This window comes from Onychomys torridus, chromosome 6 (genome assembly GCF_903995425.1).
Source record: "Onychomys torridus chromosome 6, mOncTor1.1, whole genome shotgun sequence".
NCBI lineage: Eukaryota > Metazoa > Chordata > Mammalia > Rodentia > Cricetidae > Onychomys > Onychomys torridus.
The window spans coordinates 57,218,698-57,362,876 of record NC_050448.1 but is presented as its reverse complement, the minus strand read 5'-3'; the positions used below and the strand labels follow the sequence as shown (position 1 = coordinate 57,362,876).

Here is a 144,179-nt window from a genome sequence, read left to right as displayed (position 1 = left end):
AGAAATCAGCCCTATATTACATAGAGTGTTTTTCTTTTTTACAATTTATTTATTATGTATACAGCATGTATGACAGCAGGCCAGAAGAGGGCACCAGATCTCATTACAGATGGTTGTGAGCCACCATGTGGTTGCTGGGAATTGAACTCAGGACCTCTGGAAGAGCAGTCAGTGCTCTTAACCTCTGAGCCATCTCTCCAGCCCACATAGAGTATTTTTGAAGGGATTTTTAAACACTCAGAAAAAGCAGGGTCTCTTGCTGCCGTTTGCTTCTCTGTGCTTATAAGAATAAAAACTTCAAAATACTACTTTTGAAGAAACTGGCTTTAAAACAAAATTTGTTTGCATAAAATATATTTGTCAGCTGAATATTAAACAACATGTTTAAAACTGGGTTTACTTTCAATACACAGAGATAACTAAATGATATTACTCACAACAATGTCTTTTATAAAGAAAACAGAGGAATAAAAATGAAGCTTTTCTGTGTCTTATATGGATTCAACTAAGATTTATTTTTAGTGGTTGCTACTATTTTCTTTTGTTGTTGTCATTTTTTATTTAAAATTTATTTTTCATTTTACTTACCAACCACAGTTTCCCCTTCCATCCCCTCCTCCCACTTCCCCCTACACCCTCGCCATCCACTCCTCCTCAGAGAGGATTAGGCCTCCCATAGTGGGAGTCAACAAAGTCAGGTATGTCAAGCTAAGGCAGGCTCAAGCCCCTCCCCCTGCATCAAGGTTGAGGAAGGTATCTCTCTACAGGGAATGGGCTCCAAAAAGCCAGTTCATTGTTGCTACTATTTTCAAGCGTACTAGTATGGTGATATTTTATTTGTACTGAAATGTGATTTTTATTTGTATATTAATAAAGTTGCCTTGGGGTCAGAGCAAGCCACAGCAGAAGCTGAGTGGTGGCGGTGCACGCCTTTAATCCCAGCACTTAGGAGGCAGAGCTAGGCAGGATCTCTGTGTGTTCAAGGATACAGCCAGCATGGCAACACATGCCTTTAATCTCAACACCAACCATAGAAGACCTGGAGGTCTGTACAGACAGGCAGTGATGAGGAGGTCATGTGGTTGGGTTTACAACCAATGAGAAGGTAGAACAGAAAGTCTATATAAAAGACAGGACACAGGAAGTAGCTCTCTTGCAGACAGGAAAGACAGAGCAGCAGTGAAGGGTAAGGTTTTCAGCTCTCAGCTATTGCTCTGACCCCTTGGGCTATTAACTCTGCAATTGGCTCTGTGTTTCTTATTTAACAAGACGGTTACATCTACATACTAGAAAGACACTTTACAAAATCTCAAGTAACCTAATTTAATTGTCTACATGCAAGAGAGACTGAGAAGAGGGAAGGAAAGAGAAAGGAGGGGAGTGAGGTGGAAAGAGAGGAAGGAGAAGGGCAGGTGGAGGGGAAAGGGAAGGAGAGGAGGGTGAGATAAGTAGTAAGTGACAGATTCACAGAGAGATGATTAATAGGTAGGTAGTAGATTGCAAGAGAGAAAGACATTTTCCAAAGGTGTTAGTAGCATGCCCTAATTTTAACTCTCCATTAGGAAGAAAAGAGCCTCTCCCACAAACAAAGCAGTCTCAGACTTGATTCATATGCATGTTAATGGGAAAATATTTTAATTTCACCAGAGTCTATCATGGACTGGGTATGAGCTAATCCCTGCTATTGCAGAAATAGTCGTTAAAATTTAATATTGCCGTCGATTGCATTCATAGCCTGAATATTTTAATACATAGGAGAAAATAGCTCTGCAAGAGAAAAAGATGTTTGAAAATGCTGCATTTAATTAATGCCCAGGGGAAAACATAAAAAAGAAAAATCTGTGGTTGTCACACTCTAATTTTAAACACTGCTTACCAGATTTATTTACATGGCCTACTCCAGCCTCCCACTCTGTAGCTCAGTGGTGGTAGAGAAGTTCTGTACAGAACAGATCCTTGGCAAGAACGCAAGAGATATGTAAAGAAGCTGGACATTAAAGCAGCTAAATTCTGAGGTTTGGGCCAGATGCTCCATTACAATCACCCACTCATCCAAGCAGACATAAAGTCCTGCATGCTTAAACTGGCCACCAGCTGCTTATATCATGGAAGGCAGGGGCCTATATAGTTAATATAATATGGTATATGCTGGCTGTGGAAGTTTTAGTCAAATCTATGTTAAAATTAGGTTTAATGGATTTGTTTTTCTACTCTAAGAATGTGTATTCTAAAAAAACAGAGAATAAAAATGGAAAGATATAGAATATCTTTAGTCTCTGTCTTATTATACTAATGGAGAAAGCAGATCTGTTGATATCTGACTTTGGCTGAATGGATGTGAATATGTGTTTACTAGAGAAAGAGAAATTATTCTGGAAAACATGGATTCATCAATAAGTCACTGTCGGAAAGAAGGGAAGAGAACCATGATGGGGTTGCTGAGGTGGATGACTTTTACAAATGTTACTCCACTTGACATATATGATAATTAAATGAGTCAAGGTTAATGCCTTATATGTATAATTCTCATCGAAACAATTGTCAACTTGAATTCCGAATCAAGTTTCTCTCTATTCCATCCAAGCCTGTGTGTCCTTCATTGTGACATGTCTCTTGAAGAGCAGTCAAGCTTGTGACAATAACCATCAGTTTATCACTGTTCATCTCTTTAATCTACCAACCCTGTTAAATCATTGTTTTAGATTTTCACACACAGGATTAAATAAATGAACCTCCAAGTCATTCTATGATGTCATGGTGTTTTGTTTCCTTTTGTGAGACAGGTCTCATTATGTTATATAGTCTACCCTAGAGCTCACAGTCCTCTTGTCTCAGCCTCCCTCGTAATAAGATTGCAGGCATTTGCCACCACCCCCTACTCTGACTTAATCCTTGATCTTCATTTGCAGTGTGAGCATGTTTCCAGGTCTACTGAATATTTCACACATTAAAGATAAGGTAGGGAGATAGGGGGACACTAAATATAGTAGATTGGATCTTCTCCCCTACATCCTGGAATTCAGTTACTGAAAGCTCAGGATGTGACTTGATTTGGAAATATCATTGCTGTGGATGTAAGGAGTTAAAAATGCTGTATAAAAGACTTCTGCAACCCTCATCAAACACTGCTATTGTTCTAAACACTGGGAGAGAAGACATGGAGACTGAAACAGTGGGGTGAAACCTATAACACAGAGACAGAAACCAGAGCACAGCCACTCCAAGCCTAGAAACAGCACAAGCCAACAAGAGTCAGGGAGGGATCCACCCACAAAATCTTCATAAAGAGATTTCCCTGCACACATCATATATTTAGCTTCCTGAACTGTGTGGTGATAAGTTTCCACTATTAAGCCTCTGTGGTTTTGGCAATTTGCTCTGACACTCCTAGGAAACTCACATAACAGGATAGATTTTTTTTTTTTTTTTGCTTATTCCAGATACCCTCTTTGAGTCCATCCTATTCTCTCATACTTACCCAAAGACTGTAACTTTCCTGCTGTTTCAAAGTATTTGAAACATTTTGAATGTGTGCCCTCCAAATATTATGGTGAAAGGTAAGCCACATTGTTAGTCCTCTGGAGGTGCACTGAGGTGGTAAGGACTATGCCTTATGAAGGGACTGCAGGTGGCTAGCTCAGGTCACTTGATTGCAGCTCTTTCTCCATGTAGTACCATCTATGAGAAATGGTCTTCACTGCATGCCAAGCCTGCTGGCTTCACATCCTTAGGGCTCCCACTTTCCTGAATTGTCAACAGTAAACATATGTTGTGCATGAATTATGCACATGGTGATTTCCATTTCAGTAGCACAAATAGACTATGCTAGACTTTTCTGTTTGACTTCCTGTCCAAATCCTTCTCCATACTTGAATTTAAAGAGCCCTTCCTTGGTCTTGTCTGATTTTGGACTTATCTCCTTGCAAACCTCTTAAAGATGTATGACCTAGATTTATTCCTACACAATCTCAAATAATTTTCCATGATCAGGAAAGCTGGGAGATGGGTGTGGAGCTGAGGATTCTTCTGAAGTGGGAGCTCAGGAGTCCATGGGAATAAGGATGAGGGTTCAGCCAGCTCTGGAATGTCTTTTCTTAACACTGAGAGGCAAAGCACTTGAGCCAGAGGACAGTCAGGACTGGCAGCCCTGAGTTCTTTCAGAATAGACAGTAAAACTAGAGCACTGGCCATCCTTCCTGTTGTTTCATGGCACAAGCATGGCAGTAATTTTCAATGCCAGATCAAACACTGGTGAGAGGAGACCACTGACTATTGGAGCTGTGGACAACCTGCTCTTTTTAGCTTTTCATGAAAACATACCTTAAAACGAGCAAGAGTTCCCTGCTGTTATCTGGAAGACCCTGTCTGGTAGATGGGCATTGTGAGGCTTTGCCAGTGTGGTTTGTGGTAGCACAGGGGCTCAGATCAGAAGCCATCGGCACCACGGGATCTGGAACCTTGACTATGCCACTGTTGGGGCTAGTACAAGTCACTCATGTACACTGGCAGTAATTTTCACACAATACCAGGATGCAGTATCTGACAGGTAAAGTTCATATGTGGGAACAATGAAACAGAGCACTTGAACTGAAGATTGCCCTAGAAAATATGACACATATGCCAGCCTAAAGCTGTGGGAGCTGCTGGGTGCCATGGAAACTAAAAGAGAAAGGTAAAAACCAAGTACATTTCTCTTAAATTTTCAAAAACTTGAGTGACAAACACAGCTTTAAATTGCATCAAGTATTTTAATTAACTCTGAACTTACAGCACTGGCAAAGTTTTATTTTAATTCAGTAGGACTTTTTATTTATATTTTGAATAATATTCTCAAATGAAAGATCATGTTCTGGTACCAGTTACCTGGTACTACTGTTTTTCAAGTCAGATTCCTGAGAAGGACAACAGCAATATTAATAGTCATTATTAGTTACATTAGCAATGTGTATACTCTTTGTACCAAAGAGATAATGCTTGCATTGAGTCCTCTACATATATTGTATTATCCAATCTCTCAATAATCTGTGATTTATGCAAATTTACCTTTACTTTGCAAATGAGAGAATTTAAGCCCAAAGTCATGTAGCTGGAAAAATCACAGAGCAGAACTTTAACCCAGTTATGTGTACACCACAGAGAGAGGTCCTTTCCCAAGATGGTACGTAAGAAGTATTTTCATAAAGACAGCCCTGAAACCAGCTCTCAATGCTCCTCTGATTATAATAGAAATGAAATCCACCCCCAAATTTGAGTTCCCAGAACATCAGCCTCTTCTTCCTCTCTCAAAGCAAACAGAAGAAGCAGATGGGGTAGAAGGGAGCAATCAGGTTAGCTCCAGATGTACACTTATTTTCAGGAGAGAGTGGGTGTGTTCATCTTATTTGATTGTGAGATTATTGAAAGCAAACAAGAGAAAGGAATGCAAAAATGAAATCACATTTAGTAGCATGGGATATTACTCTTTATAAAAATGAAAGTATGAAACATACTTGGGCCACAGATATTTTTACTTTCAATGATAACACTCTGTTCACACATGGTCAAATATCTATCAAATAGAAACATTTTTGTCTACATTACAGAGATGTGCTGTGACCCACCCATATGTGTATTATGGTGGTTGTCACTTCATGAATAAGAAATTATAGCTATGAAAAAGGATTAGTCAGTTTTTCTTTTCATTTTTGTGAAACTCATCTTATTTTATCCATTTGCGATGCCCTAAAAAAATATATGTAATTGTATTAAGAACAGTATGTGGTCGTTTTTCGACAAAGGACAATTTGACTGATTAAAAAGCAGGCTCTTGCACTTAAATATGTAGCAGTTACCATGGAAACGATTCTACTTTGACTCGGAGCATATCTTGTTTTAAGGAGAGCAGCCTGTTGTTATGGCAATGGGAACTTGAGCGATTTTCCCCAAAAAAAGACCAACACTGGAGAGATGAGAAGGTTGTCAGCTACATGATACATATGAATGCCAGTGCATTTACCTGGGAGCTTACAGAAATCGCAGCTGCCAGAGACAATAGGCACCAATTTAGAAGCCCTGGGAAGAGCTCATGCCCTCTGTTCTTTCACTGTTTTATTTTTAACTACAGCACAATGAATAATAATAGTGTGGGATTGTGTTTCAAATTTTATTCACTGAAGGCAATGAATTCAAATTGTCATTGCTATAGCAACCACATATAATATTTTATGATTGCAATATAAAATATGTTTGAAATCCTAGAGGAGTCATAATTTTTACTTAATGCATGAGATGATGTTGATGATAATAGCGTAAATTTATAGAATGCTTGCTATATATTAAAATCCCATTTTAAAGTCTTGGGATTTTTTTGTTTGTTAATTTAACAATTTTATTTTTCTTGAGAACTTCATATATGAACACTGGGCCCCCCTCACTCCCTCCCTCCCCCTTACCCTCTAACTCTTCCTGTCTCCCCTCTCCCAAATTGATAATCGCTTCTTCAATTACTATTGTTGCAAGTATATACATATGTCTATATAGGTACATATATTTTCACACCTGTATATATACTCTGATGAATCTACTTGGTTTTGCTCATATATTCATGTGTCCATAGTCAACCACTTGGGATTGGAAGACCTAAATTGGAACTATTCCCTAGAGGAGACTGAGTTCTCTCACAGCAGACATTGACCAACTATAGTTCTTCACACGTGGGTAGGGCCATGAATGGAATTTCCTCTCCCCTCTGTCTTTAGGCAGCTGTTTTGCTGAGAATTCATGGGTGCAGCTTCCATATCATATATAGAAGGTAAGTATTTCACAACACATATTCAGATATTCTGGCTCTTAACAATATTTCCATCCCTCTTCTACAATTTTCCCTGAGCCTTAGTTATAAAGGTTACAAAACCTTTTATTGTATTTACACATTCAAATTCTCTTATTTATTTTAATGAGGGGGCATTCGTGTTGCCATTAAACAGAAAAGAAGCCCAAAATACAAAATGATAATTTACCCAAAATATCAACAAAGTGGTCTCCCAAGGAAGAACTCCTGACTGTTTCCTTATACCAGAATTCTATATTCTGTAATAGTTTTTATTTAGTTATATTAATACTAATCTCAATCATAACTTAAAATACAAAATTATATTATCTAAAATTTTTTCCAAAGAGGAGCATAAATTTTAGGCAATAATTGACAATATAAGCTTGAATTGAACTGAACCAAAGGGAAATGCAATGTTTTTCTCAACAATGACCTTATCATGGTAGTATACCAAATCTTAGAGTTAGTTCATAATAGTTAAAAGCTCAGAGTCATTTCTGCAGATTTGAAAGCCTTATGGAAAGCAGTGGAATTCCTGGGGGTTCTTCTGAATATATCTGTAAGTCTGAGGTATAAATGCAAATATAAAAATTGCAACTAACAGATCTGCTGTGATTTGACTCTAATTAGAATTGCAAAATATTTCATTTCAGAGACTTAAGCCTTTTCTCATCAGAAGTTTTCAGCCTCCCAAGCTGAAGCCATTCCTCCTACTGGTTTATGTGTTGCAGATGAATCATGAGCTCATCTCAGTTCAGTCTCGTAGGCAGCAATTATGTAAGTATTTCAATATCACAAAATGTTCATTCCACTCTGTGATTGAAAAGCTTGTGTTGTTGGGATATCTCCTTTTCTGTTACTTTGGCTTCATATCTATGCAGGTAAACTTTTAATAAGCAGTTTCCAAAAGGGTAGTTATTGACCTGATAAAGCATGACAGAGTCAAAATAAACACAATAAATGTCTTCTACGTGTAATATTAAAAATTCTCTTTAAACTAGAAGCAAAGGAGAAAGCCATCATCACCATGCTATTGGAATGTCCCTGGAGACCCTGGACAGTGAACTAGGGCAAGCAAGAGTGCTTAGCAGAAGGCTAGCAATTGTCTCTTTCCCACTACTGTTCAAAACACTTAATAGTTGATATTAAGACATTCTTAAATAAAGAGCACTGCAAATAGTAATTTGCTTAAGTAGCAGTGTGAGTTACTCTGTTGGCTACTGCTTTACCCAGGCCAGTTCCTGGGGACCTTGCCAACAAAGAATCACAGCAGATACTGACTCTCCTGCCTTCTGCAAGCACAAACTTTTACAGCCTCTTCCTCAATCCAGCTCACACCCTCATTAGCAACTGAACATCACAGAACATCTATCCTCTGCCTTCCCTGTAGACTTTGAGTTTACATTCACACAGATTTGGGCTCGAGTCACTGATGAAATACGTCTAGTTTAACCTTGATACTTCTTATTCAAGAGGGAGCTGAGAGTTTCCTTCAAAGCATGTTTCACTTAAAAAAATATTGTATAATTAGTAGGGAGTTGGGAATATGGAACCAGTAGGCAATGCTATTGTTGTATCAGTCATGATTGGCACTGTCTGGTTATTGCATTAATATATATTATTTATTTGTACGTATAGAAATCAATTTTTAAAGTAGGATGATTTCAGTGGAAGAGATAACGGATAAATGAATGAAGGAGGAAAGAATTAACTGTCAGAGTAATGAAATAGATGAGCAAATTATTATGTAGTGGAGCTGAGATGGTCCAGGTCTCACCAGAATCACTCTGCTCAGCTCCCTGGATCAAAATGCCTCCTAAAATGTCTAAGGTGTTTTAGAAAGAGAATTCTACTGCTATGGAAAAAAAAATGGGGGGTTCATTTGTTGTTTTAATAATTCTGTACTATTTTATCTTACTTTTCACAGGACAATCACAAATATTAAGTAGAAGCTTCATTATTTGATGAATCTGAGGAATTTGTCTTCCTTGATCCACAACCACCTCTATGTCCGAAATTGTATTTTTTTATGCGCATCAGATTTCCCCAAGCTCTTCACCATCCTCAATTTACTTACTTCATCCCCATCTTTGTTTCTTCAATATTTTTCTTTGTAAATCTTTTTCATTTTTATTTTTCTTTATTATTCCTTTCCTTCCTCTCTTTCTTCTCTTCTTTCAATTGTGAGCAGTGGCAACATAGAGAATAACCATATATCACTCACATAGTCCCAGACTCTACATAAAAAAATAAAAAAATAAAAAAATAAAAAATAAAAAATCTTTTCAGCCAGGCGGTGGTGGCGCACGCCTTTAATCCCAGCACTCGGGAGGCAGAGGCAGGTTGATCTCTGTGAGTTCGAGACCAGCCTGGGCTACCAAGTGAGTTCCAGGAAAGGCACAAAGCTACACAGGGAAACCCTGTCTTGAAAAACCAAAACCAAAAAAACAAACAAACAAAAAATCTTTTCCTTTCCCCTCTTTACCTCATTGAAAAGGTATATTTATCATTAGGTGTAGGCAAAGAGATTGAACAGTTTTTAAATGAATATATTTTCCTACAAAAAAGCACTTCTATATATGATATATGACTAAAAATCACATGCACAGTTTTAGAATAGACTTTAGCCATCCTTCTTTGGTCAGCAATATTTGTTAAGCCTCTAACAAGAAAGGCTCTGAGTGGGACTTTTGGTTCTTCACTGATGACACTGGTCCATGCTGTTGAAGAATACATGTTTTGTAATGAGGCTCATCACACATCCTCACAGAGAAATCCAGTGAGTTCTACATGAACAACTTGAAGAATTGGTTTTCTAGATGAGTAAGAACAGCAAAACTGTAGATAATATTTCTTTTTAATTTTTAAAATATTATCAATTATTTTTATGTTTTTGCCTGTTTTGCTGGCATTGATGTATGTGTATCATGTTGTGTGCATGGTGCTTGTGGAGGTCAGAAGAGAGCATCGTATTCCCAGGAACTGTTGTTATGGATGGTTGTGAGTCATCTGTGAGAAAACAAAGCCCATTCTTCCAGAAGGACAAGTGTTCTTAACAATTTAGTCAAATCTTGTCCACCTGAAGGTGAAATTTATACCATGTCTTCTTTAAAAGGTAAGAAAGGTAAAGGGTCCCCAAAGAAAGAAGGACAAATGCATCTTGGGAAATCAGGTGCAAAGGCTCAGGTACATTGTGTGGAACCCTTGGGAAGCTAGATTGTACTCAGGATGACTGTGAGGCTGAGGGAACACAGTAAAGAAAAGAAAATTATGACACAGGCCACTGAGAAATAAATCACAAATATGGGCTCTTATGCTAACATTAAAGAAGCTTCTGTGGAAAGAATGAGAAAAAGGATATGTAAATAGATTAACAGAAGAAAGATGATAAATTATAGACAGAGAGATAGATAGACTTATAAATAGATGATAAATACAGATGATGATAGATATAGATGATAGCCTGATAGATAAATAGATGGTAGATATTGATGATAGACACATAGACAGATTGACAGACAGGTAGATGATAGAATAGAAGGAATACATTAATTGTGTATGTTTGGGGGAAGAGAAAAAAAAAACAATGCTTCTGTGAGTGTTAGAGAATGAGATTCAGGTTTTGTAAGTAAAGCATCTATTCTGCTTTGGAGTGAGAGCAGTGATGCAGAGATTTGAAGCAGATGATAAATACTTTTCTGCAGGCCCAAGTCACTCAGAGTCAGACATTAGTTTATCTCTTCCAACAGCATGATACAGTCAGAAGCTGTACCTATGTGCTCCATGGAGCTCATAGCCTGGAGTTTACAATTCATTCATATTAGATGATTCACATTTTACCATCCTGTGCTATGACATTAAACGTTAAAAAATACTTCATTTTATACAGGAAATGCTTTAGTGTTTCAGATGCTAGCCAGCAGAGAGAGGCAGGGAATATCCTCCTGCCTTGCTCATTGCTAACTGCTATGTACCAGAAAGCCTTTGGTCGCACCACAGCTGCCACTGATGAATGAATAATGACTGGTGACATTGTGTAAAGATAACCTGTTCCCTACTTTCAGGGCACAACACCTACTTAGCCTTCATGGCCTTTTCATAGCCTCTCTGGAGATGAACTGACTGACCTATGTTGGGTTTTAGAAGAAAAAAAAAAATACCTAGGCAGAAGATGCCCAGTTCCTCCTCTTTTTTCACTATGGTGCTCATCTTCAAGCTCATACATTTAGAATATGATTTTGTGGAGAGAAATAAATATGCCTAATCATAAACTTCAGTCATGAATATCAGAAACAAATGAAATATTTTTATTTCTATTTGCCCATCCCTTGTCCTGTTTCTCACTGGATGAGAACCTCTAAGAAGAACTTCTTAGTATTTATTTTCCTCTTTCAAAACTTGCTACACATATAATGATGCAAAGCAGACAGCAGCCTTGGTTCAGTAGGTCCCTATAATAGCATTCACTTCCTCAGTACAATTGGGTTGGTTCTAATTCGCAACTTGGTGTGAGATCTGGAAAATCAGGTATGCTTTGCTAAGGCTGGAACTGTGGCCCAGTAGTGGAGCACTTACCTAGCACACATGGGGGATCTACACTGAGATGTGATTTATTCCTGTCCTCAATCATTGTTCCACCCTTTGTTCCCCAAGGGTTATTACTGACCCAATTACAACACCAGAAAATGGTTTAGGCTGCTTTGGAGCTTTATGGAAGTGAACTTACAAAGGGAAATGCAGAGATTTGCCTTCAAGTGGTATTTATAAACAATGTGTATATGGTAAAGCATGGGAAAAAGATGCCATAACTGCCTCATTGGCTCCATCTCAGATAGGATGCCAAGTGGAACTCATATCCTCCTTCTATCCGCAGTAGCTTCCAAAAGGGTTCTAGCCCCTCTAGAATAATTTTAGTTCCCCAAGTAATTGGTCCATGACCTCAATGAAAGGGAGAAAATTTTGTTCTCAAAGGCCAAGTGTAAGAGGCAGATTTGTGCTCAAGCAGTATATTCAAGAGGAATTCCCACAGGGCAGGAGAGAAACAGAAAAGGCCCAGGCAGGGATTTATTCTAAGAGCACCACTGATAACAAAGGATCTGGAGACATTCCGGAGCAAAACCCTCACAACAACCTCAGAATGCACTCTTGGGATCCACAGCAGATATGTTATTCCTGGGATCCTCTTCCTGAAAAAGTCTCTTGGGATGTCTGCTCTTCCATGTGACTAGAAGCAAAAGGCTGATGTGTTGGGGGAGGGGAACAGAAATAGTGGAGGATCCCTGAGATGAGACACTGAGACACTGTCAGCAGGAAGTGTCCTGACTCATTCATGGAATAACCTGCTCCAACCACAGCCAGAATCCCATGTGAAATGTACTTCAGTATGTCAACTGGTAAAATTTTTATAACTATGGTCATAAAATTTATGTCATAAAATATAAAAACAAAACTACAGACAGTATGCTGGCAAAAACTAACTTATAAGCTAAGTATCTTTTTTCATTGAAAAGGGTTATCTATATTTATCAAATTAATACTATGTATTTTACTTGTGTTATGTGTACATACTTGAAAAAAGTAAGAAATTTCAAAATTAAAAATGGAGGGGAAATCATGTAATAAAGAGAAACTACCAACTTTGACTTTTCTGCCAATTATAACATAAATATTTGATTTGAGCAGCTTTGCATATAGTAGGGTTTTTCCAAGTATAGAGTCAGAAACTCAGGAATTCTCTACTGAGCCTTTTACACAGCCAATGAACTGAGTAGAACCTCAGTGGGGTTCAAGATGATTGGAATGTTGCAAGTCCAGAATGTTGCTAGACCATTTCCAGCCTCACTAACAGTCATTGGTGGGTCCCTACCTCCCTTAAGTACTTGATGGTCCCTGAATATTCTGGTTAGTCAGCTTTTTATTCACAGAGAGAGAAAGAGAGAGAGAGAGAGAGAGAGAGAGAGAGAGAGAGAGAGAGAGAAGAGAGAGAGAGATTCAAAAACCTGAAAGGTCTACTTTGTCCATTTTAGAGACATAAGTCCCTTGTGGCTTTATCATTCTTGTGGCTTTATCGTTCCCATGACTTGTAGGTCTTGTGTAAGGTAGTCAATCATGGCAGACAAGTGTTTTAGGAAATGCCATTGCCTCAAAACAAAGACAGATGAAGAAGCAGAAGAAAGGTCTGGAGTCCACAGTTCCCTTCAAAGATAAGAAGACCTAACTTCATCCCTTGAGGTACCATCTCTTAAAGGATGCTACCTTCTAACAACGCTATGAACTAGAGACTAAGCCTTAATATCATCTTCAGGAGACAATTGTAGATCCAAACTAACCCTCCACACATAAACTTTTACTTCAGCTTTAGCACAGCCTCCCCCCATCCCCTTAATTTGAGTCACCCCCACCATGATTACCTCTGATTGCCATGAGCATGTTTCATAATGGCTCCTCTTTATTACCTTAAGTAGGTGTCTTTCCTGGTGGCTCCTTCTCATCTCCTTAGGTCAGTGTTCTCCCTGATGGCTTCTTCTCATCCTCTTAAGTGAAAGTCCTTCCTGGTAGTTTTTATCATCCTCTTAGGTCAGTATCTGCCCGGATAGCTGCTTCTTTGACTGAGTGCCCTTCCTCTGATGGCTCTCATCCTTTAAGGTGAGTGTCTTCCTTCTGTGGTTGAGAGGTATATCTCGCCTCAGGTGACTCTCCTCATCCCTTAAGTGGGTATCCTCCCTGATGGACCCCTCTGGTCCTCTTGCAATAGGTGTTCCCTCCTTGGGTTTCAGCCTTCTTTGCTAGTGCCTCTAGCAGTTTATGTTTCACATTTAAGGTGAGATTATCTCAGAAAACAGTAACCAAACTGTCAAGCCAATCCCCATATATTTCCACATCCTTGTCTGGGAGTTAATACTGTCTAGACAGTAACATAATTGTACTGCAATCACCCTGAAACTAAAACTAAATTATTGGGTACACAGTACTATCTTCATAAAATATGCTGTTTGCTGCAAAAAGACATGCTTTCAAATTGAAAGCATTTTGACCTTTGCTTATTAGGAGCAACTACAAAAAGCATGAACTCTTACATTAGCAGAAGAGAGTGACTTGGCAGGTGGTGTTGGAAGAGAGTGCAGGAGCAAATGCTGTTAGCAAGAAAGAGCCAAGAAATACTGTTATGTGTGATATTCTTGCTACCTTTGACTTATCCATTGTAAGTGTGTCCTTGAATATCCTTTTATAATACTTTACTGACAATGACTGTATGTCCCTAGATTCCAGTAAAAATGGAATTGCAAAGGCAAAATTCCTGAAAATGGTGTTTGAACTGAACCAAGTAATGAAAGACCAAATGTATGGGGGGGGGGGGGGGAAGCCTCCAGAAACAGTTACGGAACTTGCTATAGAGAAGAGAGAATTCCATGTGCAGGAGGCAGCAGTGGATTTGGGGAATGGAGCACTATACACTGAGCAAACAAAGAGGAGCCATACTGAAACCTGAAGGCATCCATTTAATGAGGCTGAGTTTCAGATCTCTCCTTTCAAGATGATGCAAGCATGCAGCAGAACCTTGGCTCATATCTAAGATGGCATAGAACAGTGGTTCTCAACTTTCCTAATGCTATGATCCTTTAATACAGTTGCTCATGTTGTGGTGACCCCCAACCATAAAATTATTTTCATTGCTACTTCCTAAGTGTAATTTTGCTACTGTGATAAGCCATAATGTAAATATTTCTGGAGACAGAGGTTTGCTAAAGAGGTCAAGACCCAGAGGTTGAGAACTACTGGGATAGGGGAACACGCCTGAAACATAAAATTTTAACTCATACCATCATTTTCTTACAGAAATCTTATGATTGTTTCCTCCTCCAGGGATATTTTTTTTTCACTTAGGAAAACAGTTCTGATAATTATGATTCCAGATAGCATCCAAGCACACTTAGTTAAACCTCAGAATTATTTAAAATGTCAGAAAAACAGCAAATTGTGATTGATTTCCCGAGGAGACTAATGGCCTCTTGACTAGCACAGTAAGTTCCATAATTTCGATATGTTTTTGCAATAACAGTCAAGCTGTGTCAACAAGGATGCCTGATTTAACAAAAAGTGGTTCTCTCTGTCCCACCTGTAACCCCTAGCGCTGTTTGAAGAGGGTGCTTGGAGCATGATAGCTGTGTCCTGATGCTATCTTGCATTTGTAGTTTGCTGACCTACAGGGAAGCATCTGGATCCCAGTCTCTGAAATGGGGGGTAGGACACAGGCTGTAACGAGCAGCATTCTTAAATGTCAGGCTGGAAATACTCTTCTCCCTAAAGCCCTAAGGGAGTTATTACCTTGACAGATTATATGTGACTATCAGGCTGAATTCTTTAGAAAACTTTGCTTGTCACTACAGTCTGTGAGATATTGAGTTGGGAGTGTGGGAGGCTGTTGAAATGGAAAAATACACCATGCCTTCTGAGCCTTCATGGTCCCCTGCTGCTGAGCCTTAGGTTCTCAGAGTCACTTCTGTGGCTTATTGGGAGATAACCCAGATAACCAGGCTGCCTAGTTGTTGGGTTCACATCTGTGTAGGCAGGGCTCATCAAGTCAGAACATACATAAAGAAAGAAGAAGAGCTTGAAGCCTGTCACCATCTGACTTTGTCTTCAGCAGAAAACCACCATAAAATTGATGTATACTTTTCTGCCTAAATTTCTTCTCCTCTTTTATTTGACCTAAGATAACCAAGGGCCACCCAAAATAATACACACATGACTACTCCTACCCAGTGCTCTCTAGTGATGCTACAGGACTAACCCTGACTTATATATCCCCCTCCTACTGTGCAGCTGAGACACTAAAGGAGCCTGTTACTGTCTCAATATCTGGCCAGGCCCTAACACCTTCAGAATGTTGCCAACTGCCTCTAGAGATGCCTGAATAATAAGCTTTTCCCTCCAAAAGCATTTCTGGTTTAGTCACCATGGAAAATGGAACTCAATTCTTTCTAAATAAGTCTACCAATTTATTCTTCACAGAACATCACCTCAAGCACTATAGGAGCTCCTTCTGATGCCAGATCAATATCAGGATTTTCTGTAAAGCCCCCAGTAAGCATTTTTCCTCAAGACTGTGCCACAAATCCTTCTTCAGTCATCCCTTATGGTGGGGCTGAGGAAGGCCTTGCAAGGCTTCACCACAGTGAGCACTGCAGAAAGACAAATTCCTCCTGACACCTGAAAGGGGAAATTCACCAGTTGTCTCCTAGCTAAAGTATTTATAATGTAAGAACCCTTGAAGGAAAAACAAACTTCTCTTTGTGAATCTGGTTTTCCAATGTTTCTACAGAGTATTGTTTTAAAAATGAGGCATGCTCCAGCAGCCTGAGTGCCTCCATTGACATGAAAGGAGCCACATTTGTACAATAAGTAAAGATAATGTGGAGGAATCTTAGCTCTCTATTTTAAGATTAAATGGAGAATACAGGGAGGGGGTACCCTTTTAGAACGAAGTATTCATTTCCCTTTCTTTTTTTTACTTTTCTTCAGAGCACTGATGATTTGTGCTGCTTTATCTGTACTGGCTCTAAATAGATGAGCCTTTGCTTGCCAAGACATTTGTGGCTCATATAGAAGCTGCATAAATTTGGTCAGTTTATCTTCTGCACTTATACAAAGCCACCAAGCTGATGCAGTCAGGACACAGAAATCTTATTTGTGAACTACAGAGGGTAGTTGAGAGTCACTATCCCTATGTCATAAAATAGTGCTATATATGGTAGCAGCTGCAGAGATTTATAGCTTCAATAGCATGGATCTTCAGTAGAATAAGGTGGTGTGGCAGCCCACCTATAATCCCAGTCTTTAGGAAGCAGACACTAGGAATCCCCAAAGTGAGCGGGATAGGCAGACAACCAAAAATAACAAGCTGTGGATTCAGCGAGTGACCCTGCTTCATTATGTCAGTGGAGAATGACAAAGAAGACACCTGATGTCAGTCTTGGTCCTCTCCACACATGTGCACATACATTTTGACACACATATGCATGATGTATGCACAGCACAAACTTATAGATATGTATGTGTGCAAATCCAAAAACAAGGAATCATTAGCAGAGCAATAAAAGTGTAGAACCATTGACTTGCTACAATCCAACTCAGTACAATATGTGAATTTATAAAGGTAACTGATCCAGACATAATGAAGTCATACCTATCTCCATCCTAGTCAGATAATAAAATTCAAATATGAAAAGTTCTCACTTCAGTTTCACCATATTCATTTGACATGGAAAATACTGAAACTTTTAAACACCCACATAGCTGTGTTTATGACATTTGTTGAACATTTACCAAGCAAATGTAAGGAGCAAGAGCCCAAAGTAGAAGCAGTACCTCTCTGATTTTCTACGTGACTCCTATCTCTGGTAGGCAAACTAACAGGCTTAATGCATGCAGATGACATTAGCCATCTGCCTACTTTAACAGTGAGCCATAGTCAGCGCTTACAAGAAGAAACCCTGCAATGAGAGTGAGCTCTCACATGACTTCCCTTCCCCACTTCCCCCCTTTCCTCCATCTCTTTGTCCTTCTACCCACCTGTGAACATCCTTGTTGTTCTCTTGTGAGATGTTTTCTGAAAAGTTCACTTTTGCTTTGTTAAAGGATTATAAAAAGAAGTCGAACTGAGGAGAGGACTCCACAGTTAAGAGCACTTGCTGCTCCTGCAAAGGGCAGGGGTTGTGTTCTAGCTCCCAAGTCAGGTGGTTCCCAACCATTGGGCATCCCAGCACCTTAGTGCTTCTGCAGGTACCCATGTATACATGTGTGTAGAGAGAGAGAGAATAAATCTTTAAAGATTGAAAAAAAAAAAAAAAAGGAAATCTTGCTGACTTATGGGCAGTGGAAAGACACCTGCTCCCTCACAATATAACTGGACTAAGAGTAGACACATTTGTAACAGAGTGTATGGCCACATAAAGAGCAGTTGTGTTCGAATTAGTACTTGACAAGTTAACCAAGAGCATCTACTTCCGATGCCACAGCTTTGCTTCTGTTGTTTATAGCCCTCCTGACTTCTGTGAAGGCCACTGCACACTCTATGTTCTGTCTTCTCTCCACCCTCTGCAGCTCATGTTATTAAGACCTTTAGATGAATTCTGAAAACTTGACATCATTTTCTTCCACTTCAAAATGAATATTTCTCTTAGAAGGCCCTGGGAGAAAAGACTAAATACATTTCAGTCATAAACCTCTTATGTTTATCGAGATTTCTAAGTAAATATTTGTGTATTTCTTAACTTGATGGCAATGGTACTGGGGGAGAGTGATTATGAAAATGGTATTTTCACAGAATCATTGCAATATAGTAAGCTATGGATAAAAACCTCCTCCAGTTCCTTATTTTAGAACATGAAGCTTGATTTGCAACTAGGGTAAAATTGGAATGTTTTGTTAATGTACAATAAAAAAAAAAACCCTATTCTAGTAACAAGGAAGAAAATCATATCCCCCTGGACAGTAATGCCTTGCTGGTGCAGTGTACATTACCACTTAAGCTAATTTCTAGGAAGTTTAATATAAATACTTCCATCATCTTATTATTATCATCTACCATATCATAACATTTTTACATCATATATCAAGTCATATTGTAAAACTGTTACTCAAAGTGCAACTTCTGATTTTAAAGAGTGAATGAAACAAGATCAAAGAATATACATAAGTTAAAGGCAGAAGAGGGATTTGAGAGAAAGGAACAGAAGAAAATGATGTTGTGCTGACCCGTGAGTGCTTCAGATAAAAGCTGAGAGGGATTAAAACCTGTAAAATGGAATTTGGCCTCTGACAAACAAAATCCTGTTTGTCTGAAGAGATCTCACAAACCTTGAACATCAAGCATGAAAAGAAATGTCATCTTAAGTTGGAGTTGGGAGGGTAACTGTAGACCAAAGAAATTAGGAGAGATCTAAGCAAGCACAGATGTTTGTCAGGCAGTGCCCTGATTAGATCTTATCAATAGACTACACATCTCTGAAAGAATGACTGGGTGGCAAGCCATCTCCTAGAGATACTCTCATTCCAGACAGACTGCTAAGGTGAGTATTTAGTTACTACACAGACGTGCAGGAGAGCAGTAGACTGAAGTGCTCATTACTAAACCAGAGTTAAGCATGAATATAAAATATGTGTTTTAAGTTCAATATCCTCTCAGAATATTGGGTTTTTGTTTATTTGTTTTTCTTTCAACTAGGCAGCCAGGGGTTACACTCAACAGAAGATGTTACACAGCACGGCCTATGTATTTCAAATGGACAAGAAATTAGTATCAGAGCAGTGTTCCAGGATGGAGTCTCAGTGGATGGAGTCTCTTCAGTACTTTGAGGTCTACAAGATGAATCTAGAAAATTCACTACTGTGGAAAATGAAGCCTTAGGTTGGACTGGGGAGGGGAGGCTGGGCCCTTGGTGACTAATTGCTGTAACACTGCCCTTCTGGTGGCTTTTTCATGTTCTTTTTTGACATCATCAAGCACCAAAGCTCCTGGAGGATGACTTTGATGCTGTGGGAATTCTGCCGCTTGGCCAGCACTGCTGTGGCCCTCGGATCCACCACTCCAGTTGAACTGCTCACGCTGCTCACGTTGACTTTTGTTACAAATCTTACAGATGGGGGTGCTTCTGGGTATTTAGGCCCACATTCTATTTTAAGGCTGTATATTTGGTTTTCATAAATGGTTCTTGGAGGCCCAGTCATCATCCCTGTCCATCTTGTAAGTGTCATGTCTTCGTCGATCTCTAGACCCCAGCTAACTGTGCCGTGGCCTACCCCTTTCTGGCCTTCTTCCAGCTCTTTCAACAGTCGGAAATTTCGAGAGAATTTTACTCCCAAGCCTGTGGTAGCTGCCATCTTGCGTTGCTGTTGCTCCCTCTCAGAATATTGTTAAATCAATAGTAAGAGACGAGGAGTATCTTTCTTTTTTTTTTTTTTTTTTTTTAGTTTATTTATTTATTATTTTATTTATTTGTTTAGTTGATTGGTTTGGGGTCTTTTTTATTTTTTTTTCCTTTTTATTATTATTATATTTGTGTTTTAATTTTACACATCAGCCACGGGTTCCCCTGTCCTCCCTCCCCCCACCCCCCCATCTCCTCCCCTCCATTCCCATCTCCTCCAGGGCCAAGACTCCCCTGGGGATTCATTTAAACCTGGTGGATTCAGTACAGGCAGGTCCAGTCCCCTCCTTCCAGGCTGAGCAAAGTGTCCCTGTGTAAGCCCAAGGTTCCAAACAGCCAGCTCATGCACTAAGGACAGGTCCCGGTCCCACAGCCTGGATGCCTCTCAAACAGTTCAAGCTGTTCAATTGTCAAGGAGTATCTTTTTAAATACATGAAGACAAAAGGATAGGAATGGGTACAAGGGTAGTTGATCAGTGTCAGTGGATTTTGCTAAAAGCATGTGATCTAAACATTCACCAAGCAACCAGGTGGGTATGTGAACATATGTAAGTACTTCTATTGTGCTGACAGCTCTATGGCCAGGTAATATTATGTTCATAATTAACTGCTTACCAGAAATCAACAGGAAATAAATTGTTTGAACCAAAGCAGTATATCCTTGGGGCCTGGATACCAAAATGCATACTTTGCTGCTCTTTGAGGTAAATTGCTTAGAATTCCAGAAAGACTCAGGACCTGGAGACACACTTTTGAAGTGGGTATAATAGTAGTCTATGAACAGCCTTGGCTCAGGGAGGAGGGGCTTAGATCTGGCTCTGCTGACTCCCCATGGGAGACCTTGCCTTGGAAGAGGTGGGAATGGGGGTGGGTGGGTTGAGGGAGTCTGGGGGTGGGAGGACAGGGGAATCTGTGACTGATATGTAGGATGAATGGAAAATTTCTTAATTAAAAATAAATACATAAATAAATAAATAAATAAATAAATAAATAGTAGTCTATGAATATCCCCCCAAGTAAATAAATAAAAACATCATAAAATAATATCTCTGTATTCATTCATTAATACACTCACTAAATCACCATGTATTCTTTATTACTGGGTCCCACAAAATCCCAGGTACCTTTTCAGGTTCTGAGGTCAGAGCAGTGAATGGAATAACCAGAAATCTTAGACTAGTAGATTTGCATCCTTATATAGAAGAGATGCAGGCTATCTGAGCACATGGTTAAGTGCTGGGGGTAAAGTAGAGTGAGGAGCAGACAGCACAAGATGAAGACTCAGGACATTCAAATGTTGGCAAGGAAAGCCTCACAAGATACTATTCAAGCAAATGTACATTAACTGTAGAATAGAAACATAAAAAGGATTTTCAGGCTGAAGAAAATGTAGGCGCAGATGTCCCAAGACTTGGGCTTGACTGGTATGTTAAAGGACAAGCAAAGAAATCTATGAAACAAGAGAATGAGCCAAGGTGAATAGTAATATGTATAGTCCCAAGTAAAGGGGAAGGCACAGGTCTTGTGCACCTTACCAGGATTATAGGAACACAGATTTCTAGTCTTCATGGATTATGACCCCAATGCAGAGTTTTGTGCTGAGAATATAGATGACTTGATGAAAATCACTCTGGAATCTATTGCGAAGGGAGAATATTTGATTCCAGAGATGAAGCAAGGAAACTAGCTACTTGCATGAAGTAACTCAGGTCAGAAGAGCCGTTGTCTTGACATGACTGGGGAGCTGAGGAGTAGTCAGACAATGTATTACTAAAAAGAAAGAGCAAGAATGACTGACCACTGACATCAAGTTAGGTTTGAGACACACAAAGAAAGGCCAAAGACTGCAGAAAGTGGTCAGAAAATGTAACAAGGGGCTTCATTGAGACTGTAATCAGAGCAAGTTTGTAGGGAGAGGTGAAATTGGTAGCAATACTTGGGGAATGTCACATTTGAGTCACTCATTACAAATCTAAGCTGATAGATCAAGTGGACAGCTAGCCATGTGGGTCTGGAGCTCAGGGTGAAGACCTGGATAGAAATACAAATTGGAAGATATCAATCAGCATGTGTGTGAAATTTATCGCTCTGAGACTAGATGAGGTCACTGGGGAAATTAAAGCTGTGGCAGGGGGAGAAGAAAAGCAAAGACTGAATCCTGAGCCTTGCCATGTCACAATTAACAAAGTTAGTGGAGAAGAATTGGAGTGAGAAAAACATACAGAGCTCTGGTCCTGTGCTGTCAGAGAAAACCTAGTTCAATGTGTGTTAGTGTTGTCTGCAGTGAGTGGACAACTGGTAATATTCAAAAATAGAAAATTAGGAATATTCAATAAGTGAATGTATCCAGTGTGCCAAGAGGAAAATCAGGTTGAGAAGGGAGAGATGCAGTTTTCTGAGTTTTCAGATCCTCTGCAGAGAATGTTATTTCAGCTTCTATGTTTTTATGTTCATCATGTATCCTTAGCTATCTCAGGCACTTTTATTGTCCCTTTATTCTCTATTTAACATATTACCCTGACAACAAATCACTTTGCTTCCTGCAGGCAAAATCCCTTTTATCTTCTACTGTCCTGCCTAAATCTTCCATGAAGGTGTAATCCCAAGACTCTGCAGCCTCTTTTCTCACCCAGGCTACAGTAAGGATTGGACCAGAGAGAAATCATGGACAAGCTAAACAGAATTTCTATCTCTGGAAAATTAACAGCAATGTCATGAAATTTTAATTAAGGGTCCCAGTTTATGTGACCTAAAATTCCTATGGAGCTAGGATAGACTAAATCAAAGCAAACTATAGATACACATAATTGCCAAGTCTGGAAGGACAGAGAAGTCCTTCATGAGCAGAAAAATTGAGAACTTACAAAGAGAGTGAAGGCGCTCAGACAGAATCAGGAAGATGTCAGAATCTACAGCAAGGCAGAGAGGCTACACTTAAGACCAACTTCCACCTCAGCCCCAGAGGGATGCCTGTACTTTGTAGATATTTACATTTCGTTTTCATTCTTGCTACGGATCTCCGAAGACATTACTGCTGGTTTCAATTATAGCCTTCATTAGCCTTAGAGTCTGTAGGGAGCTTGGTGAGTTGGCACTTAAGGTCTCCGCACTTGCAAAGGTACAGTAATGTCCCGCAGTAACTGTTAAAGTTACTGTCTATGGAATACCTGCAATGCGTGTCAAGTGCATACAAGCATTCCCTCACTTAATCTCACCACATCCCTGTGGAACAGGTAATATTAGCTTCATTTTCATATGATGACTAGAGAGGTTTAATGAATCCCCACGTCACCAGCCAATAACTAGCAGAGCCCACGAGGCCCTTCTGCTCTGTCATCCACCGAAGTTCTCTCCAACTTTCTGCTCTAATGTTTCCAGGCACAGAAAATAACGACAGAAAGGCATATTGGAGTGAGGAATTCCTAAGATTTATAGGATATCCTGGGAGGGGAGGCTGTCCTCATCTGAGAGCAGTAATCTGCATTCTGGAAAAAAATGGATGAATATGAATATGCCAAGCAGTCATACCACAGGGTGCTATGAAAGCCAAGTAGGTGAGTTTCTGCTTTATGTTGAATGTGATACTTTATGCAGCTCTTTTAAGTTATTAGGAAGAAAATCGGCACTACCAAAGCAAGATTTTCAAGTGGAGAATGGTTGCAGTGAACAAAATATCTTCTGACTCCATGTAAATGTTGTCATCCTTTACTTTGTCCAAAGATTTTTACAATGATTAGAACTTGGAATCCCTATCAAATTTTGAATGGCATTTTCAAATAAAACTAACCAAAGGAGTATTAATTTTCTGCCTAAACATGTACCCAAACCCACTCTTTCTTTTCTGTCTCAGTTAGTATTTGCATCATCCACCCAAGTACTCCATCCAAGCCTAGTAATCATACTTGATTCTTGCTCTTTCCACCTCTCTTATGCAGACAAACATTAGAACCAACACCATTCAAATAGTTTTAAATCTTGAGAATTGTCTCTCTGACAATGCTATCCTCATTCTGTGGACTCTAGAGTGAGTACTGGCCCCTTTATGAGACAGCTATCATTTGAACACTTTCACATTGGAAGTACATGCCCTGGAAAACTTGGCTTCTTGCTATAGATGCTCAAATTTCAAGACACACATTTCCATAGCTTTTCTTCTAACCAAAATTCAAGAAACCAGACAATGTCAGAGGTCCTTGGATCAAAGCTAAAGACCCACAGAAATAGGAAGAGGGAGAGAGAAAAAAAAAGTCAAATTCTGCTTACCCTATACAATATCTTTCTGCTGAAATCTAGAGGAATAAAATAAATCCAACTGATATCCATTCTTTAAATAGAAGAGAAAGTGAATCTATAAAAACTGAACATGTCAGACTCTGTCTTAAGCCAGCCAGTAGCATCCCAGCAAAACCAGAATCATAGAAAACTCCTTTAAGGAAATTGCAGGGCTTTCCAGCCTCATCTGTTCTGGCCTGTGGACCACATATCTTTCTCCTTGCCATGTTATCTTTTGCTTTCTCTAAGCCATCCTCTCAGCCACCTTTTTATTCCCCATATACACTGTTCCTGGGCATTACACCCTCTCTCTTCATTCGAGGTGATTATTTTGTATGTTTTGTTTTGCTTTGTTTTGTTTTGTTTGCACCCTCTCTTTTCTATCAGTCCATGCTTGTTCAGATAATACCTCAGCAAACAATGGCCCCTCTTAGCTATAACCCCATTAAAACCTAGAAACTACCCTGGCCTCTTCATCTGTGCTCAGCATCATTACAAGTTCTTGTTCTTTCATGACTTAACAAGGCCTGTGGTCCTCACCACCACTGAAGCTGGCATCCTGTGTGGATAAAGAATAAATATGAAAGAAGCTCTTGAGATCAAAAGGAAATCACTAACAAATTATAGAGAAACTTGACAAAAAAAAAAAAAAAAAAAAACTCAAGACCTTTTTTCTTATAAAGGAGTAAGCAGGTACATAAAGAAAATATTTCTATGACGCATAACACAGAACAGCCTGGATAATTTTTAAATGAATATTTTGAAGGCTAAAGGTGCCCAGACATGAGCACAGTAGCTTGGAGTTTTAGTTCGGCATGAAACCTGCCAATATTCATGGCATCTGCTACAGGAAGACATGAAGAGAAAGTAATGAGAAGTTTTAGACATGCTTGCAACATGAGGAAGTCCACACTGTTAGTGGCAGACTCAGAGTTGGGTATGTCTCTTTACAAAGGAGAATTCTGTAGATGTAACCATCTTGTTAAATGAGAAACAGAGCCAGTTGCAGAGTTAAAAACCACGAGGTCAGAGGAAGAGCAGAAAACCTTACCCTTCACTGCTTCTGCTGTCCTTCCTCTCCGCAAGAGACCTACTGCTGTGCGTCCTGTCTATTTATAGACTTTCTGTTCTGTTTTCTCATTGGTTGTAAACCCAGCCACATGACCTCCTCGTCACTGCCTGTTTGTACAGACCTCCAGGTCTACTATGGTTGGTATTGAGATTAAAGGTGTGTGTCTGCCCTGCTGGCTGTGTCCTTGAACACACAGAGATCTCCCTAGCTCTGCCTCCCAAGTGCTGGGATTAAAGGCGTGCACCACTACCGCCCAGCTTCTGCTCTGGCTTGCTCTGACCTCAAGGCAACTTTATTAACATACAAATAAAATCACATTTCAATACAAATAAAATATCACTATAGAATTCTAGAAGTCTAGTTCTAGGTGTAGAGCCAGCATCCCTGGACAATCTTACAGTGAGTGAAAGAGAAGTACTGTAGCTGCTGACAAAGTGTCCCCCATTGGTCATGCAAACCGCCACTCTTGAAGTGAACAGACTTACTTATGCACAGGTGTTGAGTCACCCAGTAAAACCCAATCTAAAAAAGGGGAGAAGAGGAGGCAGGACAGAGAACATTGTCGCTTTTGTGGGTACAAGTTTCCCAAATGCAGCATCACAGGTCCAGGAAACTTTCCTCTTGTTCTCTCTCTACTCCAACAGTCTCACCTCTGTGGCTCCTTTGAGCATTTGCCCCTGCTACCTTGCCCATGCCCCAAGGATGGGGCCACTCCTATGCACATATGAACAACATTATTGAGCCCAGGGAGTTGTTAATAACAATTAAAAAGGAGGACATAAAGTTGGGAGAAATATAGGGTAAATTATCCTGGAGGAGCTAGAGGAAAATAGTGGTGGCAGATTTATGATCAAAATACATCGCATCAACGTATGAAATTTCCAATGAACAAAAATAATATTTGAATTTTTTCAAACCAATTTTTGGCTTATTGGTTCTTCTGTTTCTTGCAAATCAGAACGCATTGTGCATCCTAGACTACAATAGCATGAAGATTCATTTCAAACTAATGGGATAATCATAAAGCATTATTTTACTTACACAGGCAATCTACTCAATAAACTTGAAACCGTGCCTGCCTGTGGTGCAGATGTGCATCCAGTACTACAGAAATGCCATATGTCGGCTTCTATACTGGGTATTCGAATAACCCAATACAGAGTAAGAAAGGAAAAATTAACAGCTGATAAATCCAACATGGCTAGCATCTTATCTTCTAAAGAGACACCACAGACCACATCCTGACCATTTAGCATTATCAAAAGGAGTAAAGAGAGATAGCTTCTAGAGTATATCACAACAAAATTGTACACATTTATATTGATAAGACACTCTTCTGACCCTTTATGTATGCATCATATTCAAGGTGCATAGAGGAATTAAGTGTCAAAGGTGATGTGAAGATAAATCTTCAAGTACTATCTGCCTCAAGCCAGGACTACAGTAAGCTTCATACAATAGAGCTAAAACAGATCCATCCAGCATAGGCAACCTACTGACAACAAATCGATATGTTTTTAGATTCCAGTCTGACAAAGCTTCAAAGCAAACAAAGGATAATACTTCTCTGAAACAACTCTATGCAGCAGGGCAAAAGATCTCTATCAGGCTTTTATTCCTAAATACCATTCATATTCTACCTCCTTCCTAAACACTGACACTCTGCAGAAGCCTTCTGAGACAATCTCAACAGGCTCGAAATAGCTTATATTTCCTTGTGGTATTGCCCAAAATCGATGCTGCGCAACTTGTGGAAAGCTCTGCATGGCACTGCAGAAGCCAACACAGGTTTTTAAAGATCCTTGCTCCAGATTTCATTTATATGCTCCTTATGTGAAAGTATAGTATTCAGAAATTCATGCACATAATTATATTAAATATGGGACTTTGCTATGTTCAGTTTTACTAACAGGGAGTGATTTTATGCAAAACATATGCATTTGTAGTTCAGTCACGTGTCTTCCCATAGTGTCTGGAAATGGGTTATTGTAACTAACATTCTGTTTAATTTTCTGACAGTGAATGTGAGCAGGAGCTTAAGGAAAAAAAAATGCCCTTGCTAAAAATGAGGGAAGAGGGACCTGGCACCATTTGTTAATTTTTAAAAGCATGCACTGTATAGCACAAAACATCAAGTATATTATTAGTAGCAATACATGTAGAAGTTCACAGAAAATCAATCTTTATTCTGAAATGTTCCCTCTAAGAAACAAATAACTATTTTTTACTGCTACTTTTATATTTTTTCTGATCTGGGAATTGATTGCCTTTATGCCAAGAAAGTGCTTTATTACTGAACAACAATCCAAGGCCCAAGATTTTTGTATCACTTGTATCATAGAGAGAATGTCCAAAGTACCTAGTATTATAAATAAACAGAGGGGGACTGAATAAGTGGTTCTCATTGTATGTAAAGTATCTTTGGAACTGAGCATATATTGCTGTTGGATATTATGTTTCATCTGATATTCAAAAAGAAAAACACCACTTTTGTCAAAAACATGATGTTACAAGTAGGAGCAATTAATACAAATGATACAATTACATTGGTAACTGGGATTATAGTATCAAATGTGCACTATAGAACTGATTAAATTCTCTGTGCATGAAAAGTCAAATCATAAACAATTAACAGAATGGAGAAAGGATTGCTGATAGAAAGAGAAACAAACCCAGCTTGTCCTCAAGCAAAAATCCAAAGAGTTTGTAAAGGTGTAGGAGTAAAGCTACAGGTAGGAAGGAAGCTATAGGAAGAAAAGCCACACTCCTTTCTCTGCCTACTCAGAGCTGTTTGACTATTCTGGTCACCGTCCCACACAGAGGATAAATCAGAGGAAGGAAGCTAAGCAAAGCTAGCCTGAAGTCATCCATTTCCATTTCAACTCCTTCCCTTCCAGACCTCCACTGCTGGCCTTGACTTATTCTCAGACTTGGTTTCTATTACCATACTCCTATGCCTGGCATCTCCTGCCACAGATTTCAATTCAATAAACTTCCTGTGGTGTCTTGGCTTTTCTGCAAAGATTTTACTCTCTCAACACCTTGAATTCTGGCATCTTTCAAATAAGGACTTCTGTTCTGACTTTGTTTGTTTGTTTGTTTGTTTGTTTGTTTGTTTGTTTTTGAGACAGGGTTTCTCTGTGCAGCTTTGGTGCCTGTCCTGCATCTCGCTCTGTAGACCAGGCTGACCTCAAACTCACAGAGATCTGCCTGGCTCTGCTTCCCGAGTGCTAGGATTAAAGGCGTGCACCACCACCGCCTGGCCTGTTCTGACTTTTATGAGCACCAAACTCTACCTGCATTCAGTAAAGCTCCAGATCTCAGAAGGACTTTGACCTTAAGAGGATGTTTATAATAACATCCATCCCAGATTACTCTTGGCAAGAGAAAGATATTATTTTAAAGATTTGTACAAAAGAAGTTTTACTAGAAGAATATGGGGAGCCCACAGGTCAATAGGATACAATTAAGCCTCCATAGCAGCCAAGACCTACACACCACAATTAAAATAAAAACCACAGGAAAGTGTTTGTGGCAAAAAAAAGGGGGGGGGGAATCTAATCAATGTCACTTCCTCTATAGGCAAAGACCAATCTTTTTCAGTCCTTGCCTTCTTTAGTTAAACATTAGCATTCCTTAGTTTTATTGCTCAGTTTAAGGTATATAACCTCAAGATTACAATGCCAACAAAATACATCCAAAGAGAGAAGACTCAGCAAGTCTACAAAGACTTTGGGTGACCCATAAGAAGGTGAAAGACAAGCTAACAGGAATGGTACAAACAGTCCATCGGGATTCTCAGAAGATTAGAAGCTGACCACAGGCTGAAATTGGTACCCAAAGAGGCTGACCACTGGCTGCACCTGGTACCCAAAGAAGCTGACCACTGGCTGCACCTGGTACCCAAAGAGGCTGACCACAGGCTGCACCTGGCACCCTTATGTTCTAACATCATCTTCATGAGCTGCTTCTTCCTGTCAGACATAACACTTCTACTGGCATTTCAGGAGCTTCCCTAACTCTCCCAGTTCATACACAGACATGTGATTCAACCTCTTATAACATTAAGAAAGATTGTCTTATAGGTACAGTTTGCAAGATTAGGTAAGTGTTAATGTATATGATAGAATTAGGCATTTGCTGTCAATGAAATTCTATGGTCAAGGATAGGCAGTTCCATATGTGCTTCCCATTAATTCCTTCCAAATTTCATGAGGTTGTTAGACATCTTTGAAGGTGAGGGAGCTAAGTTTAAAGGTTGAAAACATTTACATTTTTGTTGTTAACAGTATTTGAGCACTGCCTGTCTGTCTCTAGGGGAATTATTTTCTGTAAAATGAGACAAAAGAACTGTAGGGATAAGAGTCAAATGTGGTGGCCTTTAATTACAGCACTGGAGAGCCAGAGATAGTAGATCTCTAAATCCAAGGCTACGTTGTTCTGCATATTAAGTTTTGGGCCACCAAGGGCTATGTGCAGAGACCCTGTATCCAAAAGGAAAAGGGAAACAAAAACTCCAGAGAGTCTAAGCCTGAGCTTGCTGGCATGTAAATGAAGGAAATATAAAATACAGAATCTGAACTTCCTACTAAGGGGATCTTTTCATGATTACACTTGTGTCTGGTGGAGCTGGTTCTCTCACAGGCATGTAGCTCATTGGGTGAACTAGACTGGCTGGCCAGCCAGTCCAGGTAATCTGCCTGTCTGTTTCCCTAGCAGCAGATTACAACGCTATGCCACTGTACATGGCATTCATGTGGGTTCTGGGGATCAAACGTAGGTCCTAATGCTTGCATGACAATACTTCATTGACTGAACTATCACCCCAGCCTCCCCGCACCACAAATCAAAGTAAATCTTAAAAGCATTTAGTTCAAATGTGTTCAGTAGGCAAGTGTTGAGTAAGGTCCATATTTAAGCTAGCTAAGACATGACAGTCACTTCTGTTCCCCCCTCCCACTATTATCACTACTGGTTCCTGTGTACAATATTCACACTTAATTATGGCTTTTCAATTGCAATTCTATGGGTAGTTTAAATTTTAGTCATATTTGAGTGTACTGTGACACAACACATTGATCAATTCCTTCTTACTTGAAATTCTTTTACCTTCCCATCTAAAATGCCATGCATGGATCTCATGGTATTTTATATTTCCCTCTTGTTATTCCTTCTTATTTTTAATCTTCCTCTTTAATCTAATTGGTGCTAGGAGCAGCAATAACCCAAATACTACAGAAAGAATTTACTTGCAACATATAGCCAGCTACATGGGAGTTAGGACTACCCTATGTGGTACTGGTTTGGGCAACATGAGAGCAGCAATATTGAAGGAGGTCAAAGAGAGAAACTGAGGCACCATGTGGCAGAGTCCTTGAATAGAGACCAGGAGGCCAATGACTAAGGTGCACCTCCAGTTTCAGTGAATACCTTAGGATATTGGCAATGCCTGAGCTATGAGATGACTACCATGGACAGCAGCATGTGTGGAAGAGCTAACCTTAACCTACTTGAAAAGCTGTGTGTGTGTGTGTGTGTGTGTGTGTGTGTGTGTGTGTGTGTGTGTGTGTGTGTGTTGCAGACATCTGAGTTGCAGAAATGGAGCTAACAAAATCCTTTGAAGCCCAGAACATCATGAGGGAATCCTACATGTAGGGCACTGAGCTGTTCATACTGTTGGATTTTGGTTTTACTTTGATTGAATTGTAACCACATCCTATTCTTCCACTTTTGAATAAAAAAAAAATATGACTTCATTTTGATTTTACAGGAGCCCACATTTAAGGGAATGTATTATTTTAAAGATACATTGAGCTTTTAAAGTACTGGAAGCTTTAAAGACTGTTGAAATTTTAAATTTGTATTCTATTTTGTGTCATTATATTAACATAATGCCTTGGGGACAAGGAAGAAAGGAAAGGTTATGGTTTAAAGTGAGGTAGTCGTGTATCAAAGTTGACAAGGGGTGGAATGTCATTGTTTCAGTTGTTAACTTGACACACCTGGGAAGAAGGAACTTCAATTGTAGAATTTCTTCCATCAGATTTGCTTGCACATACATCTTTGAGGGATTTTTTTTATTGCTAAATGATGTGGGAGGGCACAGCTCACTCACTGTGAGCAGTATCACCCCTGGGCAAGTAGGCTAGAGCTATAAAAGAAAAGAAATTGAGTACAAGCCAGGAAGCAGTGGTCCTTCACGTCTCTGCCTCAGTTCCTGCCTTGAACTCCTGCCCTGGCTTCCCTCAATGATGAACAGTAAACTGTTAAGCTTAAATAAGCTCCCAACCCAAGTTTCTTAATCGTAATGTTTATCATAACAAGAAAAAAAAAAAAAACTTGAACGCATGCTCTCACAAAACCAAGTAAAATATTGAGTGGAAGACCCCATCTCATCTCATACACATTTGTGCTTTGCTTGAATATCAGTTTACTTGTGCAAACTGTAAATCTGCTTACTCCTTGTGTTACTCTTTCATTATTGCCATTATAGCTGACCACACTCCAAGGAGTTCAGTTGGCACAAAGAAGATGCTGTCTATAGCACCATATCAAAAGTGCCCCAGGACTCTTCGAGAACAGGAGATACAAGAAAGGTTGTTCTTATTCTTCACATTGTTTATTCTTCACTGTGGTGCCTGTATCCCTTAGCTCACCCTTCTTTTGCATCTTCAATGTGAACAATGGTACAGAACTGTCTTATATCACTCACCTGCAAAGACCCCAAGGTCACACCAGCACCACTTATCTCCAGGAGATCATCTTTATTTAAACTGATCATCAGCCATCACTCCATGAACAATCTTAATTTCCCACCACATAATATATATATATATATCCCAAGTTCCAAAGAGATTTTAGTGCGGGCATCTTTTCCTCTAAGTCCTGGTCACCCTGCCCACTGTGTATCTTTATCCACATGCTGGGATGTTGTTTGCTATAGATCCATCCATTTAAATCCACTCCTCATAATAACAATATTTATTAAATGGTATTAGATACTAATCAGCATGCCAAACATATTATGAATTTTTAACATTTATTTTTCAATTTTATGTTTATGAATGTTTTGCCTGCATATATTCATGTTACTGGGTATATAGTTCCTGCCCATGGAATCAGAAAAGGGCTCCAGGTCCACTGGAACTGGAATTACAGTGGATTATGAGCCCCCATGTAGATGCTGGGAACTAAACCCAGAAAGTGGTTGTAACTGCTTAGCCATCTTTCCAGCTGCCATATTAAGATTTTGGTACCCAGATGGAAATGTATGGAAGGAATAAAAAAGGAGATAGGGAATTTCTGGGTTTTTTTTCTGTATTTAATATCTCCCTATCCCTACTCCATCTCAGGTATATAGATTTTGGTTCTGGGCAATGCAATGTCCTTGTCAAAAAGGAACCCCACACAGCCTTTAACTCCTTTTCACAGAGATCCAGCATTGACTTTCAGAGCATGTTTATTCAGCTAATAATGATGCTTACTGTCAGTGAGTAATATTATCTACAATTATCAGAGATGTGCACTGGCAAACATGCTAAAGTTTTACATCAATAAAACACTAGAGACCAAGCAACTGACAACAGTTTCACATTTATTTATTTATTTAAAATGGTTTAAATTGTCATTATAAAACAAAAGTAAACTTTTATGACAATCAGTTATAAAACAAATACAATATGTGATTGTCTATACTTTAAACCACTGAATGATTATGAAAGATGTACAGGCTGATCTTGTAGTCACTTTTTGTGAGAAGAAATCCTTTGGCAGTTTGCATAAAATCTTCAGGTACTATGAGAACTTATTATAAGGGAGGAGGCTTCCAGGTCAGTTCCACCAAGTCCAATGTTCAAAAAGCATTGAAATGACCTCTTAATTTTATGTGTAGGTGTTATCTCATTCCCTGGTGCAGTCAATTGCAGATATACCTAATTATAGAGGCACCTGTGCCCATCTGCCCACCCTGTGAGGGAGTCCAGTGCTTGGCTACAGCCTCATGACCCTCCAGAGGCTCACTTTCATAATTATTTGTCCTGTCTCCCCCTAATGCTCCACCTTCTGTGGCTTCTCTCCCTTACATTATCTTTTTCAATAGCATTTAACATTTCCTACTTGACTGTGCCATATCAGAAGCGATGTACTGAGAGAGAGTCCAGATGCAAACGTGCTCTACAAAGTTCGTTCCCTTCTCACACAGAGTACAGTCAACTGAGCTGAAAAACATATGATAGACATGCTTGGTGATCTGCTTCAAGCCTTTTGAATATTCTGCAATGATTTTTTTCAAAAGTGATATTTCAGTCTAGCAGACACACAACTCATGAGTCAGAATTAAGAATTTTCTTGATAGTCCTATTTTGTAATCTGTACTTATGTGGATCAATAAATCTTTTGTCCCTCCTCAGATATATTTGAATCTGACTAATATAATTCATCAGCTACCAATTATTTCAAATAATGGCCATCCTTGCCAGAATAATGTATTTGTCCTTTAACTGACCTTACTCCTCACACTTTTTCACAAGTGGTTCCCGCCCTGACAAAAAAAAGCACAGATAGATTCAATACATGTGAGTCTATTTAATGGGTAATAGGGATTTATTAAGATATAAATTGAAGAAATACACTCATGAATACAGAATGGAGTAGACAGCTGAAGTTGTCCTCTGATCTGACCAGGAGCTAATCCACCTTGCACACAGGCAGGAGCAGGGAGAAGGAGCATGTGACCCTTCTCCCTTTTCTTATAAGAGGTCATGTACAATGCAAGAAGCACAGCCTCCTTCAGGCCCCATAGCCCAAGGTCAGGGGTGGAGCAAATACCACTACACATGGTAGACAGAGAGAACTTTTAGAAGGATATGGGGGATCTTATCTTCTTGTAGGAGGAAATCGGAGGGTGGGGTAGGAGGAAGGCTGAAAAGGTGGAAGGAAGGAAAAGGGCAATCTGTGATTGGTATGTAAAATGAATAATAAAATTTCTTAATTAAAAACAAAAAGGATATATCAGTATCTTCTTGTTTTATTCTTTGCATTAGCTTCTCATTGAACTTGCAAGAAATTAAAATACTCAGCTGTTGGTTAGGGGAATTTGAGAGACTCTCGCTATAAGCTACAGTCATTGGCCTTGACTGCCTTTCAGCACTTGAAGGTCAGATCCTACTGCTGAAGAAAGGCACCACTAGTCAAAGTACAGAGAACAACTGATTGTGGGATGCTTAGCCCCAGCTGATAAATCAATAACACAACCCCTACTCCTAAGGACCAGGGAACGTGCTGGGAGAGTGGCATACAGACTGTAAGAACCTGAGGGTCAAAAAGTCTGCTGTGAGATAGCGTCTTTTATAAACGACAAGGGAGCTGCACCCATGAAGTCCCAACATTATGGTTGTCTAAATAAAACCTGAAAATGACATCACCACTTGACATACCAATGGAAAGGAGAAAAATATCACAAGACCCTCTTTCTAGATGAAGAGCTACAAGTAATAAATGGCTACTGAAAGGAGACTCAGTCTTCTCCAAGAGTGAGCCCCAGATATATTATCCAATCCCAAGTGACTAACCCTAAACACATATACATATGAGAATACTAAGTGAAAAAAATTGGAGGTCATGGGAGAAGTTGGAGACTGAAGGGTGAAATGATGTAACTGTAGTACTCATAGATGAAATTCTTAAAGAATAAATTTTTATAATAAGAGTAGTACCTTTGTGGGGGAGTTATTGCTAGCATCATATGTGGTAATGCTCACTTGAAAGAGTGGCGTATTGTGTGTATATTATCATTATGGATATTGTCCTTCTTGGTAACAGAGTAGTTATATTCCTTTAAACCAAAGGTTGCTACCCACTATCAACTGTGCTCCAGCCACCTTGACCTTTCTTTGGGAAGATCTTACAGGGAGGTATTCTCTCCTTGGACTTTCTAGCCCATGTTGTTTGTATAAGTGGTTTCACATCATTGCCTCTGTGAGTCTTTGTTGACATATCTGAAGCAGGACAAATTTTCTGTGCTTCAGTGTCTCTAGTCCATACCTGCTTTACTTTCCCCAGGGCCATCTGACATATTTCTCATTGCCACATACCCAAGAAAAACAATCTAAAGGAAGAAAATTTTGCATTGGCTCATGGTTTCAGAGGTCTCAGTCCAAGATGAGCCAGCTGCTTTGACTGTACTCTGAGTTGAGCACCATGACAGGAGCACATGACATAGGAGGATATTCAATGATGCACATTGAGAATCAGGAATGCAGGAAACACTGAAGCCCTCATTAACATGTATCTAATTCTACTAGCTATTAACTGCCTGCAAAAACTTCCAGAGGCTCCCAAAATTAGTGTAGCACCTGGGAATCAAGACTTCAATACATGAGCCCATGGTGGCACTTCATATTCAAACCACAAGAAAGATACATAACCACACTTACTGTGTTTCATACTTTTCTCTGTAGGCTTGTATATGTTTGTTCTTATGTGTCTGCAGACATGCATGTTCAGGTGGGTACAGGTGCACATGTGTGTATACCAAAATATAAGCAGAAGTCTACATTATGTATCTTCCACTATTGACATCCACCATAATTCAAGACAGTCTCATCACACTTGTCAGTTGTGCTAGACTGGATAATCAGTAAGCATCAGGCTCTATATCTATGTCTTTGCCTCACCAGCACTGGCCTTACCAGTGTCTGCTGCCACACCCAGAGTTTTTGTTTATGCTGGAGAACAAACTCAGGTCTTCATGTTTGTGTGGCAAGAGTTTCACCAACTGATCTTTTTATCTCTTTATCATTGGTCTGAAGCTGGTGATGAAGCATGGTTTTTGTTTGTTTTGTTTTTAATTTTGTCTTGTTTGCTATTTTAATGTAAAAGTTCATTTCCCCAGAGGGAATTGTTTGATCTTTCTTGGCCACTGTGTTCCTTTTGGAAGGCAGCATGTTGCTTGCTTAGCTATAACCACTTCTTTGCAACATTGGTGTACACACCTTTTCTTTATTTTTGTTGAATATTTTAGAATTATTTATTTTTATGTGTATGAGTGTTTTGCCTGCATGTATGTATGTATGTGTGTACCTGGTGCCTTCAGACTTTAGAAATGTTAGATTCTGAAGTTACACATAGTTGTGAGCCACCATGTTGAGACTGGAAATCAAACCCAGGTCCTCTACAAGAGGTGCTGATGATGCTGAGGCATCTTTCCAGTGCCCCCTCCTACTTTTTTCTTTTCCTTTTTTAATAAATATTTTTATTTTATAATTAATTTAATTTTACATATCAGCCACAGATTCCCCGTCCTCCCTCCTTCCACCCCCAAGCCTTCCTCCCCAATCCACCCCCACATTCCCACCTCCTCCAAGGCAAGGGCGGCCCTGGGGAGTCAGCCCAGCCTGGTAGATTCAGTTGAGGCAGGTTCAGTCCCCTCCTCCCTACACTAAGGCTGAGCAAAGTGTCTCAGCTTAGGCCCTAGCCTCCAAAATGCCAGTGGTAGGAGAGGGGAGGAAATGGAAGGCAAGGATGGAGCGGGGAGAGCTTAGGGGAGCTGGAGGTTCCAGCTGGATCAGGAACAGAGTGGGAGAACAGGGAAAGAGTCATGATAAATGAATACCCCATGGGAATAGAAGGAAGCAGAGTCCTACTTTTTTCTTAATGAACTTGAGCTCACTTTTGTCTGAGATCTTGAGTGGCTCCCTGGGAAGCCACTGAGGAGGCAAAGTGGCTCATCTCCAGGACTGTTTCACATGAACATGGTGTGCTTAGATTAAGGCACTGCAGTAGTGGCACAGGTCATGACATGGTCTTGTAAAATGACTACTGTGTGTTGTGGCATACTCACATCTCTCTATAATATGTTTATATAAATATGGGGTGGTATTGTGTTCCCCAATATATCATGCACCCCAATAAACTTATCTGGAGTCAGAGAACAGAACAGTCACTAGACAGACATAGAGGCCAGAAAATGGTGGCACTCACACCTTTAATCCTAGCCTTCTGGAGGCAGAGATCCATCCAGATCTCTGTGAGTTCAAGGCCGCACTGGAAACAGCCAGGCATGGTGACTCAAGCCTTTAATCCCAGGAAGTAATGGCAGAAAGTAGAAAGGTATATAAGGTGTGAGGACCAGAAACTAGGCAGGTTAAGCTTTTAAGCTTTCTCAGTTCATCTGAGATCCATTTGGATGAGGACTCAGAGGCTTCCAGTCTGAGGAAACAAGATCAATTGAGGAATTGGCGAGGTGAGGAAGCTGTGGCTTGTTCTGCTTCTCTGATCTTCCAGCATTCACCCCGGTACCTGGCTCCAGATTTGTTTTTATTAATAAGACCTGTTAAGATTCTTGCTACATAAATATATAAATAACTTTTTATAAATATGTACATCACCCATATATATACTATGTTTTATAGTATATACTATAGTGCATACTAAATTTTATGAACTTATATGGACATAACTATTTCTATATATGTTATATGTGTATGTATAAACATATGTATGTTCTATAATATTGAGCCATGATTCTTGCTACTGTCATGACTCAAACTGAATGAAGATAATATATGTTATATATGTGTGTGCATATATATGTGTGTGTGTAGTTTATAAATGTATACAGACATATCTATTCCTATATATTATATATACATACACATATATGCATACATATATGTGTGTAACACGTATAGATGCATATGTACATACATATCTAATGAATATTGGAATCAGTATGTCTATATACATTTATAAAATACATATGTATACATGTTTATAGCATGTATTATCCTCATTCAGTTTGAGTCATGAGAGTGGCAAAAATCATGGCTAACCAGTCATTATGGCTTTTGAAATACACTGTTTCTTTCTTTAATCTTGGGTGCATCGAGGATATTAAGTCACTAAAGTAACCTGATCCTATGTCCAAGTTATAAAAAAAATCCTTGACAGCAGGAAAGAGGATAGTTTAAAAATGGCAAGACTCAGGAATAACATCAGTTAGAAGTCTTTTGAAAAAAGTTCATTATGAGATGAGGGTCTAAAGCATAGTGTTGGCTACAAAGGTCAAAATGAGAGCAAGTAAGAAACACCTAAATGCAATTACTGAGCCCCACTCTTTACTTGCCAGTTTGAATAAATGTGTAGCACTCATGGTGATACCTAAATCTTACTGCTTTATAGCCCATATGTTGATGTTCAAGAAGTAGTATTCCCAAATAGGCTGTGCTCAAACTCTGACATTTAATCAAAATGCACAGGGCAATTGAATGTTGATAGTTGAATGCATATTGGCCATTGGATTCTTCGAAAGGGGCCGTTTACATTTTGCAGCTGCAAAGATGGGGGAATCACAGTGACTGCAAATCTCTGCCCTTTGCTGTCGCTTCTTTCAGCATTGCTGAGCACAGAGATTCTGCTTGGACAGCTCTGTGCATCCTGTAAGCTGCAAGGATGCTGGGTAGAAAGGAATTTCTATCTCTGGCCATAGTAGGCTACATTCCAAATTCCTCTCGCATACGCACAATTACCTTTCTTTAGATATCCTCCAATTCCTTATTTGATTCAGCTTCTATTGAGCACCTATCTGTTAAGCAGGCCTGAAGTTCAAAGTACATCTTGTTCATTCTTTTTCACTGGGATATGAGTCCAAAGGAAATCAATGAATGGCCTAATCTTTTATCTTAATTTTCATAGTCATTATTAATAAGATACTAAAATCTAAGTTGATCCAGAATAGCTTGATAACTTGAAAGATGGACAAAGTTGACCATTTCTATATAATGGCATATCAGATCCTCTATATAGAACCTCTCAAGATACTCCCAAAGATACTGCCCATTTAGAAACGGGCAAAACATTAGATAGAATTCCCATATTTCCTTAAAGAACTAAAGGGAATGCAGAACAATTCTCCAAGAGGTAACAAAGGCACAAATTTCAGAAAGGCTTCTATAAAGTATTTTCTACTCTTATCCTTTGGAATTTCTCTGAAATATGTATTCTGTACTTTTTTAAAAAAAATGTTTATAGATGGCAATTTGTCATTTATAAAACTTATTATAGGCTTCAAATCATCCCTGTATTGGACCATAGAATCCTGACTCAAATGTTAACAATGTTGTGAGAGAATACTTCAAGTGAGGAGTCAGGGAGTTTTGCTTGTCTTCTATGACAGAACTTATTGTCCTCTATCAAGATTTTCTAACAATATTGAGAACTGGTAAGGCTTAAGAAATTTAAATGAAGGATATTCAGTCCATACTCTGTAAGATCTTTAGCCCTGCTTCTTGGTCTCTGGAAATACTATAAAACAGCCATTATTTTCTTTTTTCTTTTTTTTTTTTTTTTTGAAAAAAATTTTAAAGCTGTATTTATTTATTGTGTATACAGAAAAGGGCACCAGATCTCATGATAGATGGCTGTGAGCCACCATGTGGTTTCTGGGAATTGAACTCAGAACCTCTGGAAAAGCAGTTGGTGCTCTTAACCTCTGAGCCATCTCTCCAGTCCGGAACAGCCATTATTTTCAAACATAGAGTTTTTTGGGGGGTGCATGTATGTGTGTATGTATGTAAACATATACATATTCTCTGGTGTGGTGCATGGAAATGTTTACGTATGTGTGTGTACATGCATCTGGAGAACAGAGAACAATCTTAAATATTATTTATCAGTATCCATCTGGCTTGTTTTGTAACTGGCTTTGATCTAGCCAAGCATGCTAGGATGGCGCCTCTACTTCCCAATGTTGGATTTACAGGTGCACATCACCACACTCAGCCTTTTTTTTTTTTTTTTTTTTTTTTTAATGTGGATTCTCAGAATCAAATTCAGGTCCTCAGGCTTATACAGCAAATACTTTACTCACTGTGTTATTTCTCAGCACCAGCCCTGGAAGCCTTCCTTACCTTTCCTGCTTCTGTACGCAGGATTTAACTATATTAATTGACCCTACTAATTTTCCCATAATAATGGAAACTTCAATAAGATCTCTATTGGATGCCAGATGGGATCCATGATTTTCTCAGAGGCCCTGTTGAGAGGAAACATTAGTTCAAGAATAGACTTGGCAAAGGTCAGGCCTTGAAGGAGTCAAGGTTGCCATTTCTATGGATCCAACTCTTTCCCCTGGCCTGTGGTTATGAGTCCTAATGCAGCTGTGCTGAGGTATCCTGTGTTCTCTTTACCAACATTGTCTGATTTGGCTCTCTACTGACCTTGACTATTTTCCCCCCTGCTAATTGTATATAAGAATCTGTGCTGTATAATAAACTTGCTTGGCATGAGCCATCAACTTATGCAAGACCTCCAGGTCCCAGCTATGTGTCTTCCAATTCTTCTTACCTCCAGTCCTCCTGCTCAACACCTTGCCATTCAAGACCCTTATTCCTGAAGAGATATATATATAGTTTTATTTATATTCAGGTAATCATGAGTCATATAAGAAAATAAAAAGGTTCACAACAACTCTCATCTCACTAAATACATATTTTGAAGTGCAGACATTTTCCCTATAACCCCAATGTAAATTTGGAAAGAATAGTTGTAAGGCTACCATGCGTCTCTCATCTTCCTCTGGAAGCTTCTGATGCAGTGATGAGCTCACTCTTCACGGTTCCTGGAAACCATAAAATAGAAATTCTGGCAGAGGAGGAGACAGGGCACAGCCAGCTGATATAGCAGGGGCAATGAATCCTATTCTATCTCAGTGTCCAGACTAATAAGTGGGTTAGGGCCAATGAAATTGTGGCTGTGTTGGAGGTATTGCCAGCACATTGGAAATTTAATATATATTCCAAAGGCCTTTGACCACATGTGGCCCTTGTTACTGTGGAAGGACCCCACAGCCCTTCCAAATGGCATACTGGACTAGCAGCTGTCACTGAAACCTAGAACTTGTCAAGAAAGAGCCTGTCTTCTTATCCCAGAGGTATGCTTCTCTCTCGGTATCAGTCTGACACTTGCTGCTTCAAGCTTTGATTAAAAATGATCATGTTACATACTGCTTGACCAAATTTAAAATGAAGTGAAGCCATGTATGTATCAGAATAGAGCCATCAATATTTACATAAAGGTTTTTGTGTATCACTTTCCCAACATTCATCATTTTCATTTTAACTATGCTCATTAAGGTATGTGCTTTTGAATGATCTTCACTTTTAATTTGCATAGTAAAAAATAAATATTAAAACTTAATACAAAAAACTCTATCCCACATTGTCATTCTCTGTGGCAAATAATGCTAGAGTCCAAAAGCTGAATGAATCTACACACTGAAGTCTATGTTTCTAATTCTCATAGCATATATTTGAGTATTATGAATCTCAAATGTTATAAGCTTCATACATATAAAATTGTTTTAAAAGAGGTCAGTGAATATGGAGAACATAAAGTAAATATCAACTTTACTCTTTCTGTAATAGAATGAGTGATTGACTCAGTAAAGATGGTTTAATAGCGACATTTGAGCCATAAAAATTGTGAAAGAAATAATAAGGAATATATATTAACGGGAAGTTATAATTTTAATTTCCTTAGATGATGATGTTTGATATTAACATTTTAAATAATATCATGTGTCCAACTGGAAAGTTTTTCTTTATGTACATATATGTATGAATGCAGTGTGTGTATATGTGTGTGTGTAGTGTATGTGTAGTGTGTGTGCATGTGTGTGTATAGTCTGCTCACATGTGTGTGGGTGCACATATCTGAAAGCATGATACAGAGCCAGAAAGGGCCAATGGGTCCTGCTCTATTACTCTTGGACCTTATTCCCTTGAGACAGTATCTCTCACTGAACTTGGAATTAAACTGGTGGCCATCAATTCCCACCATTTGCTGAAGGCATCCCTCATCATTTCTCTCTCTATTTATGTACACAGAGGGAATGTTTTCTTCCTAGGAGAGACCACATTTTCTTCCTGCTCTTGTTTTCCTCCATGTTAGAATTACAGGCACATGTGACCACACCCAGATTTTTATGTCAGTGCTAGGATATGAACCCAGGTCCTTATGGTTACCCAGCAAGCACTCTTGACCACTGAGTCATCTCCCCAGCACCATAAAAGTTCTTTTGATCCTCATTCTACCCATAAGAAATCACACGCTTATTGCTCTGTTTACCCAAGGATATTCTCATGGTAATCGAGAACACAAGATACGTCTCTGCTGTCTGTGGGTGCCAGCATCTTATGTAACAGAGTCACACAGAGCTGTATAGTTATCTTGATGTGTTCCTTTATCTCTGCTGTGTTAAGACAGTGCTGTCAATTATAGCCATTTGAGTGGGTGTGAAAGTGTCACAATGTGGTTTTAATTTGCATTTTGTCATTCCATTTATAGTAATAAATTTTACTTTTATGTATGCTGTAACCCCCAAATGCATAACTACTGTTTTTTGCCTTTAACATCTTCTATCCTTGGAAGCACATAAAACTATGAAATGACTTTCATGTGCATCTTCATTTTAACTACTTTTAGAGTTCTATATTTATCTTTCATGGAACTCAGTTTCCATCTGGTATCAGATTCCTTATGACACAAGAATTCAGTTCAATGTTTCTAGATAGTGAAAATATCCTTTTAAATTATTCTTGTAACTTTTTTCTTTCACAAAAAAATATTTATTCAAAATTCTCTATTCCTTCTTAATGTTGGGAAGATATGTTTTGTGTTTATATCTAAATTAACAAGATCTTTCCCAGGATTGTGAGGACTTGCCACCCTTATTCTCTGGCTTGCCTGCCTTCTTGCACACAACACACACTTGTCCTTATATGTATCCCCCCCACTTTTTCTCTGACTGTGTTTAGCATTTTTTTACTGGTGGTCAGGAAACTGATGGTGATATTCTTGCTTTGGTATTGCAAGATTTGTTGTTTTCATCAAATTTAAAAATTATTTGTTAAAATAACTTTTCCCACTTCTTCTCAAAAGCAAAGTATATTTCCATGAGCTTTTTCAATACTTTCCTAGTCCTCTTCATTTGAGATGGCTGTGGGGGTGGGGGGTCAGTGCTGTGGGACATGGAGCCTGCAGCCTTGTTCTCTATTCCCAGATTCTGAGTTCCACTCCAGTCTATCCCTAGGTATTTTCAGCTCCTATATCTTCAAAGTCAAAACTGTTTCCTCTTTCTCTACAAATAGATGTTTATTCAATCCAGTGACATTTTTTTATTTCAAATCCTGTTATTTTTAACTAAAAAAAAAGTTTGTTTTTATGTTTTTGTTCCTCTCCTCACTACGTGACTTGCACAGGAAAGCATATTGTAATGTGAGCATATGGAGCACATTTGTAATGTCAGTTTTCACGCTTTTGTTGGCCAAAGGCATCCCCTCATCATTTCCCTCTCTACTTAAATACACAGAGGGGATGGTTTTTCCCTAGGAGAGATCACATTTTCTTCCTTTCTTATAAGTCTGGGGATTTGAAGGTTTCATGCTTTACTTCAAACATTTTGTGATATAGAGTGCCAAATTTATTCATTTTATTTGAGTGACTGTATATGTTTCCCTGTGCGTGTACATGTTGGAGGGCTATGTTAGTACATATGTACGTATGCATGCAGAAGCCAAAGCTTAACGTTGTGTTCTTTCTCAGTCAGTCTCCACCTTATATTTTTAATGTTTGTGTTCCTGTGAATCTCAGGTAACGTATTAATGGTCTATGGTAATTGTTCTCTGGCTAGTATTTTGGATCTACATATATATAGATTCATACTCAGCTAAAGGAAGAGTCAACAGAATTTCATCCACAGGTGTCCACAATTTTTGGTAGCATCATTTCAGTCTCACTAACTATGATATGTACCAAAAGTAATTCTTCATAGATTGTTTTGATTTGGGTCATAGCATAGAAATTGCCTTCAGGAAGTCAGCTGAAACAGCCACAAGACAAAATTTAGTCTTTCTTTTTCAGGAATCTCTGTCCTGAACTAATACACACCTGACCAGCAAGACAGTTCCGTGGGTGAAAGCACTTGCTGCATAAGCCTAAAACCTGGGGTGGCTTCTGGGGACTGACATGGTGAAAACAGAGAACCAACAGTTAACAGTTTCCCTCTGCTCTCCATACACACACCATGGCTTGAGTTCACTTGACCCAAACGACCTCTCTCTCTCTCTCTCTCTCTCTCTCTCTCTCTCTCTCTCTCTCTCTCTCTCACACACACACACACACACACACACACACACACACCAATAGATAGGTAAGATGGATGGACGGACGGACGGACGGACAGACAGACAGACAGACAGACAGACAGACAGATAGATAGATAGATAGATAGATAGATAGATAGATAGATAGAAAGACATACTAGATGGATGGATGGATGGATGGATGGATGAATAGATAGATGGATAGATGGATAGAGAGAATATAGAAACATCATTATGGTAGAAAATGGCATCCATTCCAATATCAAGTTTGTATAGTATGAATTCTCTTAAACTTTCTGCACCTCACCATTTCACCTATTGGTAAGATGGAAACAACTACTTCACAGTTGTGCTGCAATTGCTGGATGAATTAGTATGTGACACCCTTAAAAGAGCAGAGAAAAGGTAGGAAGCACAGCATCACTGCTGCTGATACTCAGGCTACTCCCAGCATCCCTTGATGTGATTTCAGGAATGACTCCTTCTCTCATAATAAACAAAAAGGGATCTGTGAAAATTAGACTTCTTATTGCTGTTCAGAGAAGAAAATGTAGTGGCAACAGATATAATGTTTTTACAATTTTATAAAGAGAACTTACTTTGTATGTTTTATAACTGAACATTTTTTAGAAAAGCAGTATTTTTTCGTCTTAGAAATATGGTATGTACTCACTCATAAGTGGATATTAGATGTAAAGCAAAGGATAACCAGACTGCAACTCACAACTCCAGGGAGGCTACCTTGTAAAGAGGACCCTAAGAAAGACATGGGGACTGCCCAATGACAGAGAAATGGATGAGATCTACATGAGCAAACTGGGGGTGAGAGGGGTAATGGAAGGCAAGAGTCAGAGGAAAGGGAGCTTATGGAAGTGGGAGGTCCCAGCTGGATCAGGAACAGAGGAGGAGAACAAGTAAAGAGATACCATGATAAATGAAGATCCCATGGGAATAGGAAGAAGCAGAGTGCTAGAGAGGTCCCCAGAAACCCACAAAGATACCTCCACAATAGACTACTGGCAATGGTCAAGAGAATGCCTGAGCTGACCTACTCTGGTGATCAGATGGCTGAACACCCTAACTGTCATGATAGAACTCTCATCCAGTAACTGATGGAAGCAGATGCAGAGATCAACAGCCAAACCCCAGGTACAGTTCCAGGAGTCCAACCGTCGAGAGAGAGGAGGGATTATATGAGCAAGAGATATCAAGACTATGATTGGAAAAAGCACAGGGACAAATAGCCAAACTAGCTGAAACACATGAACTGTGAACCAGTACCTGAGGAGCCCCATGGAACTGGACCAGGCTCTTTGGATAAGTGAGAGAGTTGATGACCTTGAACTGTTTAGGAGGCCCCCAGGTAGTGGAACTGGGACCTGTTCTTGGTGCATGAGCTGGCTTTTTGGAACCTAGGACCTATGCTGAGACACTTTGCTCAGCCTTGGTGCAGGGAAGAGGGGACTGGACCTGCCTCAACTGAATCTACCAGGCTGGGCTGACTCCCCAGGGGAGACCTGCTTTGGAGGAGGTGGGAATGGGGGGTGGATTGGGGAGGGGAAGGCTGGGGGGTGAGAGGAGGGAGGACAGGGGAATCCATGGCTGATACGTAAAAAGTAAATTAATTATAAAATAAAAATATTTATTAAAAAAAGAAAATGCTTACCAATTCCTTTCACATGTGTATATATTTTAAGAAGCTTCTACAGAAGGAGATTTTCATGTGACCCCTCAAGTTCCCTTAGTGTTAACTGTCTCTCCCAGTATTCCCTCTCTTAGCCCCTCTTCTCTCATCATCCTCATTTAATATTTCTGTTCCAGTCCACCCCATGTCTCTCCATAACTATATATTTTACTTCCTCTTTCTTGGGAGAACATCCTGTTGCCCCCATCCTTTAGTCTATATCTAACTTCTATGGCCATACAGAGTACATCATGCCTATCAAAAGGTTAAAGTTAGCATCAGCATATAAGGAATAACATACCATATTTGTTTTAAGGGATCTTAATTATTTAATTTATTCAAGATGATTTTTTTCAAGCTCCATCCACTTACCTGAAAATTTAATGATTTTGTTATTAGAACAGCTGAATAGTAGTCCATTTTAAATGTACCACATTTTCTTTATCCATCATCAGTTGACAGACATCTAGCCTGTTTCCAATTTCTAGCTATTATGAAGAGAGCAATAATTAACACAATTGAGCAAGCATCTCTATACTATAACATGGAGTCCTTTGAGTATAGGCCCAAGAGTACAGCTGGATCTTGAGGTGAATCTATTCCCAAATATCTGAGGAACACCACACTGCTTTTTTCCAGTGGCTGTGCAGGTTTGCCAGACTACCAGCAATGGATGAGTGTTTCCCTTTCCTCATCCTCACCAGCATGAGCTGTCATTTATTTTAATGTCCTTGGCCATTCTAAATGGTATACGAGGAAATATCAAAGTAGTTTTGATTTGCATGCCTCTAACGACTAAGGTTGTAGAACATACTACAAGTGTTTCTCAACCATTTGTACATAATCTTTTGAGAACGGTATATATTTCTGTGACCGATTTTTTAATTGGATTGCTTGTTTTCTTGATGTCCAGTTTTTTTTGTTATTGTTGTGCTTTATATATTTTAGATAGCAACCCTCTATTGGATGTGTAATTGGTAAAGATTTTTTTATTGGAAATAGATTGTTTTCCCATACAATATATCCTGATTATAGTTCCCCCTCCATCAACTCCTCCCAGTATCTCCCTACCTCCTCTCCCATCTAGATCCTCTCCCTGTTGTCTCTTATTCTAAGAGATAACAACCAAACAAGACAAAATAGAATATAATTAAATGAAGGAAAAATGATTACATTGAGGTTGGAAATGACAGCCCAACACGAGGAGGAAATGAGTCCAAAGAGCAGGCACAAGAGTCAGGGACAAACTCATTCTGAAATGCAGGAGTTCCATAAAAATACCAAGCTAATAGCTCTAATATGTACACAGAAGACCTGGTGTAGAACTTTGTAGACTCTGTGCTTGCTGCTTCACTCTCTGTGAGCTCATATGTGCCTTGCTAAGGTGATTTAGAGGGTCGTGTTCTCCTGGTGTCTTCCATCCCCTCTGACTCTTACAATCTTTCCACGTCCTCTTCTGCAGGATTTCCTAAGCTCACAAGGGAGGGATTTGATGGATACCTCCAATTTAGACTCTCTCTCACTCTGCATAATGGCTGGATGTAAGACACTGCATTTGTCCCATCTGATGCCAGAAGTCCCTCTGATGATGTCTGGACAAGGTACTGATCTATGAGTAGAGCAGAATATCATTTGAAAATCATTGTATTAATTGTTTTAGAACAGTAGCATTTAGTTTTACCCTAGGTCTCTGGACCGTCTTGTCTCTTTTTCTTGGTTACCCAAGCAGTGTCAGGTACATTTCTTCTCATGGAATAGGCCTTAAGTCAAATCAGACATTGGTTGACTACTCTCACAAGTTCTGTGACACCATCACCATACCATATATTGTAGGCAAGATGGATTGTAGGTTAAAGGTTTTGTGACTGGGTTGGTGTCCACCTTTCTCTTTGGGTAGCCTTCAAAGTACCTTCCCACAGCAAAGAGACTAGAAAATAGGGGTGAAGGCTCCATGTAGGCACCAGCTCTACTTGTCCATGTCCAATGAGTTGTATTAGTGTTGTCTTTTGCAATGGGGACCCACTGTCAGTCTGCAGAGAGCAAACTTTTGATTTAGCGCACTGCCTGGGTTGTTTGGGCTTCCTATGTGACCCCCTTAATCAACAACTCAAGTGAATAGAACCTAGTCCCACCACTGGAAGTCTTGCCTGACTACAAGAGATGACTAGCTGAGATGTGATATTCCCCATTTCTAGGAATCCCCATTAGGATCACCTTCATACTTTGCAGCTAGTTTGCACCATAGTAGGTTCCACACCACCCCCAAATACCCCCAACTCCAGATCTCTCTCCATATTCAATTCCTTCACCCCATCACCTTACATGATTCCCTTTCTGCTCCATTCATCACCAGCCCCTGGTTCACCCTTAAAGTCTATTCTATTTACTCCTCCCGAAGAAATCCATGTGTCCCCCTATACACTTCCTCTTTACCTAACCTCTCTGGGTCTACAGATTGTAATTTAATTATCATTTACTTTACAGCTATAATATCCCCCAATAAATGAATACATACCATATTTGTCTTCCTGAGGCTGAGCTACTGAACTTAGGATGACTTTTTTTCTAGTTCCATCCATTTGCCTGCAAATTTCACAATATCATTTTTTAATAGCTGAGTAATACTACATTGTATAGATGTACCACATTTTCTTTATCCATTCTTCTATTGAGAGACATCTAAGTTATTTCCAACTGCAGGCTATTATGCAAACAGACTCAATGAATATGGTTGAGCAAGTTTCCTTATGGTAGGATGGAGCATCCTTTCTGTATATGCCCAGGAGTGGTATAGCTGGGACTTGAGGTAGAATGATTTCCAAATTACTAAGGAACCACTGTATTTATTTCTAGAGTGTCTGTACAGATTTGCACACCCATCAGCTGCAGGGTAAAAGGGCTAGCCAAAGAAACACACCCTGACCCTGAAACCAGAGCTAGTAAAAGAAACATACCCTGGCCCTGAAACCAGAGCCAGTGAAAGAAACACACCCTGGCCCTGAAACCAGAGTCAAAAGGTTAAATAGGCCAGCAAAGGAAATACACTTTGGCCCTGAAACCAGAGCTGAAGAAACACACTCTGCCCCTGATGAATACAACATAAAAACCATCCAATCCCTGAGCAAGAAAACCAACTAATTCCTGAGCATGAAACCAACAAATCCCTTAGCATGAAATGAACCAATCCTCGAGCATGAAATCTGCCAATGTCTAAGCTTATCCAAACTCAGGGATTGAAATCCAACCAATTCCCACCCTGAAAACACTCACCCTGAAAAAATTTGACTCCTAAGAAGCCATGTGCTTGTTCAGTTGGGAGCTGCCTTTTTCCACCCCGGCAGAGGCAGCTATTCTCCTGGATTCCTCCCCTCCCAATAAATCTCTTAAATGAGTTTTGAGCAAAGACCCTCTTTTCCCAGAATGGAGAGGGGCAGAGAAACAAAGGACATCTCTGCTGGGAAACTCCCCTAATGGAGCAGAGCAGAGAAGCAATGGATATCTCTGCTGGGAAACTCTTTCAGTAGAGCAGAGCAGAGCTGAGCTGCAATGGCTTTCTCTGAGAGGAACAGGATTTCTACATTTCTGTGGAAAGACCACCCCCACTGGAACAGAGCTATAGCAGTAGCCTGGCACCCTGCAATCAGGATACCTTTCCCTTCAGAGCTGTAGGTATAGCCTGGCTCCAGACAGTCAGGATACCTTTCCCTTCACAGCTGTAACACTTGCTTCAACCATGGAGGAGTCCTCCCCTTGCTCCTCATCCTAGCCAGCAAGAGCTGTCACATGAATTTTTTTGTTTTTGGTCATTAATATTTTTTAATATTTTTTAATCATGTATATATTTTTTTCTTTATTATTATATGTTTTAAGTTTTATACATCAGCCATGGGTTCCCCTGTCCTCCCCCCACCCACACCCACTCCCACCTTCCCCCCCCCGCCCCTCCCCTCCATTCCCATGTCCTCCAGGATCAAGACACCCCTGGGGATTCATTTAAACCTGGTGGATTCAGTACAGGCAGGTCCTGTCCCCTACTTCCAGACTGAGCAAAGTGCCCCTGTGTAAGCCCAAGGTTTCAAACAGCCAGTTTATGCACTAAGGACAGATCCTGGTCCCACAGACTGAGTGCCTCCCAAACAGATCAAGCCATTCAATTGTCTCACTTATCTAGAGGGCCTGATCCAGCTGGGGGCTCCATAGCCTTTGGTTCACAATTCATGTGCTTGCATCCTTTTGGCCATTTGTCCCTGTGCTTTTTGCAATCTTGGATTCAAAAATTCGCGGTCTTGCAGTCCCTCCTCTTTCTCGACAAATGGACACCTGGAGCTCCAACTGGGGCCTGGCTGAGGATCTCTGCATCCACTTCCATCAGTTATTGGATGAGAGTTCCAAGACGACTGTTAGGGTGTTTGGCCATCTGATCACCAGACTAGGTCAGATCAGGCTTTCTCTTGACCATTGCCAGCAGACTACAGAGGATATATCATTGTGGATTTCTGTGGACCTCTCGAGCACTCTGCCAATTCCTCTTCTCATGTGGTCTTCATTTATCATGGTCTGTTATTCCTCATTCTCCCTTTCTGTTCTTGATCCAGCTGGGATCTCCTGTTCCCCTAAGCTTTCTTTCCCTCAGATCTTGCCCTTCATTACTCCCACTGTCGTCCAGGTTGTTCATGTAGATCTCATCCATTTCTCTGTCATTGGGTGATCCTTGGGTCTTTCCTAGGGTCCCGTTTTCTAGGTAGCCTCCCTTGAGTTGTGTAGCAGTCTAGTCATCTTTGTTTTACATCTAGTATCCTCCTATGAGTGAGTACATACCATGTTTCTCCTTCTGAGTCTGGGTTACCTCACTCAGGATGATTTTTTCTAGATCCATCCATTTGCCTGCAAACCTCATGATGTCATTGTTTTTCTCTGCTGAGTAGTACTCCATTGTGTATATGTACCATATTTTCTTCATCCATTCTTCAGTTGAAGGGCATCTAGGTTGTTTCCAAGTTCTGGTTATTACAAACAAAGCTGATACGAACATAGCTGAGCAAATGCCCTTGTGGTATGATTGATCATTCCTTGGGTATATGCCCAAGAGTGCTATAGCTGGGTCTTGGGGGAGATGGATTCCCAATTTTCTAAGGAAGCACCATATTGATACCCAAAGTGGCTGTACAAGCTTGCATTCCCAACATCAGTGGAGGAGAGTTCCCCTTGCACCACATCCTCTCCAGCATAAGCTGTCTTCTGTGCTTTTGATCTTAGCCATTGTGACAGGTGTAAGGTGGTAGCTCAGAGTCATTTTGATTTGCATTTCCCAGATAATTAGGGATGTTGAGCAATTCCTTAAATGTCTTTTAGCCATTTGAACTTCCTCTGTGGGGAATTCTCTGTTTAGTTCTATAGCCCATTTCTTAATTGGACTGTTGGGCACTTTGATGTCTAATTTCATGGGTTCTTTATATATTCTGGATATCAGCCCTCTGTCAGATGTGGGGTTGGTGAAGAACTTTTCCCATTCTGTAAGCTGTTGCTTTGTCTTGTTGACTGTGTCCTTTGCTCTACAAAAGCTTCTCAGTTTCAACAGGTCCCATGGATTGATTGTTTCTCTCAGTGTCTGTGCTACTGGTGTTATATTTAGAAAGTGATCTCAGGCGCCAGTGCATTCAAGAGTACTTCTTACTTTCTCTACTATCAGGTTCACAGTAGCTGGATTTATGTTGAGGTCTTTGACCCACTTGGATTTAAGTTTTGTGCATGGTGACAGATATGGATCTATTTGCAGCCTTCTACACGTTGACATCCAGTTATGCCAGCACCATTTGTTGAAGATGATTTCTTTTTTCCATTGTACATTTTTGGCTTCCTTGTCAAAAATTATATGTTCATAGGTGTGCAGGTTAATGTCAGGGTCTTCAATTCGATTCCATTGGTCCACATGTTGGTTTTTATGCCAGTACCAAGCTGTTTTTATTACACTACCTCTATAGTAGAGCTTGAGGTTAGGGATTGTGATACCTCCAGAGGTTATTTTATTGTACAGGATTATTTTGGCTATCCTGGGTTTTTTGTTTTTCCATATGAAGTTGAGTATTATTCTTTCCAGATCTGTGAAGAATTGTGTTGGTAATTTGATGGGAATTGTGTTGAATCTGTAGATTGCTTTTGGTAAGATCGCCATTTTTACTATGTTAATCCTGCCTATCCATGAGCATGGGAGATCTTTCCATTTTCTGACATCTTCAATTTCTTTTTTCAGGGACTTAAAGTTCTTGTCATATAGGTCCTTCACATGCTTAGTTAGAGTAACCCCAAGGTATTTTATATAATTTGTGGCTACTGTAAAGGGTGATGGATCTCTGATTTCCTTCTCAGCCTGTTTGTCTATTGTATATAGGAGGGTTAATGATTTTTTTTTTTTTAGTTGATCTTGTGTCCTGCAATGTTGCTGAAGGTTTTTATTAGCTGTATCAGTTCCTTGGTTGAATTTTTGGGGTCACTCATGTATACTAATATGTCATCTGCAAATAGGGAGAGCTTGACTTCTTCCTTTCCAATTTGTATCCCCTTAATCTCTTTATGTTGTCTTATAGCTCTGGCTAGAACTTCAAGTACTATATTGAATAAGTAGGGGGAGAGGGGACAGCCTTGCCTTGTTCCTGATTTTAGTGGTATTGCTTTGAGTTTCTCTCCATTTAATTTGATGTTGGCTGTTGGCTTGCTGTAGATTGCCTTTATTATGTTTAGATATGTTCCCTGTATTCCTGATCGCTCCAAGACCTTTATCATGAAGGGGTGTTGGATTTTGTCAAATGCCTTTTCTGCATCTAGTGAGATGATCATGTGTTTTTTTTCCTTGAGTTTGTTTATATGGTGTATTACATTGAAGGACTTTCGTATGTTGAACCACCCTTGCATCCCTGGGATGAAGCCTACTTGATCATGGTGGATAATTGTTTTGATGTTTTCTTGGAGTCTGTTTGCTAGAATTTTATTGAGTATTTTTGCATCAATGTTCATGAGGGAGATCGGTCTGTAGTTCTCTTTCTTTGTTGCATCTTTGTTTGGTTTAGGAATCAGGGTAATTATAGCCTCATAGAAGGAGTTTGGTAATATACCTTCTGTTTCTATTGTGTGGAACAATTTAAAGAGTATTGGTATTAATTCTTCTTTGAAGATCTGGTAGAATTCTGCAGTGAAACCATCAGGTCCAGGGCTTTTTTTGGTTGGGAAACTTTTAATGACTGATTCTATTTCCTTAGGAGTTATTGGACTATTTATATGGTTTATCTGGTCTTGATTTAACTTAGGTATGTGGTACCTATCCAGAAAATTATCCATTTCTTTTCGATTTTCCAGTTTTGTTGAGTAGAGGTTTTTGAAGAATGACCTGATGATTCTCTGGATTTCCTCATTGTCTGTTGTTATGTCCCCCTTTTCATTTCTGATTTTGTTAATTTGGATGCTCTCTCTCTGTCTTTTGGTTAGTTTGGATAAGGGCTTGTCTATCTTGTTGATCTTCTCAAAGAACCAACTCTCTGTTTTATTAATCCTTTGTATCTCTTTATTTCTATTTTATTGATTTCAGCTCTCAATTTTATAATTTGGTGGTATCTGTTCCTCCTGGGAGACTTTGCTTCTTCCTGTTCAAGGGCTTTCAGGTGTGCTGTCAAGTCACTAGCGTGAGATTTCTCCAGCTTCTTTATGTGGGCATTCAGTGCTATGAATTCCCTCTTAGCACTGCTTTCATAGTATCCCATAAGTTTGGGTATGTGGTGTATTCATTTTCATTGATCTCTAGGAAGTCTTTAATTTCTTCCTTTATTTCTTCCTTAACCCATTGGTGATTCAGTTGAGCATTATTCAGTTTTCATGAGATTGTAGGATTTCTGTAATTTTTTCTGTTGTTGAAATCTAACTTTAAACCATGGTGGTCTGATAGAACACAGGAGGTTATTCCAATTGTTTTGTATCTGTTGAGATTTGCTTTGTGGCCAAGTATGTGGTCAATTTTAGAGAAGGTTCCATGGGCTGCTGAGAAGAAGGTATATTCTTTTTTGTTTGGGTGGGATGTTCTGTAGATATTGATTAAGTCCATTTGAGCCATAACATCAGTTAAGTCCATTATGTCTCTGTTAAGTTTCAGTTTGGCTGATCTGTCCAGAGGTGAAAGTGGGTGTTGAAGTCTCCCACTATTAATGTGTGGGATTTTATATGTGATTTAAGCTTTAGTAATGTTTCTTGTACATATGTGAGTGCCCTTGTGTTTGGGGCATAAATGTTCAGAATTGAAACTTCATCTTGGTGGATCTTTCCTGTGATTGGTATGTAATGTCCTTCATCATGTCTTTTGATTGATTTTAGTTTGAAGTCTATTTTGCTGGATATTAGGATGGCTATACCAGCTTGCTTCTTAAGCCCATTTGATTGGAAAGTCTTTTCCCAGCTTTTTATTCTTAGGAGGTGTCTGTCTTTGAATTTGAGGTGTGTTTCTTGTATGCAGCAGAAAGAAGGGTCCTGTTTTCATATCTATTATGTTAGTCTGTGTCTTTTTATAGGTGAATTAAGTCCATTGATATTAAGGGATATTAATGACCAGTGATTGTTCATTCCTGTTGTTATTTTTATTTTTTGGTGGTAGTGTGTGTGTACTTCTCTTCTTTGGGGTTTACTGCTGTGGTGTTACCTATTGCCTGTGTTTTCATGGGTATATCTGCCTTCCTTAGGTTGGAATTTTCCTTCTAGTGCTTTCTGTAGGGCTGGGTTTGTGGATAAGTATTGTTTAAATCTGGTTTTGTCTTGGAAGGTCTTGTTCACTCCATCTATGATGATTGAAAGTTTTGCTGGGTATATTAGTCTAGGCTGGCATCCATGGTCTCTTAGTGTCTGCATTATATCTGTCCAGGTCCTTCTGGCTTTCAAAGTCTCCATCGAGAAATCGGGTGTTATTCTGATGGGTTTGCCTTTGTAACTCACTTGGCCTTTTTCCTTTGCTGCTCTTAATATTCTTTCTTTATTCTGTACATTTAGTTTTTTAATTATTATGTGGCGAGGGGACTTTTTGGGGGGTCTAGTCTGTTTGGTGTTCTATAGGCTTCTTGTATCTTCATAGGCATTTCCTTCTTTAAGTTGGGAAAGTTTTATTCTTGTTAAAGATATTTTCAGTGCCTTTGAGTTGGTATTATTCTTTTCCTTCCTCTATCCCTATTATTTGTAGGTTTGGTCTTTCCATGGTGTCCCAAATTTCTTGGACATTTTGGGTCATGACTTTGTTGGTTTTAGTGTTTTCTTTGACTGATGAATCTATTTCTTCTACCGTATCTTCAACACCAGAGATCCTCTCTTCCATCTCTTGCATTCTGTTGGTTATACTTGCCTCTGAAGTTCCTGTTTGTTTACTCAGATTTTCTATTTCCCATATTCCTTCTGCTAGTGTCTTCTTCATTTTTTCTATTTCCCTCTTGGATTGTCTCCCTTGCTTTTTCATGATTTTCATTCAAGGATTTATTGTTTTCTTCTGCTTTAATTGTCCTTTCCTCTAGTTTTTTTATAGCGTTCTTCCCATTTTTTGTCTGTTCCTCTACTTTATTTTTGATTTCTTCTATATAAGGCTCTAGCCTCTTCATGATGTTACTTATAAGGTTGTTTTTTTCTTCTTCTTCCATTCTGTGATGTTCAGGTCTAGCTGTTGGAGAAGGGCTAGGTTCTGGTGATGCTGTATTGCTCTTTATTTTGTTGTATGTACTTCTGCCTTGATGTCTGCCCATCTCCTCTTGTGTTCGTTCTTGGTCTTATCAGTGTACTTGGTCCAAAGAGAGTTGACAGATTAATGAGCCTCTCTGTGGTCCAGATGGAATCTCTGGGCCAGATGGGAGTGCTGGTCTTGATGAGAGTGCTGGCCAGATAGCAGCTGGTCCCAGGGCTGGACTCTGAGTCTTGGGAAGTTCCTGGGCTCTCCTTATTTTGTACAGATGGGAGCTCCTCTTGTCCAGATGGGAGTTCCTCTGGTCTCTGGTCCAGATGGGAGTTCCAGGGCAGGATGGAAGCTTGGGGCTGGTCTCTGATTCTCAGGAAGTGGCTGGGGTCTCTGGCAGATGGGTGTGGGGGCAGGGTGTGGAGACTGCAGTATCTGCCTGTGGTCTTGGAAAAGGGGAGCCTTCCAGCAGGGCCCACTGATTGGCAGGAAACTGGGAACAAGTTGGTCAGGTCCTCCCAGAGTGGCCTGTGTCCTGAGTGGCCTGTGTCCAGCAGTGGGACCCAAGGGCAGTTGCCTCTCTGGCTATAACCCCAGGCACTCACCTCTGGTCCAGATGGGAGTTCTGGGTTGGATGGGAGCTGGGGGTTGGTCTCTGAGTCTCAGGAAGTGTCTGGGGTCTCAGGCAAATGGGTGTGGGGGCAGGGTGTGGAGACTGCAGTGTCTGCCTGCAATCTTGGAAAAGGGGAGCCTTCCTGTAGGGCCCGCCAATTGGCAGGGAACTGGGGCCAAGTTGGTCAGGTCCTCCTGGAGTGGCCTGTGTCCAGGGGTGGGACCCAGGTGCAGTTGCCTCTCTGACTATAACCCAGGCACTCACCTCTGGTCCAGATGGGAGTTCCGGGGCCCTGTATTTTTTATCTTAATCATTCCAACAAGTGTAAGATGGAATCTCAAAGCAGTTTTGATTTGCATTTCCCTATTGGCTAAGGATGTTGAACATTTCCTTAAGTATTTCTCAGCCATTTGAGATTCCATTATTGAAAATTCTTTGTTTAGGATTGTTTGTCATTTTTGATTGAATTGTTTGGTTATTAATAGCTAGCTTCTTAAGTTCTTTATATATTTTGTATATTCATCTTCTATTGGATGCAAAGTTGATCTTTAAAGAAATCTTTTCCCAGGGGTTGGGGATTTAACTCAGTGGTAGTGTGCTTGCCTAGCAAGCGCAAGGCCCTGGGTTCGGTCCTCAGCTTTGGAAAACAAAAAACAAAAAACTTTTCCATTCTGTAACCTGCCATTTTCTCCAACTGACAGTATCCTTTGCCTTACAGAAGCATTTCAGTTTCATAAAGTCCCATTTATTAATTGTTAGTCTTAGTTGCCTGCATTATAGGTGCTCTGTTCAGAAAGGCCTCTCCTGTGCCTATGAGTCCAATGCTATTCCTCACTTTCTCTTCTATCAAGTTCAAGTGAATCTAGTATTATGTTAAGGTCTTTGATCCACTTGGACTTGAGTTTGACTAGCACCATATTTTGAAGATGCTGTCTTTTTTTCCAGTGTGTATTTCTGGCTTTGTTATTAAAAAAAAAAAAAAAAAAAAACAGGTATCCATGTGTGTTTGGAATTATTTCTGGGTCTTCAGATGGATTCTGTTGATCAATGTGTCTGTTTTTATGGCAATACCATGAGGTTCTTATTACTATAGCTCTGCAGTACAACTTAAAATCAGGGATGGTGAGATCACCAGCACGTCTTTCTTTGTTAAACTTTTTATTTATTCTTTGTGGTATTCACATCATACATCTTGATCCCATTCATCTCCCTGTCCCTTCATAACTGCCCTCTGTCCTTGTAACCTCCCCTCCAAAATTAAAAAAAAAAAGATATTTTAAATTATTTTTACATCCTGACAATAGTTTCCACTCCCTCCTATCCTCCCAGTCCCTCTCCCACACCTTCCCTCTGCCCCCTCCCATCCACTCCTCCTCTGTTTCTATTCAGAAAATGACAGACCTCCCATGGACATTGACAAAACATGACATACCAAGTTGTAGTAAGACTGAGCACCTCCCCTCATATTAAGGTTGGGCAAGGCAACCCAGTATGAGGGAGAGGGTCCTAAAAAAAACAGGAAAAGAGTCAGAGACAGGCCCTGCTCCCATTGTTAGGAGTCCTACATGGAGACCAAGCTACATAACTGTCACATTTATGCAGAGTGCCTAGTCTGTCCCATGCAGGCTCCCTTGTTGTCAGTTCAGTCTCTGTGAGCCCCAATGATCCCAGATTAGTTGATTCTGCAGGGTGTTTGTTTGTTTGTTTGTTTGTTTGATTGATTGTTTGTTTGGTGTGTGTGTGTGTGTGTGTCTGTTTGTGAGAGAGAGAGAGAGAGAGAGAGAGAGAGAGAGAAATTTTGGTAACCCTTCTAGCTCCTACAATTCTTTCTCCCTCTCTTCAGCAGGATTCCCCTAGCTCAGCTTAATGTTTGACTGTGGGTCTCTGCATCTGTTTCCGCCAGTTGCTAAGTAAAGGCTCTCTGATGACCAATGGGCAAGGTACCAATCCCAGTACATTCCATAGGCAGGACAGACTGTATGTCAGAGGTTATATGGCTGGGTTGGTGTCCTAATCCCTCCACTGGTATTCTTGCCTAGTCACAAGAGGTGGCCAATTCAGGCTACATATTCCCCTTTCTAGGAATCTTAGCTGGGGATGTCCTTGTAGATTCCTGGGAGTTTCCCTTGCAACAGGTTTCTACCTGACCCTGAAATGACTCCCTTTCCAGTCAGCTCTTTCAGTACTCTCTCCTCCATCCCACACCCACCTGATCCCTCATGTTCCCATTCCTATCAGCTTTGAGTCCATCCGTGAAATCTCTTCTATTTCCCATTCCCAGGGAGATCTGAGTGTCCCTATCAAGTCCTCCTTGTTACCTAGCCTTTCTGGGTCTATGGTTGTAGCATGGTCATCCTTTACTTTACATCTAAGGTTTATTCACTTATAAGTGAGAATATACCATGTTTGTCATTCTGGATCTGGGTTACCTCACTCAGGATTTTTTTTTCTCTAGTTCCACCTATTTGCCTGCAAATTTCATTGTTTTTAACTGCTGAGTAATAATATTCCATTGTGTAAATATAATACATTTATCTATTCTTCAGTTGAGGGACATCTAGGTTGTTTCCAGGTTCTGCCTATTATACACAAAGCTCCAATGAACATAACTAAGCAATTGTCCTTATGGTATGATTGGGTATCCTTTGGGTATATGCCCAAGAGTGGAATAGCTTGGTCTTGAGGTAGATCAATTCTCAATTTTCTGAGAAACCACCTTATTGATTTCCAAAGTGACTGTACAAGTTTCCATTTCCATCGGCAATGGAGGAGTGTTCCCCTTGCTCCACATCCTCTCCAGCATGAGCTTTCACTTGAGCTTTTGATCTGAGCCATTCTCACAAGAGTAAGGTGGAATCTCAGAGTTGTTTTGACATACATTTCCCTAATAGCTGAGGATGTTGAAAATTTAAGTTTTTCTCAGCCATTTGAAATTCTTCTGTTGAGAATTCTCTGTTAAGATGGGTACCCCATTTTTTATTGGACTATTTTTTTGATGTCTAGTTTCTTGAGTTCTTTATATATTTTGGAAATCAGCCCTCTGTCCATTGTGGAGATGGTGATGTCAGCATGTGGAAGAAGGCAAATAGATCCATATCTATCACCCTGCACAGTACTCAAGTCCAAGTGGATCAAAGATAACATGAATCCAGATACACTGAACCTGATAGAAGAGAAAGTAGGGAATAGCCTTGAAGGCATTGCAACAGGAGACAATTTCCTGAATAGAATACCAATGGAGCAGACACTAAGATTGACAATTAAAAAATGGGACTTCATGAAACTGAAAACTTCTGTAAGGCAAAGGATACTGTTAACAGGACAATAAAAGCAGCCTATGGAATGAGAAAAAGTCTTCACCCTTCCATGCTGTTTTTATTACTATAGCTCTGTAGTGCAATTTGAGGTCACAAGTAGGAATACCTCCAGAAGTTCTTTTATTATTCAGGATTATTTGAACTATCCTGTTTATTTTGTGTTTTCATATAAAGCTAAAAATTGTAATGTCAATTTCTGTGAAGAATTGTGTTGTAATATTGATAGGGATTGTGTTGAATCTGTAGATTAGTTTGGTAGAATGATTATTTTCACTATATTAGCCCTACTGATCCTTAAGCATGGACATTCTTTCCATCTCCTGATACCCAATTAAGTCTGCCTCATTTGGGGGATAATGTACAACAAATTCATTTCCCATAAATTAATCATTTTTTAAGTTTGTGCCATGTAATACTCTGAAAGACTCAGTGTCCTCATAAGGAGAGAAAACTTGAGTTGATGGTCCATACGCATTTCAAACGGATCTTTTGCCTATGCACTCTCTTTACTGCATTTGATAAAAACATAGTGTGTGTGTGTGTGTGTGTGTGTGTGTGTGTGTGTAACTAAAAAGACCTAAGACAACGTTTGATGATTTAAGGGCTAGGTATTTAGCATTTCCTCTCAAAGTCTCACTCTGTCTGGTAGATGATGCTAATGAGTTCATTTATTTAAAAAATTTAAATTTTCATTACTCCCAACTTCTGAGTTATACCTCTGCCTCTAACACACTGGTAAAACTGAAAACAAGAGCAGTGTTTGTTGAACATCGTATTCTCTGGCATTTGAACAAATGTCAAGGACAGCGAGAGCGTTCCTATGACCTTCCTGATGTTTCTCATTTCTCCACACGCAGACTTCACTGGAAATGCAGCTTTGAGAGGATTTTTCTTTTGTCATTCCTCTTTCTGCTGAACTTCAGCTCCTTGAGGTCATCAGCATGCCAAGGGCAATCTGCTGCAAACCACTTACTGCTTTCAACCTCAACCGCATCTATTTTTCATTTCATTGTTCAACAAATGCTCAATAATCACAACATAAGCATATCCTTCAATACAACAACAAAACATCACTGTTGGCCAGAAATAATCCCTCTATTATTAAGGTGGGCAAGAAGACTAGCATATGAATAAGCAAAATTGAAAACTCTGGTTAAAAAAAAATCTAAACCACTTTTCATTTCCCAAATACAAGTAATGCATTTACCTCTTGGATTCATGCAATCAATTGATTGGCCCAGTAATAAAAAGTAGAATTGATTATCCAAAAGCAAAATATTTTTACAAAATTTATGAGCATAAAAATAGAGTGAAATAATAGATTTAATACAGAAGTGTCACAGGGAGATCAAGAGCAGGGAGAGGAAATGTGTTCTTATTTATGTTTTAAATTCTTTAAATGTGTGAATGTATGAATAAAAAATTAAAAAGCACTAATTTTTTTAAAGTGTGTATTTTTTGAGAATTTCATGTGTAAATATTTTATAACTTTATTCCCACTGTCTCCCTTTCCCATTTCTGCTTCCACCTCCTCTAGCACCTTCCTCACTCAAATTCATCATCATTCCTTATCTGTAACACAGGGGCAATCAATTTTCCACAGGATCAACCTCCCTCATAGGTTATACAGTCCAAAATGGTCAGCCCTAAAAATATGTACTCAGTAGGATATGTGTGTGTGTGTGTGTGTGTGTGTATGTATGTATGTATGTATATATATATATATATGTGTGTGTGTGTGTGTGTGTGTGTGTGTGTGTATGTATTATTGTATGTATGTATATATATGTGTGTGTGTATGTATGTATGTATTGTATGTATGTATATATATATGTGTGTGTGTTTGCGTGTGTGTGTATGTATTGTATGTATGTATATATGTGTGTGTGTGTATGTATGTATGCATTGTATGTATTATATATGTGTGTGTGTGTGTGTGTGTGTGTGTAATCTCATTTACAAAAATTTTATTTAACTATGCATTAATAAAAATCCAGAATAGGAGGACTTGAACAAAAACAGTTATTATTATCTTAACATATAATGACATTCACAGTTAGATGTGGAAAACAACACACCTTCTGGAGGAAGTCATCAGAGGCCAAAGCACCTTGTTCCTCCCTGCTCTTTCAGCTTGGCCTGAGATTGCCATATAGTTCCCCACATATCAATAACAAGGCATTCCAAACAAGAGGAGGGAAGAAGGTAAAGGTCAAAAGACACGTCTTCTTTAATACAATGAAAACAAGATCCTGTCTGAAAACTGCTCGAGTAAACCCATCTGTATTCCAGCAAACAGAACATTAGCACGGAGCTAATAACATGAGTCTGTGCCGAGCTGCAAGGGGGACAAGCGAGGAGAGTATACACACTCTTGGAACAACTGTCACAGCCATACTTGCACATTCTCCTATGTATCGTTCCATTACAAAATTTGTAAAAAGTTAGATTATATTGCGAAAAGCTCACTACGTGTACATATATGGTATACATGTATGAAACATGGTGATGAGGCCCATCTGTATTATGAGCTTAGGTATAATATTTTTAGAATATGCCTATATGTCTATATATTCTCATGAAATTAATTACACTTAGGATATTGGTTAGATAATAAATTATAATATATTTAAATCATACTATTTAGCTAATTATTGAGTTTAATATTGAGTAATAATATTACTAGCACTTAAAAGAAAAAGGTTATGTTTTTTGACTCTGTAAAACCAAGACCGTATGAACTAAATGGAAACAGAGGAACACTGACAATATAACTAGTAGTGCAGATGATAGATGATAGACAGATAGACAGATAGACAGATAGACAGATAGACAGATAGACAGATAGATATACCTATATGTATAGATATACATATACACATACATATCTGATACCTGCATGGGAACTAGGGCTACAAAGATGACAATCTAAATTAGAAGAACTTGTTAGAGATGTATCAAAGACAGTTAAAACTGAAACCTAACAAGCCACATCTAAACAATTTATATTATTATCCTTATTCAGGGTTATAAATAAATCTAGCACAGATTATGTGGCTATTATTTCAGATTCCTTTTCAGTGCCAAGTCTAGGAATGGTTTCCCTAATTCCATAACTGATTCAATGTTCTTCTAGAATAAAAGTTGATCAAGAATTAAAGATGTATATAAGATCACTTCCTTTGGGGGTTATTAATTATCTGATCTTGAAGCACAAATAATCAGAAACCCAAAAGTAGCCATTAAAAACTGATTGGGGGGCTGGAGAGATGGCTCAGTGGTTAAGAGCACAGACTGCTCTTCCATAGATCCTGAGTTCAATTCCCAGCAACCACATGATGGCTCACAACCACTTGTAATGAGATCTGGTGCCCTCTTCTGGCCTGCAGGGACACATGCAGGCAGAATACTATATACATAATAAATAAATCTTAAAAAAAAAAAAAAAAACTGATCAGAAGAAAGAGTTCTGAGAAAGGAAGGGAGGAAAGAAGGAAGGAAGGAAGGAAGGAAGGAAGGAAGGAAGGAAGGAAGGAAGGAAGGAAGGAAGGAAGGAAGGAAGGAAGGGAGTTGAGAGTTCTGAGAAACAACCTTGAAATAATTGCCCTCTCCTGACTCCAGCTCTTGCTCAGCTGCCACTCTTGATAAAAACTGCTATGAAAGCAAGAGAAATATGTAGCTCTGATGAGATGGAGTTTCGGGCAATGATGTTTTGAGGCAATGAGTTTGAGAGAACCAGGCTGAAGTATTGAATAAAAGAACATGAAAAGGCCGGCCGTGGTGCACACACCTTTAATCCCAGCACTTGGAAGGCAGAGGCAGGTGGATCTCTAAGAGTTCAAGGCCAGACTGGTCAACAGAGAGAGATCCAGGACAAGCACCAGAACTACACAGAGTAAACCCTGAAAAAATATTTCCCAAAAGCAACAAAACCATAACCCTTCTACAAATAAAAAAAAAAAGCATGCCAAATGTCTTTTAAAAATAACTTCTATTATTTTATTACTTAAGAGGACAAAAAGTGCAGTGCTTTCAAAGAGAATTTAAACCACACACATTTATACTGAGAGAAGGAATGTGGAAATGTATTTACAAAAGAATGCACAAGGTGCATTTCATCTGCTTCAATTTGCATCTCTATGGACAGAAGTCATTTGCATTGCCCTCATCTTCCTAGGAACTCACATCAATCCTTGTGCAGTCACCAGCAGCCTAATTAAAGAAAGGAGCAGATGTAATTCAAATGGAAAAGTTGGGCAGGCCACTCAGTACATCTCAAATCCTTCTACAACCTTCCTTCACAATATGTAAATAAAAATAAGTAACTTTTAAAGAGACACAGATGGATCTTCTGAGAATACACAAAAAAAAAAAAATTTGAGTAAAACCTTTAGAATAAACAAAGTAGCATAATGAAAGTTCCAATAATAGCATAGACTAGTAAGGAACTATTTAAGAAAATAGAGCATTGAGTTTGTATATGTGTGTATATGTGTATGGGGGGGTGACTGTTGCCTTATTTCCAAGTATCAGTATAACTACTGTTAGATCATAGACCCTCCTGCTGCCTTTCTCTCTTCCAGAAACCAGGCCACACCCAACGGCAGCTGATTAGCTGCTGCTCTGCTGAAATTCAGATCATTCATGCCTGAAAAAAGCATGTCCAGCTCCTCCCCTGCTGCAAGTTCAAAACAGAGTTATGATTCTACCCAGAACATGCTTCCTCTATGTTCCTAGTCACATAGGCTAAGCCCTTCTAAATTACTTGATATAAAACCTCATGCTATCCAGTGAAAATCTTTAAAAGTCAGAAATTCCTTTTGTACAGGGAAGATTTCTCTGAAGCACCTATGGTACCTCTTCATCCTTACATAACGCTATAGATGATGCTATCTTTCCACTCTCCCGCTTTAAGCAATCACTACTAATGAAGCTCCTCTTCAGGACTGTTAAAGGATCTCTCTCTCTCTCTCTCTCTCTCTCTCTCTCTCTCTCTCTCTCTCTCTCTGTGTGTGTGTGTGTGTGTGTCTGTGTCTGTGTCTGTGTCTCTGTGTCTCTCTCTGTCTCTGTGTGTTTCTGTATCTCTGTGTCTCCGTCTCTCTCTGTGTCTTTGTCTCTGTTTCTGTCTCTCTCTGTCTCTGTCTCTGTCTCTTCTTCCTTCCTCCCTCCCTTTAAGTACTCATGCATCATGCTGCCACAAGTGCAATATACTATTCTTCTTACTGCTCTCCCACCTCATGGCCCAATCACACCCTCACTGCCCCCTACACACCATGATCAAGAAGTTCTTTCTCCTAATAAAGCTCATTTTGAAGAGTAAAGGGTCTCAGCTTTCTTCTCAGTGAATCTGTATCTTTTTTGTTATAACAAATGATGATGGTGAAGAAGATAGGTAGGCAGAAAGACAGATGATAGATAGATAGATAGATAGATAGATAGATAGATAAAAATAGACAGGTAGATAGCAAGAATAGAGAGTAAAGAAAACTAAAAGCAGAGATTTATGGTCATTTAAACTCACATTTCTTCAATAACACATGGTAGTGGTTTGGATGAGAATGCCCCCATGGGCTGATATGTTTGAATAGTTGGTCCCAGACAGTGGAACTGTTTGATAAAAACTAGGAGGTACAGCTTTGAAGGAGGTATATTACTCAAGGAGAGCTTTGAAGTTTCAAAAGACGCCTCTTGTTTCTAGTACCTCTTTCTTTGTGACTCCAGACTTGTAGATCAAGATGGGAACGTTTCCTGCTGCCATGACTGTACCTCCATTGTGGATGCTAACCTTTAAACCCTAAACCCCAAAGTAAATGCTTTCTTTTATTTATTTTTTATTTATTTATTTTTATTTATTTATTTATTTATTGGTTTTTTGAGACAGGGTTTCTCTGTGTAGCTTTGGATCCTGTCCTGGAATTCACCCTGTAGCCCAGGCTGGCCTTGAACTCACAGAGATCCTCCTGGTTCTGCCTCCCAGGTGCTGGGATTAAAGGCATGCTGGTCATGGTGTTTTATCATAGCAGTAGGAAAATAATAAAGCCACACATCTGAACCACCATATAGCCATATTGTTACCAATAGCCTTCATTCTAACTGGCTGATAAATCATCCCCAGACAACAGACTGAAGATTCAGAGACTGGTTTCCTCTGTGAATAGTTCTGTACTGAAATGCTTTATAATTGGGTGTGAACTGAGGTTATCTGAAGAGGCTACAACTGGGGTGAAGATTCTGTAAAATGGCTGGTTAGAACCCCAGCATTGTGGAAAGAAGGAATGCTTCAGATTAAGAGATAGAATTCTCAGGCTATTTTTAGCATCCTTGATAGATATGTACTACATCTCTCCAAATGACCAAACATGTTTGAGATGATTGGGTAAAACTTTTGGAATGCTTTCTTAAAGTTAGAAGAAACCCTAAAGGTAAGCATGTTCTTAAGATCTAACATTTATGGAAGCGATTTCTCCACCCTGTTATAATCTGCCCACCTGATGTCCTCACCCATATATTTGAAAAAACATACTGATTTATGACATTCTTCTGCCTAGTGTCTTCTCCAGTAGAACATGTCATTCAGGTCAACCTGACTCTGTGGCTGTGGACACTGATGAAAGAAGGTTTTGTGAGTTGTTTGCTTTAACTTGGTTTGGGTTTTGGTTTTTTGCCTGAAAGTAAAAATTGTTCTGACATGAAGAAACTGAATAAACTATGGTTGTCACATCACATTTAGATGTTGTTTGTCCTATGATTACAGGTCACACCCATTGGTCTCCAGGTCTTTTCAGAAGAGACATTTTAGGAAATGAGACTAATTGGAGACAAGTCCCAGAAAACAGACAAGGTGAGCTTGTGGTATGTACCTGTGAGAACTGTGCTGTGGATATTGCTCTGTGTAAATAAAGTTCTGATTGGCCAGTGGCCAGGCAGGAAGTATGGGGGGGGGGGGGGACAAGAGAGAAGAGAATTCTGGGAAGTAGAAGGTTGGAGAGAGACACTGCCAGCCGCCACCACGAAAAGCAACATGTAAAGACACTGGTAAGCCACAAGCCATGTGGCAAAGTATAGACTAACAGAAATGGGTTAATTTAAGATAGAAGAAGTAGATAACAAGAAGCCTGCTACATCCATACAGTTTCTAAACAATGTAAGTTTCTGTGTGCTTTCTTGGTTGGGTCTGAGCGACTGTGGGACTGGCAGGAAAGACAGATTTGTCCTGACTGGGGCAGGCAGGAAAACTCTAACTACAGAACTGAGAGGAAATCACCCTGGTAGACTCCAGGAATATAAACTGTGGTATTAAGTTTATAGCTAATGGAAACTGGAATAATTTCAATATAGCTTCTGCAGCTTACAAGATGCCAATACCAAGTGCTATGGTGTTTAACATCAGGGAAATAAGACTTGAGCACAGATGGGCTTTCAGGCTTCAAGGGAACAAATCCTTATATTTAAAGAGCTGTGAGAATAATTACATAGTTTTGTTGCAAGCTACGACAAATACATCAGAGTCTTTCAAATAGGGCTTTTTTGTCTGCTATAATTACACCTTTTGGAAAATGTTGCGAAGAGTACTGAAGCACATCTTCCTCAATCAGCATTATCATCATAAACATTTAAGTATATTTATTAATGTTCTTATGCATGCTTCTGCAAGGGAACTATTCAAAGCAACACAAATAGGAGTCTTCCATGTTTAAAAATTCCCATATAATTCATATAATTATGAAACTTGATATTTAAATCTCTAAACAATTGGAATGAAGTAATATCACATGAGTTATATATAATTTACATACAGATTAGCTGTCTCAATCTACATACGTTGGCTTTAATATTATCTATTACTATATTATGGGGATAGGGTCAGAATAGGAATTTATTTTCTTTGGGAAAACAGAGAAGAATGTTCAGACTCATGGACTCAGCAATATGTCGAAGTCTGGAATGCTACTTGCCCCTAAGTGGAGAGAAGAGAAACTTCTGAGACCCAAATGATGTAATAAGTTTACCGATGGATTTTATCTCCTAATTGCACATAAAACACCTTGCTGCATTAACTTTTCCTGGAGGGTCATGAGCAAAACATCTGTTTACCCAAGATAAGACACTGACAACTTATCGAAGTAATGATGTGACCAAAGTCCAATTTGGTGGACTGATGAGTTCATTGGACTTATAGAGCATGAGTGATGGGTTACATACAGAAGTATGGACAATTATGAAATAAATACATCACTTCAAAGTCTTGTCCTGCTGTGAATAACAGCCTCATGGAAGCTGTATCATGGAGCCCAATTTTCAGTTAATCTTCTACTTCCTATGTACTTTGTGTACATCTGCTAAGATCGCTTGCATTTAAGAAGTGGGTAATGGCTGGAATCCCTGGTGCTGTCACTGTGATGCTCCCTCTATCAGTCTCCTTGAACGCCCTAACATCATCATAGACATTACGTGCTATCTCTATATTGGTTTTGCCCAATTAGTTGCCATGGGTACCTGGCAAAGGTAGTTACCACTCCAAGAAGGCAATGTAATGATCATGTTATGCTCTAAGTAAGAAGTTGTATTATACTAATACTTAACTATTCTCCTAACTAGAATATCTCTATATTAAATGAAACATCTAATCTTCTCAAAGGCAAATATAACACAAACTTGGAGGAGTAAGAGTCAATAAAGGGTTAGGAAGTAAGTTCTGGGGTCTTGGAAGAGGCATTCTTCCAAACTCCAAGCCTAGAACATGGTCTGAGAGGATGGAAGATGATGAGATCCATGAAACTACAGCCCCTTAAGCCACAGAGACTCCTCATCTTGTGGAATAGGAGACCACTGGTCTCTAAAATGTGGAGCCTATGAAAAGGCTAATTCCACTTCTGATTGAATTCAATAGACTTCAGTCAAAATACTTCTTTTCTTTTTTTTTTTTTTTCTTTTTTGGTTTTTCAAGACAGGGTTTCCCTGTGTAGCTTTGTGCCTTTCCTGGAACTCGCTTTGCAGACCAGGCAGGCCTCGAACTCACAGAGCTCCACTTGGCTCTGCCTCCCGAGTGCTGGGATTAAAGGCATGCACTCCACTCCCTGGCCAAAATACTTCTTATTTTAAGGAAATTCCACTAAACTGTAAAAAATGAATTCTAAGTACAGAAACAAATACCATTGTATAGCTTCTTACATATGTCACATTTATTTCCTAAAGCATCCAATGAAAATATGTGCATGGGAAAAATCTGGAATGTATCTCCACATTCTTTAGAATGTTACTGTCTTAGTTTGCATTACTGTGATGAAACACCATAAAACAGAGCAAGTTGAGGAGGAAAGGGTTTCTTCGGCTCACCCTTCCACATCCACAGTCCATCACTGAAGGAACTCAGGACAGCAACTCAAATAGGGCAGGAACCTGAAGGCAGGAGCTGCTGCAAAGGTCATGGAGGAATGCTGCTTACTAATTTGCTTCTCATGGCTTGCTCAGACTGCTTTCTTATAGAACCCAGGGCCACCAGCCCAGAAATGGCACCACCATCCCCCGTCAATCACTAATTAAGAAGTGCCTTACAGCCATATCTTATGGAGGTATTTTCTCAATGGAGGTTCCCTCCTTTCAGATAACTGTAGCTTGTGTCAAGTTGACATAAAACGTTCTGGCATGGTTACCTTTGTCCATTATACCAGTAACATGTCAATCAGATGAGATGAGCAGAAGCAACTAAAAAATGAAAGCCACAGTAAGACACACACTCCAGCAACTAGAAAGTAAAACGCACACAATGGTGGAGATATCTGTCACAAAGGGATAGAGACAGATTCCCACACTGCCGTCCTCAGTGGACAAAGGAGTTCCCTTAATCTTTTAGGGAACCCAACTCATTCCAAACTTTGTGTTTTCAGTGCAGAAAAGAATTCCAGGCACAACCAGTTTGAAACAGAGTCAGAGTTCTAGTAAAGATGGTTTAATAGAGTAGGCATGTATTTCTCAATGGAAAGCAAAGACAAGACAAACCCAAATGTGGGCTTGTGCTTCTCAAGGCAGAGTGGGGCAATCGAGACATACCCAAGTGTGAGTATGAGCTCCTATAGGAATAGTTGCAATTAATTGTCCATTGTTATCCATATATGTCATTTCAGAGACTCTCAAGTTATGATTCACTCGAAATATTGCTAAGAAACCTTTAATTTCCTTTTTGTCTCCCTCTTTGAATAAGTGACATTATAGGGTCGCCCAAGAGATGTCTTGGATGGAATTATAATCTGATAGTATAATCAACTAGGCTCCACAATGGGCTCATATTATGATGAGTACAAAGCCAAAACAAACACACCAAGACATAAAATAGTAGAGAATTATTTATTACCTTCAACTGGCAAAGAGAGCAAGGGTATCATTTCCAAACCCATATTTTCCTCAAATAAAGGGTAAGGAAATTATTAGGGAAGCCTATCAATATGTCCAGGTGGGAAATATTCCTATGCACAATTAATTTAATATACATACCTCTGAGCATGCTCAGTTAGGGTCATAGTTCAAGAAGAAAACAAGGCAGAATATAGCACCCCCATGCATTGGAATGATGTTATAAAGGAAAATAGGAGGTCAATTCCTTGGGCGCACTCTCAGCCCATGTTGCAGAAACTCAACAAAATAGGAAATTGCTGCTCACTACTAGATGATATCATCAGCCTCTGACAGCCACATGATGGGGGCCAGGGGTTGGGGGAGAGCAAGCTAGCAGTAACCAGAATGCTATAAAAGGTAATAAATGGGCTCTGGAAGACTAAGCCCTTTCCTGCAGGGCTCTTTCTCAGCTTCATAGATTGTAACAACCAGGGCCTGTTTGCGCTCTGTGTAATCAAATCTGTACTTAAACTTTAGATACAAAAGAAAGAGCATCTTCAAAGAAGAGTTAAAATAGATCTGGCCCTAGATCCTTCTTTCTTTGTAGTTTCCAACTTGAAGATAAACCGAGAAGCCATTAGGGTTCAAAAGGGTTTAGTTCACACATTTTCTGAGTAATGGGTGCTTTTTCATGTGCAAGATGTTTAGCAAATTACAAGTTTATAGCTGGGAAGGGAGGAAGGTCTTTAGTATTTGTTGCTTGGGCTGAAATTCATGTTTTTCTGTTGGCAAAAGGTTTCCACTGGATTCTTGGATGAGGGACACCTTTCCCTTCTCATGTCTCCACATTTCTATCCTACCTCAGAACGACTCACCTTCTGAGACCTAGAACCCAGACAATTGCCACAAACAAAGGATAAATCACTGTACACCCAACCTTTCCCTTAGAAAATAAGCATGGAAAACCTCATACCAAAAAACCCCTGTGATGAATAATCTTTGTTGTCAACTTAAAACATTGTGAGAACATCAATAAGGAACTGCCCCCATCAGACTTGCCTGTGGCCATGTGTAAGAGGGGATTTTCTTGATTGCTGATGGATTCAGGCAGGTCTAGCTCACTGGATAGGAAGTCATCCCTGGGCACATAGGCCTATTGCTGTATAACCAAAGTAGCTGACCAACCAGGAGGCTCCAGCTGGTCAGCAGCACTCCTCTGTAATCTCTGACTGAAGTTTCTACATGGAGTTGCTTCCTTGGCTTCCCTCTGCCATGAACTATCACCTGTAAACTGAAATAAACCTTCTTCTCGCCCAAGTTACTTTTGGTCAGTGTTTTTATCACAGAAACACAGAGACAAAGTAGGACAACAATAAAAATAATAAAATAATAAAATAAAATAATGACCTAAAGTCAGTTGCCTGTGTCCCACTGCAAAAACAAACAAGAAGTTAGGCCAAAACAATATCACCCCTTTTGAAATTACCAATTCATAGCATTGTCCGATAGAGAGAGCAATATATATGAAATAAAAGGTACAGAATTCAAAAGGACAATTGTAAACCTGTTTAATGAGTTCAAAGAACATAATGATGAAACGAACACTTGCATGAGCTTAAAAGGGACAAGAACAAAGTAATTGAAATCCACAAAAACAATAGCAAGTGGCTGAATGAAATATTGAGGACAATGAAAAATATGAAAATTGAATCCAACAGAGAGAAGGAAATGCTTAAAGAAAATTCAGAGTGAAATGAAGCAAAAAATAAAAAACTCAATAAGCCTGATAAAAAAATTTTCAGTTGAAGCCTCACCAGCAAAATGGAACATGAAGAGAGTATATCAGAGATTGAAGCCTTGGCAATAGGGCTGAATCACTCAGTTAAAGAAATTGATAAATTTTAAAACACACAGAAACAAAATAAACAGCAACTTCAGGACACCATGAAAAGAACAAACCTACAAATCATGGACATAGAAAGAGAACTTCAGGCCAAAAGCATAGATAATATTTTCAATAAAAAATAATGAGACTGAGAGATAGAAACTCACCTGGTATGGCAGGAACCCCAAAGCTACTGTTCTAGGGATGTCCTTTCTGGGGACCAGGAATGCCAGAAGAAAGCTCTGGTTCCCAGTTCTCTGTTATCTCCTGAATGAGTGCTTGTGCCTAAAAACTGTGTGAGATGTGTGGATAAAACTGAGAAGAGGCCCTTGTGAACACCAGCTTGCCTGTCTAGCTTATTCTCCTCCTGTAGCACACCCTAGTACCTCTCACAAATGTTTTAACAAAGCCCTGAGACTTGGAACTTGATGGGACCCTATTTTACGTATGCCCCTCCTGCTATACAGGTCTCTTCATCTGTCATTCTCTATGCCTTTGTTTCTCTGTCTCTCTGTGTGTCTCTCTTTCTCTTTCTCTCTCTTTTCTTCCCCTGTCCTCCATCAATGCCTTTCTCCCTCAATCTTTCCTTCATTGAAGCTCTCATCTATGAATCTATAATAAAATTTCATCTAAAATTAACATTCTGTGGTCCATGAAACTTACTCTTTGAATTCACAAGACAAGAATCAGAAAACCACTGAGTTCAGATGGCTTTTGGTGGCTTCTGAATTCGTAGGCTCCTACTTTACAAGCTAAGCTCACCAGGCACAGAGAAAAGCTCCATCATTTTCAAATATATCCCAATATTCCTATTATACAATTCCCCAAATCTACAGAAAGGAATATCCGTCCAAGTGCAAGAGATTCACAAAACTCCAAACAGGCAGGACCAGAAAAAAAAATGCCTACATGACACATTATAGTTAAAACACTAAAGTCATAGACAAAAGAAGGGTACTGAACATGCAAGACAGAAAGAGCAATTCATATGTAGAGGCAGGCTGATCTAAATCACACAAGTCATATGTAGAGGCAGTCCAATCTGAATCACACAAGTGATACATACAACCAGGCCAATCTGAGTCCCGCATGTCATATGTAGAGGCAGGCTGATCTGAGTCACACAAGTCATATGTACCAACAGGCTGATCTGAGTCCCACAAGTCATATGTAGTCAGGCTGATTTGAATCACATAAGTCATTTGTATAGGCAGGCTTATCTGAGTCACAGCTAATTACAATGTAGAAACCTTTAAAGTTCAAAAGCCTATACTGAGAGATCACCACTGACAACCCAGACTGTTATACTCAACCACAAAATAAAAATAAAAATGTTATGACAGAACAGCCTGGTGGTATGTATTAATTATAAGGAAATCTACTGCTTTCTCGTGCTCTCAGGGGAGAAAATAGATCTGTAGCCCCACTAGAGTATACTGCCAGCTGCATTGCTACTTAGCCAGAGTACTTGACAGAAAATAAGATTATGCTATCTACAATGGGAAGAAACCCAGTGAGATTACAGGAAATTACTGATGGCATGATCATTATGTAGACATCCTAGGATTCTCTAGAAAGAGGAGGCTATCTACAGCAAAAAATTTGCCATCGTTTTGAAAGGATAACTTCTGGCCAACCTCTAGATCTTGGCAAAAATGAAAAGTGTGACCTTGATATGTCAAAAGAATGAGCTGCAGAACTGTTTCCTAAGAGCTTAGTTTTGCCAAACCTACAAAATCTGAAGATCACACACAATTTATCAAATATAAGTTTTAAATCTGGGCCCAGATACAAGACTCAAGGCCCAAGAAAGCAGCAATCAGTTAGTACTAATGCTGTCATCAACCACCCATGCACTGCACTCACGCCTCTCCTTCAGCTCCCAGTGTGGTTATACAGAGCAACCTTATGATGAAACAGTGATGGATATAAAAGCATGAGCTTGATTCAAGGCTGGTTGCCTTGGTATATGAAGACAAATCAAAACTAGACTGTGAGTATTCCATGGCCTCCTGCCTATCCAGTGACCCTGGATAAAAGAGAATTTCTCTCAAAGGCAGAACTTCAGTCATTTCACCCATGAGCTAGTTAATTTTCTTGTTTCTATGAGAAAATACCAAACAAAAGTGCATGTGATGGCTTGCATGACAATGGCCCCCATAGGTTCATAAGGAGTATCACTACTAAGAGGCATGGCCTTGATGGAGGAAGTATGTCACTGGGTTGGGTTTTGGGGTTTCAGAAGCCCAAGCCAGACACTTGTGAGGAGCTGTGGTGGCATTGTGTTCCCCAAAATATTGTGCTTCCAATAAACTTATCTGGGGTCAAAGAACAGAACAGCCACAATATTAAACATAGAGGATAAGCAGTGGTAGCACATACCTTTAATCCTAGCATTCTAGAGGCAGAGACCTACCTGGATTTCTGTGTGTTCAAGGATACAGCCAAGCATGGTGATTCAAGCCTTTAATCTCAGAAAGTTAGTCTTTAATCCCAGGGAGTAATGGCAGAAAGCAGAAAGGTATATAAGGCATTAAGACTAGAAACTAGAAGCATTTGGCTGATTAAGCATTCAGGCTTTCAAGAAGCAGTTCAGCTGAGATCCATTCGGATACGGACTCAGAGGCTTCCAATCTGAGGAAACAGGATCAGCTGAGGAACTGGCCAGGTGAGGTAGCTGTGGCTTGTCCTGCTTCTCTGATCTTCCAGCATTCACCCCAATAACTGACCTCAGGTTTGATTTTATTAATAAGACCATTTAAGATTCCTGCTACATCCTACATAGTCACCTTTATCTGCAAACAAGAGCCAGAGAGAGAAATCCTGGTTTTCAGTTCAATGCCTCCTCTTTCATTAGTTAAAAATCTGAACCCATCAGTGTGCTACCCACATCCAGGGTGGTCTTCCTTCTTCAGACAGGCCGTTCTGGAAACACTGACATGGGCACACCTGTAGATATGTTCCCATGATGAAATTAAATCTAATCAAGTTGACCATCAAAGTTAACCATCACAACCTGGAACCTAATTTGTAGGATGAAGGAAAATGTTGCCTCAAGAATGCTTGGCTAGTTAGACAGGCTCTTGATAGAAGAAACACTTGAATACAAAAACAAGGACATACAAATAACACAAGAGGGTGGCCTTCACCAACTGAATGTGAAGTATGAAGGTCACATATTACCACCAGGAACACAGCCAACAACAGAAAACAATTAGCAATATTGAGCCAGGGACAATGTCCTGCCTGTCACAGCAACTCCAACACTGCCATTTTAGAATTGTCACATTGTGCGGTAGCCATAGTGGTGAGACCTGAAACCTTACAGTGCAGTTCAGTTAGGCCTCTCCCCACTTCTCACTGCTCCCTAGAATGGCCAAGAGCCTCCTTCAATAAACCCCTCCTGAGAAATCCACTCAGATCCCTTTCTTGGATAATCCATACCAACAGCGTGTGCTTTAGTTGAGAGTGCCCTACTGTCCTCCCTCCCTCCCTGTCTTCTTTATTGTTTTATTTTCTTTTTCCTGTGTGTAGGACATGTGCAAATTGTGACTAGTGGGGGTCTAAGAAAGGTCCCAGTCCACATACTAATGATATCAACTGTCCAATGATGACACACTATGGAGATAAACTCAAGACAAAGGTGAGTGAATGCTTTTCTTTGTGGGCTCCACAGGCTCAGCTGCAACTACTTAATTCTGCCATTTAAAAAGAATAGATAAAATATGAACAAATGAGTGGGTTGTGTTACAACAAACAATGTACTTTCAAAAACCAAACAGCAGGCCCCTTTGGGTGCTTTGACATAGTTTTGCCTTAGAGAAACAAATGTTAGGCTGGCTAGTTTAGTGAGTGGATGAAGAATTTTAATATTGAACCATCTAGAACTTTAGTCCTGAATTGTCTGTCTATCGGAAGGGCCAAAGGTTTCTTGGGTCATTCCTCTCACTCCAGCAGTCACAGCCCTGCATGTAGACTGTGTCCTCGTTCTCTTCACCTCCCACTGTCACCTGAAGCCGTTTCACATGGGACAACAGCTGCCAAGTATCTTATAGGGCAATCAATATATCTCGTAGCATCCCCACTGGTGCCATTGGGCAGAACCGAACACAACACTGGGTTATAAGCAGCCATGTAAAGAGAGCCAAGGTGGTTCCTTGCCAGGCAACCCACGCTTTGTGTCATCAGTCTTCATTTTTGGATATCCAATATCTTTTCATGGTTACATATGCCGAAAACACAACTAAGCTCAAGGTTAAAAACAACATAAATAAATAAATAAATAAATAAATAAATAAATAAATAAATAAATAAATAATAAAAAACTTCCTTACCATTCTTTCTCCTCCTCTGCCATGGTCCCCATGCCCACATCCAGTAGAGAGCCGGAGTTCTTCCTTTCCGGTGTATCCTGCCAGCAGTTCGTAATTTTGGTTGGGTTTTATGTTCGAACTTGGCTGCTGTATTTAGTTTTCTCTGTTCCTGAATTTTATTCTTCCTCTTGCTGAGAGCTAGCTTTAGATTTACAACTTGGAAGTGTTGCTTCACTGAATGAAACCAGGGGATTTAGTGTGAAGTGACAGCTCAATAAACACCTGCACAGCTCAGGTGCACACCAGGGAGGAAGCTTCAGGGTTTGGCATTCACAGACCATGGCTAGAGGAAGAGCAAGACAACCTGATCTTCCATGATTTAAGGAAATGCACTTACCTGTGGATCTGAACTGAGGAGAGCCAGTGACTGTGTAAGCAGAACACAGACACCACACACTGCTGGGGTTAGGACAGACGTCCCCAGCAAAGGAAGTGAATAAGAATTCAGACACCCACTGTGGTGATATTTTGTTTGTGCTTTAACAAATAAATCTTGCCTGAAGATCAGAGTGTGGAGCTAAGCCACTAGAGGCCCAGCAGTGGTGGCACACACCTTTAATCCAAGCACTTAGGAGGAGGAAACAGGAAGTGATATGGCTGGGTGGAGAGAGGAAGTGGTAAGGTGGGGTGGAGACAGGAGCTCTCGGCCCTTTCAGGCTGAGGATTCAGTAGAGGGAAGAAGTCTCTCTACTGGCTGACTCTTTTACTGATCTTTCAGAATTTACCCCATATCTGGCTCCAGGTTTTTATTAAGACTAATTAGGATTTGTGCTATACCACACTGCTAGGATTAGGGTAGATGCTTCCGTCAGAGGAAATGAACAAGGGAAACAATAGAAAGAAGAGACAGAGCTCAGCGTGGCTGGTTAGATGAAGGAAGTGAGTGGATCCCGGAAAGCAGTTTAGGTGGTCATCAGGAAAACAAACAGGAATATCTGTCTAAACAGGCCTTTGGGAGGGAGGAACATGCTGATGGTTCCTGGTCTCTTGACATGCATTTCCTTCATTTGATATATCAAGGGGAGTATGTTATTGAGCATGGTGTTTTCTCTTTATATTATAATTTTAAAGTCAATTAATTTATTCAACTTGTATGAAAAAATCCAAACAATATAATCTTGCCAGTAAATTGTCTTCGTCTAAATTTTTAGGTTGTCAGCTTCAAATTTCTATTTAAAATACCAGAAAAGATATATTTCTGAGAAAATAATAAAAGAAATATGAAAAAAAAATTGTTAAGGAAAGATCATGCAATCTGATCCCAAAATTAAGGAATTTAAAAGGCTTAGATTTTTCTTTTCCTTTACTGATGAGTACAAATAAGTTGGCTAGAAAGGTGACTAAAAATGTCTCCTCTTCATTGTGGAATTTGTTGCAAATATGTGTGAGGACACTGTTGCAGTCAATCAGTAAGAAGAAATCACATCTATATAAGGTTGTATTATATCACATATGATTGATTCAGATATATTGGTCCTGAATGAGATTTTTAATATCTCATCCCCATTCCGTGTTCTGTCTACATCCCTACATCAGAACATGAAGCAATGATAAATCATTCTGAGAAAATCAAAGAATCCCAAGTGATCTTAATTCCATCCACATTTCCTGCATCAGGTTGATTTACTGTCCTAACCTCAGAAACACCAACTGACTCTCACGTGTAGAGTGCAAAGTGTTTTGAAAATCGTCTCATGAGTTTTTCAATGAGTTCCCATTTGACAGGTCGTAAAATAATATTATTTTGTGCAGCATTTCAAAGCTCTTTGTGGAAGTGGACAGATGGAGTAATGCACAGAAAAGCATGTGCTAAGTTCTGCTGTTCTGGAGGTCATCACCACCTTCTCAACCCGACGAATAGTTCATTCTTCGTCTGCAGGTTATAAGAATTCAGAAACTTGATGATAAATCAAACTTCCCTTAATTCTTGCTTTGATGACACAGTGGGACTTAGAATTTCCAGAGATTTAAAATATGTTGGAAAAAAGAAATACTGACTCAATTTTTCTCATGTTGTTTTCAGTGTCTCTGTGCTAGTCTTGAAGATGGACGCTAGAGGCAAGACTGAATTACAGGAGATGTTTCCCAGGACAGTTTCATGGAAAAGTGGTCCCTATTTGAATAGCAGGAAGGCAATAATCTGAGGCCTTCCCCACTGCCCAGCTGCCCACTCATCTCCTCTCATTTTTTAAAACAGTGCCTTTCTCTATCATTTGTAGATGTATCCTGCTTGTTAAATAAGAAACACAGAGCCAGTTGAAGAGTTAAAAACCACGAGGTCAGAGCCAAAGCAGAAAACCTTACCCTTCACTGCTTCTGCGGTTCCTCCTCTCTGCAAGAGACCTACTTCTATGCGTCCTGTCTATTTAAAGACTTTCTGTTCTCCTCCCTCATTGGTTGTAACCCAGCCACATGACCTCCTCGTCACTGCCTGTTTGTACAGACCTCCAGGTCTTCTATGGTTGGTATTGAAATTAAAGGCGTGTGTCTGCTATGCTGGCTGTGTCCTTGAACACACAGAGATCCGCCTAGCTCTGCCTCCCAAGTGCTGGGATTAAGGGCGTGCCCCACTACTGCTCGGCTTCTGCTCTGGCTTGCTCTGACCTCAAGGCAACTTTATTGACATACAAATAAAATCACATTTCAATACAAATAAAATATCACTATAATCATTCCTTCTAATTTTGTCACTTATTTGAAGCAAAAGTCTAGTAATGGTCTTTTAAATTGCTGAACAAATAATTTCTATTAAATATAATGATGTAGAGGGCAACTGGCTATTGTTACCATTGAAAATTTTGAACCAATCGCTCTCTATGTAAGTCTATTCTTGAGAAAGGCAAGTTCTAAGTTTAGTTCAAAGCATAAGAAAGTTAAGAAAATTCAACATACTATAATCTCAAAGTAAGGAAAACTGAAATCAAAGTAAGTAAGTAGCTGTATGAAAATTTTCAAAATCAAACTTATCTGTGGCTATTCACTTAAGCCTAGCAATTGAAGTACTCTTTACCACACAGGTATAAGTTAAATAAGCATAACGCTTGCTATACTGAACTCACATGATTTTGAAGTTTCTGAAATTCAAGATTAATGATTTGAGGGAAGAGACTTCAATTAATAAAACATAATAGTGTGAGCATCTTAACTTCTGAGTGTCATTGGGTATACCAACCATACTCCACAGTAGGCCACATGCTCAGGAGTAGTTGTCCAATACAAATTAGACTCCCATGTTTTCAGTAACTTTTTTCCTTTTTTTTTTGTTTTTAATTTTGTTGGTTTATTTGTTTAAGAGAGAGAAAGAGCATGAGGTTGGGTGAGTAGGGAGGAGACAAGGATCTGGGAAGAGTTGGGGGGTAGGAAAATAAAAATGTTCTATATGAAATTCTAGAAGAATGAATAAACATAAAAGATAAATAAAACAAGTTGTCTATATATTTGTTAATAATAATAGTTGATGCATCTATTTCAAAAGAACCCCTAACAATAGAATCCAGCATATTACCTGAAGTAAACATTACTTTTAGATGTTCTTCAACTAGGAAAGTATTCTGTAATAGAATATTATTTTAAGGTGTGTTACTTTTGTTTCTGTTGCATTTGTTTAACTCTGTGAAGCTGTGTTACTGTGCCTGTCTAAAGCACCTGATGGTCTAATAGAAAGCTGGACGGCCAATAGTGAGGCAGGAAAAAGGATAGGTGAGGGCTGGCAGGCAGAGAGTAGAAGGAGAAATCTGGGAAGAGAGAATTCAAAAGGAGGAGGACATCAGGGGCCAGCCACCCAGCTACACAACCAGCAATGGAGGAAAAGAGAGATTTACAGAAGTAAGAGAACAGGAAAAGCTCAGAGACAAAAGACAGATGGAATTAAATTTAAGTTAAGGAAAGTTGGCTAGATGCTAAGCCAAGCTAAGGCCAGGCATTCATAATTAAGAATAACCCTCCTTGTATGATTTATTTGGGAGCTGGGTGGCAGCCCCCCCAAAAAAAGAGAATTAAAAAAAATAACATTAATCTTCTCTGACTTTTGTAGAAAACTTGCCCGCACCCTGTAATCACACAAACTCCCAAACTGATGTGGCTTCTCAGCTTCATCTTATCTGCAGTTCTTCATCTGTTAAAAAAAAGGTGGGGGGGATAATGGTACTTGTACCATAGGACAAAATGGATGAATAAATACAGTATCCATATTGGTATTCCCATATTTAATTGAATTAACTAAATGGCTCAAAAGAAACCTTGGTTTTCTCCCCAAACTTGTTCCAATATGCCTTTCCTTTCCTTTCTTTTCTAAACAGACCTGTTCTTCCCAAACCACACATTCTTAAGACAAGTAAGCTATTCTTAAATTGAAAAGGCCCCCTAGCCCCTTCCACATACTTAGAAATGTGGTAAGCTACTACATCACAGTCACCCTGTGGAATCCTGGGTGTTTAAGTCTGCTGCTCAGGCAAGCAGCTGTGGCTCCCAGGAGAAATGCACATGCCTGAAGGTGAGGCTTAGTCAGCAAAGTGTCTTCTAGATTACCAAGTCTTAGCTGCTTTCTGTGGCTAAATTTTCTAACAAAAATTTAATTACTCTTCTATTTCTTGGTGTTTAGCAACATGTAAAAATACAAATACTACATAAATGCTGCTTTAAAAGACATAACATCCCATCCTACAGATTAACTTTGTAGCAAAATATTCTAAGAATTCCTATTCTGTTACTTTTATACTAATATGGAAGCAATTATATTTCTTAAAGAAGAATTCTTATAATTATGGTAAACATTAAATTCGCCTTTCAAAGCTGACAGTTAATGCACAATGAAATTAAAATACCCTCTGTATTTTAATGACCCCCACAGAGAAACTTCTGTTCCTCCCTCCTTCCCTCCTTCCCTCCCTCCTTCCCTCCCTCCCTCCTTCCCTCCTTCCCTCCTTCCCTCCCTCCCTCCCTCCTCCCACCTTTCCTTCCTTCATATACACACTGGGGATAAGCCCAGGGCCTAAGTGTACCAAGTGTGCACTCTACCACCACGGAGCTATTTCTTCCCTCTGAAACTTACATTCCTGTCTGAAATGTAGCTTATGATTTTCACTGCTTGACAGCTACCACTGCAGACCTTTCTAAAAGAATCTGTTTACACATTGCCCGCAGTTCATATCATATTTACTTCCTCATGCCTTAAACCTGTCATGATTCCCTAATTGGCGGTTTGGAGTGTGATCCACTCGGTTGAAAGGTGTCTTGTCTCCTCACACACATCTCCCCCCAGAAATGTATCCCTTGCACGTGTCTCTCATCTCCTTCAGGGACTTATCAACAGCTCCATTTCAAAGTCTGAACACCGAGTCCAGCTGATCTTGTAAATCACAATGTGCTATGAAGTACATGTGAGTCTTAGTAGCAGTATTAACACCCACAAAGAGTATTATTACTCATTTAGTGTCTTTGCCTTTTTACTCAGTGTCTAACAGAAAAGAAAAAGGGTTGAGTTAGGAAGGGAAAGGATGAACATAAGAAGTCAATGGTGTCAGAGGGGAATGTTCAATCTGCTGTATTTCTGGTCTATTAACTATGAGAACATTGATGTTGCAAAATCTGTGTATGCCTGTGTGCTTGCCTCCAAGATTGAAGAAGTGTAGACAGTTAAGACTCCAGTGTATCCCTTGAGCAAGAGGAAATCACTGGTTTACGAATCCTAGTCATAACCAGGGGAAAATAAATCCACAACTGGATTTTATTTTTTTTTATGGAAAGAGTTTGTTGTACACCATCCTTTTTGTTTTGTTTTGTTTTTAGAGACAGGGTTTCTCTGTGTAGCTACGTCTATTCTGGAACTCACTCTGTATCCCAGACTGGCCTTGAACTTAGAGATACACCTGTCTCTGCCTCCCGAGTGTTGGGATTAAAGAAGTGAGCCACTACTGCCTGGCTTGTTGTACCCATCTTAAATTAAAACTTAATATTATGTGCTACTGCGATGCATGGTGTCACAGGAAGACAATGACCTAATTGGAAACTCTTTTGCCCTCTGGTCACCTCTATGTGCCCTTCTTATGAGAATAGTCTCACTTCCGCTCATGGTTGAGCGCTGGGTTTCCTCGGAAACCTTACAGATTATTCAGATGATCCAGTCACATCCTTCACCAGGAGCATGAGGTAGCAACAACTTCCTCCCCTAGCCCATGGTTGTTTGTGTTGTTCCTGCATGTAGCACCGTGTTGCCCTGTGCCATGGCAGTCAGTGAGTGTAACTGGCAGTCACCCATCAGGGTCATCAGTACAGAGCTGTTTGTCACATATTCAGCACATAGACCCTAAATCTATAAAGGCAAAGAATGTGGCTCCTTCTCTCAGCAGTGGGGTGAGCAACCAGGGCTTGGACAAACTGGGACATACAGAAAATACAGCCAAAATATTTTCACCTAAATATCTACATCAATAAAAGGAAAAGAACTGAAGATATATAGCCTTATTTATACATACTTCTCAAATCTCTGACTGTTCATATGTACATATATGTGCCCCAATCATTGGAAATTTACCGATTCCCCAAAAATACTTGCTAGAAACTGAAAACACGGAAATGGAAATACAGTTCTGCCCTTGGGATATTTTCAACCTTTCCCAAACAAAAACCCAACAGAATTCTGCTCCTAGGGCACAGGAATCCTAGATTTTTTCCACAATACATTTTGTGTATGATGGCTAGCTCTAAAACAGTTCTGCTCTATAGAAATCTATACAAACTACTTCTGTAATGTTATACCTTCAAGAAGCCATATTATATAAGGAGAAAATGGGAGAGGTTAATTTTAACAACATTTTATTTAATATAATACTGCTAGATAATTTGTTATCACTCAATAAAATATTATTAGTGAGATATTTTGCATCCTATTACTCATCAAAATATTCTAAAAGTGTGATATCCACTTTACAATTACAGCACCTCTTAATTTGGGTGACATATTTTAATCAGAACCTCATTCTCTGTTTTTAAATTTCTTAAGTGTCATAGTTAAAATCTTGGTTCACATTGCCAGCACATTCCAAATGTATGTAAAGGTAATAAATTGTTTTAATGCTTTTCCTATACTTCTGATTGCTCTAATAGTTTTTTACTTCTCCAAATAGCTAAATCAAGTACAAAGAAGTAATTTCCCCCTTAGTATTAGCTGCTGAAACAACAAAATTGGGTCATCTCTTTTAGAAGAATTTGTTTAACTGAAGTGAAAACACACCACCTTCAAAAAAAATCAAAAAAGAACAACAACAAAAAAGTCTTTCCAAGTGAATTAAACAATCAGTGTCAACTCAGTGTTATTAACATAGAATTCAAAGGGAAATTACATGAACTGAAAAGCAATTCCTAAAGTACTAATAGGAAAAAGTTTTCTTCAAAGGTTTCTTGTAGTGCTTGTAAATTTTCCTAACACTATTCCTCCCAATGAAGCATGTTGATTCATGCTCAGAATATATATAGCATGGTTATTATTGAATTATGCTGCAGAAAGTTTCTATTTTAACTGGAATTCCACACGTGCCAAGCAAACTTACAAAGCACTGGTTTTTATTCCTTTGCAGTGTCAATAGTTCATATGTATGCAGTGTATGATGATAAAATTAACTAACTCATTTTGCCTCTATCAGTCAAAAAAATTGTCAAGCATTTCTTTCATTTGGGAAAATCATGAGTTAGATTGAGAATATAATAGCCATTTATAAAATGCTTCCCTGATTCAACCATAGTTAAGAACAATGTAAGATCATTATCTCTATCGTCTTCTATTTCTTCCTCCATTCTGTGTGCAATGAATGATTTAACAGCTCTAAACTGTGTGTACGCAGGAATGTGTGCTGTGTGAGCATGAGCATGTGCAGGTATGAGTGCCCAATGAGCATTTATAGAGGCCATAGGTCAGTCTCAGCTGCCTTCCTCAGTTGCTCTCCACCTTATTTTTTTTAGGGCATGGTCACTCACTGAACTTGGAGTTCTGCACTTGGCTAGTCTGGCTAGTCAGGAAGTCCGAGAATCCTCTTGTCTCCACCTTGCATTATTAGGATTACAGCATGTCCCTCCATGCCCAGCTTTTTATGTGCGTGCTACAGAGATCAGCAATGTCCTCACACTTACACAGCAAGTATGTAATCAACTGAACATCTCCCTAGCCATCAAAGTTCTTGTCTTATCTGTCCATAAGTTATTAAAATATGTATGCCCAAACTTAGTATTTCAGGTCACAAATTAGAAGCATTTCTTTATAAACACAAATGTCTTTAGAGATAAACTGTGTCCTGAGAATTCATTTTTCATACCTCAAATCGTGTAACCCATCTGAAAGTGTATATGAAAAGTCGAGAGCACTTCTTACAGAAGACCCGGGTTCAGTTCCAAGAAACCACAGAGTAACTAGTGTCTGCAGACCCAGTTCTAGAGGCTCTGACACCCTCTTCTGCTCTGCAGGCACTGCCTACATGGGATGCACAGACACCATGCCAGCACAACACATAAAATAAGTAAATATGTTTATAGATATAATCACCTAAATCTTGAAATAATTGGATATGAGTTACCATATTCATTTCTATCCACTTGTATTCTAAATTCATATTTTTAGAGACTTTAAAAATATTTTAAGAGCTGGAGAGATGGCTCAGAGGTTAAGAGCACTGGCTGTTCTTCCAGAGGTCCTGAATTCAATTCCCAGCAACCACATGGTGGCTCACAACCATCTGTAATGAGATCTGGTACCCTCTTCTGGCCTGCAGTCATACATGCTTTATACATAATAAATAAATTAAAAAATATTTTAAAAGTTATAGAAATATTTTGTTTTCTGCACAGTTTTCTAACAATTTCCATAACTAAAATAGTGTTTTTCTCAACTCTCTGCCTAAAAGATACTTTGTATGCCAGTGTGTAGACCATTTAATAGCAACCAGAGTTAAGCTCAACTCAACTCAAAAAGAAAAAAAGAAAAACTTGGAGAGGCAGGATCTCACTATGTAGCTATGGTTGGCCTGAAGCTCATGATACAGACCAGGCTGGCTTCAAACTCTGATTTTCCAGGCACTAGGATTGCAGATATGAGCCATCATGAAAAATGTTTCAATACTTTGTAAGGCATTTAGTGATAATATCTATGATGTGATCTCATTGATTTTGACTGTTGAAAAAATACATTAGCAAAGTCACTGCTTATTTGTTAAAATGCATTGTCCACTTAATTCTTTTGAACCATTTTTTTACACAGCGAACATCTTTTCAATGTATTCTGCCTCAATACATGGCAAATGTTACTCACTATGAAATATTTAACATGATCTCTTCCAGCTCTTTCTTTTCTTTCTCTTTCTTGGATTCTGTCTTCACTTTCAATTTAAAATTGGACTCAGAGCTACTGTTTTCAACTAGAAAAAAATTCTGTTATTTCCAAAATAGTAATTCCAACTTAATTACTAATTCTGATTGATTTGTCCCAAATATCCAAGTGATCACATGATAACATTGTAGCAATAGTAGAAAATGAGCATGTGAACTGACCCAGCGCATTGAGGCTAAGTCCCAGAGATGTGTTTATGTGTTCTAATTAAACAATACATATGCTCTGGTATTCCTTTTATGAGTCCCCACCCTCATGATGTAATCTAATTATATCACCAAGACTCTGTCTTCAACTATTACTGAAGTATTATCAGCCTCTACCATGCAAATGGAGAGGGCACAGATCAGTCTATAGCATGTCAAGCTGAGCCAGTATGGCTTCATTCATTTGTTCTACTATGCTCTGGTGTAAAATTGTCCATGCCCTAAGTTATTTTAATGATACGGAATAATATGGCTTCATTGGTTCTCTTAATTAAAAAGAATATTCCTTCCTAATTCCAGTCATCCATGCAAATATTTTATCTATTTTAATTATTTAGAACTAAGAAAGATTAGATTCTTCCATAATTGTACTAAAATAATCGGAAGTAGTGTGTATACAAAATGTTTACAATGTAGAACCTCATTCATAGACAAATGCCTAAATGGATTTCTCACCATGGGGATACCTGTGAAAACCACTAGGAGTCCCAAGTTTACACCTGTATCAAGGTTGGATTCAGTCTGACTCTTGTTCATCTTACTTGAAGGAGGATTCACCTCCCACAATTAGTTGTGTGGGTGAACAAAGACACAGCCTAAGTAACAATTACTGTTCTGTCCACAGAATCCTCCATGTATACTATTAAATTTTGCAACCAATAAACTATCCTGAGCATTAATATCTCTAAAGTCTCACTTTTCAATTCCCATCAATGGAGTCTTGTCTTCCCTATATGTAAACACATGTTACTACATAATTCCATCATTAGCAACTGTTGGTATCATTTCTTAGAAAAGGTCACAAAATGTAGTGAAATCATTTTCAGATATGTTAATATAATCTATGTTAATTTCTGATACCATGACAAATCCACTCTATTTTTTCTTATATTTCAGTAAAAAAGCTGATCTTTCGTGTCCACCCAATTGATTTGTATGCCTCCTCATTTCTCTCTAAAACTAAAATTTCCATACATCCAAAGATTCCAAGTCAGTCAGGGTCTCACCAAATTCCAAAAATCAATGCTTTGAGAAATGTCAGAAAAAGAAACTCAAATAATGCATTTATGTGGAGAGAGAATCTGATGTGGCAATTTTAAAACTTTTACATGATGTGCTTTCTAAAGTATACAAGCTACAAAATGAGATTAAAATGTGTGGTTGATAAAAATTGAATAATAAAAGTTGAAATTGGCATGTAGTAACAAGAGCCACTGTGAAATTCATGGAGAATCCATTCTTGTAAGGGTGCATGATTTAAAAACTGACGATGACTTTCTACTCTGTTTAAGAGATACTTTTTGGTCTTTCTGTTTAAAATAACTAAAAGATTTCTGGGGGCTGAGATATAACCGATGAACCAAGTGGCTCTCACAGGATATGAGATCTGATCACATGACTGAAAAACAGTGAAAATAAAGAAACTTCTAAAGATCATATGAACAACAACAGAGCCTATAAATTTCTATTACATGGTACATGGATCAAATCAACCTGCTGCCCATCTTGGAATGATTTACAAACTAATGTGTAAATTCTTCCATTTCCTTTTGGTTAAGAGAAAAACAACAAAAATATTTTGTGGCATGTTCAAAAATAAAGTTGTGAGGTAGAGAGTCTTTGCATCTTCCTATCTGTCATTTCCAATTTGCCAGTCTCAATCCCAGCCCTGTAACAGACCACCTCTAGTGGCCTAGCCTCCCTATAACTTATTTCACTGGCGACTTCACCAAACCTCATGCAAGACCAAGCTTTCCTCTGTCCTCTGGACCCTTTGGGGGCCCTCATTCTAATGCATCCATATTCCTTTGTGTTGGGTCCCACTACATAGAAACACACTCTACTCTGGACCCCCAGTGGTTGTACATGGCAGGGACTCAGAAGCTCTCACTACCAGGCAACCCACAGTCACAGAAGGCCTAATATCCAGAGAACAGTCACAGTGAAGACAGTTTTAAGAGGCAAGTTCATAGCACTAATTGCCTACATCAAAAAATGGAGAGATCACATATTAATTACTTAACATTATACCTGAAAGCTCTAGAAAAAAAAAAGGAAAAGAAAAACATGAAAAGAAATAAAACCCAAAAGGAATAGATGGCAAGAAATAATCAAACCCAGGACTGAAATCAATAAAATAGAAACAAAGAAAAAATAGTAAAAGAATCAATAAAACAAAGAGTTGATTCTTTGAAGAAATCAGTAAGATTGATAAACTCTTAGCCAAATTAAGTAAAGATCCAAATTAATAAAATTAGAGATGAAAAGGAAGACATAGACACCAAGGAAATCCAGAGACTCATAAGAACATACTTAAAAATCTGTACTCCACTATGTTGGAAAATCTAAAAGAAATGTATAAATGTCTTGACATATACCACCATCCAGGGTTAAATCAAGATCAGATAAGCTATTTAAACAGACCTGTAACCCTTAGTGAAGTAGAGGCTGAAATTAAAAGTCTCCCCATCAAAAATACCCAGGGCCAAATGTATTAAGTGAAGAAATCTACCAGACCTTCAAAAAGAATTAACACCCAAGCCCCTCTCAAATTGTTCTACAAAATGGAAACAGAATGTACATGGCCCAATTCTTTTTATGAGGCCACATTTACCCCGATACCTAAACTAGATAAAGACCTAACAAAGAAAGAAAATTATAGACTCGTTTTCCTTATAAACATAGATGCAAAATTCTTTAATAAAATACTAGCAAATCAAATATAAGAACACATCAGAAAAATAATCCATGATCAAGTAGGCTTCATCCCAAAGATGCAGGAATAGTTCAGCACATGCAAATCAATAAATGTGATCCACCATATAAATATACCAAAGACAAAATATGACCATCTCATTAGATGCCTTTGCCAGAATTCAACACGACTTCATAATCTCTGTAGAAGGGGAAACAGAATAGATATGGATGGATACAGAGTAGCAGCTAGAATGGGAGGTTCAAACAGGGAAGGGGAGGGAAGAGGGGTGCAAAGGGTTGGAATAATGGAATAGAGGGAGAAACAACTAAAACTTAAGGATCACTTGAGGGGTCACATAGAAACCTACTTCTTTAGAAGATTATTAAAATATATATTTAGGGAAGAAACACGAATGGAATTACCAAATAATGGAGGAGACAAAGCCCCACCCAGCTAGACATCTTTCACCACCAAATCAAACCTCCAGTGCCAGGAAAGGGATCCATGGAAACTTCTAAATAACCCAGGCTATTGGCAAAGCTATTGTTTGCTCTCCACTAACTGATAGTAAGGCCCTACTTCTGACGACAACACCTGCACAACTCATTGAACAGAGAGAAATTGAACAAGTGCCTACCTAAAGCTTTCACACCTACTGACTAGTGTTCATGGTATTGGGAGATATTCTGCATGTAACCAGAAGAGAAAGGTAAACACCAACCCATCTATAAGCATTTGAATTTCCAAGGGTTACCTGTCTGCATGATACACTGTTGTAATAGTGGGGGGAAAAGGTTGTGGGAGTAGCCAACCACTATCTGAATTGGATGTAAGACCTACTTAGTGAGCTGAGCCTATGCCTGACTAGGTATGCCATGGACCTAGTGGAAAACCCAATAGTACTGTTCTGATAAAGGAATAAAGCAATAAAATGACTCCTAACAATATTAATGTCTTCCTCAGCCATCATCAGAGAAGCTTCTTCCTGCAGTAGAGAAGAACAAATACAGAGACCCACAACTAGACAATGTGCAGAAAATGCAAGCCTTGAAACGCTCAATCCTAAATAGGGTGTCTCCATAAAATCACACCCCAACTCTATGGAAAAGGAAGCAGATAGATAGGACCCAATGTAGATGGGAGACACCAAGGAAAGAAGACCTTCTAAAAACAAATGACTTGATGCACATATGTGGTCTCACAGAGACTATAAGAGCATGCACAGTGCCTGCACAGATCTAACCTAGATGGAGTCTCAGCATTGAAGGGGAATTGGACACAAGGCTTCATCCCCAACCTAGAAGCTGTCTCCAATTGATATCCAATGCTATCTTCAATGATCACAAAGGAAAAATTTGTTTTCTCCAACAGAATCTTACTGGGTATACAAACCACACTTAAGGGCAGCCTCGTGCCCAGCAGATGGTCAATATAAAATGAGCTCAACTTGAGGTTGTTTTGCTTTGCCTTACAGGTCATTTGCTTATATATTATGGTTTCAAATTTTGTGGTGATTGTGGGATTTGTGTGTGTGTGTCTGTGTGTGTGTGTGTGTGTGTGTGTGTGTGTGTGAGTGTGTGGGTGTGTTTCTGCTTCTATGTGTGTTTCTTGTGGGTTTTTTTTTCCCTGTGAGGGTTTTTTTTTCTGTTTGCTTTGTTCTATTCTGGTTTATTTGGTTTTATTTTATCTTATTTCATTATCATTATTATTATTATAGATGCCTGCTTGTTTTCTAATGAGAGAAACAATTGGTGTGGATTTGAGTGGGTGGAGAGGATTTGAGTGGATGGGGAACTGGAGAGGATCTGAGAAGAGTTGGGGGAGAAGAGGCTATAATCAGAATATATTGCATTAAAATCTATTTTCAATGAAAAAAAATGAATAAATAAAAACTCAAATAAATAAAAATGTCTATATGCCATAAAAGAAATTATAACAAAATTACCCCAGGAAAACAAACAAATTTAATGATGCACCAATTTCATTTTAGATGGTTCCCCCTACACCTTTTTTTTTCAAATCATGGTCATGGTTGTAATTTAAACTTTCAAAACCTATTTTAGTACATTTTGAAAACTGCTTTCTGACTCACCTTTAATCTAAAGGGTTAAAACCCAGCCTCAGCTAAGATTTTTGTGTTGACTTTGAGAAAGATGAGCTGTTTAATAAAACTTAAACCTTTTTGAACATAAAAAATAGAGTTGTATTTGAAAATAGCCACAACTCTTATGCCTAAAGTTTATGGCTGCTTTTGACCTGTGAGGACAATATTGAGTAGTTTGCAACCAAAACAGTATGGCCCATAAAATCTGGAATATTTGCTGTCTGGATCACAATAAAAAAAAAAGATTTTTGTGGATCCCCAAGTTAAATAGTTATACATTTACAAATATATATTTGTGCCTACACTTAGAAAGATACATTGGTTTTGATGCAAACAACAACATTGTGTTTTACTGTGCTTCATGAACATTTCTCTGCTTATTCTGACTAACCATGATTGCTTACCTGGATACCTGCCAAGTTTTCAATTAACTTTATTGTCAATGGGCCCAACAAAACGTATTTAGAACCTTGTGTTGCAGATGATGTCACAATATATCAAACAAACTATTTAATCACTCAAATTGCCCATTTAAATAACTAGCAATCAACCATAACAAACTCAATGTTTCTTTAAAGGTATTTGTATAGAGATTTATATGATGGGAAATATAAAATAAATATAGTCCCCATTACAGACAGACAATATTTTTCTTATTTTTCCAATGTATAATCACTTTTTTCCCTTTCTTTAGATCTACCCTCCTGAATTAATGGTAAGTTTCATTTCAAAACAGTCTAATTCATATTTGTTTGGAAAATGATAGGATTCTATGTTTTAGAAAAATACAATTGACTATTAAAGGTTGTTGTTGGTTATTCTCTTCCTGGGAACTTGAAACCATTTCAATCCATATTGCTATGAAAGTAGGTGTGAAAGCTGAGGTCACACAAGCAAATATTTGGTCTGAGTGTTAATGCCACATTTAACAAAAAAAAATACCGCAGGATAAGGATAATCTAAAACATTTCCTTTTCTAGTTTTCCTCCAACTCACTGTTTCTAACAAGAAGTGCAGTTTAAAAATTTTTTTTTAAATTTTTAAATACTTTATTCATGTAGAAATAGCCACAGAAGAGCTTTGGTGTGGTAGTGGAATAGACAATACATGGTCTATAATGCATATTGGCACTCTATCTAATGTTAGTTATTTGCATATTTCAGTAGACCAGAGTGTGCTGCTGAATATATGGTCTGGAAATGAAAGGGGCCCCTGGATATATGGAAAAAGAGAAACTAGGAAAAGTAAAAAGCCGTTGAATTCAGCAGGACAGTCTTCCCATGTGTCTTCTCTTGAGCTAGATGCTAAAACTAACAGGATGTTCATTTTTCTCCTAAGCAGATAAACACTTTCCCATGGCTTCGTGTATCATCTTCCTTCTGAGATCAGGAGAGAGGAAATGTTAGGTCAGAGGGCAACATCTTAGCATGGTGTGTGTGGGGTGTGTGTGTGTGTGTGTGTGTGTGTGTGTATGTGAGAGAGAGAGAGAGAGAGAGAGAGAGAGAGAGAGAGAGAGAGAGAGGAGAGGGAGGGAAAGAGAGAGGGAGAGGAGAGGAAGAGAGAGGGGGAGGAAGGGAAGGGAGAAGGAAGGGAGGGAGGGAGAGAGAGACCCTAGGGCACATGTCTTCTAATACTAGAGACTTCTTATGTAAAACAAAGTCAGCCTCTGTAAGGTCCCCTCTCCCTGAATTAAAGGAGGTCTTTATGGGATACATATGGTCATAAAGTATATGAGAAGGAAGATACCTAGTCATTTTTGTTCAGTTCTTACTTAGGAAGAAAAACTTAATGAACTGAGTCTGCCATGTTGTGGCTGCATAGTAAGTTCAAGTTTAAAAGTAAAAGCAGGCTGAGAATCTGGACTCTGCTCTCAAGGGCAGAAAAACAATCGAAGGGTGGGTCTGCACCTTGTTTACTTCTTTCCATTCATTTGTTTTAAACAAATTGCACCACTAAGGGAAGGGACACTAGCCCACAGGAACACGTGGTTCTGGCAGGACTTCCCTTCTTCCCCATTCTCCATGCCTTGCTAAAAACCATCAGATTACAGTCCTAACGCTAGCCACCAAGGTCTGTTCCCTTATTTGGCCACTTTCTCCTCCTGAGGCTGACTACCAAAGTCCAGCAATCAAAAGTCCCCTTTGGCTCACCTAATTAACATGCCCAGTTAAAATTAAACACAGCATCTTAACATGAGGTTTCCCCCTTTACCTTTATAAACTGCCATTTGCCCATGTGCAGAGGCAAGTCCTTTTCCCTTCCGGACAAATCCCCTCCCCACTTTTCCTTGTCTCCTTCCCCTTCTTTCTCATCCCTTATCTCCTTTATCACCCATTCTAACACAGACCTCACCTTTTCTCCTCTTAAAAGATCACACCTACAAGGTCACTTGCTGCTGCTTTTTTCTGCCTGAGTCAGAGAGCAGCAATTTTGACTCTTCTTCCCTGCTTAATAAAGGGACTCTCTGTGAACACAGGTGTTTGGGTGTGGTTTGTGTCTACTCAAGGGTCTGGAAGGGAACCCCCATTGTGTGGGGGTCCCCTTCACTAACTGATCAAAAAACAACTAAAAATAACTTCCTTTGGGCCAAAATGTATATTTCTAAGAACTGTCATGAGAATGTATGTTCTTGTGGAATCAAACAGAGAAAAATATGAGAAATAATACCAAATTCAGACATTTTTGAAGACTTCATGAAGCACCCATTATAAAATAGTAAATGACTTTGTCTATGAGGAGACACCAGAAGTTCCCTTCCTCGTTATATTTAGATTAATTGAAGACTCATTGTTACGTACACAAAAGACTATAATCTATATACAGCTTCAGCTCCTATGCATTGAAGTGAAACACAATGTTTGCTAAATTCAGCATTTAGAGTAAAAAGATAGTTGAGCATCCTTTAATGCAATAAGTATGATAGTGAAACCAGATTAGATTTAGGGAGGTACTGTAACAAAAAGATTGGGTAGATTTATATAGTAAAAAATTTCTTTCAATTGGTTTCTAGATTGTTCCTGATGTTTTAGGATGTTCCAGTCATGGCCTCTTATGCCAACATGTTTTTACCATCCAGTGCTGTTTTAAATTACAAAGAAATTGAATTTGATTCAGAAAAAAATTTCATTTCTTATTACGCATGCTCATGTGTCCTGTGTTGATTGATATTTGTAAGCTCTGGAAGCATGATTTAGAACACAATTAATTAGCATGAGAATATTAAACTACATTTTCTAGATTATAAAAAGTCATTACCTTGGATCTGCAAAGAAATCTAAGTTCCCTGTGTAAATTATTCAGAGAATGTGAGTCCAGGTCCATTTGTTTGTTGAGGTGTGTGTCAGATCTGCCCTGCACTGCAAAATTCATGACACAGAAGCTGCAGAAAACATAAAAACCTTCCCAGGAGACCAGACGATACTTGTCAACTTCCAATTCCCTCCTCTAAGCATGCTTCAATTTTTATGTAAAATGCAACATTTCTGGATGGTTCATTTAGCTGACTTAACAGTTGTCAGGAATCACAGCCTCGTAATGGAGTTCCTATGTTGCCCTATCTACCAAAACTTGAGTTTGTGCCTAGAGCAATGCAGACAGTGGAGCATGCACGAGTTTCAATAGTGTGTCTCATTAAGGATATTTTGATATGGTCCGAAGTAGAAATTCTCTTGAGGCACTGACTGAATTGCCCTTGTCCTCTGCCATCCATTTCACACAAATCTCTAGTGCTTTCCAGTCAGGTGAAAAGCAAGTCTACACATTACCTATATCATCAGTTTGTAGCAATGGTCTACACAGCGGAAAAAAAATGCTTGAAATAGTGATTTTTTATCAAATATTAACAATATACTAATAGATGAATTACTATAGGTAATATCCAATATCTAAATCATCACAATCACGTACTATTTGTAGCATGATTCCTTATCCATCCTGGTATTTTTGGCTTGCTTTGGAACATAGTAGCAAAGATTGTTTAAGATCCTAAAGCATTTTCATACGTTTCTCTAGTTTTAACTGAAAGATGTTTATTTTTTTTTCTTTTTTAAAGTGGAAGCCACCTTTGTTCCTCTTTACTGGTTTCAGATTTTCTTCTAAGTTTAAAGGCTGGCAGAAAGATTGTGAAATCGGGGGAGAGAACCAAAGAAGCTTTCTCCATGTCTGGAAAACACAGACTGAAGAATTGAAAGCCACTGTGAGGACTGAAAGAGAGCCTTCATGCCATGGATGAAGACACTGGGAAGAGAAGAGCAGCTCAGGGTTTTCTCTGCTCATCTTACGCTGTTAACATAGAACCCAACAACAGCCTGGGTGATTTCTGTGCAAATGAAGGTGATTTGGTTCATGGTTCTAGAGACTGAGAATGTGAAGGGTACATCTGATGAGGGTCTTCTTAATGCTTTTGAAGATGACAGAAGGACAAGTGGGTACACACAAGACAGAGAGGCCTGGACAACAGAACACATGCAAGAGAGTTTGCCTTGAAAGCTGAACCACCAGCATGTAAGGAACCTCTTTCGCTTGTCGGGCGGAGTCCTCATGACTCAACTGTCTCAAGAAGGCCTCACTTCCCCATACCATCATGGAGTCTGTCACATAGCACTGTGAATTTTGCAGCAGACATTCAAGTCACAGCATCATTGAAGTATATTGCAGAAACATCAGCATCTAAGAATTGCCTCCAAAACAAACCAAATGGATGTGCATCTCAATATTTGCCTGTGAACCTTGACTATAAGAAGAACCTTTGAAGGACAACAGAGACAATAGTGTGCTGTAAAAGTGGCTGAGCAAAGATAAATGTCCAACTGAAAGGATGACTCACTTCTTACAGTGCTATATAATGTCCTTATCCAATGTCTACCCTCAAATGAAAGTGATACCCATGGGTAGAGGTAAGTTAGTAAGCCAATGTACTAGTCTAGGTTCACACAAGCTGTTTAAAACCTTTGTTGGGTCAAAACTAGGGCAAATGTTCTTATCCAAGTCATAGAACTTTAGAATTACAAATAAAAATTACTACCTCAAGTAAAAATGTTTAGTCAAAAATAGATGATTAAAATTTCTATTGCAGGTAATTTTTAAGGATGATTTTCCATTAATATATGACCAAGATAAACTATAACACAAGTTTGTTTGTTTGTTTGTTTTGAGACAGGGTTTCTCTGTGTAGCTTTGTGCCTTTCCTAGAACTCACTTGGTAGCCCAGGCTGGCCTCGAAATCACAAAAATCCACCTTACTCTGCCTCCCAAGTGCTGGGATTAAAGGTGTGTACCACCACTGCCTGGCTGGTTTGTTTGTTTTTAGTTATAATAAAAACTAGAAATCCTGCACCAATGAAGTGGCAAGCCCCAAGTTTGATCCTTAGAGCCCATAAAAGGATAAAAGAAAGAAGCAAATATACAAAGTTGTTCTCTGAATTCCATATTATGCTTAGGATCATTCACGCTCCTCTACACACATACACACACACACACACACACACACACACACACACACACACCACGCAGACATATATATGCCCACACTAATAATAATATAGTTTAAAACTTTAAAGAAAATTTTTCTTGAAAATATTTGTATTCTCAGATTAATTGAAACTTCTTGTTTTTATGGAGGCTTTAAACTATAATTTTAAAATTCTGTATGCGTGGTACACACATGTCATCCTTCAGCTCTTGATTGGCTGTAGCAGAATGATTGTGTTTTCAATACCTAACTGGGTTACAGCACAAGATCATGTCTCAATACAATGTCTATATGTAATGTGGGTAATGGTGGGAATGGGTATGACCAAATTACATACATGTATGAAGTCTATTTTGTGTAACTAATATATACTAGTGCTTGACTAAATAAGATGCACATACACCAAAAAAATTTAATTTGAATTGCATCCCTATTAACAATGTCAGTTACTTTCAAAACATTGTGAAGAAACACCTGACAGAGAATTCAGGAAGAGTTTATTGAGGCTTATGGTTGATGTGTTCAGTCTGCCCTGGTGGGAAAGGCAGAGCAGTAAGAATGTGAGGCAGCCAGTCACGTGGCATCCACAGACAGACAGAGGGAGTCACCAGTGCTGAAAGATGCATGCTGTGGTCTGCCTCCCTTCTTCCTTTCCATTTCATCAGGATTCCAGTACCTGAGGTTGGGGAGATGGGGAGCGGAGGGTGCTGCCCACATTCAGGGTGGATCTGCCCTTCCTTCCTTTCATCTTTGGGAAACTTGGCTTTCAGTCAGGACACAGAGCTGGCAGCTTTGAAGGAGTTTGGGAGCCAAGCCAAACCTAGAGGTGTGTTCCAGGCTTCAGACCCTCAGACACCTTGAAACTTTCTCTTCTGTTGCCTCCTGGTTGTAGTCCAAGATGTGGATCCAACCATCACACCCACATTCCAAACCACAGGATGGAGGAAGGAGAGATGAGGGGCAAGAAAAACAATGTGCACCAGTTGTTTCTAAAGGATGCTCTTAGGGGCTTCTCTGGACCACCTCCACATATATACGCCCTTGGCTAGGAAGCAGTCATCTGGCCTCACCTGGCAGCAAGAAGGATGAAGAAAGTAGTTTTTATTTTTGAAGACCATATGCCCTGTCCAACTTCCCTTTCCACGGAGGAAGCAAAACATGAAAGGACAAATGGATTTGGATTCTTGCCCCACATTTCCAGTGAATGGTTTGTCCTTTGATAAGCCCATCATTTCCTACTTCTGAAATGCAGTCTCATGCAGAAATAAAAACTGTAAATTGCTGAGCTGGACAAAGGAGTAGCACAAGGGGGGAAAAGATAAAATTAGCCTTGGCATCCTGCTTTAAACCAAAACAGCTCAATTGGCAGTTCCTGCCAGAAGGGAAGTTGGACCGGAGCCAGCACTGAGTTACCTTTCCTCTATAGGGGATTTGGCCTTCACTCAGACACAGACTTGGCAGGTTTAAGGAGCTTGGAAGCCCCACTGGGTTCTTCTGTCTGCTGGGCTGCCCACTGTCAAGTGCAGAAGCCATCATGGAGATACTGTATAATGATGACGATGAGCAGTGGAGGCATGGAACTAGAGGCTGGTCAGTCATTCACAGAATATCACTAAGCTGAAGGCTTAATGTCATGTAGTGTCAGGTGAGCAATATGCTAAAAGCCAGCCTAGCACCCTCGGGCAAGATCAGAAGCCAGTTACTCTCTCTTCACGTACCTACTAGACCTTTGCCACTGACAGTCAATGAAAGGATTCTTCTCTTCTTTAAAGTGATAAACAATCCTCAGCCATTCACCCTGAGTGTATATTAATGCTTTGGCTTAGTTTACAGCACAACTTAATCAAATTTGAGTATCATGCTCCCCACAGTGTCCATATACAACAACTGATAACTTTGATATTCAATGACACATAGGCACAGAAGAAGTGGAACAGTAGAGAAATGAGACTCTTCACCTCTCCATGCTCACATGGACCAAGGGCCAGTGTGACTATTGCCTCAGTGCTTTCTCACTGTAACTATAACCCATGAACCAGGATCTGCAATTTGAATATAAAAACACTGAAATTCTGGGATGGTCAAATTGAGGGAGGGACAGAGAGGGAAAGCAAGGAAACAGATATCTAAATAGAAGGAGCCATTATAGAGTTCAAGAAAAATCTGGTGCTAGGGGAATTCCCAGGAACTCACAAGGATGAACCTAGCTAAGACTCTAAGCAATAGTGAAGATGGTACCTGAACTGGCTTTCCCTGTAATCAGATGGATGACTACCCTAATTTTCATCATAGAACCTTCATCCAGTAACTGGTGGAAGCAGATGCAGAGATCCACAGCTAAGCATTGGGTGGAGGCCCTGAATAAAATATAATAAAAAATAAAATGAAAACACTAAACTTCTATGACACTTGGATAGCTCAGTCAATAATGCATTACACTCTTAATTTTACAGTTGTAGGTTCAAGCCCCACGTTGAGTAGCTTGAAGTCTAGGCCTGTAAGATCATTCAGTGGGGACCTGAGTTCATTATCTGGAACCCACATGATAGGAAGAGAGCACAATCTCCCAGGAGTTGCCCTCTGACCTTCGCACATATACACACATACAATAAATAAATAAATGTTAAAAAAATAAAGTCATAGGTGTTATCTGCAATCTCATTTATGGTAGATATAGTCAATATGAATTCAGAATGCTCAGGCGTAAACAGTGATATTTATTAGTCTTTCCTGTTTTTCTTCCTATTTCAATGCAATATATCATTCTAAAACAATACCAAATATGTATCATTTATCTTATCATATAGAAAATTCATGCATTTAAAGTTGACTTGAATTATGGAACTGATTCATGGGATTCTACCTCTCTCTCATGAATTATAGGAAATTGGAGGATTCTGGGAGAGGGGCAGTCATTGTCTTCAACTGTGTACCTACTCATGAGCCATCCAGACTCCAATGGACAGTTCCAAAATCATGGTCACACAGACTAGACAGACAGTCCCGATTAAATTCGGTGTGTCACACACAAAACAAGAGGTCACAAATGTGGGAAGGAGCTTGTAGTAAAGGAAGGGTTAGCAGATACAAGGAAAGTAAGAGAGAGTAGGGGTAAGAGTAGCCAGAATAAATTATACACATGCATGAAATAGTTTGAAAAAACATTTCAAAAGGTGACTACAGTATTGCACTTCTCTTAATTACTGTTAAATAAATTTTACATATGAAATTATTTTAATTTCTCATATTAGTATTTCTTGTCCCTTTATGACATCAATGGCAAGTTTCAATGTACTAGATAATATTGAGCTAATTTGGTTGTTGTAGAACTTTGCACTATTAACATGAGAAACTAGTATTAGCTCCTGAGTCATTGAAGGACCAAAATTTTTAACATTAGTAACTGTATGACAACGTCTCACCAGGTTAATAATACTCTGAGCTTTTTCCTGAGGCAATTTAAAATGAGAACATTTATTTTTATTCTCCCTGTTGGGTTTAGAATGACATTAAGCAAACAGCTGTAACTTTTTATTCTTTCTTATACTGGCAGGCAATTGACAGAGGTTACTTACATCCCAAGAAATCACATTTGACAAGAAATTAATAAAGTCATGTTCATCAACACCCTTCAGTGAAGTAGCACCAACATGACATGCCACAGTGAGCCATAGTAAGTAAATCATGCCTTGGAGTGCAGTCCAAAAAAATTAATTCCTACTAAGCACAACCTCAATGAATTAACAATGCAATAAAGTTGTCCTACCCCCCAAGACATTTCCAAACTATACTCATTCTTCTTTTTAATTTTTAAATACTTGAAATTGTTTATGTTTTATTATTTTATGTGTGTGAGTATTTTGTCTGCACATATGTCTGTATTAATGTGTGAATACACTGCCCAAAGAGACAGTAGCAGGTGACAGAGTCTCTGCAACTGAAGTTACAGGCAGCTGTGAGCTGTGATGTTGATGCTCAGAATTTAACCAAGGTTCCCTACAAGATCAGCAACTATACTTAACTACTAAGCAGGCTCTCCAGTCCCAGCCTTTGTAAAGTTTTATTTAATTTTTAGTTATGTGTCTCTGTGTGTCCCTATGGGTAACCATGTGCATGTGGGTTCTGGTGTTCATAAAGGCCAGTAGAGTCAGATCCCCTGGAAGTGGAAATACACAGCAGTTGTAAGCTGTCTGGCATGGATGCTGAGAGTGAAAGATCTGTTCCTCTAGAAGATAAATATGCATTCTTAATCATAGAGCCATTTCTCCGGCTCTCAAACTTTCACTTGCTTTATTTTGATTGATGGCTATAATAAATACATACCTGCTTCAAAGGATTACTGTGAAAACCAAGAAAGATAAATGAGGAAGTTAGTTATGAAACTTAATGTGCTATGCAAATATGAAGGTAAAGCCATTATGTGAAGGATTTAGTTTTCAAGCTTTTTGTCAACATGAAGATCCTATTAAGCAGTCAATGTGTTTTCAATGATTTGGTGGCTAAGGGCTGGGCTAGGATGCTTGCCTGTTTTTCTCCGCTTTGCTATTGAACAGTCAACCAAGCCCTGTGGTATTCATCATAAAAAGCTAGAAATAGTCCCACTTGACTATCCCATTATGCATACGTCATATGGTTTCTTCTGTCTGTGCTTGAGTTTCCTGGCCATATAAAGCATCTCAGAATGAAGAAACATCATCCCTCAATCATGTGACCACACAGTAGGAATGGAGTCAATTCACATTCTGTGTAAGAGCTGCTGCACAACAGACTTCCTTTACCATACATCTTTATTCCAAAATCCAAACAACATAGCAAAAACAACTAAACCTATAAATAGTCTTCTACTGAGCCTTAGTGTGCTTGTCTTCTTTTAGTGTGTGCAACCTTGGTTCATGGCAGAGCAGAATGGATGCTGTTTCTTGGGAGCATCATGACTCTTCTGAAAGGAAGAGAGACATTTTAGTATTGAAAGTAGCTTCTAGTAAAGGATGGATGAGTTTTAAACACGGCATTATAACACCATTTGTGTCACTGAAATTCTCAGTCCAAAACATATCCCAAAATATCAGGCCTTAGAGAATCAGTTCAGAAGACCAAGCAGATGGAAGTTTTTCTTCTGTCTCTGTATTTATTTTCCATGTAATGGTTATGATTCAGTGATGCTTTTGTCTAGACAGATTTTTTGGCAACTAATGAGACCCTGGGCACTAGCTCCACAGTATTTGTTCACTTCATTCAGTTCCAGGACCAGTTCAAAAGCACACATGTGACATCATAATTCATTTCACACTTTTATTGACTAGTACATACTATGTGTATATGTTTGCTGTAATATATGGTGAATGTACAGTGCATGTTACCAATACACTTATTTCCTTCCTAGACTTTCCAATAGAAGTAACTGTGAGTTCCTAGCACCTCTGAAGCTCTCTATAATGCATTTATTTATTTATTTAGTGAATGATTATATCAGGTGGATCAATTATATTTTTAATTTACTTTAATTGATAGCAAAACATAAAATTCTATATATTAATTTGGTAGTATGATGTTTGAACACATATGCACTTTATCTAAAGTTGAAATTGGGTTAACATATATATCTTTTCAAATATTTATAGCTTATGGTGAAAAAATTTAAATCTTGTCTTCTGCCTTTTTTAAAGAGATACATCTCTATCTTTTTATTATGTTTATGAGTATGAGTGAGGGATATGTGTATGGGGGTACGTGAGGCTAACAGGCTAGGAGAGGGCATCAGAGACCCTAGAGCTGGAGTTAAAGATGAGTTTGAACTGCCTGATGTAGGTCTTGAGAACCAATGTGCACACTGTGCTCTTGACCACTGAGCCCTCTCTCCAGCCTGTCGTGGAGCTTTGACATGTACAGTGCACTGTGTTAGCCTGGAGTCACTCTACTGTGTCATCCCACACCTAGTCTTCTTGCTCCTGTCTAATTTTAACTTAGTTCTCTCCACATGAAAGATACTTGGCAAATTAAATCAACAAAGATTTGCCAAGTATCTTTCATGTGGAGAGAACTAAGTTAAAATTAGACAGGAGCAAGAACACTAGGTGTGGGATGACACTGACAAAATATTTTGGAACAAAGATAAGGTACTAACCTAACCAAAGTGAAAGTCACAATAAGAAATAAACCAGTCCACTCCACACATGTTCCCTACAAATTCATACATGGCACCGCTCAGCCTCCTGACATCCTGTCACTAGTTCTCACCTTCATCCTTTGCTTACTGGCCTAGTTTTCTTTCTATTGCTGTGATAAAGACTATGACCAAAAGCAACATGGGAAGGAAAATGCTACATTATACATCCGAAGTCATAGTCCAATGAGGAAAAAAAAAAAAAACCTAAGGCAGGAACTGAAGCAGAGACCATGGAGGAGTACTGCTTAGTGACTGACTCCTTGCTTGCTCAGCTCCTTTCTTATACACACCAGGACCATCTGCCCAGGGATGACACTGTCCACAGTGGGCTGGGCCCTTCCACATCAATCAACAATCAAGAAAATTCCCCACACATTTGCCTACAGGCAAATCTGATGAGGGCATTTTCATGATTGAGATTCATTCTATTTAGATAACTCTACCTTGTATCAAACTACTATCAAAGCTAACCATTTATTGAGTTTCCCTTTGGACAACTTCACGCATATATAATGTGAACTCTGATTATGATAATACTCCAATCCCCATCATCTCTGTCTTGCTCCCTCCTCCTTTCAAGTTCCCTTTCACAACTTTTGTTCTCTCTCTCTCTCTCTCTCTCTCTCTCTCTCTCTCTCTCTTCTCTCCCTTCTTCCCTCCCTCCCTCTTTCTCTTCTCTTCTCTTCTCTACCCCTCTCCTCTACTTCCCTCTCCTCTCTTCTTTTCTTCCTCCCCCTTTCTTCCTTTTGAGACCCATTAGATTTAACCGGTATTATCTGTGACATCATGGATTTGGCACTATCTGCTGAAACCTGGTGGAGAAACAATTGAAGACAATGACTATTCCATCCCCAGAATATATCAGCAGCCAATAGTACAACAGGAATTAGCAGGGCCTCACAAACTCCTCCCTATTCTATGATTGACTATTGATATGTCCAGTCTTTTTTAGGCTCTTTGGAGATAGTCACAGATGTTGGGAGGTCATTCTGTTGCACATAGGGTACCACTATTTCCCTATCTATTCAATATCAGTTAATAGACCTCTAGGCTGAGTCTCTTTCCTTGCTATGCTGAATAGAGACTCAATAAAAATGATTGAGCAAGTATCTCTAAAGTAGGATATAAAGTCATTTGGGTATATGCCCAGGAGTGGTGTAGCAAGTTCAAATGGGAATTCTATTTCTAGCATTTTAAGGAACCTCCGCACTGATTTCCATAAGGGTTACAACAGTTCACACTCCTACCAACAGCAAAAAGTTCCTCCTTCCCCATATCCTCATCAACATTTAATGTCATTTGATTTCATGGTGATAGCCATTCTGACTCGGATGGAATGGAATCTCAATGTACTTTTAATTCGCATTTCTGTGATGTCTTAGGATGTTGAAAGCTGTTTATTCCCCATTTGTATTTCTTTTGATAATCTTCTGTTGAGCTAGATGGCCCATTTTTTCCTTGTCTCTCATTTGTATTTAATTTTGGAGTTATTTACATAATCTAGACATTAATTCTCTGTCTGAGGCATACCTGGCAAAGATTTTCTCCCATTCTATGGGATGCGCTTTCATTCCAATGATGGTTCCTTTATTGTACAGAGGATTTTTAGTTTCATGAGACCCTATTGGCCAATGATGTCCTGTGCTATCAGAGTCCTATTCAGAGTTCCTTAAATATGCCTATATGTTGAAGTGTGCACCCTAATTTTTCCTCTAGCAGTTTCAAAGTGTCTGTCTTGTGTTGAAGGCTTTGATCAATTTCAAATTGAATTTTTTGTAGGATGAGAGGTAAGGATCTAGTTTCATTTGACATCATCTTAATAGCCAGTGTTCTCAGCACCATTTGTTGAAGATACTGTCTCTTCTTCAGTGTGTAATTTTAACATCTTTGTCAAAAGGTAGGTACCTGTAGTTGGATAGCCTATCTTAGCTTATTTTTCTAAAGCTACACAATGTCATTTTGTTTCTAATAATATCATGAGAGTGAAAAATTACTGATTGCATTGGCATTTATTTCAGTTTTCCATTCCCCCTCTTTCCTCAAAAGCCACAAACAGAATAGATTTGAAAATAATCGATTCAGTCAGATAGTCTTCAAGCACAGGAATCTTCGGTAATAGACAAAGCTCATTAATGGCTTGAGCCTGGAAGGCATTGACTTCTCAGTTTCTTCCAGATACACTGACTAAATATCTGATGTCTATCAGGTCCTATACTTAGAGCTTCACTGCTGCAAGTTTGTTGATTTAATTTATTTATTGACTTTCCAGGCATTTATTATTATGAAAAAAACTAAGGCATATTTATTCTTTTCAGTTTCTTAAAGAATGTCAGTTCTACCACCCTGTGTGATCCTTAAAGTAAGTTCACTATCTTGCCAGGCACAAGGCAGTGAGTATACCACATAACTGTTTACTGATGAAAAGTTTTCAAAACCCAGTTAATAAGAGTGGCATGCACTTAGGTTCCTTTGAAAGCTTAGAATGTTTGTGGAGTCAATTGTTTTCAAGGATCAAACTAGAGCAATAGAAACCTACTTAGTTAGACCCTATTATTTTGATCTTTAGAGAACAACAACCTATCCCAGCCCCAGTCAGTTGGATATTTACACAGGCTATGGATTTCATTAGGAAACTATACCAAACATAGCTTTTCAGCCTTAATATCTACATTTGTTGAGCTGGCTTTCATAAATTTTTCTCCTAAATCCCAATGGGAAAATAGCACTAACCAAACAAAACACATTATTTTAGAATAATTATCAGCCCTCTTCTAACCCACATGGTTTGACAGTAAAATGTGCAAGGTACTTGAGCCTCATCATGAGCACCCTGGCCTGTCTTGATATTTGTAAAAAAGATCATCCTGTCAGGAATGTAAAGGAGCCTTCTGAACACCATCTTTGTAGATATCTGGCTCACATTATTAAAGTCCATGGCGCGTGTGTGTGTGTGTGTGTGTGTGTGTGTGTGTGTGTGTGTGTGTATGTGTAGGAAGATAACGGAAGTGTGATAATAAGCATGGTAGCCCTACTCTTTATCCCAGAGCTAGGCAATAAGAAGTATCAATTAAAAGCAGGTGTGAAAATTGGTCAAATTTCAGGAAGGTCAATATCTCTTTATGAGACTACAGTTGTTAAGCAACCTTCATCATGGGATGGATAAGAATGTTCCTATAAGATATGCCATGTACTGCAGCCTCATTAAAGTTGGAGGATCTAATGGAGTTCTTTACTACATCCCAGCCAAGGTGGGTTGTCAGAAAGTGGGCTTCAAAAGTTATGGCAGCATCATCCAGAGAGAACAAGGTTTCCCCCACACAACCCAATCCTCATATTACCATGCACACGCACTGAATGATTGAACACACTTCCATTCAGCCATCTTCTTCCTTCAATACTAGTCAATTTTTTGAAGGAAAACATATTTAAGATCTTTTAGCCTTTTTTTTTTAATGAAAAATTGGCGTATGTCAAGTTTTATCAAAACAATAAAGACTTGCTTGATTCACTTGGCCTATTTCATGAATAGAACCTGAATAAGATGAGACTTTTTGCTGGGTGGTGGTGGCAGCGGCAGTGGCAGCGGCAGCGACAGCGGCGGCGGCGGTGCACGCCTGTAATCCCAGCACTTGGGAGGCAGAGGCAGGTGGATCTCTGTGAGTTCGAGGCCAGACTGGTCTACAGAGCTAGTCCAGGACAGGCTCAAAAGCTACAGAGAAACCCTGTCTCAAAAAACAAAAACAAAAACAAAAGATGAGCCTTTTATGATAATAGCATTGGAATATAAAGCTGTCTCTTTGGATAGAATGAAGAAAAAACTATCAAATGGAGCTGATTATGTCAAAGCCTTTGTGGTAAATATGTGACACCTAGGATTGTCTACCTCATAACTGACCACACTCAGAAAAAAACACTTGTCTGCCACAGCACACATCAGATGTTGCAGGAACCATGGCAACAACTCCATGACATACTTAATGCCTAGAAACAACTTGAGAGAAGTGATTATTTGTTTTTCTAATCTTCTGGTATCTGCATTTTATCTATAGACATTTGTTGTTTAAGGGAGAAAATTAAAATCATAGTAAAAAATATGAACTTAAAAAATAGGTACAAAACCAGAATAATAAGCTTTGGAAAATATGCTGCATCCTTAAATGATGACAGTGTTTAATACAAAGCATAGAGAAGTTTGTAAGCAGTCATTTTTTCTTGTTCTCTAAAATATGCATAACCGAAGCTAAAATGTCAGAGCAGCAATAACATCTGGTGAAACTTTAGTGCCAGACAATATACACTCTATTTTTTTTTCTTTTGTGTCATTGTGACAATCCATTCTACTTCATATTTCTCATTTTTTAACTATGTATTTTCAGCAACTTCATGTTTTCTACAGCATGAAGGTGCATTTTAAAGAAGTAGAAAAATAGAGTTGTTTATTTCTCACTGGGAATTACACGACCTGTTCCATTTTGTCTCTGCTCAGGCTCTGTCATGTGAATAAACCAGAGAGCAGAAAAGCACAAATCACAGAAAATAAAAATGAAAGGCAGAGCAAGCAGCTCTCAAGAGGACTCCCAGAGCATCCTGTCACCTCTTGTGTCCCCCACCCCAGCTCCACTGACTTCAGCTTGGACCTACATCATGCAGCAATAGCATAGTCTCCAGATGGCAGGCTACCCTACCTATGACTCAATGAACTAAGAGTGACATCTGCTTTGGGGTGAACAGCCATGTTGGAGTAGCCACCCCAAAGAAAGGAATATGCAGTGGTCCTCAACTTACAGCTCTCAGTAACATAGACACTGAGTTTTACTGTCCCCTAGAACTGCAGTCTTACCAATAGCCACAAAAAGGAGCCCAGAAATGGAGTCCTCTTCCATCAAGCCTCCTCCTTAGACTTCTTAGACTTCTGTATTGACCAACACTAGACTCCACTTGTCAGAGATCCAGAGGTAGAGGACAGAGCTAACCATGCTCAGCAAGTTCTTAATTCCCAGGCAATAAGTCTGTATTGCCCTTAGGCAGAAGTAGTCATTTGGTACTTGGTATGTACCAATAATAATTAGTACAAAAACAGGGACATTTACTTACTTGATCAATATACTTATCAGCCTTTCCTTGTGTGCATATTAGATGATTCGGATAGCAAGCAGACAATTTTCCTTCTTCTTATCTATTTCCATCAATCAACCAAGTAAGTCATGTTATTCTTGCACCCATTTCAGGCCATTTCTTGTTTATATGGTAAGTTGTTTGTAATAATGTGTGTCTTCCAGTGGATTGTGACTTTTAAAAGCAATTTTTAGATAAGCTGACTTCCAAACACTGAGACCCCTGAATGCCTGAGCTGAAAGGAGAGAAAATTTCTAAGGGGCAAGATGTGAAAGCATATGATGGGTTCATGACATGCTTTGGTGCCCCTGCTTTCACTGACATCCCCTATTTCAGGTCAGAAAGGGTTTAGAGGGTGTTGTGATGTTTTATTTGTGCTGAAATGTGATGATATTTCATTTGTCTGTTAATAAAGTTTGCCTGGAGATCAGAGGAAATAGCAAGCCATTTTAAGTAAACACAAAAGTCAGGCCGTGGTAGCACATGCCCTTAATCTGATCACTTGGCCGGCAGGATCTCTGTGTGTTCAAGGTCACACTAGAAACAGAGCCAACTGTGGTGACACACACCTTTAATCCAAGTACCAACCATAGAAACCTGGAGGTCTATACAGACAGGCAGTGAGGTAGCTGGGCTAAGGACCAATGAGAGGGCAGAACAGCAAGGCAATAAAGGCACATGTAGACAGGAAGTAGCTCACTTTGGAAGCTGTGGTGTGGTGAGGTAAGGTTAGCTGGTAGCTGTTCTGATTCCTCTGATCTCTGTCAGGTTTTCACTCCTATTTCTGGCTCCATGTTTTATATTTAATAAGACCACTTAGAAACTCATCTACAAGGAGGTCTATGGAGTATCTATGGTGCTCTCTGAAAATTATTGATTTTCTTAGCAATCGGTAAATACTTTAAGTGGCAGCTTCAAAGAGGTCTTTTTATTACTCAGCATTATGAAGTGTGCATATTGATAAATCTAAAGGTAATAAGTTATTCTATCATCCAATAATATTCATCATATATGATAAACTCTTGTATACTGTTTTCACTCCTCTATTATTTTCCCAGAAGCAGCTGAGACATCCGAAATGGTGCTCAGCCCACATAGACCCAGTGTGTCAAAAGAGTCCCACTCTTACTAGTTCATCCCTTCTGACTTCTTCAGTCTTTCTCTGACAGATTTCAGAAAGCCAAGCAGTTACAATTAATGACTTCACCCAACATGGCAGGAGGGTGACTGTGTGTTCCTTGCTTTCCTATTCAGCCCCTGCCAGGGACCTGACAACTTCTGTGCTCTGGAAACTTCTAATGGAGCATGAAGAAGTCTGAAAAGTCACCATGCTATACAACAGCGACCCAGTGTTTGTGCGGCTTGGGTGAATGAAAGCGCATTCAACATCTGCCCTTCACCTTCATCGTAGCGTCGTCCCAGCATAGAGACTGAAACTGAGAACGAGCTCTCATAAATCCCTTTGCAGCAAGCTCTTGTTTTCTTCCCGCCTTTTCTCTTCCTATGGATCAGCAAAACCCTGGCGTTACTGTGAGTAGATAGTCTAAGTTTAGGACTCAGAGCGAGTGACTACTACATACCTAAGGACGTTAGAACTGAGACTGTACACACGGAAGAACTACAGATGACGCTCCTTTCCTGTAGATCCGAATGCCCTTCCCTACGGTTCCAACTTCTGTTTCTTATTACTTCTGTCTTGCTACTTTTGTAGTTTTTAATTGATTTGAGAGTGATCATGACAGCAAAATGTGATAGAGCAGAAGGCACTTTGTGGGGCTTCGGATGGCAATTGTTTGCTGCATATTTGGAGACCCCTCCCCTGATTAACAGTCTCCCGCTAGGTTTTCCTTTGTCCTCTATTACTACAGCTGCATGCATTCCCAGCACTCTTCAAAACTGGTTATTGCCTCAGTTAACGATTTGCTAAATTTTGTTTCTTTCTTTCTCATAAGCAGCATCAGAATACTGTGTGTGTGTGTGTGTGTGTGTGTGTGTGTGTGTGTGTGTGTGTGTATTCACATGCTACTCATGGCTGTAATGGAACACTACAAGCAACACATTGACTATGGCAGTGTCCTGAATGTAATAATAGAAGATATATAAATACATTATTAAACATTCAAATTACAGGCAAATGTAATTTGCCTACAGGGAGAAGGCTAGGCTTTGGGTAAATATCAGTGCTGCTGAAGGCAGGTGGCTCCTCAGCAACTCCCCCCAAGTTAAATACACACACTTATTCTCAGCCTGGTATAAAACCTAAGCCAATGAAGTCTAGTGAGGTGTCACTGCAAGTGTTGCAAACAGTAGACAGCAACTAAGAGTCATCACCGGCAGGGCTTGCTTGGGTCCCAGCTGCATCAGAAGTGGTAGATGGACAGTCAGAAACACGAATAAGACAGCTTCTGAAGTCTCCAAGGTCAGCAGTGGCAGGTGAGACAACAGACAAGAGAAGATTTCGTTTTTCCCTACAGGAACAGGTAAGTGTGCCCTGGGGTTAAGGAGATTTTCTTCAGAAGGAAATCAAGAAAAAAGAACCTGGTACACTAAGGCCCATGTCTGCCTGCCCCTTTCTACTACACCACCTGTCCCCACTCCTGCTGCAAACCTTGATATTTACGATATTTAAAAAGGAATTGGATTTTCTCTCCAAGACTGCTTTCTGGCCTTCAGAATCAAGGCGCTCTAGGGGCTGAGAAATGTGAATCTTCCTCTGTGCTTCGGCTTTATTTCCCATCCTCTTTTAAACTCCAGTGAAACTTGAGAGCTAGCTGGAGCTTTGAAAAACTCAAGAAGGGGACCTAAAGTGGGATGGTCCATCATCTATTCCCTGACTGAGTCCCTGGTTGATGTGAAATAGTGCTATGCAGAAGGAAGAATTAGAACAAAAGGGTATACTAATAAAATACAGAATCAGTGTAGGTGCCAGTCAACAGAATTTTGGATAGATCCAAAAGACCCGGTGTATAGTTGCACAGTGGAATATTATTTACCTATGAAGAAGGAGATCCTGCCATTTGCAACAATGTGGATGCACATATAGGACAATATGTCAAGTGAAATAAGTCAGACACATAAATGCAAGGATTGTATGTTCTCCTCTCATTTGAAAGCTAAAAACTTGTCAAGTGGGATGTGGAATGCTAGCAGAGGTTGAAAAAAAAAATGTTGAATGTGATCGCTTCAAATATCATCCTGAATCAGATGTTATACATATTATATATATAATAAATGTATATTCACATATATATGTATGTGAATGTTAATAAAAATGAAAATAATGAGACTGAGTGTTGTACAACAAAAGGGACATACAAAACGGTCTGGGACAGAAGAGATAAGAGCAGCTGTTGAGGCCTTCACAGTCTCCATGGCTGTGACGTAAATGTGTCCTGAGCTTCTGCAGCCAAGGACACTGTCTCCTGACACATTGAAATAATTGGTAAGGACAGTGTTTCCAAATACTTAATTGTATGCATTATATTCATCGGATTCAAGGGAAAAAATTACCCACTGCTTTTTTTTTTACTGCCCTTCAAAGGTTTTTGTCAATCCTATGCTTTATCCAATTGTTCCACACAAAACAAAAGTAAATAATCATCACTATGCAAAATTGACTTAGAAAAAAAAATCAATGTGTGATTAACCAACTACTTCCAAATTTTCTTTATATATCTATACAAAACAACTGAATCACATAATTCTGTGGATGGTTGACAGGAGTTTCTGAATGAATGATTTCATTCATAAATCATGTTGACCTTTGAGGGCCACAGAATTTGATTAAACAATGAAAAATCCCAAGTCATGTTACCGTAAGTCAGTCAGTGTCTCAAATAATCTGAAAGACCTGGTTGCAGCTTTATGCCTGATTAATGGGTGAACTGAAGGAAATGCTTCCTTCCAGTATGAGTAAATGCTAAAGACTTCACCTCTTTCTTATGTTAAAGTTGTTTTTAATGTGTCCAATTTAAAATGCCAAAGTATTACTCAAAATTGGCAAATGTGAAAAATCTTGGAATTTTTTAATTATATTCAATGAAAAATGCACACAACACATGCAGTTGTAAAATACTATTAAACTATGGGCCAGGAGTTGTGGCATGGGGTACAGCAATATGAATTGCTCAACCCAAAGTGGTCAGCATTCTAATGCAGGTCCCTGGTGCCATTTTGCTGAAAGCATGCCACTGGGTCAACACCTCTCCTGAAATGTGACCTCTGGAATTTCCAGAGGTCTGACTCCTTGCTTCTCTGCAAATTGGCTGTGTGAACATGGATAATTCAATTAATCTATTTGCTACTCACAGAGATAGGAAGAAAATCATTATTTGTGTTTCCTCCTTTGAGAAGTTGATGACCAGAACATTTACCCACTTATAATTGTTCTGTGGGTTTAAGTTTGGGGGTTCTATACACATTCTGAACATGAATTCCTGGTCAGATGAACACTAATGTGACTTATAGTATGACTGTTACAGAGAACAATATGGAGGTTGCTTAAAAAGAAAACTCAAAATAGATCTATATGCTGCAGCTATCCTACCTCAGAGCATGTTTCCAAAGGAAATAAAATCAGCATATGGAAAGATGCCTGCATGTATGTTCACTATGCACCAGTCACAATACCTAAGATGTAGAACCAACCAGGTGAACAGATAAAGAATATAGTATAGATATACAATGGGCTATTATATATCTGTGTCCCATTGTCTGTATCTTCCTGTGGAACCAGAGGACATTATGTCAAGTAGAATAAGGCATACAGAGAAAGACAAATACCTCTTTTTTTTACACATAGAAATAATAACAGAAATAACAATGGTAAATTAATATCTCACTAGTAGCCCCTCAAATAAATTTAAGCATTGCTCCTCGACTTTTGCTGTGTTGATTTATTGGGGAGCTCTAATACAGTCACAAAAAACGCCATCTTTGTTTTCAGTTTGGGTCAGTATTATTGTCTTTTGAGATAGGGTCTCAATATGTAGCCCTGGCTGTCCTGGAACTCACTATGTAAACCAGGCTGATCTTGAACTCACACAGATCCATCTGCCTTTGCCTCCTGAGCTGGGATGAAAGGTTTCGCCACCATATTCAGACAGCTGTGTGAAGAAAGCGAGAAGAACGGTGGGTCCTAATTGACCTTGGTTCTACAGAGGTCAACACTTGGCTATTTTAACCTAGATTCAGCATGTACAAGCTACGTGACAGAATTTAAATTCACAAAATTTTAGGTTCACTTTAAAAAAAGTTAACACAAATTATTCGCACTGTGTTTAAGTTAATTTTACCTGCATATAAAGGTGATTTTAAAAAAATCTGTTTCTCGTTCTTCATTTTTTTTTCATACCCAGTGTTAGTATATCCTAAATTCTTTTGGGAGAAAAATCTCTAGAAAAGCCACCCATCAGACACGTGTGTTCAGTCACTTGTATTTTACCCAACAGCTTTGAAATTCTACCTGTCTTCTTTTCAGGAATATATATAATGAATTTGAAACCCAAACAATAACCTTGAAGAGAATTCTTCCCAAGTCCTAAATGCCCTGGTCCTAGGAAAAGTGGCATTGTTCTTTCCTGGAAAAAACATGTCAGCATATTCCTCTACTAAGGAGGGCGAGATAGCCGAAGAGCTGGCCATCACAGACCCGATAATCCTGGAACTGTTTTTCTCTCAAACAGTTCCTCCACTAAATAAAAGACAGCTGTTATATACTATTATATAGCACTGAAGACTGTAAGTGAGGTCTGAAAACAATGGTGTAGGTGTCTCTAAAGATGGCCTGAGTGTGATCTGTATGCTCCTATAACCTAAGGGAGACTGGTGTTTGCACACAGCGATGCCTTAGCTTTGTCCACTAAACGAATCCCTGACAGAACCTGTCTGTAGACCACTGAAACCGAGTCCTGCGTTTCACAAGGGGATAAAACAGCTTATCCTTTCATCTTGCCAAATTATTCTTCATTCTGAAAGCAGTTGTCTGGGGCTCTTTTATTAAGTAGCAACTGCTGGCCTTTCGGGGGAGTTTTCAGATTGTTTACTTGTAAGGGAGAAAAACCTCACATCTAAATGGTAGACATCACTGGAAAATAATAAAGACAAAGCAGTTCTCAAATTTTCATGAGTCGATAAAAAAAAACATGGTTCCATTTAGAAAAAAATCAATTGACAGATACATTTTGGAGGATGCAGCTATTACTTAAAGCAAGAAAAAAAAAAAAAACCCTATGGTTGAATTCCTTCTATTTGTACTTTCTCCTGATGTTGAAACACTCTCCACGAACATTCCGACACACGTTATCACTGGTGCCCAGCAGCGGCTTAATTTTTAAGTAATGATGGAATAAAACACACATACAGTTTTTGGATGCTAAAGACCAGAGCAGCTATTTCTCGGGAACAGTAGGAGTCTTTTCAGCACATCCCTTTTTAAGCTCTAACAAGATGCCATCTTTATAATTTGCTCAAACATATGTTGTACTAAATGCCGCATGTCTTGATTCTAAATATAAATTGGGAAACATGAATTTCTGAATTTTGAGATGCCGTGGCACGTATATCAAAGCAGTCATGAGAACAGGTTATATTCCTAACACCCAGGGCCGGGGGGAGAGCAGTGTTTCTTTGTGACATACTTCATCCTCCCTTATGTGGATTTAAATGAGATCACTTACAACAACCATTAGTTGCTATTGTCGACCTGATCTATGCAAAGGAAAATATTAGGTTTTTGATTTATTTGTCTGGGGCGGGGGGGGGGGGGATAAAAAGGAAAAACATTATTCCAGTTGTCTGAGCCCCAGACTTAGAGGGGGAAAAATCCTCTGTAAAACCAAGAAGCAGAGAAAACAGATCACAGCCTGGAGATCTCATACTGTACTTGCAGCCAGCCACTTATACTTTCCAGACAATTCTTGAAAAAGTCTTATTTGTTAAGGTTGAGCATTTCCGGGAAGAAGAGGAGGAAATTCTTAGGTGGTCAGCAAATAAAATCTTTTCAATCCTGGCCATTCACCCGGTATCCTGGGAACTAGGTCTTGTCCAGGTTCATGGAAACGGTGCTTCCTCTCTTCCCCTCGCTTGAGTCTGAAATGGAACATGTCTTACAGCCTACCGCACCCCCTTCTTCCCTTGTTTCTTCCATGCCTTCCCTCTTCCCTTTCTCTTTTGCAGCCTGTGGTTTCTTGAAAACCTGAAAGGGAGGAGAATGGAGGATGTTGATTGCTAAAGATGGCGTTTCTACCCGGTGCTACACTGCCCTCTAGTGGTACAGAGCCGCAGTACGCCCCCCCCTCCCGCCTCTTTTTGCCTCCTCTAAACTGTCTACTTTCCAGCCTTTCAAGTTTCCTCCTTTTCTGCCTCTTCTTTTCCCTCACTCTTCTTTCCTCCATTCCTCCCACATCTCTCTCTCTCTCTTTCTTTCCTTCCTGTTATTCTTTCCCTCTTTCAACAGCTAGCCTTATCCTGTGTGTGGAAAAAAAAGGACTTATGGAATGTGTGTACTTAAAATTCAAAATGATTTACAAAAAAGCAAGCTTTGTCATTAAACTCTGTCCTCCCCGAGACTGAACTGGCTCGTTCAATCCACTCGCTAAACTGGACCAACTCTGGGACGCTGATGCCCTGGGTAATCTTTAGGGAATATCTGTCTCTCTAAGAAACTCATATGCAAACTCAATTATTTCCATAAAATTGGAAGACAAAAGAATGAACAAATACCTCATATTACCAGAAGAGGGAGCCACTTTGACTTTGGGCTGAAATGGAACCTATTCAAGTGGTTAAGGCAAGAAGATCAAAAGTTCAAATCCAGCTATGTCATTTAGTGAGACCCTAGAGGAGGGGGTGGCAGTGGGCAGACCTGGGACTTAGTGGCGGAGTGCATGCCTAGCATATGTGAGGCCCCGAGTTTTACCCCAGCACTGAAAAGGCAATAAAATGGTCTTTGATGTGATTTTTAGCAACACCCAAATGGCATGGCCATCTGATTAGCAACTGTCAGATTTTACTACTAAATCCCTTATTTACAATCTTGTTAGCTCCCGACTCTTTCCCCTTCAGACATTAACAGCCAACTTCTAGGATCAAGAGAAAGGTATATTAACAGATGGTCACCAAGTATGATTATTTCGTTTAATTACTGCTCTGCATTTAAACAGTATTTACCCAAACATTCCACTGCTCTAAGTAAAGGACCAGAAAACTAACATTTTGATAGTACCGAGGTCAATTGGTACCCTATTAAAAACCCTGCTGCTTCCCTCTCAGTCCATTTGTACACTCTCAGAAGCAATATAGACCTCCTTTTTTGTGCCCTAATTTGTTGCGGGGGCTGGAAAAGATGGATGGGGAGGAGCAGCCATATGCTACAGGAAGTTGTAAAGGTTAACTCCGTTTCATGGTTGCATTGATCTACACTCAGTGGACTTGACCTTCCAGGAGAACAAGGACCATTTCTCATTCAGAACCAGGCGACCTGCTCCCAAAAACTGAGTCCCCTGAATAACTGAGCATTTCAGAAAAGTCCCTGAAAAATAGAAAACAGCCAGGAGTGATGGCACAGACCTGTAATCCCAGCTACTCAGGAGTCAGAGTCAGGCAGATCACACCCTCAGAATCTGCTTCCTACAGAGTCAACTGAAGACCAACCTGAGTAACTTTGGGAGAGCCTATGTCACAATGTAAAAGGAAAACAAACAAGTGGGATTAAAATGAAAGGAAAATAGAATCTAAAATGTTGTCTCTTAGTTATTTTTCTATTGCGGTGAAGAGATAGCAAGGCCAAGGCAATTTAAAGAAGAAAGAATTTATTTGGAGTTTACAGTTTCAGAGGGGAAGTCCACGACCATCATGGCTGGGAACATGGCAGCAGGAAGGTAAGCATGATGCTGGTGCAGCAGCTGAGAGCTTGCATTATGATTCGAAATGCAAGGCAGAGAGCTAACTGGGAATGGCATGGGCTTATGAAACCTCAAAGGCCACCCTCAGTGACATACCTCCTCTAACATAGGCCACACCTCCTAATCCTTCCCAAACAGTTCCACCATTTAGAGACCAAGCAGTCAAACACATGAGCCTATGGGAGCCATTCTCAGGCAAACCACCATACTCCCTAGCAAAACATTCCTGTTCAGAATTCTCATCAACACCAGCATCGTGTCTCCACTAATAGCAAGATACTGCACATACAAACTTGGAAATGCTATCTTAGATGCCATCTTCTTTCAGAATCAGAAACCTACAGCTTTCATCTGCATCCTCCTTGGTCTCTATTACACAGTGACATAAGCAACTTATGACTACAGAGGATTCCGGCTCTTTCAGTGATCAAAGCATGACCTATGAGAGCCTATTTTTCACCTATTTGCTTTGTCTTATAAAGCTCCCACACATTAGTGTCAATTCACCCCACCAGACCTCTGCCTTTTCACTGGCTATTGCGTTTCACATCCTTCCAATGATGAATGAAATGTTCAGAATTCCGGTACTGTTCACTTAAACCATGAAGAGGAAGAAATGGGCTGCCTCAGGTTCATCTGCTCGGTGCACAGAGTTAAACAGCATCAGGCCTTTTCAAAAATATAAAACATGTGTGCTGGGAGTGGTAGTGCATACTTTTTATCCCAACACTCAGGAAACTGAGAGAGGCAGATCTCTGGGAGTTCAAGGCCAGCCTGGTCTACATAGCAAGTTTCAGTTATTTTCACTAACCAGAGATACATAGTGAAACCCTGTCTCCAAACAAAACAAAACAAACAAGAGGATATTAATATGTGTGTATGACAACACAATTGTTTCAACTTAAGAGAACAAAACTGTTGCAAATTTACAAATCTTTCACTTGCGAATGATTGCTCATTTGCATATGGAGCAATGATACTTGAAGTTGATGGAAAAGGAGAAAATGCAAATCCGAAGCTCCCATACTGTAAGTTTATCCATGTTGCAATATTGTCATGTGGAACAATTAATCCACTAGGCAGCAAAGGCCTTTCAATATGAGTTCCGAATCTTGTGGCAGCACATTAATTCCTTCTCACCCTCCAGATACAATATGTATATGAAGATGAAAAACAGAGAATTGTGTTCTTACAAAATCAAATCTACCCCCGATTGCTGTCTTCAGATAAACAAATATGAACTATGACAAACAGAAAGCTGACTAGAATTCAATTGAGTCAGTGCAGGAGAGAGCTCTTCATAAATCTCATAAATAAATGATTGGGAAGAATGGTGAGCACTCCAACATTGAGTATGTGTCAGGAAAGATCCTTCTTCTTCACGAAAGAACATAAATTTGTTCAATATGTCTCTCAACTTCTTCATCTTACCTTGCGTCAGTTTGTTGTTAGGACAAATTGTTTTCAGACTAATTATACTCTTAGCTGTAGAAGGGAACTTTGGAGACAAATTTTCTGCTGGGTTGAAAAATCAAGACTTAAAGACTAAATGCAAATGGCTGTCTACCTTATAAATGAGAGTGTTTAGAGAATTATATTAAAGCAAGACACATTTATATGCAAGCAGCTACCCAGTGGTACTTCTATTGAGCTTACTAACACCCACTTCTCTTTAAACCTTTTATACACACATTCAATTTTCCAGCTGCAAAGTAATAATTCGTAGATGACACGTGACAAACACATAAATCACAAGTGATTTGCACCTCAGTCCTTCTGCCTTGGTGTCTGGGGCAGAAGCAGTCATCTTACCACGTGGATGAGACCAGGACATCTCTGACCTACAGAGCTTGAAAAGTAAATCAGTCACCAAAATTCTTGTTATCTGATGTTTTCCTCAAATTAATGCTTTATTTCATCCACCATGAAGAGACTGCTTGGTGATGGGAAGACAGACGTGTTCCTGAATTCCTGAATGACACCCAGCATAAGGTCTCCGCAGAGGAAACAATGTTCTGGCCACCAAATGTCAGCATAAGAACTAATGATGAGCTCCAAGCAGAAGCCCAGTCAAGACAGCAAATGCCCCAGGAGGAGTCCGGATGTCTATTTGCAGAGACCTAGGCTTTTTGGTCTTCAATATCTGTGGGGAAGGAAGAAAACAGAAATGAAAATTAGGAACTGGGCAGAGCATCGCATGGATCTAGAAGAAACTGCCAAAATAACTTAGTAATCAGATATGGACTCTGATGATGAGGAAGGATGCCCCCCACAGGGCCTACAGTCCAGGGCAGAAGGCCCTCTGGCCTTCAGAAACCAGGGAATCAAGAGGACATGAATGATCAACATGACAGCCAAGAATGCTGAGCCATTTTTCATGTGGAGCAATTTAATTTGTGGAAGTAGTTGATAATAAAAAGTACAAATCCTACCAGAGGTACAAATAACTATAGCTGGTAATATTGGCCTTAACTGGGTTTCACTTAGCTAAGAGTCTTTTGGACATTCCTCAGTCTATTTTGTCATATCAGTTTTATTAGTGACCAAACCCCTTGTGATGGTTAATCTTAATGGCCAACTTGAAAAGATCTGGAATTGCCATGGAAATAGGCCTCCAGGCATCCCTATTGAGAATTACCTAAATTACATCATTGAGGTGGTCACAGGCACTCCACAGGATGGATTCAAGCTCCTGCCATCATGACATCCCCATTGTGATGGACTGTACTCTAGAACTGTGAGCCAAAATGGGCCCTTTCATTCTTACAGTGCTTTTTTGTCAGGAATTTCGTTATAGCAACAACTCAACAGTATGCCTACATTTTGTCTGTTAAAGAAGAGCCCTTTGGAATTTCTGTATTATTTGTGTTAATTAGGGAAGAGGGCAGAATACTTGAAACTGAATATATAAGGCCATGATAGACTCATCAGTAATCTTAAGCGTTTACATCTTCCCTTCTGATTTTATAGACCCATCTCTCCTATAGACCCATCTACTCAGCCCTCAGTAATACTCTTAGATTCATTACTTTTATTCTTGCTGTGACAAAATATCTCACAGAGAAACTTTACCAGGAAAGACTTATTTGGCTCATGCATTAAGAGTGGATACAGCCCATCATAACAGGAAAGCATAGCAGAGTGTGAAGCCACTGGTCCCACTGATGCCTCAGCCAAGAAGCAGAATGGTATTAGTGTTCAACTGTTTTTGGTTTTTTTGTGGTTGTTGTTGTTGTTGTTTTTACCTTTCCCCCTTTTTATTTGGTTCCAGCCCCAAAACCATGAGATGGTGCCATTCACATTGAAGATGGGCCTTACTTCTTCATGTGGCCTCTCTGGAAACACTTTCACATAAACCCAGAGTTCTGTCTCCTAGATGATACTAAATCCAGTCTAGTTGACAATCAAGATTAACCATCATGGTATGTAAACGTTAGCCATCAGGAATGGAAAGATCTGCATGTAATTTTAATGGACCTTCTGTATGTGACTCAATATGTCTGTAATAACCGTAAACAGCTTCCAGAGAACCTCAGCTTTTCCAGAAAGCCCTCTTGCTTTTTCCTGAGGGGGAAGGAGACAGACTCCAACTGCTCTTTGTGAGTCCACTACTTCATCTTTGTTCAAAGACTGGGGGGGCGGGGGTACTATGAAATCGAACTTATGAAATACAATATAGAAATAGCTTACATTACAATCTACCAAATAAGACAACAACAGGCAATGAAGTGAAGAGGTAAATGCCACCCTATGGAGGTACACAGTGGACCATCAGGATGAAAAACCCAGGCCTGAGTGTTCAGTAACAACTTTTGAAAGAATTGTCTGTGGTTTTATTGTGTTCCCTTATATATCATGCATCCTAATAAATTTATCTGGGTCAGAGAACAGAACAACCACTAGATACAGGGGCTAGAAAATGGTGGCACTCATGCCTTTAATCCTAGCATTCCAGAGACAGAAATCCATCTGGATCTCTGTGAGTTCAAAGCCACATTGGAAACAGCCAGGCATGGTGACACACGCCTTTAATCCAGGAAGTGATGGCAGAAAGCAGAAAGATATATAAGGCTTGAAGACCAGAAACTAGAAGTTTTTGGCTGGTTAAGCTTTTAGGCTTTTAGCAGCAGTTCAGTTGAGATTCATTTGGATGAGGACTCAGAAGCTTCCAGTCTGAGGAAACAGGATCAGCTGAGGAATTGGCAAGGTAAAGTGGCTGTGGCTTGTTCTGCTTCTCTGATCTTCCAGCATTCACCTCAATACCTGGCTTTAGGTTTGATTTTATTAATAAGACCTGTTAAGATTCATGCTACATACATCCAAGGCAACATGTATGAATAGATCTGAGAAGGAAAGCATTAGATTTCACCACACTACCCAAACATCATGCAACTTAAGATGTATAAATTGGCCACGCAGTGGTGGCACACACCTTTAATCCGAGCAGGTGGGAGGCAGAGGCAGGCAGATCTCTGTGAGTTCGAGGCCAGCCTGGGCTACCAAGTAAGTGAGTTCCAGGAAAGGTGCAAAGCTACACAGGGGAACCCTGTCTCGAAAAGCCAAAAAAATGCAAATTGTTTATTTTTTGAATTTTCTATTTAATATTTTTGAGACTAGGGCTAACCATAGGTAACTGAAGGAACAGAAAATAAAACTACATAAGAAAGGGCACTGTGCTTCCAGTGAAATTTCCATTACCAAGTTAAACCACACACACACACACACACACACACACACACACACACACACACACACACCAGAACAAACAATCCAGAAACAATCATCAATACTATGCCAGAGATTTAAGTGGGTGAAGTCACAAATTGATTGGGCAGTGTGACACTGGGCTGATTTCTGATGGTCTCTCTGAGAAGAGAGCATCTAGGTTGAACACTGAGTGACAGAGGACCTGTGCAGAAGTCAGAAGGAAGAATGATCCAAACCTGAGAAACTGTGTCCCCAAATCTCAGGGGCAAACATGGTCCTGGTAAGACTGAAGGACAACTGTCAACCAGTGTGGCTGATCATGGAACAAGATCTACCACGCAAAGGGAGGGTTGTATTGTCAACACAGTAGGAAACAGGTGTGAATGGGAGTTTAAAAATAAGGGTGAAAATGTTATGCAGATCTGATCCCTGCACTCAGTGAAGTAGGAGCTGGAGAATAGCTGTAAGTTTGATGTCAACCTTGTCTACACAGTATGTTCTAGGCCATCCAGGGGTACCAAGTGAGACCTTGTCTCAAAATATGTGATAAACATATATATTATACACAAAAACATAACAGTACAGTATGATAGTGGTATAAGAAATATTTCATAAAATAATAGTAATTCAACCAATAGCTATCCTAATTTACATTTTCAAAAATACCACATTGCTAAATGGAAAGAAATCAGGTGTGTATAGGAGTATTTGGCTGTGTTTTGAATATAACTTGTGTCCCCCAAGGTCTTTGAATTGAAGTGCCACCCTGAGGCATTCACAGACTGGAAATACAATTCAACTTGTTCCTGGTATTTAAAGGAAACTTTGGGAAGTGGCCAGGGTTAGATAAAGTCCTTTGAGTGGAAACTAAAATAAATCCTATGGCTTCAAAAAAATCAGAAGAGATATCAGGCAAATATGTACACTACATACTCCATGTCGTGCTTTGTTCCATCCCCAGAGTCTTCCAGCAAGACCACCTCCAATGAGACTCCTTGACCTTGCAACTCCAGAACTATAAAGCAGCCTGACTCTGGCTTTTCATTATAGTAATGAAAGCAATCAATGTAATACAATTGCTGTTACAAGGCTATGGATGAAAAATTAATGTGACTTAAAACAGTGATAGCCATGGAGAGGAAGAGGATTTATTTAAGCTTGCATGGATTTCACAGTGATGGAGTGGGTACATGGATTGGGAGAAAAGCTAACACAGAATAAGTTCCAGAGCTTAGATTTAGGAGACTGTGGGAAGGTGGTGCCTTGGGATGGGCAGAATGATGAATGGGGCCAGTCCGCTGGAGAACAAGAAGGGGAGCACTCACCTTTGACAGTGATGGATGATCTGGAGCTGCTCTGTGATTAACTTGTGCTGCCCTTGGACATCAGGACAAGTCTGTGCAGCCATAACCCATGGTCACTTAGCAAATGCAGTGCCAGAGTCCAGCGTTGCCATGGTTTGGATGAGGCAACACTCTGAATCTGCAGCTGCTACTACTGTTGTCCTTCAGGGACCTGGTGTGGCCTCTCTAGTCATTGCCTGTTGCCTGGATTGTTTTGTTTCAGGGCATCTACCCAACACCTCTTTGCGGGGTATATGGAATCTTCCAATCATTTCCTATACTGATTATCATACCATTCTGAAAACCCTTGTTTTAAGTTCTTGGTCCATCAGAACCCATAGATAAAACCTATTTGGGAACACACTGTTCACAAAAGGCAGCCCCACAGCTTACCAGCTCAGCTTCAGTCAGGTACTCTAGGTAGTGACGTGACCATAGGAACGTTGGCTGCTATTTCTCAGAAATGACATGGGAAAGGCCATTACCAAGATCACCAGCCCACCCATCCTATTCCCTAGCTCATCCAAGACCCTCCATGTCAACCCCTGGTTCTAAATGAAAGTCCTTTCTTCCTGTTCTATAGTTGGTAGCCGTTCCAGCTTTGACCTGGAAGTATTACCCGCATTGAGGCTTCTGGTAACTGTCATGCCTATGAGATGGGGCCAAGACAGGAACCCTTAAGACCTGAGATCTAGATGTGCCAGCTCTCTTGGTTCCTAGATCCTGGATGCTGGAGGTAGACCGAGTAGAGTTCTCCAGAGAACACTGCAGGACTGCACCTCTCCCAGACCCTGTAACCTATCCCTTTACTTGTAAGTTACCCCACAAAATAAACCTCCCTTTTAACTATGTGGAGTTGCCTTAAAACTACAACCAATACTCTTCCTCTCTCTCCACCTCCTCCCCTCCTTTTTCCCTCTCCCTCTCCTTTTCTCCCCTCTCCTCCAAAAGCAGAAGACTTGTCTTTGGGCCATTATGCCGAGGAATACTGGAATGGAAATCATTTACTCTCCACTTCATGAAACCACAGATGATTGCTCTCCCCATCCCATCACACTCATACAGAGCTGCAAGTTCCTAAGAGCAAAGGTCAGGATGGCTGAACCCTGTCACAGGGCCACAGAGTCCCATGTCAGTTCAGTTCCTACCAGCTGCATTAGCTGTTTTTCTCATTGCCACAACCTAATATCTGACAAAGGGCCATTTCTAGAAAAGGGTTTTTGTTTTGTTTGGTTTGGTTTTTTTGGCTTATGGATTGAGGTAGCAGTACCCATCATACTGGAGATGGGAAGGCAACAAGAGTGGCTTGAAGCTGTTGCAGGAACTTGCTAATAACATCTGGGTAGATGAGGATGTAGGAAGGGGAAATGCTGGAGCTTGACAGGTTTTCTTCCTCCCCATCTTCTATTCAGTCCAAGAGCTCAGACTATAAGATAATTTCTTAATTACTCTTCTATGGTTGAGAAGAGACACCATGGCCAAGGCAACTTATAAAAGTGAGCAGTTAATTGAGGGCTTACAGTTTCAGATGGTGAGTCCATGACCATCAGAGTGGGAGAATGACCACAGGCAGGCAGGTATGGTGCTGGAGCAGTAGCTGAGAACTTACATCCCGATTCACAGGAGAGAGAGAGAGAGAGAGAGAGAGAGAGAGAGAGAGAGAGAGAGAGAGAGAGAGACCTGGAAATGGCATGGGCTTTTGAAATCTCACAGTTCACCTCCAGTGACACACCTCTTCCAACAAGGCCATACCTTCTAATCCTTTCCAGAACATTTTTGAAGTATATGAGCTATGCTGGCTAGTTTTATGTTGACATGACACAAGCTATACTCATCTGAAAGGAAGGAACTAGAAAATGTCTGTATAGGATTGGGCTGCAGGCAAGGGTGTAGGGCATTTTTTTTAATTAGTAATTGATGTGGGAGGGCCTAGTACATTATGGGTGGTTCCGTCCCTGGGCTGCTGGTCCTGAGTTCAATAAGAAAGCCACCTATGAAAGCCACAAGGAACAAGCCAGTAAGCAGCATTCGTCCATGGTCTCTGTAGCAGCCCCTGCCTCCAGGTTCCTGTCCTGCTTAAGCTCCTATCCTCACTGCTGTAACGATGAACTGTTATACGGAAGCCTGGGTGAAAACAAAGCCTTTCCTCCATAGTTTGCCTTTGGTCGTGGTGTTTCATTGTAGCACTAGTGACCCTAAGACTGTTGTGTGATATTTTGACTTTATTCTGAAAATAAAGCTTGCTTTGAGTCAGAGGCCAGAGCTAGCCACTTGCTGACCAAAATTAACCATAGAGGTTTGGACGACTGTGGACAGATGGGAGACAGGAAGTAGTAGGGTGAGGCTGAGAGAGGATCTCAGCTCTTTTGTGGAAGAAGAAAGGGAAGAGGTAGGAGGTGACTGGTGGCTTCTCTGCAGCTCCTCTGATCATTCTGGCTCTCACCCCAGTATCCGACTCTCAACTTTTTATTGATAAAGAATAATTAGCTAAGCATTTCATAGAGGACAGGAACCATTCTCATTCAAACTACTTCAGCTGACATAACATTATGGTCACATGTGGGTCCTTCCCCAAATAACTCTGTCTGGAAACACTGCCAGAGGTGTTTCTGCTGAGTAAGTCCAAATCCAGTAAAGTTGACAATGAAGATTAGCCAGCGTGGTGTTGATGAGCAAAGGGAAGAGCTCCCTACTCCCTCCTGCCCTTCATTCTGTGCCAGCCCAGTGCCAAGAACAAAGTCCTCAGAAACAACAAGGATGATGGAGAGGGATTGATGATAACAGGTCATGAGCCCAAGTATGGCTTCTTCTTCAACTTGTAATAGGCAGAAGCTGGTAAACAGGGCAGTTTTAATTATCTTTAACATTTAGTTTATTATTAAGTTTAACCTTTTGTTTATTATTCTGAGCATATTAATTGTTCATTGTTTTTATTCATGAACATAGCTGGATAGATGTGGGAAGTTGCCCTAATTTTCATCCAGTGCAAACTAAGATTGGCCCCGACTGAATAAATAAAAAGAAGAACAAAATTAAAGTTGCCCACAGTAGCATGCCATGCCACATTGGTTCAACACAACAGCACATCTTTTCCACCTCTGATGATATTCAGTGTGTTCTTCTCTCTCCTTCGCTACATTTCAAGATTCCTGATGGCAGGAAGTCCTACTCTGAGGCCTATGTCACTGAGGAAGTGGTCAGAAGAGGATTTCCACAAGCTCCATCTAACTCAGCAGGGCTCATCAGACTCTCATTCCCCACTGTGGATTCTCTATCTACTTCCTGCCTCATTTTCCCTCATAACACTCATCCCCATTAGGTTGTTGCATCCCCCACCCCATCACCCTGCAGGCTGCCTCAGAGGAAAGACTTTATAAAATAATTACCTCAGTGCCAGAGCAAGGTCAAGGGTGTGATAAACACCCAAAAAAAACAACACAATCCCTTTGCCCACTATCTTCTCACACGTATAGTTACACAAATAGCACTTCCCATCAAAGCCTCTCACACTTTCCAGATTCCTATTCTTTTTTTCCTAGACAGGGTTTCCTAGAAGTCCTGGAATTCGCTTTGTAGATCAGGCTGGCCTCGAACTCACAGAGATCTGCCTGCCTCTGTCTCCCAAGTGCTGGGAATTAAAGGTGTGAGCCACCACGCCTGGCACTTTCCAGATTCTTAATAAGTGAAATTTAACTTCTACATTTAAAATTATTTCATCTAAAGATTAGATCTACAGCTGAAGATGTAGCTCAGTTAGTTAGAGTGTCTGCCTAGCATACATGAAGCCTTGAGTTCCATACCCAGCACCACTTAAATGTGGCAGTGTACACCTTTAATCACAGCCCTTGGGAGGTGAAGGCAGAAAATAAAGATCTCTAGGACAGCCACAGCAAGTTCAATGTGAGCTTGTGTTACTCAAGACTGTCTGCGTATTTCTTTCATGATGTGAGCAGGGTAGTAAGTCAAAGGACTTCAACTTTTATTTTATGGGTTTATATATTTCAAAAAGTGGTAATATTTGTGAAGGCATTGTATATCTTTTACAAATAATTTCATAGTGTGCTGGCTAGTCTTATGTCAACTCAACACACAAGCTACAGTTATCAGAAAGGAAGGAACCTCAATTGAGAAAATACCTCCATAAGATCCAGATGTAAGGCATTTTCTTAATTAGTGATTGTTGGGGAAGGGCCCAGCCCACTGTGGATGAGGCCATCCCTGGGTTCTACCAGAAAGCAGACTGAGCAAGCTACGGGAAGCAGACCAGGAAGCAGCATCCCTCCACAGCCTCTGCATCAGATCCTGCCTCCAGGTTCCTACCCTGTTTGGGTTCCTGTTCTGACTTCCTTCAATGATAACAGCAATACACAAGTGTAAGCTAAATAATACCCCCACTCTGGCTTTTTGGTCCTGGTGTTTCATTACAACAACAGAAACACTAACTAAGACACATATCATAACAACAAATTACATATTATTATGAAGCCTATTCATATCTAATATATTTGGGCAACTTTATTTTCTTGAGTATTTCAGGAGATTAGAAATCACCATTGTTTATCACTACAGTGAAAATATAGAAGAACTTCTGCTATAAATGGCTCTGCATCTTGCTGAGGATTTCTGGATAGTGCATTTCAAGGTCCCCACCAACTGCATGGCTCTGTAGCAGCCAAGAAAGTAAGGATGTAGAGAGAGAGACACACAGTTGACCTAACCCTCAAATTAAATTTTTAAAAAATTAGTAACTAAAAAAAAAAAATTAAGCCATGTGTTCAAAGTGCTATTTCTTTTTTTAAGATTTATTATTTTTATTTATGTAACAGTTGTTATTCTTGCATATGTGTCTGTGCGCCACATGCATACCTGGTGCCCACATAGTCCAGAGGAGGCATCAGATGCTCTGGCATTATAGATGGTTCTCAGCCACCATGTGGATATTAGGAGTAGAACCCAGGTCCTCTGGAAGAGCAGCCACTGCTCTTCATTACTGAACAACCTCCCAAGAATCACTGTGAACTTATCACTCAGGAGAGCATAGTTCTCTGAACTTTCATATCTTTCACAGGACTCAATAGTTCTTCTGTCTACTAATGTATCAGTGGGTTTCTATATGGAAATGAGTTCATGAATTAGTAAAAGTCACCTCTCCATGTATCTTTTGTAGATGTTGAGAGATGCTTCCTGACGCAAGTGGGTATTACAAAAGATTAGAAATAAAGTATGCTTGCACTTATCTATTGGACAAACTGTTGGAAATGTGGAAAGCAAGGTAATCTTTCAGCTCTCCCTTAACCACCCCCTGATAGTCTCATTAATGAGGCAGGGTAGAGTCTTCTGCTTAGCTGCAGGAGAAAAATGACTCTTGTAGCCAAACAGAGGACATTCATTCATTTGTTTGCGTAAATTGATACTCTAAAGCTCTATGGCTAATGTGCTTTAATGATCAGAGTGTTTTCATACACATCTTATTTATTCCTCACCACCACCTAATTTACATTGGTAGTCACCTTGCATTAGCAAATAAAAAAAAAACTGAGCCATTTCTCAAAAATTCAAGAGGCCATGCAAAACCACTCAATAGACAAATTAAACATAAACACTGTACAAAGATATGTATATGTGATATGTGTGTGAACATGTATGAGTGTGTTTATGTGAGAGAGACTGAGAGAGGGAAAGAGAGAGAGGAGAGAAAGGACAGAGAGGAAGGGAGAAAGAGAGAGGGAGAGAGAAGAAAGATTCTACTATTAAAACTTTATTTTTCTCAAGTCATTTCAACTTAGTATTTTAACATAGGAAATATGGTATCAAAGATGGCTGACCATGGTCCTATATGCCAACAACTCATAGGTATGTGGATTTTTTTAACTCACAAAAGTATTATAATATTTAAACTAACAGTGGATAGACAGTTTAAAATAAGTAAATATAAGGTATAAATCTAAGATTTTTAGAAAAAGCATTAAAAGAAACAGGACTGTTATGATGAGGCACATGATCTGTGGTTGGTATGTAAAATGAATAAAATAATAATAATAAAACAAACAAAAAAGCTTTCTGAAACAACTTAAAATTAACAACTAGTGGAGTAGCCTTCCTCAGTGTGTAAATCAGACCTTTGTAATCTTTAAGAGATGAATGAGCTCTTCCTGGAATGAGAACAGCATTTGCACCTTCCTTTCAAAAAGCTTTCTCTTAAGAAATTTGGCCACCTGTAAAGAGTTTGATCCATTTACAAATAGTTGTAAAAGCAGGTGGAGCATACCTCTAACCTCAGGACTCTAGAGAGAAACAAGGTTCAAGGTCAGACTGTGTTACATAGCAAAATCGTACCCCATTAAAAACAGAGAGATAATAATAAAAACAATAATAGTTCCTTTCTACTGGTGGTAGAGAGGCCACAGAGAGCTGGGCATGCAGACTGATCAGCCTGTGTTATTTTGCCTGCTTGTTTTCATGTTCCTATTTGTGCTGAGAATTAAACCCAGAAATAGGCGGTAAGCAAATGCTCTACCACCAAGCTGTACCACCTCCCTTCAACATCCCCTTAAACTCACACATTAATCTTGCTTGAGATAAAGAGATATGAAGAAAATTCCACGATGCAGCCCCAGTGAGCCCCGTATTAACAAGCTCCATCTTGAGATTACCTCTGCTCCACCTCTTTGACCTTTGGCCTGGTGATCAAAGAATTTCCTGATTCTATCCACTGCACGCACCTGACTCAGAATTGAGGCCTGATCTTATTTTTGTTTCCTGTAAAGGTTGAGGTAAGGCTTGCCTACACCAACCTTCTCAGAAACTGAAGTTCACTTTCCAACTCTGGCCAACCACGGGAATCCCATGCTCAGCCTTGCCTCTTCTTGAAAATGGCTGCACAGACCTTAGTCTTTCCCAAAGGAAAATCTAGAGGACTCTCAGTATAGGGCCTAGGCATAGCAGGCATGTCAATAAATATGCCAGGATTATGGCCTTCAATGAAATTTGGAAACTAGTAGAGAAAGATGAAAAACCCAAGAGTTATAGATATTACAATGAAAGAAATAAGGCATAAAACTGGCACAAATAATCCCTTATTCAACTTCATGACTACAAAGGAACCTTGTAGTAGCTGTGAGAAAAATAGGTAATATTAAATGAATGTGAATAATCGGTTATTCTAAGAATGGTGAGAAGACAGACATACATTTTCCATAGACGATAAATTAAGCCATTTGTATGAGGGATGCATTCATTGAAAAGCATGATAAGAGGTAAGGGTGAAGTCTGGGCCGATGGGATATGGGCTGTGAATTTCATTTGGAAATATCTGGAGTTGTTAGCAGGGAAGTGATCTAATTTGAATGATATCCTAGAGTGTCTCTAGTTGTGGCAATTATCAGGTCATGTTAGTTAAGTAAATGAGCCAGAGAGAAAGAAACTGGTTATTCAGAACTCAATTCAACCATCCCAATATCAAATGGTGAAAGTGTGACCTAAGGAAGGCTTTAATAGAGACAGGATAAAAGAGGGAGAAGAAACTGTTGGTGAATTGTGTGGATTAGTGTTTTACTTCTTACAATTCCACTAAATACCTAACAAACAAACTTTAAAATGCATACAGTTATAAAAGAAAAGTTAAATCAATGGATTAAAAACAGAAGTAAAGAAATACTGGAAGATGTACAGTGGAAACTAAAGGTCAAAGGAAGAAAGAAGATGGCACCTGCAAGGGCAAGAGCAGATCAGGGAGCTGAGTTATCGCTATCAAACTAGAGCAATCGGGTGGCTTGAAATCACAGTGTAGAGGGAACCGAACTTTCCATGAGAAGCATGGTAACCTTAGGATTCCCCAAAAGACCAGACTGACACTGTCTACACTCAACAAAAGAATGTAGTACGTTGTCTTTCAAGTGCTAGAGATCAGACACAGCAGGCAAAGCCAGAGTGGGGACCCACACTGAAATCAGAGTAGTTTCATGAAGGCCTACACAGAGAGAACAAGGAACCCCATCTCATACTTTCCTCTTTTTCCTTGTCACTGGCATCCATTTTTTTCCCTCAAAAGTGGGTGAAGGGATAATCATATCCTCAGTACAAGAACTGGGTTTCTGTCTAGTTTACCTGCAGGAAAGCCCACTGATGACCAAGCTTTGAACTTACACATCATACTTCTAAACCATATCTTAGGATCTGTTCTTAGATAGCCAACAACAGTCAAGGATGGTGAACACTATGACCCTAGTGAGGGCTGAGAAAGCAAATAAGAAGAATAAGCAATACAGAACAGGGGCAGCACAAGACAGCAGGGGTAGCGCATTCATACAAGTCCTGTGATCAGAAACCCACAATAAATGAAAAGTAAGTAGTGCACACATATAATACCAGCACTTGGGAAACTGAGACATGCAGCTCATGAGTTCAAGTCCAGCCAGGGTTACATAGTAAGTTTGAGACTAGTCTGAACTATATAGCAAGACTTGATCATCTCCCAATTCAAAAGGGAAAGATACAGAGACAGAGAGAATTGATATAATTTTAAAATTAAAAATTAAATTTAAAGAATGTCATGTTTAAATGGAGAGGTATTATAATTGAAAAGTTCTTGGAAATTAAAAGTGTGGGAGAAGAAAAGTAAGTCAATAGGAAAACCAGGGTAGGGGCAAGAGATGTCTCAGAGGTTACAAGAGGTTTAGAGTCCATGTTGCTCTTGCAGAGGACGCCAGTTGGGGTACTGATATCTCCTTCAGATGGCTCATGCTGTCTTGTGTCTCCAGTCCCAGGTGACCCAAAACACAACTATATATGCATACTTAAATCAAACTTTTATTTCATTTAAGTAAATAAATGAGAAAAATACAAAAAAAAACGAAACAAAACAAAAAAAAAAAAAAAACAACAACAACAACAACAAAAAAAAAAACCTGAGAGTTTTGGGAAGAAGGGTGGAATGCCGGTACAGGGCACATGAGTCATGAAGTGCATATGGAAGCTGTGAAGGGGGATATAAGCTGCTTTTCCAGCTGTAACTGCCATAACATTTTCATTTCACAAACCGATCATGGAATTATAAAGTCCCACACGAGGCCCCTTGCTTCAGAATGGCTATTTTGACTGTAGAGAAGTTCATTGAGGTACATAGACTTAAGTCTAAGCAAGGACTGGTTTCTGGCTTTGTTAATCCAGCCATGTGGTATTTTTGTTTGCAAGTTCTTTACAATGAGGTGTTTACATTTTTTTCCAAAAAGAGAGAGAGTCCCTCCCAGAAGGTATAGTCAAGAGACAAAATGGAAAATAAGCAAGGCCACATGAAAACACAGAGGTTTGTTACAAGAGTTCAAACAGTCAACTAGGAGAGAACTAGAAGAAGACAGCTGGGAAAATGAAATAACTGAGGAAGGAAACAGGAGTTACCCGGACGGACACAGCGCCAGGCCTGACAAGCTGAAAGGGCTGGGAAGTCACCACTGGAACCGAAAAGATGCTCAATGGTGTTACAAATTCTCAGGGACCTGAGATACAGAGCATAACACAAAACCAGAGTACTATCCACTATCTTAGCAGCAGTATTAAAACCTGACAGAAGTGCAGCAGTGCCTTCAGCGTTGAGCATAGACCTAGGCCCATTTCAGAACTGCAAATCCTGATAAACTGTGGCAGTGAGAAGACACAATCGAGCTTGTCAGTTTCTCCTGCAGACAAGTTCCAAAATAAATGGAGGGAAGGAGGGAGCAGAAAGAAAGAGGGGGGAGGGAAAAGAGGAGAAAGGAGGGGAGCAGAGAGGAGAGGAGAGCAGAGCAGAGCAGAGGAGAGAAGAGGAGAGCAGAGAAGAGGAGAGGAGAGAAGAGGAGGGGAGGGGAGGAGAGCAGAGGAGAGGAGAGAAGGGATTACCAATATGTCTCATCTCAAGAAACTACAAGATGAACTTCGTTGAAATTACAGAATAGCCAAGAAGAGGAAATATGGGATTCAGACAGCAGCGCCAAAAGGGAAGAAAAGGTCACTCACAGTGACAGCGCAGGAAAGCAGCCATGCAATATCTTCAGAAAGATTTGCCCAGGGCAGGGCTGTGCTGAGAGATGCCAGGAAGAAAGTCTCTGAGACTAACAAGAAATTGGCAAGTCATCCAATACGCTCGATGGTTAGAGGTGCGTTTACTCTGCTCTCCAGGTGTTTGTGAATGAAGTGTGCTAGAAACACAGGGCCTTGATGAAGAAAAATAATAACAATCAATTTCTGAGAAAACCTAAAGTTGCACAAGAAAGGATGTGTGAGTCAGTGAATGACAGTTGTGTAAATACAACTGAATGTTTATTTAACCCAAAAGGGAAATAATGAAGGACTGAGTGCTCTCAACAAAAACCGAAGTCATTACACTAAGGACCAGAAAAGCAAGACAGGAGGAAAAGACTACCACTGTACAGGAAGACATTCACAGGGTGCAGGAAGGAAGCAAGGAGCTATTACCTAGAATAGGAAACAACAAAAGAAAGTATGTGGTGGTGTTCCTGGCTCAGGGATTTGAAGTTCAGAAGACATGTGCATAAAAATCTTCGAATTTTTTTAAATTTTGTTCTCTTGGAACAGTTCTTAAGAACAGAAAGAAAGAAATGTGGGAAAAGTCTGCTATTTTTGCTTATAAATCTTACAGACATCCTTGACATTTTAAAACACGGTTATAAATAGTCTTGATTAAAACTGTTTTTAAAAGAAGGGGAAAGTTCAGAAGTTATTACAAAGCAGAACCTACAGCCAAGAACAAAATGACCGTTTTCGTTAGTTTTTGTTTGTTTGTTTGGTTGGTTGGTTGGTTGGTTGGTTGGTTGATTTGGGGGGTTTGTTTGTTTGTTTGAGATAGGGTCGTACTGTGCAGCCCTGGCTTTTCTGAAACTTGGTATGTACACAGACCAGGCTGGCCCCAAACTCACAGAGATCTCCCTGTCTCTGCTTCCCAAGTGCTGGGAATTAAGGCATATATCACTCACTACACCCAGCAAAATGACCAAATTTTAAAATGAAGAAATTTTAAACTGACTTCATGATCGAATGCCTTGATTTCTGAAAACGATCACATAGGAGAGCTACCAGAAGTTCACAGTGTGGGGTTGGGGATTTAGCTCAGTGGTAGAGTGCTTGCCTAGCAAGCGCAAGGCCCTGGGTTCAGTCCTCAGCTCTGGAAAAAAAAAAAAGAAGAAGAAGTTCACAGTGGCCATGGAGCTAGTGTGACAGAAAGCCCTCTATGCAGGTTGGTGTGCAGAGGGCGTGGTTTCTAATCCTTGTTCCATGACGCATGACAAGTGAGATTCGACTGGCTAATCCATAACTCTACCTTCAGCCTCTCCAGCTTAAAACAGGGTATTGAGTCTTCTGACCTCCCTCAGTAATGAGGACCTTCACAGTTGTGCTGATTTTGACAACCAACAGACCAACCAACTAGTGTTACCAGGAAGCCACTGGAAATTCAGACCTAAGGGAGGATGAGAAAGCAAGAAGAGCTAGAGAGATATGCAAGGGGATGCATAGAAAGTCTCTGAAGCAAAGGCAGAAGGGTGGAGAGACAGGACACAACTCGGAAATGCCCATGTTAAGAGGAAAGTCTAATGCTGGAGGCATGTGTTTCAAAAAGGAATGTGTGATGAGTCTGTAAGCTATTCATCCATTGGCTTTGTGTACATGAATTCAGGGATGGCCCGTGCACATAAACCCCCAGGAAATTCTGATAGCAGACACAATGGAATATGAAATTCTGAGAAATTACGTATGCATGTCTGCATATTCACTAATGCACCATGGGTACTGTGTCCTAGACCTTCCCATTCAGAGCATCCAAGGTAGAATTTTTATTTTTCACCTTTAGGAAAGTGGCAGTGATTGAAATCTTGCCTCGGATCATGAATTTTCATGATAGCTTCAGCCAAGCACTCCACAGCTATAAGCCCCAGCTGCAATCCAAGGGAGGCTAAGTGAAAATCACAATCTTGTCTCTCCAAGCTCTCTCACAAATGCACACACAGCTTCCTTCCTTTTATTTCTCATGTAGTATTATTCATCCATCAAGTCCAAGCATTAATAACACCCCAAAACAAATTTATTTCATTTACCAGAAGTAAGAACCCCTTCTCGGAATTATGCTGTTCTTCACTTTTGTATGTTCCCCACTGTGGTTCATGTGGACCACTGTATATTATCCAGGAGTGCTGTGTTTCTATTTTCCATCAAAATTATGTATTTACTGTTTAAAAGGCACTATTAATAAAAAATGAGTAAGAGGGAATATTTACAGAACCTGGAGGACCAATAGCGACATTTTTCTTTTTTCTGTGGGATCACCGGAGCACATAGTTCTGTGCGCACACACGAACATACAGAGACCAGCATGTGTGCTGTATGTAAGTATAGCCTCAGACACATACATGCATTGTAAATCCTAATTTCTTTCTGTCTTTCCTTTGTTCTTTCTTCCCTTCTTTTTTCTTTCTTTCTTTCTTCTTCCTTCCTTCCTTTCTTTCTTTTTTTCTCCCTTTCTTCCTTTCTTTTTTTTTCTGCAGAACATTTATTTTTCACTAAGACTTTCCCAGAGGATATAACTAGCCTTGTCACCACCCCTATGCCCCACAAAGGGTTAGTGTGCTCACTGCCATAAAGCAGACAAGAACAGTTGCAAGGACTAGAACCAACCTTACATGGCAAAGAACACATTCTTTCTGAATTATCATGAACATGTTTAAGGAAAGAAAGGAAGAAAGAAAGAAAGGAAGAAAGAAAGAAAGAAAGAAAGAAAGAAAGAAAGAAAGAAAGAAAGAAAAGAAAAGAAAGAAAAGGAAGGGAGCAAAGGAGTAACGGTGGTTTCAGAATTAAAAGATCATTCATGTTTCATGTCACACATTCAATCTTGATTCTCCTGTCACAAAATTCCTGCTGTTGTTTATTTTGAAGTTGTTAACAACTTTGTAAGAATAACCACAATTATTTTAGTTTGTTTTTAATCATCTTCTTGAGTAATAATTTGATTCAGTGTGATGTAACTGAGCTTAAGGATCTAAAAAGATTGCGACTACATGAAATGTCATGTTTGCCATAACCCTGAAATATATGCCAGGCCACACCTTCAGAATTCTTTCCATAATGTGAAACTGTGTTTCTCTTTTCAATTATTTCATTGTTTATGGTAAATTATATTAGAATTCACACTTGGAGACAGTGGAATTACCCTGTGGAAAAGCCAATGTTTTACATCTATCTATGTTGCAAGTCTGCAAATATTAGCCCTCTGTTATTATTTAATTTGGATAATAATTAAATTAATTATGTATTACATAGACTTGAACTAAAAAAGCCAGTCACTAGAGGGCAGCAAACCTCGGAGAAAAGACATGAATTCAAATGCTGATTCTTAATCCAAGGTAATAAAAAAAATACTGATTGTCCTAGAGACTGCAAAGAATTGGTGCTTTCTGAAGCATCTCTATGATTCTTCAAGTCTTGGCTCTTGCATAGACTTGAAGTAGAAAATTGCATCATCTTTGGAAAACTGTCGCTACAATTTAGTGATCAATGAACAATGAGCATTTTAAGTTATTCTCTCAAATAAAATCTGCATAACAACAATTATGCTAGTTCAGCATGTTTAAGAGATAGTTATGAAATAGGTCAACTGAGATTTTGTGGGATTTCTGCCTCTTCAGAGGGAGCAGATGTTTCCTTATTATTTCATCCCGAGAGTCGTAAAAAATGAAACTGATTTTTATCTCTAAAAACTTGAAGTTATTTTCCGAGTCTATTAAAAAAAATGCAAAATTTGTGAGGGCAAAAATATTCTGTAGTCTATAATGTTAGGGTCTGTCCCTACTAATAGAAATTATCTTCAAGTTTGTTTATTGTTTCTAAGTTAAATTACAAGAAAATTTAACCATAGCTCCCCATTTCCCTTTTGAACTCCCAAGGAGTGGTGTTTACTCAATGACTAACTTATTGTAATGAGCACATATCCTTTTAACATAATTAGAGTAATGTGAAGCTATACTTGTTTATGAGAAATAGCCCCTTCTTTTCCTTCCTCTACAATTCAGAAATCCTGGTTAAAATGTGTTGGAAGTCTCACTAGCATTGTGTGTGTGTGTGTGTGTGTGTGTGTGTGTGTGTGTGTGTGCGCTGCAGTGTTTCAAGACCCATGAAAACATGAATTTTTAAGAGTTAATGTGAAAATAAAATCTACAAATAAACAGTGTTACTGTCTTCAATTAAACAAAATAGAGTGTTTTCCACAGCTTCTTTCTAACCCTGCACTTGGTGGTGTGACTTTGACTTTACTTAAGCCTACTAAGTAGACACAAAGTTCATTTCCTTAGAATGTCAAAAGCAAAGAAGAAACAAGGGAGTCTTACCAAACAAGTATATGACTATGAACTTCAGAAATATCTGGAACATTGGGAAATTGAGAAAAATATGAGAATTTTAGAATCAAGATTTTTCTTTTTGTTCTTGTTTTTAATTTCTTATTATTCATTCTTTGTGTCTTTCACATCGTATATCTCTATCCCACTCATTTCCTGTCCCTTCCTATCTGCCCTCCACCCCCGCAAACTGCCCACCCAAATAAAAGAAAATAAAATTTAAGAGAAAGAAAAAAAAGAAAAAGGGGGGAAAAAGCAAAATCTCATGGGAGCTGTACTGTGTTCCAGTGAGTCATGCAGTAAGCCTTTTTATCCATTTATCTTTATGTGCAAGTGCAGGCCTGGCGCCTTCATGTGCTCCAGCAGATCACAGATGGATGTTGGGGTGAGCCACCTTGTACCCTGTGTACCCTGGGCCTTGGTAGTTGCCCGGTTTGTCAGCCCCCCCCCGCCCTCTCTTTCCTGTCTTCAGCACTAGGATGAGCTCTCCAGCACTGCCCTGGCTAGTTAACTCCTTGCAGCGATGAGCAAGGGACGGGGCCAATTCCTTCTTCCCCGACTGCCCCTTCCTCAGGGTCAGCTCTCCCACTCTCTCCGACATCTACACCTTCAGGGCCATCTCTACTGTGTTGCCCAGGCCAGGTTTAGGGGCCACTCTCTTGAGTGCTGCAGGTGATGAGGAGCATGGACAGTTCTGCTCTTAAGATCTCAGAGCCAGCTCCCACCTGCCCACAGGCCGTAGGGGCCGGGGCAGGGGCGGGGGTGTGAGTGGGGAAGCGTCTCTCCCCTGACCACACCACCACCTGGTAGATGAGGGGCGAGGCCAGATCTCCAATGCTCCGGTTCTCCTGGCAGTTCAACTGCACCCCAGTCAATAAGGTCAGCTCTACCATGCTGCCCAGGCGAGGTGCAGCTGTTAAGGGGGAAGGTCAGCTCCCTCACCCACCACAGGTAGCAGGGGAATGGAGGAGGGTATGCCCTCACCACCACATGGCAGATGAGGGGGTTATGGCCAGCTATCCACTCTGACACCCTCAAGGACAGATCACCCATACCTCTGCCAACAAGGTCAGCTGAGGAGCAGGGCCCACTTTCCTGAGTGCTGCAGGTGGTAGTGGGAGGGTCAGCTCCCTCTTCTGTCATGACAGACAGTAGTGGGGACAGCTAGCTCTCCCATACTCACAGCTTTGGGGATGGCTCACCCACACCTCCGCCAACAGGGTTGGCTCTATTATACTGCAGGGCCTTCTCTTCAAGGTGCTCATTCATTTGCACGAGGAAAAACAATGTCTACTTATTTAAGAGTCTTCTTACCTACAACATAAATGCTAATGACTCCACATCGCTTTCTCACCTAAGCCCCGTCTCTCTCTTGTTTTCTCGGCTGTGAGTTCTTTCATCCTTCCCTTTCAACCAAGGTGAAGGACCAAAACCATCCTTGCTTTTTTGCTCTTAAGCAACCACCAACCCTTGTTACTTTCAAATGTGAATGGTTTTAACCCTTTCACTGATTTCTGGTCACATTACCTATAGCAGCTTCTTAACTGACCACCAGCCCTACTTTCCCAAAAACACCGTCTATATTTTGAGAACGTTAGTACTGGTGCTGGAATCTCAGGCCAGAGCTTCCTATGCACAGTGAGCATCCACTCACCTTCAGACGTTCAGCTGTCCACACAGCATGCAAAATTGCTCTCACCTCATTTTTAAAAATGTCCTTGATAAATATTCGTTCAGCCAAAAAGAATCTGATCGTTCAGCATTCCTGTAGCTAGAGTGGGTATAAAAACAAGACTCCGTGTTGTGCTATATCAAAGCACATAAACTAAAACAAAATGATCTACAGACCTTTGTCAGTTTACTATATCTTAGTTTTGGAGGGAAATTGAGAAAAAGAAGGCACAGTAAACAGTGTCCCGGACACAAACCAATGAGACAAGCATGGTTTAAATTTTTGCCAGAAGCAACATAAAAAGAATGGCACCTTACTGAAGATGTGTAGCTTACACCCAGCAGCAAGGCCCAAAGACACTGCTTCTGTGCCTTAGATCCAGGCCTTTTCTTCTCAGACTTTCTTTTCAAACAACAGTCAGCTTGTGGGGAATAAAAAAAGCAAAACCTAAATCCTTGAAATTTTATAAACAGTGAGCAGTCCTGGCCGGGCATTTCTTCTGAAGCAAAAGAAGAAAGGTAAACAAAGGCACTTTCATCTTCTGTTTGTGCTGGGCAAACCATCAGAATTCAGAAAGACCTTTCACTTGTTCATATATCCCTTTCATGTGCCTGAATGCCCATAGAAAGCATTTTCAGACCTAAAGTGCTCACCAGGAAAAAGGCAAAAAGGAAGCCTTAACAACTGGAAGAAGAGGCCTGCCAACCAGGAGACCAGAGGCTGAATACACAACCAGTGCACTAAGCCCTACACCAGGTAAAGAAAAACCAAGAGCAACTTGCCTGATGGAGCATCCTGGATTTTCAGGGGTTTGTTCATACAGTTGGTTTTGTTTTTGTTGCTGTTATTTTGGTTTGGGTTGGGTTTTTTCTAGATTGATCAATTTCCATTGGTAGCAAAGCATATTCATAATATTAGACTGGGTTTCAGTTGGTCTGTCTACAAAGACCCTTCATTTGTTTTACACATTTCAAATATTTCCTGAGCAATCTTACCTTTCCCTTTTAGTTTAATCTCCTGATGCCTTCTGTGTCTGTTTGCTCTAAGATACATCCCCAAAATTACTATTTGGGCTGAAAATGACGTAGTTCTAAAGTTAATCCGTATAACCCCTATACTAGATGTAAAACAGGATAAAAATGTATAATAAAGTATTGGACTTTCATCCATAGTAGATGAATACATGCAGTTAGTTGGTTAGTTAGAAATCAGCACAAGCAGAAGGCAGCAACACCATGTAACACTAGTGTAAGCCATCAGAAGCAGCAGTGATCAAGCCGTTCTTATTGAAAGTCACTCCTAAACTCTGTAGTCTATTCCTACGCCATGTGTCACTTTCTCCTACATTCAGATTACTCAATCAACACTGTGGTAAATGGGCTAGATGGTTGATTACTGTCATTCCCTTTTAAAATGAAATTGCCCTTTCTTCTATTGAAAATGATAACAGTTTCACTTTTCTTACTCAACTAATACTTACATAAAGAGTTTTAAATTATTTGAGATTCCATATTTTATTAATTTTTAGAATCTTCCACCATAAAATTCACTATTAAAGACCTGAGTGTGCTGGCTGATTTTGTGTCAACTTGACACAACCTAGTCCTAGAGAAGAGGAAGCCTCAACTGAGAAAATGCCTCCATAGGATTAGGCTCTAGCCAGGCTACAATTAATTAGTGATTGATGTGGGAGGGCCCAGTCCATCGTGGGAAATGCCACTCCTGGATTCTATAAGAAAGCAAGCTGAGCAAGTCAGTAAGCAACACCCCTCCATGGCCTCTGCATCACCTCCTGCTTCCAGGTTTCTGCCCTGCTTGAATTCCTGCCCAATGTCCTTTAGTGATGAACAGTGGTATGGGAGCATAAACGAAATAAACCTTTTCCTCTTCAAGTTGTTCTGGTCCTGGTATTTCATCACAGCAATAGTAACCCTAACTAGGACATTGAGGTGCATGGTAGGTAATTCTGGGGGAAACTCCAGGAAACGGGGCATTTACTGGTCTGTGTCATGAGCTGTCAGGAAGCAGGGGTGACCCTCTGCTCATCTTGATAAAAGTCTGCAGGGAGGAGGGCCACGGGCACATCTGTTCCACAGGAGAGGAGAACATTTCACAGCTTGGTTCTTATTTATATTTTGTCCATACTCAAACATGACTGCAAGTTTCCTGCTTTTGTCTTGATTTCTCTTTCTCATGTTAATATTCTTTGAAGTCATTTCTAGTCAAAAGAAAAACATAAGATGTAACAGCGAGTGACAGGTCAGCTCATGTTAGCATCTAGCTAAGGGGACCAGCCAGGCCATAGCTGCTTTTGTATGTCTCATTTCGGCCAAAATGCAAATATGGTGAGCCACGGGACATCATTGCATGATGCTTGTGCTGTCACTGTCTTTGAGAGCTTGCTGGTCAAGGGAAAGCATAATCTGTAGTTGGCCTGGGACTGGTCACCTGCTCTGTAGAGAATGATAACTCAGTGAATAGTTGGAACATTGCCATTCAGAACAGAGCATATCACCAGCTTCAACATGGGCGGTGATCCAACAGTCCTTGACATTTGTCAAGGTTCCAGATAATAAAATCCAGGCAAGACCTCCCTCTGTGTTTGTTTTGTGAAGGAAAGCTACTGAAAGGAAGCTGCGCTTTACATGGAAGCTTCTAGAAGGCTGATTAACTGACTAGAACTTCAATGGCTGTGGAAAGATTAGATTGTTGCAGGGCAAAGGCCTGCATCTTATCCTGGACCATCTTTAGCCCCAGCAATAACTATTCCTTGTCTACTTCTGTGTCTGACTTTACATCCTTGTGACTATCAGATGAAACCTTTTGCAATGTATTAACTTAGCAAACCCCAATCTTCCACCAATCCAAGAGCTAAGAATGTCATCAGATAGCATCTGAGGCCTAAGCTGGGACTTTCTCAGTTTGTAGTAATACTTTCCACCAACTTGATGTGTTCAGCAATGTATTTTAAAAGCATTTTGACTGATGACTTTATTATGTTATCATATAAATGTTAAGAAACTGCTGCCACATTGGAACCTGTTATCTACACGTAATCTACGTCTGTGTTCCAAGGCCATGGTCACTCACACTTGGTGCCTCTGAGAAGAATCTCCTTTTGAGATGAAAGCTGTGTTTCCTGAGTCAGCAGTTTATAAAGTCAGATGACAATTTTTTCCTACACTTGATCATTGGTTTGTGAATTTCTCTTGTAATATGTGGAGTAATAAATAGTATTTGCTACAAGTTGGATTTTTCTGAGGTTAAGAGCAAAGACTGCAGATGTGTCTTTGACCTTGGCTTTTAATTCTGGCTAATTTTCTGATTACTCACATGCTAAATAGTATCATTTCTGGTTTTCAGTAGAATCAGTGTTATAGTTCACTAGAACCGATGCTTCACCATTTTTTTCCAGTGTGAAAAACAGTAGCCCATATAATATGTATGGAGGAGTCAAAGGTTCCTGAGAGATTCCTGAAAATCGTGCTTCCCTTTGAAGGTTATAACAACTTTCTGTAGCTAAGAGAATGTGGCTGTGAGAAGAGGGGATGACTCAAGGTCAGTGGCTGTGAAGATCAGAGGGGGAAGGGAGATAGGGAGGTTAATCAGTGCCTAGTGAGCTACAGTTAGATAGTAGCGTGCCCCAAGATGTGACTGGGTTGCAGATAAGATGCTGAGTATGTGAGCACATGTGCAGTGTGCATTTGGTCCTCAGCAAGCAGCTCCCCTCCATCAGGGGAAAATAAAGAGCAAAAAGTTCTAATGTGGCACGAGTCTATGGGTAACAGTAATGTCCTGTTGACTTTTTCAAGCTAGAAAATGGGATTTGGGAATGTTTTCATCATAAAGGAACAATAAATGTTTGGGAAGATTTGTGTAACCTGATGTAAGCACACAATGTATGCTTTTATTGAAACATCAGAAGGTACTCCAGTAATACATATAATTCTTATCCTTTTAGGTGTTAATGAAAAATAAATTTTATTTTTTAAAAAGAGTATGATAATAAGGAAGAGACATAAAAGTGGGTTTAAAAAGTCCCCCTTGAGTTGTGGAAAAAAGCAATCAGGAGGCTGTGATGCACAAAAAACCACAAGAAGGAAGCTTCCTCAGGAGGACAGAAGTGAACAACAATGCTGCTGAGATTTAATTGAGTTTAATCCTCATATAACTACTCCGGAATTTTTCATGGAATTTTCAAATTGGCTCTTAAGTCTGCAAAGAAATAACAAAATGTTTCAGCAATGGCTAGAAAAATCTGAAGTACAATAATACCTAGTATTAGAATAAACCATGAGAAAGAAGATACAAAAGCCACAGGAAATACTAGCGATACTTTAAGTATTTGCTCTAACTGAGAAGCAAACACAGTCTTCAGCACACAGGGTTGCAGCTCCTGATGATGTTGGCATTCTGAACCATTACCAGGGCGGCAAGGTTGGTGCTGACTGAATGATGCTGGGAGAATCTGACAGCATGTGATAGCATAGAAACTAGACCCACATTTGCCCCCAGATTCCTCTAGTAGTCTATGCTGAGTTGAGGCCAGCATCACACTGTAGGGGGAACTGTTCTCACCCTGCCCTGAAGTACTGCCCCTAGTGAGGTAGAAGGTAACTGTTACACCTGTCTATGATCTTGATGAGGCATGACCACTTGGGACCCTTAAGACGGGGATGCATGAATACAGCTCTTTCTTCACTACCTCGTGGTTTTGGAGGCTGGAACATATCAGGGCAGATCTCACCAGAGAACAGCTTTGGACCATGCCTCACCCTTCTAGGATCCTGTGACAAATTCCTCTGTTTTGTCTTGTGAGTTTTCTTTCACAAATAAATTCCTTTGCCCATTAAGCAGACTCCGTAGATTGCTAGCGATATAATCCCATTATCACACCCTTCAATATCCTGAAGTGTGACTTTCTTAAATAGAATTTCCAAGCCTCAGGCATTTAATCACAGTAATACGTACATACACAGAGAGAGAGAGATGGGGGGGGGGGATGTGGTATAGAGAGTGAAAAAGGAAAAGAATCTGTTTGCAAGAGTGATTATAGTTTGTCTTGGAATCTGATTGGGGTGAAAGGTAAATGAAGGTGTGCAGAGGAAGTGTTGGTGACGTACTGGTTGTATACTTGGATTGAAGATCGATGCCACTTTTAACAGTTGCTATGAGGTCAAGAGGTAAACTGAGCCAAAGGGATAACAGGTAGGATGAGAAGGATGGAATAGAACTTGGAGTAAAAAGAGATGACATGAGAGAACCATAGACAGTCCTGGGTAGCTGAGGTGGAACAGGGGTCAGACTGGAATCAAGCATTTGCCTAGACCCGCCTGAGGATGACTTGTAATCCAGTACTAAGGAGGGTGAATCAGAGGGTCAGGAGTTCCAGACTGGCCTGGACCATATCACGAATCTTTGTCTAAAATAAAAGAGGACGGAGGATACATTCATAGAACTAAAAAAAAATCAAAATAGGTTATCTTCTTAATATCTGTTTAATATAATTTGCATTGTTTTCATCTTTATAATTATAAAAACTATATTTTCAGAACTATGTTACCATAGAAACCTCATAACTTTCCACGATAACGTTTTACTCTTTTTTGAATACTGATTACTTTATTTTATGAAAAAATACGAAACTTTTTCCTTGTGCATTTGTAATGTCATCAGATTTTGTTTAGAATTGTGTGAGGAAATAATTTTTCAATGTATGTGTTTTAGCTCCTTTCACACTATTTTTTAGAATTACCCACAAAATCTTTTATTTCACAGACATTTTCAAATGCACTAGCGCTGTAGCATTCTCCTGTTTTGGAGATGGGAGGGAGGTGGAGGCAGGTTCTCATTCTGCAGCTCAGGTTGGCCTGGAATCTGCTAGGTCAACTGGGATGACCTCAAAACAGGAATT

General features: G+C 39.6%; 1 protein-coding gene across 2 annotated transcripts; it reads right to left on the bottom strand.

Annotated features, from left to right (window-relative positions):
* Positions 1-19,255: 19,255 nt before the first annotated feature.
* On the bottom strand, positions 19,256-19,693 carry LOC118586400 (ubiquitin-conjugating enzyme E2 variant 1-like). 2 transcript variants are annotated; one of them, XM_036191594.1, is made up of 2 exons: positions 19,524-19,693; positions 19,256-19,397 (listed from the first exon to the last, which is right to left on the bottom strand). In XM_036191594.1, the coding sequence occupies exons 1-2, from the start codon at positions 19,691-19,693 to the stop codon at positions 19,256-19,258; spliced, it is 312 nt and encodes a 103-aa protein (XP_036047487.1). The 2 variants fall into 2 exon arrangements, with proteins under 2 accessions (XP_036047487.1, XP_036047486.1); XM_036191593.1 differs by having other exon boundaries at positions 19,256-19,693.
* Positions 19,694-144,179: the final 124,486 nt, after the last annotated feature.

What these genes read in the sequence shown, in the direction of transcription:
- LOC118586400 (XM_036191593.1), bottom strand. Translation starts at nt 19,693, where the DNA reads ATGGCAGCTACCACAGGCTTGGGAGTAAAATTCTCTCGAAATTTCCGA.